The sequence below is a fragment of the Schistocerca americana genome, chromosome 3 (genome assembly GCF_021461395.2).
Source record: "Schistocerca americana isolate TAMUIC-IGC-003095 chromosome 3, iqSchAmer2.1, whole genome shotgun sequence".
Classification (NCBI taxonomy): domain Eukaryota; kingdom Metazoa; phylum Arthropoda; class Insecta; order Orthoptera; family Acrididae; genus Schistocerca; species Schistocerca americana.
In genome coordinates, this window is record NC_060121.1 from 655,471,904 (window position 1) to 655,616,082 (window position 144,179).

A 144,179-nucleotide genomic window follows, 5' to 3' on the forward strand; every position below is an offset into this window, starting at 1 on the left:
CATGCGTCGGCTGTGTGCTCTGCTCGCGACTCTGGTCAGGACTCTGGAGGATGAGTATTGTTGTAGAAGGTAAAGAAGCAGCCTTGCGCATATTTAATAATGTATGTTAATCGTAATTTAATTTCTTCAAAAACTGCCCCAATAATAATTTTTATAATATAAAGTAACTCATTTAAAGAAAAGCATTCATTCCAATTTAAAGAATTTTTCCAATGCATTATCATTGCATCTAAGAATAAAAAAAAATATATACGCCAGCATTGCACGAAGCTGTGTCGAAAAATTCCAACTTAAGAGCAGATATAATTGCAGTTTCATTGAGGTAACCATTTTTGCCTTTTTCTTATTCAGAATACAGGGCCGAAGGTCAGCGCTGCTGTCCTCATAAAATTCATCGGGTTACAAAACTTTACAAAACTTTTTTTTATTATTTTCGTGTTAAGGAATTTTTCTGTTTCGAACTTGACATTAAATGAGAAAAGAATTTTGTGGGAATATTAAGTGTGAATGCATTTCTGCACACAGACAATAAATTGGAGCCAATTTTGCTCAGAGGTTACAATATTTGAAAAATTCATTTAATTACTAATTTTGTTCACAGGTCAAAATATTTAAAATTCACTTAATTGTTATTCTTTAGGTAGGCTACACATGGCACATTTCCATTTAACAAAATTTTGTGGGGAGGTTACAGGGTTCAGAAAGCAGGAACATGTAACTTCAGGGAAATACTGTAATAGTTTACTGTCTGTTTTCCCTGCAGCAGCATGGTGGGTTCGGCTACAAAACGTTGACAGCTTTTAGTATCAAGATTCTTTAGCAGCATCGTTTGTAATTCATTCACCATGTTTCAAATGAGCTGCACATCACTTGAATTGGCTTCGTAGTAACACTAACACCCATTTTACTGCTTCCTTGTAACAAAATTGTAGCTGTATACGTATTACGAACTTTTGTCAAGAGATATTTGCCATTAATAAATTATGATTAAAGCAGTTACCGCAGTCATATTCGTAAAAAGAACACTACATTTTATACGAACTTACGATTCTTCCTTCAGTTTTCAGTGCTTACATAATGCATAAATATCAAAATAAAATTGTGGAGGAAGTAGTAAAATTCTGTATAAAACTGGATACAGCCAATTTAGAAAAAAATCCACTTCGTCTATTACCTTTGTGTTCTCCGTCTCTGAATTATGCGTGAACTATTTACGGTGTTGTTCTAGGATATGAATAGTATTCATTAGGGCACGTATTTCAGACATGGTAGTGATGTGCAATCTCACTGATATCGCTATTTCGGAGCTCGTAAGTCCTTGTTTCATTTAAGATCGACTGGCAAAAACTGCATCTTGATCAGAGCTATGGATCAGGCATTCTGGAAACATCCCCCAGGCTGTGGCTAAGCCATGTCTCCGCAATATCCTTTCTTTCAGGAGTGCTAGTTCTGCAAGGTTCGCAGGAGAGCTTCTGTAAAGTTTGGAAGGTAGGAGACGAGATACTGGCAGAAGTAAAGCTGTGAGTACCGGGCGTGAGTCGTGCTTCGGTAGCTCAGATGGTAGAGCACTTGCCCGCGAAAGGCAAAGACCCCGAGTTCGAGTCTCGGTCGGGCACACAGTTTTAATCTGCCAGGAAGTTTCATATCAGCGCACACTCCGCAGCAGAGTGAAAATCTCATTCTGGAAGCTTCTTATTTATTTTCTGGCGTATCAACCGTTTCCGTAGTTCTGTTGTGTTAATTTAAAGCTTAATTAGGTTTCACTTTGTAGCACAGTGTACGAACAGCTGTTTAACAGATGAGGACAGCTAAGGTTAACAGGTCGAGTACGTGCGGCTCCACTTACTGTACCAGAGAGTTTGCTACGCATAGCGTTGCAGTAGTAAGCCTTACGTTTTGTTTTTACTCCATGTAAATGGGCATATGAGTAGCCCAGGAAAAATTAATCTGCTAAGCGTGAATTACGTCAAGTCCTATTCTAATTGGTGTCGAAAACGCTAAACAAAACTATATTCATAACAGGGATTACACAAATAGTTCAGTGTTGTCCAGAGTGAGATGAATTATGGTGTTCAGTAAAACTTTATTTGATCTCGCAGTTTCATTACAATTATAGGTCACTGGGTTTCATAATTTTTAACATTTTTATGCAGTGACAGCAACCGATATTGTTTATATAAGAATATACACTTTAAGCCCATTGTATGGGCCTCGTCAATTTGCTATAGGTTGTTTAATAGAAGTGACAAACCCTTACGGTTATGCATCATGTTTTATAAAGTTGACTTAGGACATGGCTTGTTTTAGGCAAACATTTAAATAATATTTTATGTTCTGAAGAAGACGTTATTACTAACGTTGAAACCTAGGTAAACGATAAAGTTAACCTGCAACAGTAGGCTGTATATTCTTGTATCACTGGGTTTCATTATATGCGAGCATCTTCTGATATGCAGTCATAACGAAGTGATCCTTTACAGTGCACATGTATTGTACTGTTTTACAATACAGTGACTGTAGATCTAAAAATAATATTATAAACTGAAATTAGTTAACTTCTAAGAGACGTAAAACTGGTATAGTGAATGAATTGTTAGGAAATAAAGAGACTCTCAAAATTACTCTGTATATTTTCACAGTTCGTTAAGTACCAAAGAGAATTTGCAGTTTCGGTTTTCCTTTATGTTAACTTTCTAATGTCTTTCTGCTCTTCACATACTACCGAGCTATTAGAAGGGATGATAATTTGAAATATAAATTAATTTAATCAGCGCACGTCCACAGACTCAGAACAAAGTTACTCGTACTGTGTTTCATTTTCTATTTTTCAGCCGTAGGGAATGTTGGCAAAGGAATTTCCACGATTAAATTTCCTTTCTCTAGAAACATTCACGTTGGTCTTGTTCCCGTATTTTGTGAACGGATGTTCAACACCGCGGAAAGCAAACACAGCGAAATTTTTCAGTCTTTGTGTGACTTCGCTCAAGTAACGGGTTGTTTGAGTTCTGCTTCGGCCGGAGAACGGATAGCGCTCTTCAAGGAGATAGTAACCACTCAACGCAAATATTTGTTCACTTAAATTTTCCTGTGCTTCTCATGACATTGGTAATAAAACATGACATACGTACAGCAAGTATTGAAAGCACTGAATTTCATACTACAAACATTCCTGTATGGTAACTTGAAGCGAATATCCGACAATATGGTTTTAGTACTTCATTCTAATATACTGATTTAAATTTCATACCTTTATAACCGATCGCCCTGTTTTGGCGCTTGTCAGAGGAAACATTCTTCCTAGTAGCAATACACACTGAATGCAAGTTTGGATCAGTACACATACCTCCCGTTTGCTAGGCTTCTAACAAATGCACAACCGAAGAGAGCTTATGGCCGAATTGTTATCTAGAAATTATTACAGTGATTAATTTTTATCAAGTCTTGGATTTGTTTTGATGCTTAATGTGGCCTCATTATATCTCAAGCATAAGACTTGCGTGTCAACAATATCATGTTTATAAGAGTAATCCTTTGACACAAGTATTGAGCCGCACATGTAACCTTACGTCAGTGGTTAGCAGCGCGCGTCACACATCGCTTCAGGAAACATTACTTCGCGCTTCCACAGCGGAACTGCAGCGTTTACGCCTGGACAGTATTGCTTCATAAGTCAACTTCAACGATCTTCAAGTTCTTGCAGGACATTGTAGGGTAATATTACGCTAACAGAAGACGTATTCCTTTGCAAATGCTTCATCCGATAAGAAAATATATTTTCATGTTCTGCCTAGTAAAATGTCCAAATGTGTGTGAATTTTTAAGGGACCAAATTGCCGAGGTCATCGGTCGCTAGACTTATTCACCATTTAAGCTAACTTAAACTAACTTATGCTACAAACAACACTCACACACACACACACACACACACACACACACACACACACACACACACACACATGCCCGAGGTATGGCTCTGCCTAATAAAGTTCCCATTTTGTTCACGACTTTCTGCAAAGTTATTTTTTATATTCTTATTTCCTCTAATGTGTCAGTGTTATAGAAGCAAATGATTCCACATTCCGAGAAAGGACTGTCAAGGGGTATTGGCCATGAGAAATAGACCTAATAACTAACGAAGGGTCTTAATTTGGAATGTCAGACGTTCGAGCGAAGTAAGGAAGGCAGAAAATCTGAACAGCGGAATACGAAGGCTCAGTCGACATGTAGAGGTCAGTGAAGAGAAATGGAAAGACAATATTTTCTGGTCAGATGAATATGGGTAATGTGAACAGCTGCTAAATGTGTACAACGAGAATAGGATTCATTATGAAAAGGAAAATAGGCAGGCAATAAGCTGCTGTAAACAATTCATTGACAGGGTTGTTCTCATAAGCTTGGACGGCAAACTGAGGCTGTCAATGATAATTTAAGTATGCATGCTGACATCCAAAACACAAACGAAGAGTACTTGGGGACATCGACAGGTAGTTCTTATGTAAAGGGAGATGAAAATGTAATAATCATGGGGGATTGGAACGGGGTTGCGTGGGAATGAAGAGAAGAAGGAGCTACGGGAGAATGAGAGCGGAGAACGGCTGTCGGTGCTCTGAAACAAATCTGCTTAAGAATCACAGCAGGAGATGGTTTACTTGGAAAAGACCCGGAGGCACAGGAAAATTACAGCTGGTTTACAACGTTGTCCTCATAGAGATTCCAGAATCAAATATTGGATTATATGGTTTCCCAGGAGTAGATATAGACTGAAATGACGATTTACTAGTGATGAAGAGTAGAGGTAAGATTAAGAGGTTTGTCGGGAATAAACAGTATAGTAGGAATAGGGTGCCTGAAGTATTGAAGAATGATGAGACACGTTTGAGGTTCACTGAGAGTGTGGATACAGAAGTAAGGAGTATCGCATTAGACATTTCGGTTGAAGAGGAATGAACATCTCTAATAAGGCAATAAGAAATGTAGGACGGGCAAACATAGGTAAAACGAAAGTAACTACGAAGGAACCTTGGGTAACAGGACACGTACATCAATTGGTCGACTAATGAAGGGAGTAAAAAGCTGTTCAGGAAAAGACAGACATACTGGAATATGATGACACTTAGGAACAAAATGAACAGTGAAGGTGAAATCACAACACGAAAAGTGGAAGAAATCAAAAAGAAACGATGGTTGGAAGGACTGGCTCCAGTTACAGAAAAGTCGAAGCAACTTTCAGTCAAATTAAAAGTACGGGTGTAACATTACGAGTACAATAGAAACCACATTGTTAAACGCCGAGGAAAGAGAATATAGGTGGATGGTGGACATTAAAAGCCTCTTGCCGCACGCTGCAAATTTAATGTTGAATACTCGTCATATGCAGTAAATTTCTCCGTTGTCTTCTCGTTTCAGTCGAATTATGAGTACGAAATGCTATGCTGACTGCTTTAGGAAAATATTTTGCTGTTTCCATGTGGTACGTTTCCTCTAAACGTCAGCGTATTCGTATTGTGTATAATTTTATTTCTCGGAGGCTGAAGTACTTTATTTTCAAATCTAACATGAGCTATGGGGTCCGCGGCTCGTCGTCTTGCGGTAGCGTTCTCGCTTCCCGCGCACGGGGTCCCGGGTTCGATTCCCGGCTGGGTCAAGGATTTACTATGCTTCGAGATGACTGGGTGTTGTGTGTCTTTCATCATCATTTCATCGTCATTCACTTGCAAGTCGCCGTAGTGGCGTTAAAGAATCGCCCCGCGAGGGGTCTCCCGGCCACCAATACCATACGCTCATTATTATTATGTGACATGGTTACAAAAATCTTTTTAAAGCCATATGCATCGTCCACTTGCTCGTAGGTGTCTAATTAGCGCTGCATTTTGAGTTCAAACAAGGACAGTTTTAAAAATCTCTTAATAATACTGCTAATGTGAGCTCAGCTATTCAATATTGAGGGGGGCAGAAATTCCTACCAATACGTTTTCCGAAATGGTTGATTTTCTGTATATTTTGAACATCTGTCGGTCATTACTATCAGAAATTTAAGGAAAAGTGGAACCGCGCTCCCCATTATATGACTTGGAAAAAAAACACTATCCTCCTCTCTGTACTGACTGTGCCTAGAGTATTAGTTTCATTTCCTACTTCAACTGTAACTCGAAATCTTCTGCATGATCAAAGGCAGTAAATTTGAAGTGTTGGTATATTAAGGACATAGATGGGTACAACATCTTTAATGAAATAGTAGACGACTCCAGGCTATTTTAAACAGTTATTATTTGATAATAAGGAGGGACTATAATTGGGTCAGTAATGGAATTCATACTAGATAAAAAGGCACTGAAATCAGTGGCAAAGCTGCTCTGAACCTAGAGCTTGCATCGCCGAGAGACAATGCTCGGTGCGATAGGAAAACTGTGCACACAGATTGTTGAAGGCACTTAGCAAGGCGGAGAATCAGAATACGTAACTGAGGAAGAGCCAGAGAGATGATGGCACACGACAGTAGAACGAAGTACTTTAACTTATCGGCTGCATAGAGGCATCGGTGATCCGGTGGCGATTGCAATTACGACAGACCATCGTAATTTCATGTGGTCTGATTGTCTGAACTATAGGGCGACATTCCTATGGATCTGTTCTCCGATTAACCAGTAGCATGAAATCGTCATACTGTTACCGGTATCATTCATTTAACTGTTTCCACGTGATACCTGACCGGCAGGACCATACACTTTGTACTCACTACACTAGCGACAGAAACACGTCTAGAATGCAGAACAACTAGGTTCAGAATGTGGCAGGGCGCCTGTGTTGGGGCTACTTAACACTTCTGAAAGGTTGTACTTCTTATAGTCAGTTTAACAGTGCTCATCTGCACAGTTTTGTAGACGCTAAAAACATACGTTAGCCAGCACTTCCTTCCACTAACGGTCAAGGTTGCTTCCCTGAAACTCTTAGGATACCTATGCGCTAAGGGGCCATTCAGACTTGGTGGAGCGGGGTCACCGGCAACGCAAAACGTCATGTCCGCAAAAATTATCAACTCTTCAATTTATAAGGAAAAAAAGTGGCAAAATTTAAGGACAGTAAACAAATACGGTGGCGCTATACCTGTCTGTTTAGTATCTCTCGGCCGGCCTAACAACACGCACAAAATCACAAATGGGTCAGAGCAAATATTAAATTCGAAGGCTGGTTAGGCTGTCATCAGGTCTAAAGTGATTTTACCTTGATTTTTGCTAGTTACCCGCATATCTCACACAGAATCAGCGGAAAGAATAATTGAGTTTAACGTCTCATCGACAGCGATGTTATTCGAGACAAAGCACAAGTTCGGGTTGCGAAAGAATGGCTAAATACATCTACCATAACCCTATCATAGAAATCATCCCGGCATTCGGCTGGAGCGGTTTTGGCGAAATCTCGAAAAAACTAAATCTGGATTTTTGAAATACTCGCAAAAGGAACAAGAGATGAAAAACTGAAGGAAATGTATTCAAGGTGTGAACTGCGGTATTCTCGTCGACTGCAAAATTAACTTTAAATATTCATCACAGAATTACCTTTACAACCGATTTCCTTCAGCACGGGTCGTTTTTTCGATGCGAACTATCCTCTGCGAACTGGTCTGTGAACAGATGAAACTCACTCACTACTCAAAAATGTCAAATCGAGCCAACGGTCTTTTCGGACTACTGACCGAGGGGATGCCCCTTCGTAAAGATCTACTAACACTAGCAACACATTCTCCAAGGAATGGACTGCAGCTTACGCCGCGGTCGGAAGGCTGCAGTCCTCGTATCCATTCCGGTGCTGGGTGGGTCAAATAGCCTGCAGTTCTATGGGAAACAACGTGTACATCAGGCATACAAAAAAGATGAAATTATTTTACCAAACAAGCTACTTCACTCAGCGCGAAAACTGAAAGTTGCATGGCATGTTCTATAATTTCTCCTTGTAATTGCAATTTTCTCCTGGATATACACACCACTTACATGTGAACAAGCTTAGCACCCGCTGCTTCGCTTGTTTTTGCGTAGTGTGTACAGCAGGCCTATGCACCCGTGATATAGGGGTAGCGTCTTTGGTAAATAATGAAAACTTTCTCGGTCTTGGGGTTCAAAGCCCGATATCTCTTAAATTGTAAATAAAAATCATCAGCAATAGCTGCCGAAGACATCCGGCGTAAGAAGTCACCCTCACTCAGCCAACGGCCTTCTCCAAGAGGCCAGAGGAGCGGTTGGATGTTCAGTTCGCTCTCTTGCCCTTGAGGTGGGAAACTGCCCATAAAGGTGGAAGAATCAGGAATGATCAACGGCACAAGGACACAGAAGGGAATGAAAACCACTGCATTGAAGAAAGATAATGTGTTTACATAGGACAAGTGGCATGTAATTGAGAAAGTATCGTGAAAAGTCTCATGACGATCTCTCTATTGGAAAAAGAATCCAGACTAGTCCTCCATCCGGTCCTCCGGCAGGCAACTGCAATGTGGGACGTCGTAGGCAAAATACAATATCTGAACAGGGGACTACTAAGGGTCAACCTAGATACAGTGTGAATCAATGAAGTGGCAGGAAGACGAGGATTTCTAGGCAGATGAGATAGGGTAATAACAACAGCTGCAAAAAATGGTATAACAGGATTAGGATTCGTTATGAGTTGGTGGATATGGCAGAGAGTGAGTTAATGTGAACAGTTGAGTCACAGGGTGGTTCTTAACAGAATCGACAGCAGTCCAATATCGACAACAATATTTCAGGTGTAAACACCGGCGTCACAAGGAGAGGAAGAAGAGATTGAGAGTGGATAATTCAGTACGTTAATGGAGATGAAAATCTAATACTCATAGGGGATACGAATGCTAATGTAGAGGAGGAACCGGAGGATAGGGTTAAGGGAGAATATGGGCTACCTGCTAGGAATGAGAGAGGAGAAAGAGTTCTGCAATAAACTTGAGTTAGTAATAGCGAATATTCTGTTCGAGAATCACAAGAGGAGGAGGTGTACTTGGAAACAACTAGGAGGTATGGGAAGATTCCAGTTAGATAACATCATTCTCAGGCAGAGATTCTGAAATCAGATATTCGACTCTAAGGCATACCCAGGAGTATATATAGATTCAGATTACAATTTATTAATTATGAAGAGCAGACTAAAGTTTAAGAGAGGAGGAAAAAAATCAGTCGGCAAAACGTTACGGCGTAGAGTCAAGGGCCAGCCCGCCAGTCGGGAACGACAGGGAAGAGAAGGCTGTGAGAAGAAGTCCGCCAACTGCACGCTGACCAACCCCTCTCCAGGACGACAGCGCGACGGCGGCGGCCCTGTGTGAAGAGGACATAAGCACCGCGACCGACTGGTGACGGCCCAGTTGAATAGTAGCTTCAAGATTAGGCAATTGTTTAGCAGCGTCAACGATTGACCACTTCGCTTGTACTCTCTATGTATCACAGCCTTGGGATTGTTTGTACTGGTGAAGATTATTTTGCTTGTCACCCTTTGCTTACAATACATCTGTGTAGTTGCAAAGTTAAGTTATGTAACTTTCTTTTTATAATAAAACTCATTAATTGACTAGTTTCATTGTTTGTCTAGCTATCAGAGTATACAGGCTTTGTGTAATGTCTACTACACGAAAATGTGGGGTACGAAAACATTATGGATTGAAGAGATACGTCCGAAGTTCTGTGAGGCTATAAAAGTTTCGATAAAGAAATGCTCAGTAGGCATCAGAGTTCAAGAGGAATGGGGATCTCTAAAGATAGTAATCACAGAAGTTGAAGGAGGACTGAAGATACAAGGAAGCTATTGCGAAGAAACCATGGATAAAAGGTGAAGTGCTTTAGCTGATCGACGAAAGAAGGAAGTACAAAAATAGACAGGGGAATTCACGAATGCAGTACAATCAGTCACTGAGGAATGAAATAAATAGGGAGTTCAGGAAGGCTAAGTCGAAGTGACTGCATAAAAAATGTGAAGAAATTGAAAATGAAATGATTGTTGGAAGGAAGGAATTGGCATATGGGAACATCAAAACAGCCTTCGCTGAAATTAAAAACGAGGGTGGTAACATTAAGAGTGCTACGGTAATTCCACTGTTGAATGTAGAGGAAAGAGCGGATAGGTAAAAGAAGAACAGGAGTCGATTTAGAAGACATTGGGAATGCGGCAATATAATTTGAAAGAGCTTTTGCGGACTTAAGATCAAATAAGGCAGAAGGATAGATAACATTCCATCAGAACTTCTGAAATTATTGGGTAAAGTAGCCACGAAACGACAACTCCTGTTGGTGTGAAGGATGTATGGGGACGACATACCATCAGACTTTCGGATTTACATCAACCACACGATTCCGAGGATAAGAAGAACCGACAGGTGGTAGAATTACAGCACAATCAGCTTAACAGCTCATGCATCCATTTTGCTGACAAGGATAATATACAGAAGAAAGGAAAAGCATATTGACAGTCTGATAGATGACTATCATTTTGGCTTTAGAAATGGTAAAGACACCAGAGAGGCGATTCTGAAGTTTGCTTCATAATGGAAGCAAGACTGAAGAAAAATCTAGACCTATTCACAGGATCTGTCCACCTGGAGAAAGCGTTCGACAACGTCAAATGGTACAAGATGTTCGAAACTCTGAGGGAATTTGGGTAAACTATAGGGATAGGACGGTAACAGAGAATATGTACATGAGAGGAGAGGGAAGAATGTGTCTGTACGACCAAGAACGAATTTCCAGGATTAAAAACAATGTAAGAGGGGGACGCAGTCTTTCGCCCCTACTGTTCAATCTATACGTCGAAGAAGCAATCATGGAAATAAATGGAAAGTTGATGAGCGGGATTAAAATTCAGGCTGAAAGGATATCAGCGGTAATATTCGCTGACGACGTTGCTGTCCTCATTGAAAGAGAAGAAGAATTGCAGGTTGTGTTGAATGGAATAACCACTCTTCGGCGTAGAGAATATGGATGGAACGAATCTAAGAGAAACGAAAGTAATGAGAAGTAGCAATATGAAATCAGCGAGAAACTTAACACTACAATTGCGGATCACGAAGCAGACGAAGTTACGGAATTCTACTATCTAGCAGCTAAATAACCCATGATGGACGGAGCAAGAAGGACATAAAAAGCAGACTAGCACTGGCGAAAAATGTGTTCCTGGCCAAGGGAAGTCTGCTAGTATCATACATAGGTCTTAACTTGAGAAAAAAATTGCTGAGAAAGTACGCATAGAGCCAAGCATGGTATGGTAGTCGGACATACACTATGAGAAAACCAGAACGGAGTAGAATCGAAGCCTTTGAGATGTGGTGCTACAGAAGGATGTTGAAAATTAGGTGGACTGGAGGTAAGGAATGAGGAAGTTATCAGTAGAATCGGTGAGGAAAAGAACATATGAAAACACTGACAAGAAGAAGTGACAGGATGATGGGACATTTGAGGTAGCATAAGAGGTAACTTTCACGGTACTAGAAGGAGCTGTAGAGGGTATGAACTGTAGAGGAAGTCCGAGACTGGAATATATCCAGAAAACAATTGAAGTTTTAGGGTGCTGTTGCTATTGTGATATGAAAAGTTTGTAACAGGAGAGGAATACTTGGCGGGCGGCATCAACGAAACCAGTCAGAAGACTGATGACTCAAAATTACACCAGTCAGAACACTGATGATTGATGAAAACTGGAAAAACAAAAAAATACTGTCTTACTAAAACTTAATGAATTAAAGAGCCATTTCCTTTTCTGTCTAGTATGCAGCCAACTTATTGTGCAGACTTAAATATCGCTCTTTGATTTACTTCACTTATTATTACGCCTTATGAGCTTTTCACGCTGACTCATACACCTTTCTTTCTAACAGAGAAGTTAAAAATCAATTTTCAGAGATTATCATACAAAACGTTTAAATAAAACGAAATATTTTCGCAAAAATTTTTATTTTCCATTTCACCGCCTTAGTGGTTAAATTTCAAAAAAAACTGAAAAACGGATTTTCTTTATTTCCAACCAAGAAGCCAAAAACAAACTTCCATTGATTTATCTTCGAAAATTCTTTCAGAATGGAATATTTCCATGAAAACTTTCATCCCCTATTTCATCCAAATACGGGTTGAATTTATAAAAACACTGGAACACGTGTTCTTTTATTTATAACCTGGAAGCCAAATACAAATTTCCATACATAGAGTTTTAAATGATAATATATTTTCGTAAAACTTTTCGTATTCTGCTTTACCATATTAATCATGAATTTCCGCAAACTGCAAACCTTGTATTAGTTATTTCTGATTGAGAAGACCAATACCAATAATAGGGGTTTATTTTCAAAAGGCTGTTTCTCCCTTATTTCACCCCTTTAGAGTTGGAATTTCGAAAACGATGTCTATAGTATAAAATCTAAACACCCTGCTAATTTAAAGTTTATAACCCCAGCTCGCTGGGCTGGCCGACAATGGGTCAGGAGATTTCGTTTCATATGTAGAGATTATTGCTGTTCGTGTTTCTCTGTTCTTACGTTCAGTACTTATTTTAGCTCGTATAACATGTCTGCAGAGCTGGATCACGGCGTTTCTTCAGAGTCTGAGCGTACACATCCAACGGTATTAATTTCTGAAGTTTTCACGTCTTGAATGATTTATGGCCTTCAGTTTATTACTATTCGTTGTATTACTACTACTATTACTATTGGTAGTATCCTTCAGGTATTGAAACCGATGAAGAGATTAGGATTAACTGTCTGTCTGGAGATTTAAATGCGCGTCAAAGGGAGTTTCGGACGGTGAACTTCACCGTAAAATTGGTAAATAATCGCCCATCAAGGAGAGTTCCAGATGCCGAGCCCCAGGGAAAATAGCAGCTCGGAAGGTCAAAAATACCTGCAGTATATACGAGCGCACATAAGGCTACTGCTCGAAGATGTGGAAGAAGATAGTTTGGTCTGTCGTCAGAATAATGTGGACATAAAGGATCCCTCATGTAGCTAAAAAAAACAGGGTCAACCCTTCATGCCTTTCTTGGCGTGCTGAGTTCAAGACGAATGGTTGAAATGGCTCTGAGCACTATGGGACTTAACATATGTGGTCATCAGTCCCCTAGAACTTAGAACTACTTAAACCTAACTAACCTAAGGACATCACACACATCCATGCCCGAGGCAGGACTCGAACCTGCGACCGTAGCAGTCGCGCGGTTCCGGACTGAGCGCCATAACCGCGAGACCACCGCGGCCGGCTCAAGACGAATGTCTCCTCTCCGTTCCCAAAATAATGAGAAGTACTACTGTTCCAGGAGTACGTAACAACGGTGAAGAATAGTTTTCAACATTCCATCTTCTGTAGGTAACGATGGCACTACTCCTGCGATACTCTACTTTCTATACTGGAATCGAAACCATGTTTGTGATATATCAACAAATTACTTGCCTACTAAGTACACGAATTCCCTCTAATATCTGCCTGTGATCTGTGAAATATCCAGAAGCGTTATTTTAGATGCAACACCGACACTCCTTTGGCGGTGAAAGAAAGTATCTTACTGACTTATTCTTATAACAACAGAGAAATCAGTGTCTTACGATACCACCCAAGACTTTGGTCGCACTTCCTTACGCAATTAATGGCATAGATCTTTTTATTATTGGTTTAGTCTTTAATAATAGCCGGAAATTAACAACCTATTGTGAGGGTACTGTTGCTACCCATCTCCGTAGTCCGGTAGCCCACACCAGTGGTAAGGTAATCTACACGGTAATACTCCCCTCTATTCCACTTTGTTGAAGGCATTTCATAATAAGCCCAAAAATTTTGAGGGGTGAAGATCTTGATCATTTAACTTTGTCCCAATGCACCGGATTAAATTAAATAACTCTCTGTAGTGTCCGATGGAATGAGATCCAACGACATAACTGATGCTAATTTTTGCGGCATATGAGGATGCTTAAGCCGCACGGAATTAGCCGAGGGGTCTAAGGCGCTTCAGTCGTGGACTGTGCGGATGGTCCTGGCGGAGGTTAGAGTCCTCCCTCGGGCATGGGTGTGTGTTGTTTGTCCTTAGTATAATTTAGGTTAAATAGTATGTAATCTTAGGGACTGATGACCTTAGCAGTTAAGTCCCATAGTATTTCACACATATTTGAACATTTTTTTGAACATGAGGAAGATTAACTCGAAATTGATAGCCGAGAGAAACTTGCAGGTTACTCGGAACAGACTAAATCGCCTGGATTCTTTCACTTGCATCAACACCATATGAGTGTGTACTTGTAACATGCCATTACTGTGTTTTTCTCCGAAAGATAAATGTCAATATCAAACTAATACTTAGCCAGCCCGCGGAGGCATCATTCCAACACAATGTAATAGCCCTTATGGCGTTGAAAATACCCTCAAATCACCGAGCGAGTCAACAAGGTTTTTCAGGATTGCTTATCCAGCTGCATTTCCTCATTGACCTTTAGTTTCCGTCGAACTAAACTACCATATAGTCGGAATGTTAATTGCTAGGACTCATTCACTATTTCACATTGTCCCAGACATTAAATAGGGGATTACATATGGGTAATAAGACAGTATGGCATTGTTTGTCACCGACAAAATCTGGAGGCGTGCGGCCGCTCGGAGCTAGTCTTTCTATCTGACGCTACTTCAGCGACTTGAACGTCGATGAAGATAACACATTTAAGAGAGAAGCAACTCTCTAATGTGCCCGGGGAATGATCCCATAGCTGAGCAATTTAGAGACATCGACGCTAATCATTAGACCACAAGCTACGGATGGCTAAGGTAGAGCGACAATCGAGATAGGATAGTGTGCCAGAGTGATCGCGAAACCGCGAATGTGTGCCTGCAGCGCAGTAAAACCAACTGTTATCATCTCGGAAGAGGTACATAATATAAGGACCGGCAACACTTGGTCAACCTAGAAAGTTGAATCCTGGTTCGTATTCAAGGTAACCTGGAAGACTGGGACGAAGTCATATTACGAAAAATTCCTCAAAACATAGCGAAAGCACACCTATCCTGACACGTTCCACACACAGCGGGTTTAACGCCTCAGTGTACTCGATGTCTTGTATAATTTGAAAACACGCAAAACGGCGACTCATCTACTCGCACTACGTGCCTCTCGCCAGTTACTATCCATTTAATGTACTGTTTGGCCCACTGAAGACATACAGTCCCATACGCTGCTGTGCGGAACAGATTACACGAAATTGCCTCTGCAATATGTCAGAAACTGAGTGAGATGGACTTCCAATTGTGAACTGATTATCCATGACTAAACGTTACACTTGTCTCCAGCCCACGTTACGATCTTTTACAACCACTCTTCTCACGCTGTGTTACATTTCTGCGAATGGTATACCGTACCATGCAGATAGTTTGGACAATCCGTGTTGATACATCAACATATTGGCCAAGATAACTTTCTCAGTGTATAAATACACTGTTAAAGAAAGTATCACTTTCTCGAAATCCTGTGATTATCTCCCATTGCGACAGTAAGTTTGGAATTTGATCAAAGTTGGTTACAGCCTTCCTCTGTAACGGTGCAAATACGTGACGCCTTACGAAGACACTCTCGGGCTCTGCGACGCTTCAAACAGCAGAGTGTCGACACATGCAGAACAAAGGCCACAGATCACAAGTTCATCTGAGGTGTAAGGCAGGTTAATGTCGCAACATTGACATCAGCTTTCACTAAAGATATGCCCAGCGCTACCGTAGGCGCATCATATGATGAGAAGGTCGTCCCACAGCCTCTTACCGACATTTCACCCATCTTGACTACTCTGCTATGGAGGTCAGACCCGCGACACCCAGCACTAAAATGACGCAGTTTTCTTATGGGTGGCGAGGAATACATTGCAGTCACCGTTATGAATAAGTCCCATATTGATGACTCTGCTATGGAAGTCAGATCCACGTCACCCAGCCGTTACCCTTTTGAATAAGACCTATTCAGCTGTATGCTTTATCATAATGTCTGACCCAAGAAGTTTTGTGGGCGTTACAGCTCAGTCTTCAGGAATTAACGCTTATTATTTAGTCCAAACGATAAGCAGTAGATCACTGTACATTCTTTATCCCATTGTTCAACTTAAAATAGAGTAGACTGTAGGGAACTCCATCCAGATACAGGATATAACACCCCAACGACTCCCTTAAAGTCATTTAAGACAGAATATCATAATATGAAGTAGGGAAGAGTTATCTTGGCAAATACGACATCGTTGCCGATAGGCTAACACCAAGGACATTTGATAACAACAACATTATACATCACTGAGAGTTTTTGTTATGAAAGGAGGAGGAAGAAACCTCAGACTTAATTAATGGACAAATATCCAAGTGATAATTGCAATTAATGCTTGAGAGGTAAGTCCAAGCTGATGTTAGTCAGAGATAACTTTTATATGGAAGAGAGTTGTAAGCGCAATGAAGAAATTCAATACGCCTACAATACTCATTCACAGAAGAAGTCGCTTGCTGGCTCTCGTCCTATAAAGACGTGCGGGAACAATTCTTGTCTTAGTTATTGAGAGTGTGGAACGTGACGAGATTGTTTTGCGTTCAGAAGTGTTTCTTGTGTGACGTAATTGACGAACTTCGGAAACTGATTTTCTAAGCAGAGACAGGAACTGATAGACGCGTTTAACCGTGAATAACGGGTTAATTGAACTTTATTTACGAAATTAGTGAATATTGGACTTGACTTTCAGATAGTTGGAACTAAAAGAAGAGTGGATAGTATATCAAAGGGTTACACTCAATTGGTCTCGAGTAGGACACAATTACACGCCTTCACGAAGATAATACAATTACGTTGAAGAGTCAAGTTGTCGTAATTGTCAAGAAACATAATTTTAATTCTCTGCCTCGTGATGGCTGGGTGTTGTGTGCTGTCCTTAGGTTAGTTAGGTTTAAGTAGTTCTAAGTTCTAGGGGACTGATGACCATAGATGTTGAGTCCCATGGTGCTCAGAGCCATTTGAACCATTTTGAACCATAATTTTAATAAAACTGACTTTACCAACCAACTGCGTGTGCTTGTGGTGCGAAAGTTATAAAGTATTTAGTGGCCAAGGAACAATAAACTGTTCGTTCCAAGTGAAATATCAAGCGTGGACAACATTATTAAGTGATTTAATGAATGATAGTTAACCAACGACTGTTCAGCAGGGACAATTTAATCCGAATATCAAAATACCTACTAATTAATTGAAAAGAGAACGTTTGAACTTTTTTTTTTAACATTACGGCGTAGGTTCCCTCAGACGTGATCAAAGAGTATCCGTGAATCTTGCGTCATACAGGTTCAACAACTCCATAGCAACGAGCCAACAACGTACGAGAAGACTGATAATTACGATGTTTCCTCGCAATTGGTGGTGTTTACTATGCGGATGAGGTAAAATTTAACAACTACTGCATATCCGGGCAATGAATCATTCAATCTTAAATAAGAAGAAGCATCCATCGTATGAGTTCGCATTTCTGTCTCCCGTTCACCAACGGGGACCTACGTCATCGCGTATCGTGTCTCAACTCCACTGCGAGAGCTGTGGCAGTAGCAGCTCTACGGCGTCGACAATATCAGCACGCGGTTGGAGGACGGGGACGCCACAAGGAACACCGAGGCTTAAAATCGTCATGACAACATGATATCCGCAGTGACTGTCTGTAAGATCCAATTTCAGACACGCTGCCGCTCAGAACAGACATGAAACGCCCTTAGGAGGCGGCATAAAGGGAGTCAATGAAACCACGCTCTCCCCTGTGGCGTTGATTGCCACACATTTCGTGGACGAAACCGGCAGTTCGCAGTGCGATGGGCTACGTGAGAACATTCTCGACACTAGCGTCACAGGTAGAATCCTAGGGACCATTCACAACCATTGGACGAATTGGGAATGAGATCCGATGCTCTTTCATCCGTCATGTGGCCTAATCACGGATGGGATCACCATTTAGTTGAATGGGTGTGGAAGTCTCCGTCAGGTTCATTTTACAACCAGCTCGACGAAGGTACGAGTGTGTCACCGAGGGCTTTACCGAACGGAAGCTCCTACAGGTCCCTTTCAGTCTTATTCAAGTGAATGTCAATGCGGCGCACTTCCGTCATAGTGCCGCAGGTGGGCGAAAAGTAGGAGGGCTGACGGACCGTAAGTACCATTCGCTGCTTCAGATTACGTACAAATTTCGTTGATTGGTTGTGAAGCACCCGTATCGATTCTAACCTATATCCCTGAGTAAATGTTTACAGTCGCACTATGCTCCAAAACTGTCACATCGTGTTCAGTAGGGGTTAAAGAACCGCAATGTTTGAGAGTAGATCTGAATCGTCCGAGGGTGTCAGTATTGTCTAACGTTGTCGAGAACGTCGTCCTGTTACTCATCGCATTGTGAACAGCAATTTCGACAGCGAAATAAGTTGGAATCAACGCCATAAGGGAAGGGAACTGGAGGGTAAGGGTGGTTTCACAAAGGCCAGTTACGACACCTCCTGAAGGATTTCCGTGTAAATTCTGAGCGGCGTTGTATGAAATGTTTTCGTCGGCCATCCATCAAAACAGTCAGATTTCAATGCTGGGTGTCACAATTCTGACCTCTATCGCAGAGGCGTCAAAAGAAGGGACGAAAAGAGGGTAAGAGTGATTGTGACCATCCCCTTTGTGTGTATGTTCATAATGGCATGGAGTCAAAAGAAGGGACGAAAAGAGGGTAAGAGTGATTGTGACCACCCCCCTTGTGTGTATGTTCATAATGGCATGGACCGGACAGTGGTGAAACTTGCTACCAATGTGACATCATTAACGCACTTTAACATGTCTCAAGAAATTCCGAGCAGTGGCCTTTTCTTCGAATGTATCGACAGTTTGCGTTCGAGCTCAGCGAACCACACTTTTGCACAATTATAAAAGACTGTATTCGCCTTTGAGCCAAAATACAAACTTATGCGTCATAATGGGACTCAATTACGCGGTTTCGAAAAAGTGGTATTTTTGGTGCACTCTATATATAGAGGAGCGCGAAACATACGAGTAAGGGCGAAAGTGATGCGCGCACTATTTATGGCAGCAAACAAACGTCGATAGATGGAACTAGAGGCACTTATAGAAGGAACTGCTACAGTGTTGTGCAGGAAAGAAATACACTGTGTCCCTGGATGTAATAGATACGTTCATCTCTCACCATATTCCCCACGAACATACCTGAACATGATCTTTTTGGTGGTCAATGCTTTACCGTGTGGCGAGGCACAATTTTGAATGTGAGTTCTGAGCTACGTATCCTCGAACGCATGAAATCACCAGTCAACCCAACTGTGACACTGAACTCCTTTCCCATGAGCGTGTTTTCGCGGGGAAATTCGGCCCTGACTTTATTTTCATAGATAAAAAATTGTGATCGCATCGAACAGCTCAGGTACAGTCGCTCCTGGAACGAGCAGACATTCGTGGAATGGGATGGCCTGCCCGTTCCCCCCGACTTACATCACGCCTAGCATGTGTGTGAGGCATTAGGCAAGTAGGTTACTGCTCGTCCTTATGCACCAGCGACAATCCAGCAGTTATCAACAGCACCGATGGACGAATGGAACGCCTTCATTCTCCCACATTTGTCGTCCTCCTCCTCCCCCCCCCCCCCCCCTCGGCTCCGGCTCTGAGCACTATGGGACTTAACATCTGAATTCATGAGTCCCCTAGAACTTAGAACCACTAAAAACTAACTAACCTAAAGACATCACACAAATCCATGCCCGTGGCAGGATTCGAACCTGCGACTGCGACCGTAGCGGTCGCACGGTTCCAGACTGAAGCGCCTAGAACCACTCGGCCACAACGCCCCCCCCCCCACCCCCACCACCGTAACTCTCTCAGCCTTGCATGTGTAGCTCTCATGCCCATTCCAGTACTAAATGCACAACGCACATATATATGCAGGGCAGCCTTGATATCAACAATCACCAAATTTTCTCACTTTACCCCACTGCCAACACACATATCTCTTTGTGTGTGATCCAAACTTTTCCCTGTGGCTTTGCATACGTTTGATAGATGTATTGCACAGACCTGTTGAACCCTCTCCACCCCTCTCTGTTCATCTTTTCGTGCTGCTTCTATCTGTTCACGTCATCTTCCGTCCTCTATCCGTCCATGTCCACTATCCCACTCTCTTTCTCTCACTACCCCTTTTCTATCACAGAAACCATACCCTCCACCCTCCCACTATAACAATATCTTCCTACCCCTCCTTCTCCCCTAATCCTGCTCACATCTCATTATACATCTACCCCCACTTTTTCTTCAGCAGTTGCCCACTACCCTTCCACAATCTGGATCCAACAACTGCCTGCCCTCCTCCCTCTCCCTGTGCATCTCTTCGTTATCTTCTTCAGTCAGGCCATCTCCTAATCCCACTCTCACCATACATTTCCTGTGCCTCCTTTCTCTGACTGTCCCCTCCCGATCCCTATCCATTTCCTCGTTCACACTCTCTGTCTCATCCATTCTCCCCTCCTCTGCCTATTTCCTCCTTACCTCTCTTTCTGTCACACTCATCCTCCACCTCTTTTTCTGTCCATACCCCTCCTCTTCTATATCGATACTACCAAGTCAAATCGATATCTTCTTCACTCTGTCCGTATCCTCTTCCTTTGTCTCTTTGTTCAAATCATCCCCCTCCGCCTTTCTCTGACCATCACCTCCGTGCCTCTCTTTATCCATCAACCGCTCCCCCTGTCTGCCCATTTCCTCCTCCTACCTTTCTCTGAACACCTCGTTCTCCACCTCCATCCATGTCCTCTCCTGCTACCTCTAACTGCTCAGCTGTACCCATAAACACATGTAGCTCTGTAAGGCATCCTGATACTACATCCACAACACACTTAAGCTAAGAAGCCTGTATGTCAAGGGCACAAACCAAAAGGCAAAATCCACATTTTTGTTCTTAAATCCGTCTCCTAGAGTGCTGATTGTCATGTAGCAAGCAATATGGGCACCAAATCGATCCATTCACTTAGGAGAGATGGACGACCTACAAGCACATACGTATTTACATATCCACATATTCATGAAAACACCTTTGAAATGGTGAGGCATTCTTAGAAAGAAAAGTAGATAATGTACAAATGTATAAGTACAGCTGCTCCACCTATCAGCAACGCGATTTTGTATACGTCTCGATGGCAAAGTCTCTTCATAGCTCTGTAACGGCTCTTGTGTTTGCAGTTCAAAGCTGTTAAAAGTGCTGCCAGAGATATGATATTTTCTTAAGTTGACACTACTGAAAGAGTGTCTTCGTAATGAAGAATAAATGAAATAAAACTTCATGCGTGATGCGGTATTTTTTCACACGTCTCAGTGTTTATGACATATCTCCTGATGCATGTGTCCTACAGTGATACAATTCTGCAAAATGTGTTGCGAAGAGAGTTACTATGAAACAAGTAACAGATTTGAACTTTATGTATGATGCGGTAGTTTTCATGCATCTCTTTGTTTCTGACGCCTGATCTTTACATGTTACTGCAGAAACATTGTGAATCATGATGTCCTTTACTGTTAAAGTTCTTAGAAGAGTCGACCAATATAAAGTTTTTCCATATGTGTATCCATCTAAAACGCCATGAAGATGAAACTGCTATCATCCGAGCTTACACAGATACTCAAACATAATAAAACTTTTCACACATGATTTGCGAGTGGTACAGGAAAGTGAAGTAACTTTGGTGGAACACACGTTGTACGATGTCTCGGGGAGTGTATATGTGATGTTGATGTCGAATGCTGTCTGCCTTCTATCTTCCGGATATTAAATTCCATCAAAGCTAGCAAAGAAAGGAGTAATGTGTTTATTACGCTGCAACACCTAGACTAGTTGGTGGATGCATGAGGGTTTCTAAGGATATTGTTATGATGTTCTCAAAGAAACCAGTCTGGCACTGATATGGTGCCTATTGGAACCTTTCTCTGGCCACCTCTTCCTGTAAAAGGATGTCAAATTAAACACCTTTCAACCCTCTAGTTTCCAAACTCATTTTATTTAGCTACGAGTTTCAACGTTTTACTACGCTATCTTCAGGCCCCTGACCGACGTGTAGGAAGATTCTGCCTTATTTCTGTCCATCCCTGGTAGCTGAGTGGTCAGCGTGATGGAATGTCGTACCTAACGGCCCGGTTGGATTCCCGGCTGGGTCGGAGGTTTTCTCCGCTCAGGGACTGGGTGTTGTGTTGTCCTTATAATCACCATCGACACCCAAGTCGCCGAAGTGGCGTCAACTCGAAAGACTTGCACCAGGCGAACGGTCTACGCAACGGGAGGCCCTAGCCACAGGGCATTTATATTACCTCGGTTCTGATCAAAACAGGGGCTACAATACTGGTATTAGTAGATTTTTGCTACAGCGATCACTTCAATCATCATCTGCCGAAGATGGGGTAGTAAAAAGCTGAAGCTGGTAGCCAAATTAAATGCGTTTGGAAAATAGACGGGCGAAAGGTGTTTAATTTGACATCCCATATCGAACAGCCGAGTCCCGCAACCATCTCTAAAAAGATCGACATGCAAAGACTCTTACTGTAACCTCCCTCACTTCACCTGTTCTCCTCTCTGTCCATCAGCTACTCTCTCCTTTTTTAGCCCATACCCTCTTTCCTTTTTACCCCTCTCCATTTTATCAGCCGTGCATTCCTCTTCCGTTTCAATGGAAATTTACTTCTGGAACATTATTACGAAATTCTTTTTTTACATTATATACTAAGAAAGATAAAAATTTTTTTTTTGTTATATGCGACAAGACGTTTTCTCGAAAACCTTTTACTCGTTTTATTGCGATTATAATAACTGCAATTTTTTGTGCATTTCTCTAAACATATCTAACAAATGTTAATACCTACACAAAATGCTCAGAGAGATTATACGAATCCACCTTAGTTGTAAAAATTTTATTGTGCAGTTGGTAAGCTGCTACGAACAGCATAGTGAACACATTATTGTAGCCAATATAGACATGGAGCCCACTCCTATCACAGTAGTACAAGTTAATATGCCAACTAGCTCCGCAGATGACGAAGAGATTGAAGAAACGTATGATGAGATAAAAGAAGCTATTAGATAATGAAGGGAGACAAAAATTTAGTAGTCATGGGAGAATGGAATCCAATAGTAGGAAAAGTAATAGAAGGAAAAGTAGTAGGTGAATATGGACTGCAGGTAAGGAAAGGAATGCAAGAGGAATCCGCGTGGTAGACTTTTGCATAGAGTATAGCATAATCAAAGTTATCATTTGGTTTACGAATCATGAATGAAGGTTGTATACATGGAAGAGGCCTGGAGATACTGGAAGGTTTCAGATAGATTGTGTAATGATAAGGCAGAGAATTAAGAACCAGGTTTTAAATTGTAAGACATTTACAGTGACAGATGTAGACTCTGGCTACAATCTATTGGTTATGAACTGTAGTTTGAAACTGAATAAACTGCAAGCAGGTGGGAATTTAAGAAGATGGGACCTGTATAAACTGAAAGAACCACAAGTTGTAAAAAGTTTCGCAAAGAGCAATAGGGAACGATTGATAGGAACGGGGGAAAGAAATACACCAGAAGAAGAACGGGTAGCTTTGAGAGATGAAATAGTGAAGACAGCAGAGGCTCAAGTAGGTTAAACGACAAGGGCTGGTAGAAATCATTCGGTAACAGAAGCAATATTGAATTTAATTGATGAAAGGAGAAAATATAAAACTGCAGTTAATGAAGCAGGCAAAAAGGAATACAAACGTCTCAAAAATGAGATCGACAGGAAGTGCAAAATGGTTAAGCAGGGATGGCTAGAGGACAAATGTAAGGATGTAGAGGCTTATCTCTCTAGGGATAAGATAGATATTGCCTACAGGAAAATAAAGAGACCTTTGGAGAAAAGAGAACCACTTGTATGTATATCAAGAGCTCGGATGGAAAACCAGTTCTAAGCAAAGAAGGGACAGCAGAAAGGTGGAAGGAGTATACAGAGGCTCTATACAAGAGCGATGTTCTGGAGGACAATATTATGAAAGTTGAAGAGGACGTATATAAAGATGAAATGGGAGATGTGATACTGCGTGAAGAGTTTGACAGAGAACTGAAAGACCTAAGTCGATACAAGGCCCTGAGAGTAGAGAACATTTAGCAAGAACTACTGATAGCCCTGGGAGAGCCAGCCCTGGCAGAACTCTAGCATCAGGTGAGCAACATGCATGAGACAGATGACAGACTCTCAGACTTGAAGAAGAATGTAATAATTCCAATTCCAAAGGAAGTCACGGCTGCAAAATACTAACACGAATTATTTACAGACGAAAGGAAAAATTGGTAAAAGCAAACCTCAGGAAAGATCAATTTGGATTCAGTAGAAATGTCGCAACGTGTGAGTCAATGCTGATCCTACGAGTTATCTTATAAGACAGATTAAGAAAAGGCTAATCTATGTTTCTAGTAAATGTAGTCTTACAGAAACTTTGACAATGTTGAATTGAACACTCTCTTTCGAATTCTCAAAGTGGCAGGGGTCAAATACGTGGAGCGAAAGGCTATTTGTAATTTGTACAGAAACCAGATGGCAGTTATAAGAGTCGCGGGGCACGAAAGGGAAGTAGTGATTCAGAAGAAAGGCAGAGTTGTGGCCTGTCCCCGATGTTGTTCAATCTGCATACTATCCAAGCAGTAAAGGAAATGAAAGATAAGTTTCTAGTATGAATTAAAATCCATGGACAGAAATAAAAATTTTGAGGTTTGCCAACGGCACTGTAACTCTGCAGAGACAGCAAAGGACCTGCAAGAGCAGCTGAACGTAGTGGACTGTGTCTTGAAAGAACGGTACAAGATGAACATCAATAAAAACAAAACGAAGGTAGGGGCATGTAGTGGAATTAAATCTGGTGGTGCTGAGGGAATTATATTAGGAAATGAGACACTTAAATTAATAGATAAGTTTTGTTATTTGGGGAACAAAATAACTAATGATTTTAGATGTAGACAGGCTAAAAAATGTAGACTGGCAATGGCAAGGAAAGCATTTCTGAAGAAGAGAAATTTGTTAACATCGAATATAGATTTTAGTGCCAGGAAGTCTTTTCTGAAAGTATTTGTAAGGAGTGTAGCCTTGTATGGAAGGGAAACATTGTCGATAAATAGTTTAAACAAGAAGAGAATAGAAGCTTTCGAAATGTGGTGCTACAGAAGAATGCTGAAGATTAGATGTGTATATCACGTATCTACTGTGGAGGTACTGAAAAGAATTGGGGAAAGAGGAATTTGTGGCACAAATTGACTAGAAGAAGGGATTGGTTGGTAGGACACCTTATGAGTCATCTAGGGATCATCAGTTTAGCACTGGAGGTACGTGCGGTGGGTAAAAATCGTAGAGGGGGACCATGACATGAATACACTGAACAAATTCAGAAGGATGTAGATTGTAGCAGTTACTCGGTGATGAAGAAGCTTACACACGATAGGGTAGCATTGAGAACCGCATCAAACCAGTCTCTGGAGTGAAGATCACCACCACCACAACAACAACAACAGTTGGTATGTGCGTAGAAATGACGAGGAGCGAGTGAAAAATAGTGCATATTGCCGTAGCAGTAAGGATGGCTAATAATATTGCTAATATAGCGGGGTTGCGTTGGTATCATTTTACTGTAGTCCAGAGTTTAAATAAAATTGTTAAGACTCATTAGTGTCAGTATTCAGAAGCTATACGAGAAATGTTTTCTCGACTAGTATTTTTTTTATTTTCTCTACGAAATTATAGTTCTTAAATTAATATTAAAAGGCGACATGTTCCTTAACTTTACAAGAGAGATATTCATTTCTAGTAGCACACTGAGCTATTTACGTAATTGTTCTTTACAGATTATGAAGTAAGCATTAACAGTTGAGTCAATATTCATAAATTTGATTTGCAGCTCCCTGTACTGGCCGTGTTTGCAGTTAAAATTGTTGGATGTGAGGTCCATCAGTTATGCAAACCCCGTTTTTTCTCAGCACCCAAACATGTTTTGGCACCACTGTGCCATCATCAGTGGATTTTCATTTTTATTTATTCTGCAATGTGAACATTTTTGTTAAATGATTATACAATTATGTGCGTCTTTAGTTCAATCAACATATCGTTCCTTTTTGTTGCTTGCCATCTGCAACAAAACGATGTCGATGAGAAACTTTTTTTGTTCGGAGTTAACCTATCTTCTGGAATGTAATTTAGTTTGTCACTACAATGCGGTCAGCAAATGTGATATGGGAGCTGCTCAGAGCTTTATGGTTGAAATGGCTCTGAGCAGTATGGGTCATAACATCTGAGGTCATCAGTCCCCTAGAACTTAGAACCACTTAAACCTAACTAACCTAAGGACATCACACACATCCATGCACGAGTCAGGATTCGAACCTGCGGCCGTAGCGGTCGCGTGGTTCCAGACTGAAGCGCCTAGAACCGCTGGGCCATACCGGCTGGCCTCAGAGCTTTAAAAAGCAACTGCTGCCATAGGACATTTGCTGACCACCTTGTAGCCAACGATCACCACTCAACCACAATAGAAACAGACATAAGAATACTAAAACCCAGCCACAGCCTATACAGAAAACTGACCATTGAGGTAAACTTCCATATACAGAAGGCAATAGCACAAGGAAAACAGGTCTTAAACGAATACACTACACTGTGCAGGGCACACTACTCAACACATTAAAGGAACTTTACAAGTAAAAACAGCACAAACAGATAAAGCCTACACACACACACACACACACACACACACACACACACACACACACACACAAGCACACAAACACACACACACACACACACACACACACACATAAATATACATGAAAAAAGATACACTAAAATCTGCAAAGACGCACCATTTACACACAAAAGGATTAACATATAAAATACAACGCACACAGCTAACAAGCGCACAGAAAACACAAACACGCACACACACACACACGCACACACACACACACACACACACACACACACACACACACACTCACTCACACACAGAAAGATATAATGCAAACAAATTAAAATTTGGCGCCGAACTCTATGGTGAACAAATGGAAACTGACTGGACTGGGACACACAACAAATCACAATCACACTGTGTTTTGGTTAGGTCAAAAGATTTTTACTACGTTATTTGTGGAAAATACTTGTTATAGTTACGTGTGCATCACAACACCTCAGTATGATGCGGGTAATGGAAGTGCTAGCCACACGAAAACGTAGGCAAAAACGAATATAAGCGCGAAAACATCGCGACAAACTACATTACATTCTAGGAGATAGGTTAACTCCCAGCAAAAACTTTCTCTTCAACATCGTTAGGTTGCAGATGACAAGCTACCTGTAGTAATTAACACACAAGTTATGGAGAAAATTAATGCACGCTAAATGTAAAGGTATTTACAAAAAGATGCTGTCTGCTGTTTGAACTAAAGATGCACATAATTGTATAATTATTTAACAAAAATGTTAACATTGCAGAATAAATGAAAACGAAAATCCACTGATGATGGCACAATGGTGCCGAAACATGTTTGGGTACTGAGAAAAAACGGTGTTTTGCATAAATGGTGGACCTCACATCCAACAAGTAGAGTCAGTATTTAGTAGCATAGTACAGTATGCAAAGGAAAAGGTAGGGGCCGTTGCACTCCTTCCCCTCTCCTTATTCAATCCCCCCTCCTCTCTATCACTCCATCTACAGCTCTTTCCTTTCGCTGCCCACCTTCTCCTCTGCGCTCTCTCTGATCACCACTGCTTTCTGTGTGTATTCCTCCCTCTCCACTCATTGACCATCTCCTCCTGCCCCCATCTTCATCCATCTACTCCTTCCTTCTTTCTCGTTCCACATTTTCACCCCCACCCCAATAGAACATTTCTAGTTCTTACCTTATAGTCTTCCTTCCCAGATAGTAAGCAATACTTGCACCAAGTTTGGTTTGAAAGGAATCGGCGGTGTAGGAGAAGCTTTTTACTCGTACTTTTCTTCATGTACGCGCATGTCACATACGTGCGTCAAAAAAATGTATTCACGCTTTGAAGCATCATAGAAAACTTATTTCCCGTTCTACAATGTTAAATTTCTGGAAATGGAAAGCTTAAAGTCCAATTGTAAAAATAAAAGTACTTTGCAAATGTGATTAATGTTCACACTGGTGGCCTTCAGCATCAGTACATTTCTGAGTACGAGTCACCACTGATTCCGTACATCATACCAAACTGCCCAATGAGATTTCTGCGCACACCGCCTGAATCTCATTCCAAAGTGTGTCCAGGTTGCGTGGTTTACGTTTGTACAGCTCATCTTTTAATGTGCCCCATAAGAAGAAATCCAGCGGCGTGAGGTCTGGAAAGCGTGCAGGAAACTGGATTGGTCCCCTGCGTCCATTCCACTGGCCTGGCACTTTGTGATCCGGGTAAGCTCGTACGTCCCTATGATAGTGCGGCGGGGCGCCATCTTGTTGGAAATAAAACTCATAATTACCGTATAATGCACGAATAGTAGGGAATATGGAGTCAGGAAGCATTCTTAGGAACTTTTCTCCAGTAACAGTACCTTCAAAGCGAATGGCCCAATGAGTCCCCTTGCAGACAAACCACACCACGCATTTACACCAGGCAAATTCACAGCCTTTTCAACTGTAATGTGAGGATTATGTTCAGACCAGTACACACAATTGTGCATATTGACAGTTCCATTGAGTTTGAATTGGGCTCCATCCGACCAAATTATGCTACCCATAAATCCCGGTTCACGTCTCACCATCTCCTGAACCCATTCACTTAGCTGTTGCACCAGCCTTGGAATGTACACACGAAACTTTCCTGAATGCGGAGCACACTACTAGCACTTACATTACGTGCCGCTTGCCTTGAAAACTTTTTAGGCGATCGCTAAAACAGTTCCAAGACCACAGTTGTGTAATCATCACTTGTACGAGGTTGCCCTGATCGACCTTTATGCACATCACACACTGTTCCATGAATTTCGAGCTTGTCTCGTAGACGTGTAATTGTTAACCTTGAAGGTGGTTCTGTACCATACTCACTTCTCCTCTGTATTCGAACAGCTGCTACATTCTCAAACTTCCAGTACCACTTAATTATCTGCTTCCGCGCTCAAAGCTCAAACGCACGGCCACCATGTTTCAGTTACTTCCTTGCCACTGCTGCCACCTATTGAAGAAACATAACATTACTTTCTCACAGATAATTAAACTTGTAGAACGGGAAATAAATTGTCTATGACAGTTCAAAGTGTGTATACATTTTTTTGACGTGCTCTGTATATTTCACATATGATTAACACGTTTCACACAGATTTCTACACATATTTCACCTGTATCTCTAGCGAACTTCGCCCTGCAGTGTCGTTTTCAGGCAGCTCAATGCTCAGGACGTATTATCTCCTGCAGTGAATGTCGTACAATGCTATAATTTTGCAGGTACATCCAGTGGTGTATGACTGCAAAGCGTGTTGAAAATAGAAACAGTAACAAAGGGTTAATAAATTAAATATCCTGACAGATGCGGTAGTTGTACAGCATGAACACTGAAAATGTAGCAACCGAAAAATTGCTGTCCTTTCATAATTTTGTAGGCGGTTTCAGCAAAACAAAGCCCCATAATAGTTTGAAGTTACGTGTAAAGTTACTTTCAAGACACGGAGTGCTCCCATCCTCAAATACTGGATGAACATGATTTGGCGATTTGTGAATCCTCAGTTGCGCTCTTTTCTCAACCCCATCTCACCCATTTCAGGGACACGTGGTTTTTGCTTCCACAGTGGTTCTTTCTAGACAGTAAGTGACACGTTACCAAGTTTGGCTGAAACCGACAAAGTAGTTTAGGAGGATATGTGGGATATACAAAGAAACATGCACACACTTTTATATTATATATGGATTTTAAGCAATTTCGAATAGAAATAAATCACATTCCTAGTATATGCAGGCTATATGGCCTCTTTGGTCAGATGTGAGTACGTGGATCTTTTGGAAAATCCATTCATAGCACAAAATGCCGCTTATATATAAATGAAGACGGAAGTGATGCACTGTATTATATTGGGGATTAACGGCTTGGTTAATATAAAATAGGAAACGCCAGTGTAGTGGAAGAAGCGACAGAGTCCGCACGTCTAGGAAGCAAGTTTACACAGACTAGCCAAAGCAAGGGAGATATCAGAAGTAGGTTAGTACAGACGAGGAAGCGATCCACTGGTACAAAATACTGAAATGGAATGAGGCAGGAAATTCTTGAAAATATATGTTTGATGAACAGCAATGTATCAGTTGGAAATGTGGACCATCCGAACACCGGAGAAGAAAGTGAAAACATTTGAAACGCCGTGTTAACAATAAATATTAAAATAGAATTGGACAGACAGGGAAAGACATAAAGTACTGAAACGAACCCGAGAGCGTAGAAGTGTAACCTTTGCCAGAGAAAGGGCGGGTTAGAGGGACATCTGTTGCTGTTTCAAAATTTGTCAGTGGAACCTATAGAGGGGGAAAATGTTAGGGACAGATAGAGGGGAGAGCTTTGAAGCAAATTACTGAAAATTACTATCTACGTAGAGCTGAAAATAGCACGAGATGAAGGGAAGCAACAGACTAATTTGATGACTTAAGCGAATAGTTTTTCAGCTGAACTGCAAGTCGTTAACAAACGATAGAACAAACAAGGAAGAACTTTTCAACTTTTTGAGGTTCTCATACGTTGGTAAATTCCTACTGTCGTCGCACATCAAGTCACTCAATGCGCTTATTTGTTTACAGTTGTTTGAAACCACTTCACAGACTTTATTTAACCTGATGTGAACAAAGATTAAGTTAACCACATAGTGTCAAAAAGCTGAGCCTTAATAAATTTATATATGCAAGGAATAAATTTAAAATATGCCTTTAAAATTACTGAGAGAACTATGGCTGTCGAAACCTGTTTGTTCATTTAACATAGGTTCAATTCTGTAGTACTACGAAAGTGTTTTCTATTGTGCTGATCAAATGTTTCTAGTACACGGTGTGCCAAAAGCGATTTTCTAAAGTGGTTGATTCTAAAAGCATTTATGTATTCTTGGAAACAGGGTTTGGTATATCTGCATGTTTCCCTACACAATAGGCAGGGCAAATGGAGAGTGATACTTTGTACATTCCACTGTTGTTGTACTTTTGGTTACCTTTGTCGTGCCGGTGTCTAATAAGTGTTCCAACTAATTATTAGTGGAGAATGCAATTTTTAATCTTTTTTTGAGCGGTTAGCAATTTTTGTGATATGGGACCTACATATTTTTTCTTCTTTCTTAGTGGGCTCTTCGCTGCCTTATTTTGTGTATTTGTGTGTCGCAATTATCAGTGGTTTTGGCTATGTAGCCATTGCCTTTGTCAGTACTCTTAGTTGTGCCCAATTGAGGCCTAAGGCTGATTTCATCTAAGCCAAGTAAGTGTCTTAGGTGTAAAATGAATCAACAGGCCCTATCTTTATGTGCACTAAGACGGTATGATAAGTTGTCAGTTGTCGTACCTTTGTATGTCTGTTTTCTGTCAATGTTGGTTCAAATGGGTTCAAATGGCTCTGAGCACTATGGGACTCAACTGCTGTGGTCATAAGTCCCCTAGAACTTAGAACTACTTAAACCTAACTAACCTAAGGACAGCACACAACACCCAGCCATCACGAGGCAGAGAAAATCCCTGACCCCGCCGGGAATCGAACCCGGGAACCCGGGCGTGGGAAGCGAGAACGCTACCGCACGACCACGAGATGCGGGCCTCTGTCAATGTTTAACTGACGTTTTTGTTGGAGGCTGGTGATTCTAAGATCCAGGATATTAATGCCTTTGTTATCCTCATTCTCTGCTGTGAATGTTATAATTTTGTGGAGAGAACTGAATATTGTGATCGCCAATACAGAAATGAATCTGGTAGTACTACACAACGAAGACCATAAATATGTGAGAACAATTGGAAATAGGCCCCCACAACATCAAAAAACCTGAATCAACTGATCAAACCAATTTTACTAGCCACAGTTATTTTAATATGTTTGAAGACTTTATTTTAAATTTATTCCTAGCATATATCATTTTCTTAAAGCTCAGATCTCTGACACAATGCGACTAATTTCATCTCTGATCAAATTAGGTTTCACTGCATCTATGAAGTGTTTTCAATCAGTTGTAAACAAATGTCGCCTTCAGTGACGTTATGTGCGGCGACAGTAAGAATAAATCAATGTATGCTCACCTCAAAAGATTAAAAATGTCCTTCATCGTTTCTTCGGTAAGTTTTCCATTGTTTTTTACTACTCTTTCTCACATATTACAGCACTCCCTCACGAAATACGAAACCTAATATTTAACTTGCTCGTAACACGAAAATATATTTCACCTCACTGAAGAGCAACTGCAGATTATGTATCAGACGAAATGCAACTGAAAATGGGCCTGCTGGAACAGAAATATATCGCAAATTTAACAAACCACGAAAAAATTGTGATTTAAGGTACATGCTTGTTACATTTCATTTGGTTTTCCAACGTTACGACAAGGTATTTATAGACATGACTGTAAAAAAGCACGTTATTAATGCTGAAACGCAAAATTACTGATTTGATTTTCCTAGTCACTTTCGTCGATTTACACTTTCCTACACTTAGAACTAGTTGCCATTTATCATACCAACTAGAAATTTTGTATAAGTCATCTTGTATCCTCCTACAGTCACTCAAAGACTACACCTTCCCATTTACCATAGCATCATCAGTAAACAGTCGCAGACTGCTGTTTGCCCTGTTTTTCAGATCATTTACGTGCCTGGAAAACAACAGCATTTCTATCACACTTCCCTGGAGCACGCCAGACGATACCTATGTTTCTGATGAAGAGTACCCATCGAGGACAACGTACTGGATTCTGATATTTAAGTAGTCTTCGAGCCACTTAAATATTTAGGAAAGTATGCTCTGACCTTCGTTAATAGTTTCCAGCGCTTTTCGGAAATGAAGAAATATGGAAACTTCCTGTTGCCGTTTACTCATAGTCTGCTGGATATCACGTGAGAAAACGGAAAGCTGAATTTCGCACTAGCGATGCTTTCTAAAATCTTGCTGATTCGTAACCAGAAGCTTTTCCCACCTCAAGGAAATTCATTGCGTATATTCTAACTGAGAATATGTTCAAGACCTCTGCAGCAAACAGATGTTAATGATAGTGGTCTGTGACATTTCCGTCACAGTGTCTGTCGTCTGGTCTTTTACCCTTCTAATTTACTGGAGTCACCTTCGCTTTTCCCATTCACTTTTGTCTCCCCGCTGGGCAAAAGTCATAGATTACTCTTTGTACAAACGAAATTCGGATTTAATCCAGACGTGGCGACTTTTTTTTTTAACTCTTTGAGTCCTTTCTCCAGGACACAGGTGCCTACTACTATGTCCTCTATACGGAAGTCGGCGTGATGGTCAAACGGCGAGCCATATGTTCGTACGATCCTCTGCACGATTTCTTAAACGCGAAAATTAAAACTTCGGCTTTCCTTTTCCTATTTTCTACTGCCTCACGATGTCAGTCGTCGAGTGACTGGATAGATCAGCTTAGCGACTTTAAGTAGCCACTAGAATTTTCTCTGGATATCGTCAAGATCTTTTGCTACGGTATGACGGAGCTAGTTGTATGCATCGGGCATCGATTTCTCTACAAACGCACGAATCTCTACTACACTTTACCTGCTCTCTTTCGAACCGTGAAGCCTTTTCTTCCTTAGCTACTTCCGAATTTTCCACAGGTCGCGTTCTCGCTTCCCGAGCGCGGGGTCTGAGGTTCGAATCCCGGCGGGGTCATGGGTTTTCGCCTGCCTCGACATGACTGGATGTTTGTGTTGCCCTCCTTATTTCATCATCATTCATGAAAGTGGCGAGATTGGATTGAGTGGAGGTTGGGAATTTGTATGGGCGCTGATAACCGCGTAGTTGAGCGCCCCACAAACCAAATATCATCATAATCTTCCGAATTTCGTAATTAAACCACGTTGTGTCTTTTCCGTCCTTAATCCATTTACTCGGCACATACTACCCCAGAGCAAGATTTACAATTCGTTTTAACTTTGCCCATAATTGCTGTACGTCCATCATACTCGATCTAAATGGTGTACATTCATTGCCTAAGTGGGATGCTAACAACTACTTATCTGCTCTTTCTAGCAGAAATTCTGTCCCAGCCTTCTTGGTTGATTTATTAAGCTTAGTAACCAAAGTAAATGTCGTGAAATCATGACCAATGACTCCTGTCTCTATGCTGATGCCGTAGATAAGGTTAGGCTTGTTAGTAGCTACAAGGTCTAAAATTATTTCATTTCGTTTGGGCTATTGAACAAGGTGCTCAGGACAATTTTAGGGAAACATGTTCAAAATATTTAGCTAGACTGTCTGTCTGTAATCCCTGCAACGGTGCCTTATAATCTTGCTCTATAATCTGTAGGTGAAAGTCACCTCCAACTAATAATATACGATCTTGATGTTCCCACGCTACCGACCGCAGAATTTCTTAGAATGATTCTAAAACTGTCACAGAGGAAACTGGTGGCCAGTAAAAACTTCCGGCAATTAACTTGATTTCACTTACACCTGTTATACGTGACTAGATAACTTCACTGTCACAGTCAATTCGTCCTCAATAGTGACAATATTTTTATCAAGTGCAAAGAAGATTACCCCCTTCTGCTGCTCTAATCTGTCTTGCCGTTATACGTTACAGGAATCGGTAAGTATCTCCCAGCATTCTACCAGTACTTAGAATTCCAGCCAGCTGTCTGTCCCGAGAACAATTAGAGAGCGAGAAATTTCCTGGAGAGCAGCACATTCGGAAACTTTTGCCATCTTCACTCCATTCATAAGAACATCCAGAGTAGCATGTAAACACGGACGTAATTGGCAGTCGTTCTTGGATATCCTCTTTAGACAGAATACAATGGCTCTCTGGGTAATTCATTTTATTTTAAACCAATATATACGGATTTGTATTTAGAGTCTTATAGTTTCATCACATGTCACATTAGTGTGCTCAGTGCACTTGCGGAAAATACACGCATAGTTTCTGATTCGGAAAGCTAGCCTAAGAACCTTGTCCATTTAAGAGAAGACTCAAAGGAAAATTTTGAGTGAAGTGGCTCAGTAGTTAGCACACTGTACGCACATTTGGGAGGAGGACGGTTTAAATCTTCATCAGGTAATCCAGATGTACGTTTTCCGTGATTTTCCTAAATGTTTCCAGGCAAAAGCAGAAATGGTTCCCTTGAAATGGCACTGACAAAATAATTGAAACACAGAAAAAGGCTGGAGGAAAAGAGATGAACAGGGCCTGATAGGGTACGTGGTGTAAAATCAGTGTTATCAAAGGACCGTTTTATCAGTACTGCACTGCACCCCTTCCGGCCGCGATGCTTGCTGTGGTTCTTTTGGGAAGGGTGTCACAGGGCAGTTGTACTCTCTCCTCGGGCAAGCTGACCATTAACTGTTGCAACTGGTGATATCCTGTACACAGGAACTGGGACGGGATTGACTCCTGACTAGTTCCACAGATGGTCTGTCGTGGCCAAGTATGGGGCTCTTCTTGGTTATGTGCGTGCCTCAACTTCACAAAAAAAGTTGATAGAGACGATACGTGACACGGAGAGGGCAACGGAAACCATTGCACTAAAAGGGTCATGACGATTTCTCAAATGGCCAAAGATACCAGATTAATCTCCCATTCGGAACTCCGGGAGGATTCTGCCAAGAGATAGGTGACCATGAGAAAAATAGTGAGTAACCAGTGAAAGGTACCGTTCTAAGAGACGGGGCGTGAAATGTCGGAGGATAGTAAAGTTAGTAAAAAGCTAGAATCCGGAAAGGGCGATTCAGTGGCTCCATATAGATATAGTGGGAGCCAGTGAATCAAAACGAAAAGAAGATAGGGATTTCTCTCAGACGAATGCCGGGTAATATCAAGAGCAGCAGAAAATGGTATAAAGGAAGTAGGATTCTCGATGAATAGGAAAGTAGTGTAGTCAGTGAACTGCTGTGAACAGTTCAGTGATGGAATGCTTTCATCAGATTCCACAGCAAACCGATGCCGACGTTGATAAATAGGGTATTCATGTCTAGGTCACAAACAGAAGACGAAGGGATTGTGGAAGTAAATGCGTATCTTGAACGGGGTGAAAAAACGTAAAGGGAGACAAAATCTAAAAATCAGGGGGGGGGGGGGTGGACCGCGGTTTTAGGTGAAGGAACGGAGAAACTACGGAAGAATATGGTCTGGCTGGTGAGATAAACTAGGAGAATGATTATCTGAATTCTGCAGTAAATTTCAGGTGATGATGGCGAATACTCTACTCAAGAATCACAAAATGATGGAATATTTGTGGTAGTAACCCGGGGACATGGGACGATGTCAGCTGGACTACACCACTGACATACAGAGGCTCAGATCACAATTTAGAGATAATGGAGGGTTGACTGTAGCTGAAGAGACATAGAAACGTCAAAACGTCCTGCGGTGAAATCAAAAGCAAGAGTGGTAACACTACGACTTCAATAGAAATTCCACTTTTAAATACAGAGGAGAAAGCGGATACATGGAAAGAGTACATTCAACGCCTGCTTTAGCAGGAAGAACTGTCTGATGACATGATAGAAAAAGAAATTGGAATCTATGTAGACGATATAGGGGATGCAGTTTTAAAGTCAGAACTTGAAAGAACTCTACATTCAGATCAAATAAATAAGAAGGAACGGATTAAACTGCAACGGAATTTCAGTGTGGGCAGTAGCAACCAAACGACTATTCAAGCTCGTGCTTAGAATTAACGATACTTACAACATATAATCAGATGACTGGAAAAATATCATCCACACAATTCCGGAGATACAAGGCGCAGTTCGATAACGATTAGACAATCAGTTTAACAGCTCGTGTATCCAAGCTCATGATAAGGGTAACATACAGAAGAATAGAAAATAAAATTGAGGATCTGTTAGATGACGATCAGCTTGGCTTGAGAAAATGTGAAGGCAGCAGAGGGGCAGATCAGTGGTGGCGCTTGATAATGGAACAAAGTGTGAAGTCACTTGTGACGTTGTTGTCATTCGTTACGTCACATACAAAGGAAATTATATATATATATATATGTTTTATATATTTTTATTCATAATTTATCAGCATGCTTCCTTCTCTCGGGGATATTGTCTTTTCTTATCAAATGGCTCTGAGCACTATGGGACTTAACAGCTGTGCTCATCAGTCCCCTAGAACTTAGAACTACTTAAACCTAACTAACCTAGGGACATCACACACGTCCATGCCCGAGGCAGGATTCGAACCTGCGACCGTAGCAGTCGCGTGGTTCCGGACTGCGCGCCTAGACTTTTCTTATCACTTCTACTTACGTGCATAAGTAAATATGAAACGGGTTCTTGAAGGGCCTCAGTTATTCATGTGCCAACTTTAGATTTTGAACGTGATGACTAAAATATAGTTGCCGTTAACTCAACAAAATGTAATTTTGTTAATTTCTATTTATTGACTACAAAGCAAGGCTTGAGAGAATTTCGATTGTTGCCGTGGAGCGGCCAAGTTAAACTTACTGAACTCATGGAATCTGTATAGTTTAAAAACATGAACTTTAACGTAAATTAATTATCGGTTGCAATTGAAAAATGTTCTTATAACGAAATCTCTCGCATTTGCAGTTACTGTTAACACTGAAAAATAAATTAATACTTCGGCGCGTAATGGCCGACAAGAGGCTGCATCGGAGGATGAGCTTCTCGCAGCGCAAATTACTGTAAAAATGCTTATTAAAAATAATTAGCCACGGCGAGCATTTGAGGTGACAACTGTTACAAAGAGATTCATTTTGTAATGATAATAACAAGTTTATTTTAGCAATAAATAGGAATACCTTACATAAAATATGTGTAGCCGCTTAAATGGCTGCCTTCCGTATAGCGAAACAAAACACTGTGTGTACCACAAAGTACATCCTATCTCCTCGGCCGTACAATCGCGTCTCTTTCGATTCTTTTCTATTTTCATAGACATTAAATCAAGATGCTATCGCTCCATATCAGTTGTTTCAAGAACGTTAACTATATCTTTTACACTAATTATATTCAAAAATACGTAAACTACGATTTACAACCGCTAAAAATGTCAATATTTATGTGACGTACCGTCACATGGGCCCCTAGTGATGGTGTACGTAATAAAGTCCGCTGTTTATGTACTGACTCTCTACAGTTTCATATTTAGTTAAGTTTTGTGGACGGCCCAAAGTTTATGTTTGGCCCACCTATTTCAATTCACTGTTCAATACTCTGTTCATTACACAATTATGGTTGTAATACATAATTCACAATTACAGGTGAGTATGTCTATGAGTCCCATCTGTCTTTCTGTTTTATTATGAATAGGAACAATCCGGTATCTTACAGACCCGAAGCACTTTGACTTATGCTCCTCCATTCGGGTTACAGGCGTAAGGGAAAAAAACGGGCCAAAAAACCCCGCCCGGAACCTTCGGATTGTTGTTATTACGGTTAATTTTGATTTACATTGAATGTGTAGCACCTGCACACAAATTAACAGACAAATATATACATATACATTTACATTACAAAAAATCATCATTAAAACATGAAATTACATAACGTACAAAGGTCTTTTTTTTTCTTTTGTATGTTGTATTAGTCTTTGTGTTTTTGACTGTTGCAATTTTACATGGTATATCGGTTCATTGTCGACTACAACACTTTTTGGATCTGATTGAAGTAAACGTTGCGGACGGCGGTTTGTTGTTGGTCTGGCGGTATGTCGCTGCTGGCGTAGACGATAGCGTATGTGACCGCTTGTAGCAGCCGGCACCGGTTCGTTGGCCCAAGTGGTGACGTAGGCGCGAACAGCTGCCGGTCGGTGGGCGTGGCGTGGCGTCCGCTACCCGGACAGGACAACAGCCGATCGCTCGCCGCGTCGCGCAGCATGCAAACATTTCACCGAGTATCAGTTCATCAGCATAATAAAGTAAATATACCTGCTATAAATGTTGTAAGAAAATTCATTAGTTTCCCAAACACTCCGCAGTCACCCATGTTCACAGTTTACGTAGTGCATTGTAAGAATGTACGAACGAACGAGTTCCAGGTCTTAAAATAAGTTCTGGTACGACTCACACATTTTACACTGATTTAACATAACTGTAGTTTTAAGCTAAGTGTTCACTTGATCGCAGTATGGACTGTCACTATGGTGAGTGTTCGGTTGAGTACGTCGCGGTGACACTTATCGCTTCATATCACTTGGCCTGCGTCGCTTCTAGCGTGCATCTGCCGGTCCGGAAACCACAGTTCGCTGTGCGCTACCTATAGCGTATTTTCACAGTCCACGGCTATGGCTCCGTTTATCAGAAGTCTCACTTCTTTGCCGAAACATTTATCCACACTGTGAATGTCTATCATGTTTGGCATCTAACTTGATTTCTGGGAAAGGCACACCATTTGGGCTATTAATTTTTATTCTTTTGTTCACCATACTTTCAGAACAGTCTTCCACTGTTAAACAGTCACACATGTTGCGTTCTTGCACAGTTAACTGTTCACGCTTTTATGTCGTTCCAATTCGTAGTTCAGTTCATCCGTTTTTTCAGTATTTGAGTGTTCGGATAGTCACTTTTAAATTGGAACATGGTTTATAGCATTAACTAGAATTACGTAATAAATTTGCTTTCCATTTTACATGTTAATATTATGTGTATACATAGATATGGTACAATTAGAGTTCCTTCTAGGTCCGTTTATCACTTAGTATTCAGTGATCGACCTAGTTGTCACCTCTTATTTAAAGTGTTGACCAGTTGGTCATACTGGAACCGTGAGTTCAGTAGGTTTTATGACATGTGTATTATTTATTCATTCAACACTGATTCAGAACCATTTGTCATTGTTGCGTTTGCTGCTGCTTTGCTTACGCGCGGGTGTACCTGCAAGCGCCTTAAAGCTGGAATCAGTGTGGAAGTTAAGAGATATTATTCTGTCTGAAATATTTTATTACGCGAATTCTCGCGTTTGTACAGCGATTCGATGTTAATTTGCGCGTCCGACGACCATGCACAATGCTTCCTCCCTTTTCAAGGTTTATCCTGTGCAGAGCGTCCTTATGCAGATTCATTTGCTAATCTCTTTTCTGTCACGGCACTTGTTTAAGTGCAGTATTCTCTTTCTGTTACAACCCACGCATACATATTCTTAGCAACTGCTCTATATCTAACAAGCACAAGTATAAAATCAAATAAACATTAAATAAATCTTACTGACTAGGCATACAACTTGCATCTACTTTTACACACTACACATTTTATACTTAAACACTAAAGTATCCCCGTATATAAAAGGTTTTATTATTTGCCACCGCAGCATTCTCTGAATTTCTCTCCCCACGGTTTGTCTTTTGACCACGGCATGGAATAGGAGGCAGGGCAGAAAGTTTGGTGAGGTTTTACTTGCGTGTCGAACTCATACTCTTTTTTGTTTCTGAAAACACTTGTACAAATTGGTTCAGCACTTGGCTCAAATCAGATTGCTGTGACAGGCTGAGGTACGAAGATTCCGCTACTTTTGATGCAATATGTTGTTTAATAATAGCATTTTCCCGTTCCCAAACGGGTTCCGGTTCGCTGCTGTCCTTTTTTCTACTGGCAGGCTCGGTGACTTTTTCACACGATGCACGCACTTGAATAACTGCTTATGAATACTAGAAGCACTCGCCCCTGTATCCAATATTATTATTACTTCGACCCCATTTATCTTTGCCACAAAGGCAGCCTGCACATGTTCTATTTCTTGTTGGTCCGCAGGTCGCGGATCAACTGTCAGTTCATCTTTCATCTCGCATCCGTCGTTGTAGCGGAGCATATTCACCCCCTCATTCGGTCTGGCCCTCTCTTTCTTCTTGCAGACCGTGTGGAAAAGGCCTACAGAGGTCGGCCAAAGTTTGACGGCCTGTCGCACCCTGCCGACACGTTATCAGACACATCGGTTATTCGAACATTATGAGTCACAATTGCTGACGTGCACTGCGGTGCGTACACGTCTGACTGTTTGGAGGCTGAGGTGGAGGCGTTGGCATCGGGATGACATTGATTGATGTATTAACAGGCCCATTACCTGACGGCATGTTTTGATGTGCCTGCCAGTTTGCTGGCCCTGCCCGTTGCCACTGCTCATTGTTAGTTCTCATATTTTTATTGCCGAAGTTGAAGTTTCCTCCCCTTTCACCTCGTCTCTTTCGATTGTAGTTTTCTCCACCTCTTTTTGGTGAAGACGAGGTTGACTGGTCATGCTGGTACGTATTGTATCCAGTGCTAAGCCAGTGACCATCCACAGTGGGCACACTATTCATAGTGTTTCCTTTCTTAGTTAATTTTCCCATTGCGAATATGCGTCACTCTTTGAATATCCGTTCTTACGAGCTCTATTACTGGATTGGTTTTTTCCTTTACCTTTCGCTTGTCCGTTGTTTGTACTCCCCTGATCTCCCTGCCTGTCATCCTCGTGTATTAAATCGAGTGAGTCTATGGTTGCCATAAACAACTCCAAGTCCGTGTCAGGGACGTGTACGAGTTTCTCTCTTATCGATATAGGCAGTTTACCCTTCAAAATTCTTACAACGTCCCTGGCAGGCATGGGTTCGTCCCAGTATCTGGTTTTGTTCAGGCATCTTTCAAAATACACTCCTGGAAATTGAAATAAGAACACCGTGAATTCATTGTCCCAGGAAAGGGAAACTTTATTGACACATTCCTGGGGTCAGATACATCACATGATCACACTGACAGAACCACAGGCACATAGACACAGGCAACAGAGCATGCACAATATCGGCACTAGTACAGTGTATATCCACCTTTCGCAGCAATGCAGGCTGCTATTCTCCCATGGAGACGATCGTAGAGATGCTGGATGTAGTCCTGTGGAACGGCTTGCCATGCCATTTCCACCTGGCGCCTCAGTTGGACCAGCGTTCGTGCTGGACGTGCAGATTGCGTGAGACGACGCTTCATCCAGTCCCAAACATGTTCAATGGGGGACAGATACGGAGATCTTGCTGGCCAGGGTAGTTGACTTACACCTTCTAGAGCACGTTGGGTGGCACGGGATACATGCGGACGTGCATTGTCCTGTTGGAACAGCAAGTTCCCTTGCCGGTCTAGGAATGGTAGAACGATGGGTTCGATGACGGTTTGGATGTACCGTGCACTATCAGTGTCCCCTCGACGATCACCAGTGGTGTACGGCCAGTGTAGGAGATCGCTCCCCACACCATGATGCCGGGTGTTGGCCCTGTGTGCCTCGGTCGTATGCAGTCCTGATTGTGGCGCTCACCTGCACGGCGCCAAACACGCATACGACCTTCATTGGCACCAAGGCAGAAGCGACTCTCATCGCTGAAGACGACACGTCTCCATTCGTCCCTCCATTCACGCCTGTCGCGACACCACTGGAGGCGGGCTGCACGATGTTGGGGCGTGAGCGGAAGACGGCCTAACGGTGTGCGGGACCGTAGCCCAGCTTCATGGAGACGGTTGCGATTGGTCCTCGCCGATACCCCAGGAGCAACAGTGTCCCTAATTTGCTGGGAAGTGGCGGTGCGGTCCCCTACGGCACTGCGCAGGATCCTACGGTCTTGGCGTGCATCCGTGCGTCGCTGCGGTCCGGTCCCAGGTCGACGGGCACGTGCACCTTCCGCCGACCACTGGCGACAACATCGATGTACTGTGGAGACCTCACGCCCCACGTGTTGAGCAATTCGGCGGTACGTCCACCCGGCCTCCCGCATGCCCACTATACGCCCTCGCTCAAAGTCCGTCAACTGCACATACGGTTCACGTCCACGCTGTCGCGGCATGCTACCAGTGTTAAAGACTGCGATGGAGCTCCGTATGCCACGGCAAACTGGCTGACACTGACGGCGGCGGTGCACAAATGCTGCGCAGCTAGCGCCATTCGACGGCCAACACCGCGGTTCCTGGTGTGTCCGCAGTGCCGTGCGTGTGATCATTGCTTGTACAGCCCTCTCGCAGTGTCCAGAGCAAGTATGGTGGGTCTGACACACCGGTGTCAATGTGTTCTTTTTTCCATTTCCCGGAGTGTATTTTCTTAAGTTACCTGAACGGGGATTGAATGGTTCCGGTTTGTACACTTGTTTCCGGAGACGCTCCTGAACAGACCTGGACCAGTATCTGGCAAGAAATTTACTTTCGAATTCAGACAACGACGGACACTGCTCCGCGATTTCCACCGCCCACAGTGCCGCGTCACCTGTGATGAAAGAGATCACAAACTGAACCTTTTGGTGCTCAGTCCATGATGCCGGGAGTACATTCCGGAAACGTGTTATAAATGTTACCGGATAGACATTCTTTTTCTCATCATTAAGCGTCTGGAACTGCCTGTGTTTTAATAGTGACTCCTCATGCTCTACTTACGCTACAGTTGGTAACGCTACCTCTCCGTTCGCGGCGACAACGCAGACGCAGACGCACAAGACTGAGGGACTGTACCCTCTGCAGTTGGCGAAGTTCTAGCGTAACTAAGACGCTTCTCCTTCTTACTTGAAGATTGGTGTGGAATGTCATGGCGGTTGGATGTTTGCTTGACTTTTGTGCTGTTTTTCTTTTTTAAAAAAAAAAAAATAAAAGGAAGAAAGATGAAAGGATAGTCAGAGGAACAGTAGGAGACGCTGAAAACGAACGGCCCAAATGGCTGGCCGGTAGGTTTAGAATGACTCACGCCGACTTATGACGATGCTCTCTCACTGCTTTGCTACCTAGGTTCCAGAATTATACAGGTAGGAAGGTATATGGCCCGTCACATGTAGTTCTGCTAGTCCCGCGAATAATTGCCAGTCGTCTGGCGTAAAGATGGGATGTTTGTCAATTAGGGTTAGCTCCTCCTTTGGCATGAAATTTAGCCGCTTTAGCTGAGACTTGCTAAAGCGGTGGGGGCGATGGGGGAGGGGAGGCGGCCTAGCACGTGGTACTGAGAGGGGGTACGGTTGTTCAGAGAATGGGTAGGACCAGTCCCGTAGCGACGCCGCAATGTTCTTAAGGAATGGCTGCAACTCGTGCGGATCTGGTATTTTCAGTTGCTGCAACTTCTTTGCGACCCCTGAATAATTGACTGGCGAGTACGGTTGCACTTCTCGCAGTCAGCTTTTTCCACGTGGCATACATTTAACGGCACATTTCTTCGTTAATTTGTGCCTGCTCCTGTTCCTTGTCTCTCATGTCTAAATGTGGTACAGGTACTTGTACAACTCTCGCTGTCGACGCAGTAGCACCCTCCTTTCCCGTGCCAGTAATTGAGTGGATTTCTTTGCTTAATTGAGCTTAACCCTGCTCAGTGCCCAATATTTTGTCCGGTTCAGGTTGCTCAGCTTCCGGTTTTGGAAGCTGAGAACCCGTCATTGTGGGTGGGTTCCTCACTGTAAACTGTTGCACATTTTCGTCTGTGTCATAGCCTGACAGATCTTCCCCATCCAACCGTTTGTCCTTGCGTGTCTTCACCATTTCGACTAGTACTAATCCTGACTGGTAAGACACGAGTACACACAAAATCTATTTTCCCCCAAAAATGGCACACACACAAAATATACTAACTACACAAAGCACATACAAAACACAAATCAAGTAAAACAAAGAAGCTACCTACTACTATTACCACTGAAACTAACAGTTACACTTTCGTATTCGTTATATTTCCGTTGCACTGTGAAAAATTTTACTTCTGCAATAAGATTACTTTGGCAATCAAGTGCACTAGCATTTATTTGATTCAGACAGCTGATTGTGTGACCTCACATCAATGACACTGATCACTGTCTCAGAATTCTAACACTGATTTCTGTTTAGTAGTAGTAAATGAATCTGTTTCACTATACACTGACGTTAAAACAAATTACAACAACCCTTTTGACAAATTTTAACTCAAGAAGATAAACACAGTGCATGGCCCCCGGATCCTTTCTTCCTTTTTTTTCCAGCCCGGAAGCGCATGCATATACACCCTTACCTTTATTAGTTATTGTTGCTTGGTGTTGTCTTTATCTCAGTCGAGACGCATCTAGTCAGCTTCATGTCCGTTTTTCTTCACTGGTTGGATCTCGTACAAGTTCTGTATTTTAGGTACATGGAAATAGATTACTTATATGGCATTAATTTCATATACATATAATTACATACGTAACAATTTTCTTTTAAATATAGTTTTCTAGACAGACAGCCATACCTCAGTCAATTTCTGTGTATTTAATGTTGGTACATAAAATTTCAGGCCCTCACGTTGTTGGGCGCCACTTGTGACATCCGTTGTCATTCGTTACGTCATATACAAAGGAAATTATATATATATATTGTTTTATATATTTTTATTTTTAATAATCAGCATACTTCTTTCTCTCAGGGATATTGTCTTTTCTTATCACTTTTACTTACGTGCATAAGCAAATATGAAACGGGTTCTTGAAGGGCCTCAGTTATTCATGTGCCAACTTTAGATTTTGAACGTGATGACTGAAATATAGTTGCCGTTAACTGAATTGAATGCAATTTTGTTAATTTCTATTTACTGACTGCAAAGCAAGGCTTGAGAGAATTTCGATTGTTGCCGTGGAGCGGCCAAGATAAAACTTACTGAACTCATGGAATCTGTATAGTTTAAAAACATGAACTTTAACGTAAATTAATTATCGGTTGCAATTGAAAAAGGTTCTTATAACGAAATCTCTCGCATTTACAGTTACTGTTAACATTGAAAAATAAATTAATACTTCGGCGCGTAATGGCCGACAAGAGGCCGCATCGGAAGATGAACTTCTCGCAGCGCAAATTACTGAAAAAATGCTTATTAAAAATAACTAACCACGTCGAGCATTTGAGGTGACGACAGTTACAAAGAAATTCATTTTGTAACGATAATAACAAGTTTATTTTAGCAATAAATACTAATAACGTACATAAAATATGTGTAGCCGCGCAATGGCCGCCTTTCGTATTAGGAAACAAAACAGTGTGTCTACCACAAAATATGTCCTTCCTCCTCGGCCGTACAATCGCGTCTCTTTCGATCGTTTTTTTATTTTCATAGACATTAAATAAAGATGCTATCGCTGCATATCAGTTGTTTCAAGAACGTTAACTATATCTTTTACAGTAATTATATTCATAAAATACGTAAACTACGATTTACAACCGCTATAAATGTCAATATTTATGTGACGTACCGTCACAAAAGACTGAAGACTGAAGAAAAATCATGCCACGCTAATAGCATTTGCCGATCTAGGATAAACGTTCGATATTGTGAAAATGTTTAACATATCCGAAACTTTTAGAAAATATTAGTAAAATATAGTGAAAGACTGGTAATGTACAATAAACACAGAATTCAAGAGCAAACTATGAGGATGGAAAATGGTGTAAGACAGGGATGCAGTCTTTCACTCCTACTGATGAAGTGCATATCGAAGAAGCAACCACAGGAGGCCTTCAAGAGCTTTCGAAAACAAGAGAAGTGGTACTAAAAATCAGAAACGAACTTCATGGTAAGATTCGCTGATGACATTGCTATCCTCAATTAAAGCGAAGAAGTATTACAGGATGAGTTGAATGGAATGAAGGATCTAATGAGTATCGAATACGGATCGATGGATTCCATGAACCGAAAACAGCAAAAGTAATGATAAGCAGCGGAAATTAGAATAGCGAGAAACTTAACATTAAAATTGGTGATCATCCGTCAGACGATGTTAAGGAACTCTGTTTCTTTGGAAGCAAAATAAATCATGACGGACGAAGCGAATAAATTATGATAAGAGGACTACAACAGACCAAGAGAGCATTCCTAGCCAAGAGATGTTTACTACTATCAAACACAAGCCTTAATTTGATAAAGAATTTTCCGAGAATGTACCTTTGATGCACAGCATTGTATGGTAATGAAACATGAGCAGTTGGAAAACCGCAGGCTACGCAGCTTAGACGAAACTATGTTGGCAACATGTGGGTCCACCCTTGCGTTGCCAAAACTGTTTCGACAACGCTGCAGAATTTTCTCTGCCAAGCCCTCACACATCCTCTTGACGGTCTCCATCCCTCAACATGCCATTTCAATAATTTTGGAGCCCTGAAGAAAGACATTCATGGCTGTCTACTTGGTTCGGTCGTGGAGGTGTTCACCTGAGTACAGTCATGGTTCTGTTGGCAACCGCAAACATTTTACGGTAAACGTATTGTCTCACAGTGGCATGAATGTGTTAAGAGTTCTGTCGATTACTTTGATATAAATGACAGTTTATGTTCTTCTTTATCCATCTGTCTCGTTTTCATTTGACTGCCCATTGTACAATAGAATACCATAAAATAAAAGTTTTGGCTACAGTAAATTCATTTGAAGATTCATTTGAGCTAGGTGTAGCGGAAAATCTCTAAGATATATATATATATATATATATATATATATATATATATATATATATATATATTCTACGCATTCCAAGACCTCCAGCTTTCTTATGGGCATTGCTTTGTGCTTTGGTGACTTTTCTGAAATCTTTATTAGAGTATGCCGTAAGTATAGTATGCTATAATTGCCAGTTGGACACAGGCAAAGTGTACATGATAAAGTACGATCGATGTGTTACATACCATGCGTTCATCTCGGGTTCGCTCAAGGGGTATTCTGACTCCTGTGATGATTGGAAACACCTTATTGGTATATGTGATTTTTTATTGTATTTTATACCATTCATTGGTATTTCTCCTGAAGTATATGTTCCCAATGGCGATCCTTCTACGCAGTGGAATACTGGGATGTATAACACTGAAGTGTTTCGAGAAATTTCTAAATTCTTTGTCATAGCTATACCATGCGTTGAAGAAGTCAGGCCACATTTTGCTCATATAACTCCTTTATATAATGTTTGGCAGTTACTTAGACATCTCATAGAGGCATAGTTTCCTCCATCAGAGTTTATCTTTAAGTCATCGGTCTGATGATTGATTTCCCTTAGCCGGTACCATTTCCACACTAGTACCAATTCCGTCGTATCAGAGTAGTACTAATACACTACCTCTTGAAGTATTTGCGGGATATATTTCAGTTCTTGTCTTCTTCTGTAGTCTTTACTCTCTACAGATTCCTCTAGTACCATCGAAGTTATTTCCTGAAGTCTTAAAAGACCTCGTATCATCTTGTCCACCACTCGTCAGTGTTGTTCATATGTTTCCATACGTTTCATTCTCGCTTAGTCTTCGGAGAACTGCCATATTTTTTACGAATCCTGTTAACGAATCTGGATTTTTTTTTAGTCTTGCTTCCATTATACATTGAAAAATCAGACTTGCCCCTTACTACCTTTGAATTCAAGAAATTCAAACATATCATGATCTGTCAGATGACAAGAGTGCTTATGAACTGAAAGCTGGTGGTGACTACAGTTTCTTCCAATTTTCACAAAATATCTCGAATTCCTGTCTTCTCAAGAGGGTTTTAGGGAGTCTTGTTATGTAACTTTCTAGTGGCCGAAATTTTTTTCGTAAAGGCAGTTCTCGCATCATTTTTTTGCTACAGCGTTAAGTACATACTGTGTAGAGATGTAACCGACAGCCGACATACCATCTCGTTAACGATTCAATTGTTTCGTTTACACTGCAACAATATTCCGTGTGCGACGCTTTCATACGTTAAGGCAATCAGCACTTTAACGCATAATTCTATTGACTCCGTAATTTGTGTTGTCTGTTCCCTCCTCGAGTCTTAATCCAATATTTGGATTGCCTCCGGTTTTGGCACGCTTCCCGCAACGTTCTGGGCCCTCTAGATGCTGACCCGCCGCCAGTACAGCTGCACGCTCAACTGATAAGCATCCACTTCCAGACGATTCCATACGAGAAACCTCTGCAACCCGTGTACAGATTCATAAAATCTGAAACGGTAATTTACCAGATAGGCTGGACGACAAGATTAGGCAGACCTTTATAATAACAAGCTCGCTCGTACACTTTTCGTTTGTGTTATCGACCGCGAGGAGGTTTTTATCCATGGCCAATAGAAAAGTAGCGTAATAAATATTATATGAGTGTGATATATCTCTGTTGATTATGCCTGCGGCAGTTGTCGGAAGGTCATGTGTACCAATTAATTTAACAATTTATTCTATTTACAAAAGAAGTGGTGAGAGGTTTGTTTGAACAAAAAAGCTTCTCTGTTTGAAATGTATGACCTGTTGAAACTTGCACGTTTTAAGCGTTGAATCATGTTCGAAACGTCTCCTTATGTAAATGAGTAGAAAAATTTTATAATTATTGCACCAGTGTGAAAGATGGATACAACAACTTTTGGATAGGCAAAGCAGAAAATTGGTGGTCCGTCAGTGATAATGGTTTCACGTAAAATGACTCTTCTTTATTTCCGTCGAAGAGTCTTATGTGGTCAACAGAAAAATATTTGTGCAAAATAGGGTCTGTAGCCTATTTTCGAGAACTTTTTAGTGTCTTTAAGAATTGCTTCACTTTATAATGCCATAATATCAATCAGTGAAGGCTCTCACGACTGGCTATCTTAGTTTGGTGTGGTATCGTCCCAGTCATGAGCTACGAATCGTTTTCGCACTCTGTGTGTCCTCCAGAGCTGCAGCGAGCAGTTTCAGGGTTGTTCCTGCTTCCTCTGAATTCAACCGAAAGCAGCTTTAACTGCAATGGTTTTACATGTCGGAAGAGGATGAGGAGGAGAAGGAGGCGGAGGAGATTACTGCTTAATGTCCCGTCCACAACAAGGTGATTAGGACGAAGCACAAGCTCGGATTAGGGAGGGATGGAGGAGAGCTGCTGTGCCCTTTGGAAGCAACCATCTCGGCATTTGCCTTAAACGAATTAGGAAAATCACGGAAAATCTGTTTCAGGGTTTGAACCGTCGCCCTCCCGAATGCGAACCCATATTGCTATCAATTGCATTACCACGCTCGTTATGGTTTTACGTCTGTATTTCGCTAACCACCTTACAGAATGTGACGAAGAGTACTTTTCCCCCTTCCCTGTTCCACTAACGAATAATATGTAGAAAGACAAACTGTCGGCAGCCCTTCGTACGACTTTTAACCTCGCCGTGATCATTTAACGAGATGTATGAGGGAGATATATAATATGCTGTCCGACTGTTCCTGAAATGAACATTCACGTCACATCTCCTCCCGCCCTTTCATCTATCTCGCTCTGTGTGAGTGTGTGTGTGTATGTGTGTGTGTCTGACAGTTTTCAGCGTGGAAGAAGTACATCAGGTGGTAAAGCTGATGACCAGTCACTGTCAGTGATTTATTGCTCTTGCAGAGAAAAATTTACTACCGTAGGACTCTCTGGCAAGGCTTAAATAAACCGCAAAATAGATCAGGATCAATACCAGTGCACTTTTGTCTCACTATCGCTACATGTCTTGTTTCGTAAACAGCTAAATAATACTTTGGTCAAAGTTTTTGGTACTCTCTTGTTGATAAGCTAATTTATGCGTTGATAAATTACATTATGCTGATGTGATGTTTAAAGCTTTCCCGGCGTACTGATAGTTCCATAAAAACACGGGAGAACTGCCGGATATCAGTAACTTCCTGCCACTTTATGCTGATTTGAGTTGTTTTTAGCAATTATAAACAATTCATTTAAGTGCAGTATTTGCAGAAAATAAAAATGAACTGAGTAGAAGCAGCAGCAGTATGAGTATCATGTAAATATGTTATAATTTCTCGTATTTCCACTAGCGTTTTCTGTGTTGAACCACCGTTAAATCGGCTGTATTTGCCATTTACAAAGTTGCGTAACGTCGTATTCTGTGTGAAGTGTTGCCATTCCACTACACAGTGTAACACGGTTCCCACCGTGTTAAAATATTCTCAGTGTCCGTTTCCTGGAAATCAATTATTACTTTGAAACAAACGGAAGATGGATACCCTTTGCTGTTCTGGTTCACAGATATATGAAATTTCTATAAAGAATTTTTTTCCCGAATGAGATTTTCACTCTGGAGCTGAGTGTTCGCTGATATGAAACTTCGTGGCAGATTAAAACTGTGTGCCCGACCGAGATTCGAACTCGGGACGTTCGCATTTCGCGGGCAAGTGCTCTACCATCTGAGCTACCGAAGCACAACTCACGTCCGGTACTCACAGCTTTACTTCTGCCAGTACCTCGTCTCCTACCTTCCAAACTTTACAGAAGCTCTCCTGCGAACCTTGCAATATCCTTTCTTTCAGGAGTGCTAGTTCTGCAAGGGTCGCAGGAGAGCTTCTGCAAAGTTTGGAAGGTAGGAGACGGGGTACTGGCAGAAGTAAAGCTGTGAGTACCGGCCGTGAGTCGTGCTTCAGTAATTCAGATGGTAGAGCACTTGCCCGCGAAAGGCGAAGGTCCCGAGTTCGAGTCTCGGTCGGACACACAGTTTTAATCTGCCAGGAAGTTTCAATTTTTTTCCCATCACAATTTATTATATATGAAACAAAATTTATATCTTTGGCAGTTAGATGATATCTGCCCCGTGCACATTATCAATCAACATAAAAAAGAACTATATGTTGTTTCCATTTACTAGCTTGTCATGATACGCAGCACTTAGGATTATAACAACATGTCAAGACAGTTCTTATCGATAAATGACATACTATCATTCATTGACAGATGATAGTATTTATATCGATGAAGAGTAACTGAAATGCCCGTTTAGTCACGGAACAACGCACTGACTACTTGTCAGTGTATGTCTTGAAAGCAATAAATTTCTCGTACAATTAACACAAACAACTCACAGGTCAGGAACACAATCGTATTTTCTAAAGCATAAAGGCCATTATTTAAAATGTGCTCTCCATTGATTTCTCATCGCCCTTGTGCATAATTCTTTTGTCCAACGCGAGCACATTTACACCTAATCCCGTGCTCACCAAACATCCTCACATTTGTGTCGGTGACTGTTGTATGCACTTAGATGTGAAAATGGGACGCTATTTAATGTTTGTACTTTCTGCACATCTGTGTGGATTATGATATGTGGTCACGTGTAAGTATCTAGCCTTCAATGGTTCATATCCTTATTGAAAATTAATGGCTTCTTAATAGAGGGTTATTTTCTATTTCAGTTAAAAGGTTAGTATGGAAGACACCTGTTATTTGGCTCTCTTGCTTCCTTACCACCTACTTTACATCTCTGAAGACTAAAACATTTTTGCTCCTAATGTCTTTCAGAAATTTCGTTCACCAACTTCAATATGTGTCGATTCTGCTACATTCGCAAACTCTTTGTCAATGCACTGCAGGACAGTAAGCGTTTGGTTAGATGATCTGTGTAGTATCCGCTTCGCCTCTGACACTGTATCTAGCAGTGGGCAGAGACGAAAAGTAATATGCCCCATGCGGATACTATAGAGATAAAAATATGGGGAGATGGCATTGCGAAGTTACAGTGTACGTTGTTTTTAAGCTCGTTCCGCCATGTTTCATGACCCAAAACATTAGCCGCCAGTGTTTTACATGGAGATTGTTAACTATTGATCTATGTTCGTAATTTCTATAATGTGCACTCAGTAATTGTTTCGAATAGTAAATATTACGGTTATGCTAAAACCGGAATCAGGAAAAAGTATTCAGAGTTTTTCTGGTCTTAAATGAGTATTTGATCCACTAATACGTCGCAAAGGGTGCTTTCGTAATCCATTGAAATCCTCTTTCACTGCATTTGCGTCGATAGTCGATGAAGTTAGAGCTCCTAAAACAGTACTGGTATTCATTCTTACTCGTTACATTTTCACCTTTCAAATCATATGCACAGCATGTTTAATGTTCATGTTTGCAAAAAAACTTACCTACGTTTCCTTTGCTAGGCCATAAATGGATACAATGAGAAAACAAGGAAGCAACGGATGGTATCCTGAATTTTAGCTGTCAACAAAGTGAAAGATTTTTGAAATTTCGTGGAACCAAACTGTATGGAAATTGAATTCATATCCATATTCCATTTTCCAACAATTTGTAATTTAATAGATGTCACCACCAGGCAATTTTTATGTTGTTAATGAGCGTTTAAACTAATACCAATTATATTATTTCGTACAAAAGGCAGTAATGTGAATATATTTTATTTATTTATTTATTTATTGATTTATTTATTTATTTATTTAACCTGGCAAGATTAGGGCCATCAGGCCCTCTCTTACATCTAACCAGGCATTCTACTTATTTTACAGTCATATGTTTTAGTAGGCATGTTAAACTACATCTAGTACAAAAAGTGAAATAAACAATTTGAAAGGTACACCTGGAAAAATACATACATATAGAGTTTATATTCTTAGGTCACAAGTACTGTTATAATTAGACATTATTGAAGAGACAGATTTTAGATAGGAGTGCCGGCAGCAGGGAGTATGAGGGAGACTCATGGTGAAGGGAGGAGAAGAATAGAGACATGATGAAACATAATTAAGGAAATATAAAGGAAAAGAAGATTGCGTGGCTAATAGAGAAAGATGAAGAGGAAGGCATCTCAGGAGCAAGATAGGAGACGCTAGCTTTGCTATTTGACAGATGAGGGGATTGTCCTTGTGCATTAATTTATGAACGGTCTCAACAGCTCAATCCCTAAGAAATGGATATTTTGTTTTAACAACTATGTAACTCATATTTTAGAAACGATAGCGTAATCGCTAACATGTACTTGACTCTTAGACAGGTATTTGCATATTAATAATATGTTAATTAACAGCATGTATTTTCACAGTTGGTTTTCACACTAAATTATTGCACTTTTAAATAATAACCTGTTGTTTCAGTTCCCAGAATATTTGTTGCTATGACCTCTCTGTGTCTTTTTTTCATGAATGACCTCCTTGATTCCTCATTTGAATTTCATTCTGTGTTTTCAAAGTACATAAGTCTAAAAACAAGCGGCCGGCCGGTGTGGCCGAGTGGTTCTAGGCTCTTCAGTCTGGAACCGCGCGACCGCCACGGTCGCAAGTTCGGATCCTGCCTCGGGCGTGGATGTGTGTGATGTCCTAAGCTTGGTTAGGTGCAAGTAGTTCTAAGTTCTAGGGGATTGACGACCTCAGATGTTAATTCCCGTAGTGGTCAAAGTGATCTGAACCATTTTTAAAAACAAGCTTTGTGATAAACCAATAATACTCCTGCATGCCATGCCACTACTGCTTTTATTTATTCATTCATCTATTATACAAAAGACAAAATTCGGTACAATGTATTTGTAGATAGAATCATGAACATAAGTGTGCATATTAAGAAATATTATGTACATAAAGGGTGCGTGGGAATAACGTTCAAGGTTTATCAGGATGTAATATTTAGTTGATAATGGCATCTTACGGGCAACTGAAAGTAATATAATGTGGTAAGGTTAGTTTTTTGTAAAATTGATCAAAGTGCTAGAAAATCTATGATAAAATTTTTGATATAACTGATGCAAAAGATCGAAGTCCACTCATTACTGAGGAAGAATTATCAAGATCTACATCTTATTTAGAGCTTCTTTCTTCTCGTTTTGTGTTTCATTTTACAATGTTGTATCTTTATGTTAGTGGCTTCCAAAAATACCCCCACATTGTAATAGAAGTTCAGATTGTTGCATTGTTTGGTAATAAAGCATAGGTTGATACAAAATAGCCCCATACTGAGCATCCAATGCACTCTTGAAACGAAGTTTTTCTCGATATGTTGAGCAGAACCACTCAGGTGTTAATGTTACCGAGTTTGTGCATCGACTAATTACTTCTTAAGTGAAATGAAGACATCAGTAATGTCGGAGAATGATGATGAACATTCCAATCCTGTGCAGCATACGAATACAAGGAAAAGGAAAGTATTGGGGCGTATTTCTGATGCTTCAAAATGATTATTGGCCTGAGTGACGTTAAAGGTGACGATTGTAAGTACTTACTAAGGAAATGTTTTCAGAATGCTACTTTTATAGCAAGGAGTTTACACTCACGGGAAAAGAGCTGGAACACTAAAAAATATTTCGGGAGTACATTTGTCTAGGTAATACATTTAAGTGATTAAAATTGCAAGATTACTAGAGAGTGAGGTAAGCCATGGCAAATGTGATTTGCTGGTACTTCAGTAACCTATATAACCGCAAGAATGTTGAATGCGCATGCAGACGTCCATGCATCGTATTGTACAGGTGCCAGATGTCATTTAGTGGGCTGGACTTCCATGCCTGTTGCACCTCGTCGGTCAACACAGGGACGGTTAATGCTGGAGTTGTCGTCGGATGATGTCCCATATGTAATCGATTGGTGACAAGTCTCCTGGTCGTTCGGGTCAAGACAACACGTCGCCGTTTTGTAGAGCATGCTGTGTTACAACAGCGGTGTGTGGGCCAGCGTTATCCTGTTGGAAAACAGCTCGTGGAATGCTGTTCATGAATGGCAGCACAACAGGTCGAATCACCAGACTGACGCACAATATTGCAGTGAGGGTGCGTGAGATAACCACGAGGGTGCTCCTGTGGTCATACGAAATCGCTCTCCAGACCATAACTCCAGGTGTAGGTCCTGTGTGACTAGCAGGCAGATAGGTAGGGCGCAGGTCCTCAACTGGCCTTCTAACCAACATGCTGCCGTCACTGACAGCGAGGCTGAACCAGCTTTCTCCAGAAAACTCAACCCTGCCTTCCAATGAGCTCTCGCTGGACTCAGCGGTGGTTTGGAGTTAGCGGAGTGTACGCTACAGGCCGCTGGCTCGGGATGTCCTTGAAGTAACAGATTTGTAACACTTGGTTGAGTCACTGTAGTTGCAACTGCTACTCGGATTGCTACTGCAGATGAAGTACGATGCGCAGGAGACATACGCCAAATCTGATGGTCTTTCCTGTCGGTAATGCCACTTGGCAGTCCGGAGCACGGTCTTCCTGCGGTCGTACGATCTCGTGACCAACGCTGCCAGAAATCATGTACAGTGGCTGCATTCGTGCCAGGTCTTTCTGCAGTGCCGCAGAATGAACATCCAGCTTCTTCTAGTCCTATTACACAACTTTGTTCAACTCGGTGAGGTACTGATAACGGAGTCTTTATTGTCTTAAATCAATTTTTGACTAACATCAACTCACCACGCCCTATCTCAAACGCGGCTAACACTCACGAACGATACAGCGCGTATTTAAAGCCAACCTAATTTGTATCCTCTTAGTGGCGCTAGTAGCGTCACTCTTATAGCACTGGCGTGAGATCTGAGCGTATGTGTTTCAGACGTACAAACATACCTATGAACTTTCGTTTATGTCGCACAACTCTATCTTGCTGTTGCTAATTTCTTCCGTCAGTATATAATGAAGGAATTATACGAAATTACTGCATATGATACACGAAAGTCAAAAGACTAATCTTACCAATGTAAATCCTGTGATGCGAAAAAGACCAAAGTGAAGTCCAGATGAAGCTACATGTCATGATTTGACCCAATTGGTTAGGTGCGTGGGATGCTGCTTGGAAGTCAACTGCTCAGCAGTAACCTTTAGTTACTGCAGCAGTTGGTCATTTCTCGTCTGGAGTATCAGTCTAATCCTTTTAGAATTTCAACACACTACAGTGTTCTGTGATCCAGGCCCCAGATCTATTCAGGTAGTTTGAGAGGGTCTCCCAGAATTAGATTTTGCAGCAGATGCTTGTGTGAGAATTGGTAGCAAAAGCTAGATGTGGGGAAGTTCGCTGTGGAACTTCAAGAAGGAAGAAGATGGCTACGCGGAGGCTTATGAGTTCATCGGGCAACACAAGTGCAGGAGAAACATCCACCATAACTGTTAAGTACCTACGCCGATAGTGTTAAAATGTGTGGACATGCAGCGTCATCGTCAGAGATAGACCTTCCAGTGTTATAGCTATCGTCTAATGTGTGTGGTTCAGATAATGTGAGTGGGACAGTTTTTCCAAAATATGAATGTGGCACTGTTCGTAAAGACGATATTAGTACGAAAGAGAATCCGAAATGAGAGAAGGGAGATGTAATTGCAGATGATTGAATGGTATGGTTAAGGGAAATTCTGACAAATTTGAACTCTTTATTTGGGGTATTCGGTACAGAGATTGGATCAATAAAAACAGAGATATGTTCAGTAGATATAAATGTACGGGAAACAGTAAAATATGAGATAAAGATAATTGAATTATGCATAGAAGGTACGATTGTATCAAAATTAGAAGCTATAAGGGCAGATTTCTGAGGACGTTGGTCTGATTAACACCAGAGCCGACACAATGACAAAAGATATCGGTGACAATGTGGAAAAGTTATATTACGAGCTGGATGGCGGTGTTACGAATTGTGTGCTGACAGAAAATAAACTTGAGAAAGTGACCACTAAGTCCATTAACAATTTGTCTGGTGGAGTGTTGAGTGTGAAAGAGAGGTAGTGGGAAACGGCCAACAGTTGGAAGCAAAGATCAATAACAAAGTTTTGCAGCCAGAACAGCAGATTATAGTTTTACCGGCAGATGGAAATGCTTCAGCAGCAAAACAGGCTCAGACTGTGATGGGTGTTCCATGGGTTAATTCAGAAACGGCAAAGTGTTTCTGAGATGATGGGAAATAACACTCAATTTTTTTTTCTACTGCATGCGAAAATGATTTTAGGAGAGGAATGTAGGAAGACATCTTGAGGATAGTGCACAATCGTAGGCTAATTTGTTAAATGCTTCATATACTACCTATGAAGAGTTTGCTGGAGTGAAGCGAAGCAAACGCGACTTCAGAATGAGTTCCTGAACGGACCAAGTTTCAAACTCAGAAGTGGGTCGGTGCTGTATGTTTGCGTGCGCTAGCTAGCTAAGTTGTCTCGTATAAATCGTCCGCTGGCAGTGTTGACGGAAAATACGACTCTCAAGAAACGGCTACCAGAATTTTTGAAGTGGGATCTTGTCCACAGTCCGATAAATTACATTGACGAGTTTTTAAATGTTATTGAGAAGCTTCAACAAGCTTTGAAATTCAAGACTCGTAGTAGGAATAGTAGACAAGATAATGGGTAACTCAACAGGAACGATAGTGATATCCGCAATAATTATAATAACCATAAGAGAATGGTGATTCAGCAGCAGCATTAAATTATGTTTTTAAACGCAAGATTCCATTGCTGAACAAGAAGAGAGTGAATGAGTTTGAGCAAATCTAGAACCATAAAGAAATGAGATTCAGCAGATACAACTGGAAGAAAAATGCTACAAGAGGCAACGGTGGCAGAGCTACATCTTGTGAATGAAAACTGTGATGCGTATTAATATGAGTGTGTAAATAAGTGTAATTTGATGTGCAGTTTTAATAGAATTTTTGGATATACTTATCTTTTATGTAATCGGTAATTATGTAAATTTAAAATGTAAATGAAAATGTATGGAATCTCAGCTTAATGCACAAGGGCGTAAGCATTGGTCTCACAAATTTATGTGCGTGCAGATCGGCAGAATAAAAGTAATTTATTTGCTTAAATAAGATAGGAATGAGTTGTACTGTACATAATGTTTGAGGGCGACATTTCAAGGGGTTATTTATATCTGTTACTTGTAGTATTTTCCATAGATTTTTTGTAATATGTGTAACTTTCTTGAAATTATTGCTCACACAGAATTTGGTGCGTTGAGGTCGCCAAACCTCATAATTTTAACACTTTACTTACCATCAGGCTTCAGAGGCCCATCCACGATGTTTATTCTCTTCTCTGTTGGTAATTACATATTTTATTCTAATGAAATCTTATGACCTTTACTACTTTGTCAAGTTAGTCATAATGTTGGGAAAAAATATAAAAAATTACTTACAGGTTTGTGTTAAAGTATTGGTGCACGTTTCCTTCCGTAGGGGACTCGCAGGCCCCTGCAGTGTGAAGTAAGTTTTCAACTAGCAGATGTCTGTCTGCGTAGCGTCTGTTACATCATTTGGCATTGTTGGCTCTCGCTGTTATTCTTTCGGTGTTCAACAGTCCTCCATGTGATATGCACAAGCTTATTTTCGTGCAAAACATTTTATAACAGTTGTCTGTTTTACAAACTGAAAATGTCAGAGGGAAGAAGATTATCAGATGAGGAGCTAAGGGAATTGTAGGAGCAATCTTACGATTCTTAAAAACTACGTAGTGAATTTATGTTTTCAGTGGTGATCATAGCCGGCCGGAGTGACCGAGCGGTTCTAGCCGCTACAGTCTGGGACCGCGCCACCGCTACGGTCGCAGGTTCGAATCCCGCCTCGGGCATGGATGTGTGTGGTGTCCTTAGGTTAGTTAGGTTTAGGTAGTACTAAGTTCTAGGGGACTGATGACCTCAGAAGTTAAGTAACATAGTGCTCAGAGCCATTTGAACCACTTGATGATAATAATGAGGTAGACGACACTGAAAACTCAGAAGTCAACGAAGATAATAATCATGAAGAATCCATTTGCGAAGACGGAGAAAAACAATTTAGTGCAAATTGTGGTGAGTGTGACATATTGTTTTCTCGTAATGGGAACGGAAGGTGGGCGACAGCTCCTAAAACTGGAATTTCTGGTAGGCGGAGCGAAAATGATATTTTGAAAGAAGACCAGGGACCTATAAGTTATTCGATTAGGAACTGTGATGATGAAGAATTTTGTTTCATGTGACCCCTCATTGGAAAAGTGTTTTTGTGGACCAATAAGGAAGGTCGAATCGTTTACGAGGACTGGGTGTATATAGACATACATGAAATGAAAAAGATGCGTGGAGCTTATAAGTGAAGAAATTAAGATATCACTCAGGTTGGGAATGTTGGAAAAGTCCGACCACTGTTCAACGAAATTATTTCTCGCAACAGCTTACATGCTGTTCTGAGAGTTTTGGACTTTGACATTGTAGCAGCCGGACGTGAACATAAAACTAGTGACAAAAAAGAGAAATTTTTGAGATGTGGCTAACTACCCTTAGAGATGCCTGCAATTCAGTATGTTGCATGATCGTGGGTGAACAGTTGGTCATGTTTCGAGGTCGCTGTCCATTTAGAAAATACATCCCTTCAAAGCCTGTTACATTGTTCTGGGCACTTCTTTCTCTCTCACGTCAAGCTCTAAAGCAATAATGACCATACGTACCTCTTCTATACAACCCTGCTGGGTTTCATTCTGTCCCTGAACGTGAAGGAAGTACTTTTTTTTGTTTTGTGTCGTCAGTTTTCTGGCTGGTTTGAGGCGCCCTGCCAAGCATTTCTCTCCTGTGCCAATCTCTTCATCTTAGACTAGCGCTTCCAACTTAGCAGGGGTGGGTAGCCGCGTTGCCTTAGGCACCTTGCCACGGTTCTTGTGGCTCCCATCGACGGAGGTTCGAGTCCTTCCTCGGGCATGAGTGTCTGTATTGTCCAATAGAATTCCTTAACTTCATCTACTTCGTGACCATCAAACTTGATGTTATGTTTCTCACTGTTCTCATTTGTGCTACTTCTCATGACTTTCTTCTTTCTTCCACTTTCCCTCAATTCATATTCTGTAGTCATTAGATTGTTTATTCCATTCAGCAAATCATGTAATTCTTCTTCAGTTTCATTTCATAACAATGTCATCAGCGAATCATATTACTGATATCTTTTCACCTTGAATTTTAATTCCATTCCCGAATATTTCTTTTATTTCCATCATCGGTACTTCGATGTACAGATTGAACAGTAGGGACGAAATACTACGTCTCTGTCTTGCAGTCTTTTAGTCCGAGCACTTCGTTCATGGTGATCTACTCTTATTCTGTTCATTCTTGCACATACTGTATATTACACTATTTTTCTCAGAATTGTGAATATCTTACACCAATTTTCATTGTCGAACGCTTTTTCTAGGTCGGCAAATCCGAGGAATGTTTTTCGACTTTTCCTTAGTCTTGTTTTCATTATCAGCCGCAACGTCATAATTACCAGTCTGGTGCCTTTTAATTCCTAAAGCCAAGCTGGTCGTCATCTAACAACTGATCAATTTTCTTTTCCATTCTTGTGTATTTTTTCTTGACAGCAACATGGATGCGTGAGCTGTTAAGCTGACTGTGCTGTTATCCTCGCACTTGTCGGCTCTTGCTATGTTTAGAAATGTGTGGATGATAATTTTCCGAAAGTCAAGTGTCGCCAGGCACGTACATTCTACCCACCAACGTTAATAGTCGTTTTGTTGCCACTTCCCCAATGATTTTAGAGATTCTGAACGAGTGTTGTCTACCTGTGTGCCTTATTTGATCTTAAGTCATCCAAAGCTTTCATAAATTCTGATTCTAATACTGGAACCCCTATTTCTTCGAAATTGTTCCCTATTTCTTCTCCTATCACATCAGACAAATCTTCCACATGATAGAGGTCTTCGGTGCACTCTTTCCGCTCTCTCCTCTGCATTTAACAGTAGAATTCCCGTTGCACTCTTAATATTAGGTCCTTCCTTTAATTTCACCGTAGGTTGTTTCAACTTTCCTGTATGCTGAATCTGTCCTTCCACATCATTTCTTTTTCAATTGCTTCACATTTATCATGCAGAATTCTCTACGCTTCCAATTTATTTCATTCCTCAGCGAGTTGTATTTCTGTATTCCTGAATCTCCGTGTACATTTTTGTATTTCCTTCTTTCATCGATCAAGTGAAGTATTCCATCTATTACCCATGGTTTGTTCTCAGCTACCTTTCTTGTACCTGTGTTTTTCTTTCCAACTTCTGTGACTGCGTTTTAGAGATATCCATTCCTCTTCAACAGTAATGCCTACTGAGCTATTTCGTCATTGCTGCATTTATAGCTTTAGAGATCTTCATGCGTATCTCGTCATTCCTTAGTACGTTCGTATTTCACTTCTTTGTGTATTGATTCTTCCTGACTAATCTCTTAAACTTCAGCCTACTCTTCACCACTGCTACATTGTGAACTGAGTCTATATATGCTCTTGGGTGCGTCTTACAATCCAGTATCTGATTTCGGAATCTTTGTCTGATCCATGATGTGACGTAACTGATACTTCTCGTATCACATGGCTTTTTCCAAGTATAGTTCCTCCTGTTGTGATTCTTGAACGGTGTATTCACCACCATCCATTAGTAAGTTTTTGATGCGAAGGGACATTTTATCCGTAACAATGCCCTTTCACAAATCTTGCCATGTCGCTTGAACCTATTCAGTATTTAACCGCCCTTCGGCCAGAGGATATAATAGTTGAATGATGAGTCAATGTGTGGGGCCTGAATGAACAAACATAGGGTATCGCACTTTTCTATCTGTAAGACATTCGAGACTTCGAGTAAGCAGAAAATAGGACTGGGTAAGCTACAAAAGTTTTCAAGTGCTATATGCTCCCTTTTGCGCTTCCTAACAGCGGCATTATAGTCATCGCCTGATGGACAAGGTAGACCAGGTTGTTCAACCTCAATACCTTCCTCCTACCACCAGAAGGTATTAATATTCGGTAGTAAATCCAAGGCCTCATTGAACAGTGACGCTATGTTCCTTATTGATGGGTGGATGTTGTACGTCATGAAGCCTATTAAGCCAATGCTTCATCTGGGCCTGAATCCTATTAACTTGATTAGGTGGAGAACCCCAGAATAGTACTGCAGGTAAATGCTTCACTGGCGATATTACAAGTCAGGCCACGTTTACCAATGTGCGGCAACCTGTCACCTAGGAGGAAATGCTGAGCAGGCTGAGGTGAACACGGACGCGATTGTGACAAGTAGGACAGGCTGAAAACCCCAGTCAACAAACGAAGCACAATGACCTTATGGCGACAGGTAGATATCGTAAACAGAATAGACTAACATAAGATACCCCCGTTGTAAGGCACTGATGCAACAGAAAAAAACGACTGAAAGAGGACGTTACGAAACTCTAAAGCCACGAGGAGAGTTGACCACACGAGAAAAGTAACATACATGAAGTAAGTGCTAGTCCCATTGCAGCAGAGCGCCCGAAAATCCAGCCTCTCAGTAGCAGGTGCGCAGTGGTACAGGCCAGGCTGTGTCAAGTCAACCCTCAACGCGCCTAAATTATAGCCGTCTGTTGTGGTGTAAGTCTCCTTGAAGAGACTGCCATTATTTTGCTGGCCTTTTGCAGGCTTGACCAGCTGACGCAAGAACCATTACACCAGCCGCCATCATGAGGGGCAGCCACTGTAGCTGCTCTCTTAATTGGAGCGATGCGTTTAACTATGCACAACAACGAGTACTGCACTTAGAGCTAGGGCGAGTCTCCTGAGCACACAGTGTCAAAGAGACTGCTTGAGAGATCAGTCTGCAGAGACTGCTGTCTGCCACCATTCTTCAAGGGCAAATCCAGATGCGGTAGCTTGGGGCCACCGACCGTGCGTGACACATGGGCTGGCAAACGAGCCTTCCATGACGCAGCGGAACTGCCTGGCCAAGCGCACCCATTACTGCGGACTAGATCCTCACAAAGGTGTGAAAATGTAAATTATCGTAAGGACAAAAACACACACCGATACCCGAGGGAGGACTCGAATCTCACAAAGATGGCCCGACTGAGCTGCCGCTGCCTAGGGAAGACAATCCAGTGTTTCTGATTAACAAACGGTTCGCTTCGAATCATGTTTTCTTCACACTCTCGATTGTGAATAGATCATTTTTTTTGCAGCCAGCTCGGCACTATCTTGAAAACCACAGGGATCCTAAACTGGACCCCCATAGTACGTTTCCCTAATCTCAGATACTAAATTTGCTTAATACTAGAAATAAACACCTCTGCATCTATCCGTTGAAATATTTAATTTACGTACAGTAAAAATAAAACCACAATGAAATATAGCTGAAGGAACAGTAATTTTATTACAACAGTACTACAGAACTGAGAAAGAAGAGCGCCAGTTTCGAGTTTAAGAGAATGACATAAATGCAGCCCAAGTCTCTCATTGTTCTTGGCTTTGCACTTTTATTTGCTTTAATTTCCTGAAACAGATTTATAAAATTTCTACTAAACCCACTCGCCTCAAGTGCCGAAGATGTGTCTGTTCGCCAGGGCTGTAGCGAAGAAAATATTTTTCTTTGCAGTTGCCCTCCACATTTAATACATGCGATGACCTCTTCAGCCTCCGAATCCGATTTCGTTCTTCATATTCTTCTCTTTTTTTATACTTATCATTCTCAATCAACTTTCTTGAAATAGAATTCATTTTGCCTTTATTTCCTCTAGGCCTGAACACAAAGAAATATTTCTAGACCTCCAAATTCCCTCTATTTGGTAAGCAATTAATTTTTCCTGCTAGACAGGAAATTGGAGTTCGTTGAATGACAGGCGATAGTATGGAGATGAAACGAGTCACAGGTTTATATGGTATTCTGTGAGAGAGTGATAATCTTCCCATGATTCTACTTACTTCTTTGTTGGTGTCTCTTATATCTGGAGGATTGTTGTGCGAGAGTCTGCCCTTAAAACGTAGTAGGCAAGACTTTTACACAACAATGACCAACTGTATAAGGAATAAAATCGTTCACTCTAATAAGAAGTGGATTGAAAGGAGAGATACCAGTCTTCCGAGTATCACACTCTCATATAAACGTTTCAACATGGAATGAGTATGAGCAAAGCTGGTGGTAGACTTCTGTTCACTGGTTGGCTACTGGGAAAATGGAATATCTCTGTAATGTGTGGGTCTCATACCAAATAGGACGAACGAGGAAAATTGAACTCATACAACGGCTGCACGAGTTTTCACAGATTTGCTTGACACACAGGGAAGCGTTCCTGAAAAGCTGAAAAACATCAACTGAGAGACGCTTGCGGGTAGACTCCAAGATTCCCGTGAAACTATTAGTCCGTTTCAGAGACGTTATTGACGAATGTAGAAAGATACTACAACATACCACATATCATTCTCATATAGCCTGTGAGGAAAAGATTATTCTAATTTCTCTGCGCATAGTATAACCAGCGAACCTATGACCCTGAAAGAATACGAAGGCAGCACGAATTTTCACAGGTTTGTTTGACTTACAGGAAAGCGCCCTGAAATCCTGAAAAACATTTAGAGGCGTCTTCAAGTATACGCCAAGTTTCGCATCAAGATCTTACTAAGTTTCAACAGCAGTTGTTGGGAAATCTAGGAATATACTACATCACAATTACATAACATTGTCATATTGCCCAGGAGGACAAGATTATTCTAATTTCTCTGCTCATAGTAAAGAATACGGGACCCTCTGACAACAAGGTTCGATTGAGCTTAACGTGCCACAGTTGCACGGGTTAGCGTGGGACCAACGACTTCGAGAGAATGGGACTGTGGACCTAACTGATCTGTCCATGTGTCGAGAGAAAAAATGAAAAAATAATATCTGGAAGGAAGTAAACGTATTAGGAGAAGCATTAAATGTTGCAGAGACTTTGTTGGGACGCTATTGGCGAAATCTTGTATCCTTCGGGAAGTCAAGAGTTTTTAACTCAGATTATGCTCTCAGTGTTAGTATTTATATATGTTAGCAATTTCATAATACAGATCGACATTTATCAAAGGTATGTAGTGTCAAATTTCGTTTGATGGAACCCACGTACTTTTTAGTGGTGTAGCTCGTTCACTATCCCTTGTTTATCCCCTTTGGTATGAGTACCACACAGTAGAGAAATATTCCAGGATGGGCCGCATAACTGTTATGTAAACAACCTCCGTGATAGAAAGACCACATTATCGTAGTGGCCAATTTATGGGCTGCGTAACTGTTTTGTAAACAACCTCCGTAATAGAAAGACCACATTATCGCAGTAGCCAAACTGTGAATCGAAGTCTACCACCAGCTTTTCCCATGGTTGAGCCTACGTGATCGTTCTATTTCATATCGCGCCAGATAACTGTACCCAAGTAGTAGTGCCAGTTGACTGATTCCATTAATGACTCTTTCTAATATCTCCAAGAACGTTGAAGTCAATATTACTCATATCTATCAAATCAAATATTTTTACGTATTTTGTCCCTTTATCAAAGGTAACATGCTGTGTCCTCCTTACCAATAACTTCTCGGTAGAGATACAAATTACGTTAGATACCACATTTCGATGTCCTTTCGTTTACTAATGCTGATGTAGTAAACAGATAAATGTTTCTCGGTAACCAAGAAATATTGCGTCCACATGATGACCTTGATCTTTTTTTTGAAGTCTTCCATGTGCGGAAAGGGTGAGCTGGTTTCCATGTGTCCCATATTTAGAATTCGTACTGGTTGACTCAGGGGAAATGATGCTGTTGAAGATACCTATTTATGACAGAGCTCAGAGCACCTTCTGCGATTCAGCAAAAGATGGGCGTCATACTGGATAATACTACTGTAAATAATTTCTGCCACATTTCTTGCAGACTGGTGTGACCTATTTTAACTATCTGGCAATGCCCTTAGTTGAGGGAGTCTACGATATGATTAAAGGAAAGCCTAGCTCCTATGCCAATTACATACAGATTTTGACAGGAATTCACACGGGGACTGAAACATTGTCCACTTTTAGTAATTTCAGCTGTGTGGATCGACGGTTTCTGAATGCTAATAAGGAACCAGCCTCAGACAGCCCTGTTCTAATTTGCTGGAGATTGTTTTTCTTTTGTTTTCTAGTTCTTATATAATGGACTATCGTCAATATTCCATCTAAATGTTCATTCCATACTGGTGGTTCCATACGGCGTGGGAGTATAAGGGATAATTTTGGATGTTATTCTATATAAGTGACCGAGCTGATACTTGACAGTGCCAGAAAGACCAGCAGTGGAATTATTCTGTATAGCTTGAGTGAAGAGAAGTTTAATAATTGTACACTAAGTTAGTTATACCGCGTGACCAGTGGTGGATTTAGAGGCTGGAAGGCACAGGGACACTCCTCACCGCCGTCCGTTGTGGCCGAGTGGTTCTAGGGTCTTTAGTCCGGAACCGCGCTGCTGCTACGGTCACAGGTTCGAATCCTGCCTCGGTCATTGGTGTGTGTGATGTCATTAGGTTAGATAGGTTTAAGTAGTTCTAAGTTCTAGGCGCTGATGAGCTTAGATGTTAAGTCCCATAGTGCTCAGAGCCAATTGAACCATTTGAACACTCCTCGCCCCCCCCCTCCCCCCACACCCAGACGTTAGTAGCATACAACATAAAACATCGCTCGTTACAACATTGTATTTATCTACTTGCAACTATGGCTGGTAGATGGTTGTAGTAGAGGCACTGCTACTCCTGTTCGCTATAATTTAAGCTCTCAAGATTGGCAGTCTGTTACATGTGGAATGGACGTTGTAAGAGGTCCGAGCAGATGTAATTTCGATGTATTGCTCATGCGCTGCCTGCGATATGCAAGGTATAGGAGAATCTCTGACCAGAGAGCAGTGTTGACTGCAGTACGAACTGTGTAGCTGTATCAGTAAGTTGTGGCTAGTCTGCAGTCTGCTCTGGTCTGGTCTGGTGTATCGTGTTGGCTGGGCCGGTCGCGGTGCAGCGATGCTGGAGCCTTAGTATTATTGTATAAGGTAAAACGCAGCCTCGCGCATATGCAGTAATGTCATCTCAAGTCCCATGTAAATGTTTTAAAAATCTCGTAATAATAATCTTTCTCAAAAAAAGTAACTTTTGACAACCATTCACTTCAATTTAAAGAATTTACTAATTTCTCCCATCCATGATCATCCCGATTGTTGCAAAAGTAAAATCAATTGCTTCCTTTCAAAATTGACAAATCTATCGGCCAGCATTGGACAGGGCTGTGCCAGAAAAATTTATTGCAAGAGCAAATATATAAGCGTCATCCGGCGACTTCATTGAGGTAACAATTTTTCTCTTTTTTATTCAGAATGATCTTTCAGGGCCATGACGCAGCACTGCAGACGTCCAAATTTTACCAGGTTAAATTCACAGTTAATTATTGAAAAGTTACAAGTGAGTGACAATTTAATTGAGAGGTGTAGGAATTTTTCTGTTTTGAGGTTACAGTAAATGAGAATATTATTCATATTATTTATTTTATTTTGTGGGGAGGTTACACTTGGCGACAACCGGCCAGGATCATATTTTCTTTGTGAATTTCTGAGAAGTAGTCATATATCTGCTCTCATTTACTTAAATGTAGTTTGCATCTGGCGCTACGCATTTACTAATTTGTTAATCTTTCTTTCACAGATCATCGGGAATTTATTGCTCCTTGTTGTAATTGTGTTTGTTCCATTTTTGCTTTGGCTTTGTTTCATTTTGTGCTTAATTTTGATTTGTCAAAAATGCCGTGAAAAACTGTTAACAGTACATCGCGATGTGCAATGAGTGAAATAGCCGACTCGAATAATTGACGGATAATACTAGCGACACTCAGTGTAATAGTGATAATCCCCTAATTACAGATAATCAGTGCATACCGACCATTAGTAATGATTTCATTACAGATGATGAGCAAACAAATTCATTTATGTTCACACTTAATTAAACGGCAAATGATGACGCGGCATGTTCCGTTACAATGAACGCTGTCCAGTTTGATACGCCTGATTTACAAAATTTACACAGTGAACAGATAAATTTTTGTAACGAAAATGAACAGTGTAGTCAAAATATGTCAGATTTATTTGATTCCGATGTAGTGACCAACAGTGCTCGTCCAATTAGCAAACCTTTTAGCGAGTCAAACAATGACCAAATGGTTACACAAACCGTGACAAATGCAGACACACCACCACACAGCTCAGAGAAAAGAGTCGCTAATTTTGGCTTGGATCAAGTTATGGCATTATTGCTACAAATTAATGAAGATGTCAAACAGTGGAATGAAATACTAGACAACCATTTTAAACAACTTAATGAAAAACTAGACAACAATTGCAAACAACTCAATGAAAAATACGACAACCATTTCAAACAACTTACTGAATCGTGCAAACAATTTAAAGAAAGTTTCAAACAGTCGAATGAAAAACACGACAACCTTAACGAACAGAACAAACAACTTAGTGAAGAGATTACAGCCGTTACCGTGCAACGTCATGATACAAAAGAACAATTATGTGAGGAAATTAAGGCTTGTGCTAGGAACAGTAGTGAAGAAATTAGATCAGTTGCACAAGAATTAAGTAGTACACACGTAGCCACAACGAAATTACTTAGAGATGAAAGTAGTGCAGTCGCTAAACAATGACCTGAAAACGCAACACAGTTACGCGATGAGTCTGAATTAATGTCATCAGAACTTTCACGCACACTGGATGCGAAAGTCGATAAGAAATGTGAACAACAGAACAGCCAAATTTAAGAACGTTTTAAAGTGACAGAAATTAAAAATGTTTCAGTCTCTAACACAGCACAGCATACGCCACATTCGGAACATTTGTCAGACTCACACAGCCAGCATAGTTTAGGTAATTTACAGAGACTACGTGACTTAGATTCCGAACAGACACAGATAAATAGATTCTCATTCAATCTTGAACTTGCTAAGACATACAGAGACGATAATTTTTATTACAAACACTTTCAATCCGTGAGAAAATTTAAGGTATTTAAAAATGACAGAACACAGGTTCACGCTTTTGACTGGATACGACAATTTATTTTTGTACTATCACCAGCTTGGCCTTTAATGCAGAAACTAGAATTGGATTGGATGCAACAACTTGCTTTTGAATTTTCACCGGGATTGCCTGTAACGCAGAAACTAAAATTTATTTGCAGCGCGTAAGAGACCTCAGGGGATTCATTACACTTCGATAAATATGTGCCGTAGCGTGCACAGGGCCCCAAGCTGTAGTAGTGCTATTTCATCTTTAGTTTTCTGCACTGCTGCCTTCTCTTTTACTATCCTTTATATCTATTAAAACAGTATTAGGAATGAGTAAAGAAACCTGATACGACAAGTTTTATCTGAAAGTGACATTTATCATTATACGCTCCCGAAATGACAAGAACTACCAGCGTAATTTTAATAACAGACAAATTTGTAACCATCAGTAAGTACAAAATTTTCAGCAATCGCAAACAGATATTGGTAACAATAGGGGTTTTTCCCAACAACAGCAACAAAACCAGCCGGTTTGCATACCTAACCTACAATGTAATGTGCAATGTCAACCAAGCTTTAATGTTTCGCCGCCTACACGTATAGCATCGGCTCCACCAAATAGTAACGCACAGCAACAAGGAAATCAGTACGTACAGAAAACACACCATTTCAACTCATATCGCAATGCACCGTATAGAAATGACTATCATGACAGACGTAAAAGTAATGAGCAGAATTTTCAGCATAACAGTCAGTCTTACCAGCAACAGAATCATCCGCAACAACAGATTATCATGTGTGAACCAGACAGTAGATATCATCCCGAACGTAATACGTCAGGAAGAAACAACAGAACACTACAAATAGTCGAGATGCCACAGCATCCTCCAGCAAATAATAGCACGTCAGAAGGAATTTGACTAGATACAGTACAGGTTGCATCTTCCAGCAACGCAAGCAATACTTTTGACACAGAGAATCTTGTTCACGAAAACGTTATTACTTTTGACGACATCTGAGACACACTTTTACATGAAAAACCAATAGTCTGAATTTGTCAATCAGAAACAAGCTTTGTTGAATGCACCACTTTTATCACACCCAGATCTTCCTAGAAATTTTTCCATTGCCACCGACAGTTCTAACACCGCTTTAGGCGTACACATGTTTCAGGAAATTGAAGAAGACGGTACTACAGTAATTAAAAACATCGCCTTTGCGAGTCGCATTCTATCACCTGCTGAACGCAATTATTCTGTTACAGAACTTGAGACATTATGTATTGTATGGGCATTTACGAGATTTAGGTATTTTCTTTATGGAAGACATACGACCGTTTACACAGATCATAGAGCGATACAGTTTTTACTTTCAGCTAAATTTACACACGACAGATTAAGCAGATGGAAACTTTATTTACAGGAATTTAATTTTGCAATTGTTCACATTCCCGGTACAGAAAATATTGTAGAAGACGCACCATCCCGTTCTCTCAGCAACAATCAGCAAGACTTCGCAACCAACTTCTGCCAAGCGTCATGAATATCCAACAAGTTGCGTTCGAAAATTTTATTTCGGCATCATTACGAGATATAGCACAACAGTTGAGTAAAGACAACGTGTGGAAAGAAATTAAACACCTTTGGCAAGATAGGACTAATGTTACCATCAGAAACCATTACACTGTACGCAATAATATTCTGTTTCGCCGCTCACACCCTGACAGCAACAATTGGTTATTATGCATTCCTGACGAACTTGTTAACAAATTAATATGGTATACTCATTTAAGTTAAGCACATTACGGAGCCAGAAAATGTTTTCTTATACTGAGACAGAACTGTTATTTTGCCAACATGGAGAAACGTATTCGACGAGTTTTAGCATCATGTAAAATCTACCAGAATGCTAAGTCAGACACGACTTCACATATTCCTCCATTACATCTCATTGTACCTGTTAAATTGAGACACATGGCCGCTGTAGACATTTTTTGTCCGATTCCCTGAACTAATAGAGGTTTTTGCTACATCTTTGTCGCTGTTGAACTCCCTTCAAAATTTGTAACCTTCACTCCGTTACGCAAAGCTACTGCTAAATCGATTTCGAAAGCATTTGTAAAACATTTTCTATTTCATGTAGGGCATGTATTGAAAGTAATTTCCGACAATGGACCACAATTTCGATCTACTATATGGACACGTATATTACGAGCAAGAAACATTTCTCCGATCTATATATCCAGGTACCACGCATCTTCGAACCCTTGTGAACGTCTAATGAAAGAAATTGGTTAACTATTTAGAATATACTGCCATAAAAAAACATATTGATTGGGACACACACATACTCTCATTCCAGGATGTAATTAACACCATACCAAATGAATCTACTATGCTCTCTCCGACTGTTATACTGAAAAATGTTGAACCACTTAACAAAATTAAAGAATTAGTATCCTCTCCTACCTCTCGTCGACTACGACACCATGAAATAATTGACATTGCACTCAACAACATCAAACGTGCCGCAGAGCGCCGAAGAAGTCAGCAAAAACAGGTTTGTACACGCCGTGGCTTTCACATTGGACAGAACATATTAGTACGCACACATTATTTATTCAACAGAGGAAAGAGTAGATGTAGTAAATTTGAGCTTCTGTACGCAGGGCGATATCGAATTCGCAGCATTCCTCACTCCAATGTAGTACACGTCGAAACTTTGAGAACCAGAAAAAGCAAGGGCAATCACCATGTCTCCAGTATCAAACCCTTTATTGAATGAACATACTTTATGATTTATCAAACTGTAATGCCATTTCCTGATTTTTATATGACCGCTTATTCAATTATGTTTATATGAACACTTACTGATGATTATCATATTTTTTCTTGGCAAGTGCCCAGCAAGGTAAGGTTAGCAGGTCGCTTTTCTTGTCGTTACACATCAGACCGTGCACATTTTTCCTGATAAACTTACGTATTTTATGACCAATTGTGCAATTCTATCCATTTGATTACATACTGATGATTGTCATATTTTTTGTTGGCAAGTGCCCGGCAAGGTAAGGTTAGCAGGTAGCTTTTCTTGTCGTTACACATCAGACCATGCACATTTTTTCAGATAAACTTACATATTTTATGACCAATTATGCAATTCTATCTATGTGATTACTTACTGATGATTGTCATATTTTTTCTAGGCAAGTGCCCGGCAAGGTATGGTTAGCAGGTCGCTTTTCTTGTCGTTATATATCAGACAGTGCACGTTCTCCATTTCTCGTGTATGTATGATTGTTTTCCCGTTTTGTCTGTATGCACTATGAAATGTTTAAGATGTAACAAACACCAGTTGACTTTTAAATTTTTCCTTATGATATCTCAATATCTTGACTAATTTACATTTTTTTGCTACTACATTATGATACTCTGTGTACAATTTTTTTTTTTTTGCACTTGGAAACTGTCTATGTTTTTGACAATATGTTTTCTGTCATGCTATGCTGTATGCTTAATTATATCACTAGAAACAAGTTCTTATTTAATGAGTATATGATTTAAATGCAAGATATTAATCCTTACTCATCATTTTCAGAAAGCAATAACGTCTAAAAGAAATAAATTAAACAAACCACGGTGGATTACTATGAAATGGGAATTTCACCTTCGGAATGAACGAAAGAAAATGCAATACCATGTCATGAAGAGTAAATGGATCAAAATTAACAAGCATTAACAAGAATATACTATACACATCGTATGATAGCAGTCTTAACTAATTATTTTTCTTTCAGAATACGAGGCGATTGATGCAGGCTGTCAGACAGAACTACACATCTTAGTTTTAGTGATGTAATATGCTAGAAATAAGAAACTCTTTACTATGAATAGTTGTATGAAGTAAATGGTAATATGAATAATGAATAATGAAGTGTCTCTTTTGCAGATGATAATAAATGATGATGAATAATTATATGAAGAATATGCTAATATGAATAATGAAGTTTTTCTTTGCAGGTGATGATAGTAATGAAGTTATGGTAATATGAATAATGAAGTTTTTGTTTGCAGATGAGGATAATGATGAAGTTTACATATTTACTGTTAGTTAAGAAATGCTATGTAGTTATTTAAGTATTTGTTGCAGTTCGTTTTGACAGTATGTCTTATGTCGCATGGTATACTGACTGAATGTTTTGGAAAGGACAGCTAGAGTACATACATATTGAGTACACATTTCATTACCTGTTAATTCGAAGTTCACTACTTTTCAGCGTAATATGTGTTTCTTCTTTCAGCTCAATAATCCATTTTGTATTTTTTCCAGGAGAAGCTATCCATAAAGTTAATGTGCTATAAGCAGTTAGTCGTTAAACCTGTTCAAGTACTTGCATTTTTTTACCCATGTGTGTGTGTCATTCATGAATGTGATCACATATACTCTACTTGTTCATAACCTTGCTACAGCTGACTCATGACGAATGACGTTACTAATACTTATATCCAGCAATAAATCAAAAGCAAATATTTTCATGCCCCAGCAATTAATTATCGATCCCAACGCAATGCATTGCTACCACTAAAAAAAAAATACCAGTTCCTGCTATTACCAGTATACAACCAAATAATGCTACTAGTTTAAGAGAAATTTCTAGTTCTAAATATTATGCAAATTTCTCAGATGTATTGAATCCATTATATCTATGTATTATTGGACCACAGACCTTGAGTAATAGTTACAGTGTGTTACATTTTAAATATGTCCTATGTCACTTGAATGATGAGTTCTGAGTAATACTGAATGATGTTTTGTAATAATGCATAAATGCTATGCCAATAGTTTCTGTAAATAATATTTTTGTTATGTCACTTGAATGATGACTTCTGAATAATACTGAATAATGTTTTCTAAACGATGTGAATACTTTGTAACTGGCCAATTAGCGCCAATAATTATTTTAAATATGTCGTATGTCACTTGAATGATGAAAAATGTTCTGTAATATTCAATACTTGCTGTATGTTTAGTAACTGGCCAATGAATGCCACTGTTTCTTATATTTTAAATTTGTCTTATGTCACTCACATGATATCATATATGAATACCAGTAGCTTGATGCTACACTCATTAGCTTCTGTTTTGAATGATGACTTCTGAATTATGCATAAAAATGGTTTGTAGCTGGCCAATGAATGCCAATGATTACTATAGTTAGATGAATTATGTAAATGCTATGCCATTAATTAACTCTTGTTTTGAATGATCACTTCTGAGTAATGCATAAAAAATTGTTTGTAACTGGCCAATGAGTGCCAATATTTATTGTCATCAGATGACTTATGAATAATGTTCTGTAATACTGCATACATAGTATAGAAATATTTAGTAACTAGGCAATGAGTGCCAACAATTACTGAAATCGGTTGATAGACTAGTGTAATTCTCAATGATGACTAGCATAAGACTAAATGTCCTTCACCTACTGACCTAATTATCAGAAATTACTGCAATATCCGTTTGTCCTGCCCATCCTCATGATCATGGAGCACTATATTTGGTTTTTGCACTAATTCTACATTGATCAAAGAGTATGGATTCTACAAGAATGTGGTGTTGACACATGCTTTCCACCACCTTGAACGATTGAGATGTTATTATCGTCCTACTGTTTGGTGTACTTAATGTACTACCAAAATGATAACATTGAATATTAATACGACATTTCAGTAACTTCAGATTGTCTCACTTGGTGATGTGCTTCTGTAGAAAGATATGGCCTTTCAGTGGAGCTACGTGCAACCTACTGTGCCACAACCATGATGCAATCCTTCCCTTTCCTTTCCTAGTTATTGTAAAATGGTAAAAAAGTATATACAGTGCTTGTCCACTTTATGTCATTTGTTAATGTGTTTTGTACTCATTGCGTATACATTTTGTCATTTCTTGATATGTTCTGTACTCAGTGCATGTGCACTCTATTTCATTTCACGTTCTGTGCTTATATATATGTATATAAACTATGACTGTAAACTTAGTTAATTAAGTAGATTATAGAAAAATTTGTTGCTCATGGCAAGTTCAATTGACTCACCATCGCTGATCGCTGCCAAATTTTGCCCCCCTCCCCCCCCCCCCCCAGTGGAGGGTTATGTAAGAGGTCCGAGCAGATGTAATTTCGATGTATTGCTCATGCGCTGCCTGCGATATGCAAGGTATAGGAGAATCTCTGACCAGAGAGCAGTGTTGACTGCAGTACGAACTGTGTAGCTGTAGCAGTAAGTTGTGGCTAGTCTGCAGTCTGCTCTGGTCTGGTCTGACGTATCGTGTTGGCTGGGCCGGTCGTGGAGCAGCAATGCCAGAGCCTGAGTATTATTGTATAAGGTAAAACGCAGCCTCGCGCATATGTAGTAATGTCATCTTAAGTCCCATGTAAATGTTTTAAAAATCTCGTAATAATAATCTTTCTAAAAAAAAAGTAACTTTTAACAACCATTCACTTCAATTTAAAGAATTTACTAATTTCTCCCATCCACGATCATCCCGATTGTTGCAAAAGAAAAATCAGTTGCTTCCTTTCATAAATGACAAATCTATCGGCCAGCATTGCACAGGGCTGTGCCAGAAAAATTTATTGCAAGAGCAAATACATATGCGTTATCCGGCGACTTCATTGAGGTAAAAATTTTTCTCTTTTTGATTCAGAATGATCTTTCAGGGCCATGACGCAGCACTGCTGACGTCCAAATTTTACCAGGTTAAATTCACAGTCAATTATTGAAAAGTTGCAAGTGAGTGACAATTTAATTGAGAGGTGTAGGAATTTTTCTGTTTTGAGGTTACAGTAAATGAGAATATTATTCATATTATTTATTTTATTTTGTGGGGATGTTACAACGTGAAGAGCATTATCACTTCCGCAATTGTTTGTATGCATACATTATTGTGTTTGCTTCTTCCTGCTGTCTGTTAAAGAAAATCAGTGGGTCAAAAAGACAGAAGAGAGTTAATTTTTTTTGTAAGACCCAAAAAGGTGAAATTGAAATTGATCTTGGGGAGCTTCATCACTTAGAGCGACTGTGGATTCAGCTTCTACTGGTAATTCCTGCGCCAGTAATGTGAGTGGTTTATGTGATGCTAATTCTGTTGTGGATGACTACGGTATCGATCCTTTGGTGAACAGAAGTCGACATGTGACTGACGAGGGAATATTTCAACAGTTAAAGGGCATTCGGGTGCCTCCCACAAAATTTTACTTTCCGCTGGTTGCAGAAGGTAATAAAATGTGATAGTTCCAGAGAAAATGCCTAGAAGAAAATGTTTATCTGGCCTACAGAAACAAATTAAGTGGTGGATCCAGTGAAGCATGCGTTCTCTTTGGTAGGGTGGAAGGAGGCAACATCGATGTAAAATTAGGAAGACTAGTGGCTGAATCAATGAAACGTTTAAGAAAGCAACTGGAATGGAACAGAGTCAGCGAGAGAAAGAATAACGTAGGAGAAATATGGTTGCCTGGTTGTACATTCTAAAGTTAACGGATGTTTTAAAAAGATTGTATGAGGTCAGAAAGAGAAGTGCAGACGAAAACAGAAAAATCTAATCCCTCTTGTAAAGGCAATAATGTCCCTTGCGGGGGCCTATAGATGATTGAGTACTGCTTGGTGAAAGTCAGGGGGTAGACAGAGAGTCATTGGAATTTACTTCAGAAGAAGCTTTAGTGTTTTACTGAAATTCAATATGGATGCCGGTGATGAAATGTTAATACACCACAGCAAGTCGGTCTTTAAAAAATGCCTGTAACATCAGTAAGACAACACAAAATGACTTAACAGACAACTGTGCTGATGTTATTAATGGAAAAATGGTTTATTCCATAAAGGGATTCAAATTTTTCACCGTAATGATAGATCAGACAGCTAATACTATTATCGCTGTGCGTACATCTCCTTGAGGTTAAAAGTATTGCCGTAACAGAAAAATTTCTAAAATTCATTGCTGTTACTGACCTGACGGGTGAAAACTTTGCAAACACCATCCTCCACGGGAATAAAGCAAACGACATTGATGTACCTTACTGCCGAGGACAATCCTGCGAACAAGGAGTTCAAGCAGTTATGCCCCAGGTACTGTCATTAGCAATTTACAATCACTGTACTTGTCACTGGTTCAGGCTTTCACTAAGCAAAGCCTGTACTCTAAGCAGCGTACGAATTGCTATCTGTATAATTGGCTCAGTAGCGAGCTTCATCAGGGAAACTGCTCAGCAACATCACTTACTACAGAAAGAAATACCGTCTTCTCAACCAGCTGGAAAGATTCATACGGTATGGAATAGTTTTTTAGATCTCATTTGCCAGGTAGGGAAAGGTAGTTATAGTTTAACTGTGGCACTTAAATAACTGTTGTTTCCGCGATCCATACGCGAGTCGAACGGGTAATACATTGAGAATACTGCCATATCAGTGGTTGGCGTAGTACAGATGTAGATGTACATGTGGGCGTTGACGATACTCTGCAGTTTGCCTATTTCCTTCCTGTAACCAGAATTTCCCATCCCATTCATAAGTTTGGGAGGGAGTTCTTGTTCCTGGATCTCAAGGACGCTTTTGCCTAAAGAAACTCACGCATATATCGAGAATTGAACAGTGGTAATGATACAGACTTTATTGTGAGTTCCCTCCTGATGCTGTCCGTTCTTACTAAAGGTTCACCGATCTTCCAGCTTCCATTACTGACAATGACCTGGGCCACAGATCCTTAAATGAATTGCACAGCATGTTTAAACTGTTAAAATTTTACAATCTATGGAAAGGGCAATCACTGAACGATGAGCAGTATAACCAGAAATAAATGTCAAAGTATGCACTAAAGGGTCCGATGAAACTGATATGGGAAAGCATATTGAAATCCGGAGATATGTAAACAGGTAGAATACGGCACTACAGTCGGAAACGCCTATACAGGGTGAGTCACCTAACGTTACGGCTGGATTTATTTCGTAAACCACACCAAATACTGACGAACCGATTCCACAGACCGAACGTGAGGAGAGGGGCTAGTGTAATTGTTTAATACAAACCATATAAAAATGCACGGAAGTATGTTTTTTCACACATACCTACGTTTTTCTAAATGGAACCACGTTAGTTTTGTTATCACATCCAAACATATAAACAAATACGCAATCAGTGCCGTTTGTTGCATTGTAAAATGTTAATTACATCCGGAGATATTGTAACCTAAAGTTGACGCTTGAAACCTCCGACGTTCAGTTGCGTGTTGTAACAAACAGGTGCAACATACATCGCGTTTCTACAGAATGATCTGCCAACGTTGCTCGAAAATGTCCCACTGGAAACGCGTCGACGTATGTGTGTATCAGCATGATGATGCATCTGCACATTCCGCAATTAACACTAGGCTGACCCTTAACAGGATGTTCGACGGGGGTTTCATAGGACGTGGAGGAGGCATAAATTGGCCAGCCCGGTCTCCTGATCTTACACCTCTGGACTTCTTTCTGTGGGGTACGTTACAGGAGAATGTGTACCGTGATGTGCCTACAACCCCAGAGGATATGAAACAACGTATTGTGGCAGCCTGCGGCGACATTAGACCAGATGTACTGCGGCATGTACGACATTCATTACGCCAGAGACTGCAATTGCGTGCAGCAAATGATGGCCACCACATTGAACATCTACTGGCCTGACATGTCGGGACACACTCTATTCCACTCCGTAATTGAAAACGGAAACCACGTGTGTACGTGTACCTTACCCCTCATGGTAATGCACATTTGCGTCAGTGAAAAAGACCAGTAAAAAGGTGTTAGCATGCGGACGTAATGTGCTGTTCCAGTCTCTTCTGTAGCTAAGGTCCATCACCGGTCCCTTTGGATCCCTACGTAATTCGGTGCTCTCCAATACACACGATCGAACAGCGGAGGAGTGGTACTCAAGCGACAATTTTAGGTTACAGTATCTCCGGATGTAATTAACATATTACAATGCAACAAACGGCACTGATTACGTATTTGTTTATATGTTCAGATGTGTTTACAAAACTAACGGGGTTCCATTTAAAAAAACGTAGGTTTGTGTTAAAAAACATACTTCCGTGCATTTTTGTGTGGCTTGTATTAACCAATTACACTAGCCTCTCTCCTCACGTTCGGTCTGTGGAATCGATTCGTCAGTATTTGATGTGGTTTACGAAATATATTCAGCGGTAATGTTAGGTGACTCACCTGTATAAGAAAACAAGTGTCTGGCGCAGCTGCTGCGACTAGTGCGATTATAAAGATTTAAGTGAATTTGAACTTGTTGTTATAGTCGGCGCACGAGCAAATGAGACACTGCATCTCAGAGGTGGCGATGATCTGGGGATTTTCCCATACGACCATTTCAAGAGTGTACCGTGAATATCAGGAATAGGGTTAACCATCAAATCTCCGACATCGCTGCTGCCGGAAAATGTCCTGAAAGAATGGAGCGACCAATGACGACTGAAGAGAATCGTTCAGCATGACAGAAGTGCACCCTTCCGCAAATTACAGAAGATTTCAGTGCTGTGCAATGAACAAGTGTCAGCGAGCGGACCATTCAACGGAACATCATCAGTATGGGCTTTCGGAGGCGAGGACCCACTCCTGTACCATTGATGACTGGGTGATACAAAGCTTCCCCCCTCGCCTGGGCCCGTCAACAAAAACGTTGGATTGTTGATTGGAAACATTATGCTTGGTCAGAAGATTCTCGTTTAAAATTGTATCCAATGGATGGACGTGTACGAGCATGGAGACCATCTCATGAATCCATGGACTCAGTATGTCAGCAGGGGATTGTTCAAGCGGGTGGAGGCTTGTAATGGTGTGAGGCGTGTGCAGGTGGAGTGATATGAGACCACTGATACGTCTAGATACGACCCTGACAGATGACACGTACGTAAGAATGCTGTATGATCACCAACATCCATTCATACCCATTGTGCATTCCGATAGACTTGGTCAATTCCAGCAGGACGTTGCGACAACCCTCACATCCAGAATGGCTGCAGAGTGGCTGCATGAACTCTCTCCTGAGGTCAAGTGTGTCCGCTGGTCACCAATTCTTCAGACGTGATCATTACTGGGCATATCTCGAATGCCTTGCAACGAGCTGTTCAGAAGAAATCGCCACTCCGTCGTACTCGTACGGATTTATGGAGAGCCCTGCAGGATTCATTGTGTCAGCTTCCTCCAGCGCTGGATCAGACACTTGTCGGGTCCATGCCACGTCGTGTTACGGAACTTCCGCGGTCTCGGGGTGGGGGGGCTACACGATATTAGGCAGGTATATCAGTATCTTTGTGTCTTCAGTGTACAACAAAATGAAGGAGAGTGAGTGAGGAATTCTGTGCTGCTATCAGGATGACTTCGTGGCTAGCCGGCGTCCGTGGCCGGGCGGTTCTAGGCGCTTCAGTCCGGAACCGCGCGCCTGCTACGGTCGCAGGTTCGAATCCTGCCTCGGGCATGGATGTGTGTGATGTCCTTAGGTTAGTTAGGTTTAAGTACACTAGGGACGGCAATTTTAAACGTAATATCTGCTTGCAGCATGATGAGCTCGTTCTTTCCTTCACTCGCTGTTCTACGAGCGATAGCGCCACGCATACATGCTACCAGAGAAGGTAGCATTCACATGACCTCACTGCTGCTCCGCTGACTGCCCGTCACATGTTTCTAAATGGCCGCACGCCGAGCTTCTCCCCGCAAAAAGGGTCCGAGTCCCTCGACTCCACTGAACTGCTACGGGCAACTCTTCTCGATTTGGAATCTGTTAGTCGAAACCACTCTGATGACGCATCGAAGTGTCACTGCAGCCGCAACACCCATCGGCGGCAGTGTTCGCAATACCTGTGCCGAGAGGTCAGCCACCATCTTCCGTCGCTGACGGACGCTACCTCCATTGCCAGATTACTATACGATGACCAGGTTTCAGAATGAGGACATCGCCAAAAGAACTGCCACAACAACTACAGCCGCAATCTATACAACACCAGCTGCAACGTGGCCAACAACTACCTGTCGAACGTTGGCAGGACCCTTTAACAGCTCTCCAGCACCACCAACGGCGCCGCTGACCGCCCAGGACACAGCATTATCACCATCACCGCTAACCCTCCCAGCAGAAGATACATCATCACCAGCAGCGTCATCAGCCGCAGCATCGTCAACGACAGTAGCAGCCACAGCGTCACAGGGGCAGCCCCGAGACCGCCATTCATAAAACCAGCTATGGCACGTATATCGATAGCAGCAGGTAAACTTACCCTAGCACCAGTAGTCCTACAACCTACAGTCTCAAAAATTACCACTAAAAGTGACCAATAAAAGTGACCATCAGGGTGAACCTGAAAGTACCCAGCTAATTCTCCCAGACGCAGATGATTTGGAGGTCGAAATCATTTCAGAATGGGAACACCTACTATATTCCCCTTTCTACTTGCTCAGCAGAAGTGATCCCGAATTTCTCAATCCAAAAACTTTCTAATGGACCCTTAAAACTCCACCTTGTTCAACTGAAAATGATGCAGCAGCCTTACAGTATCCTCTACCAAAATGTCTGGTCTCTCCACTCCAATAAACATCTTCTTATCCAAATCCTCCAACATCAATAAATCCACGCCTCACTCCACAATGAAACCTTTCTTCAGCCATACGATTCCATAACCCCATCTCTTTACATACTAGTTCCCACTCATTTCGCTGTCCTAGTGCCCATGGCGAGGTATCCATCGCCCATTTCCGAAATACCCCATCTGCTCCGCAACAGTTCTTAAATGATCCAACTGAGCACTTCATCCTCACCAGTTTCAACCAAAACTCACAACTCTTGCTACGTCCGTCCTAACAATCCCATGCATTATAATTTCCTGACTCATTTAGGTCAGACCGCTACCTGAACCTCCACTCCAGCACACCAAATGGAAAACGGTGGTTACACTGATACCTCCTATGATGCCCTTATTCTATCCCCAAACCTCTTGAGGCGCACCCCAGTTGAAGTTCTAGATCCAACTGGGAGTTATCACGTACCTGTGCCTCTTCAGATTTCATATTTCCCACGAAACCCAAACTGCACAACTTATCATCCACCCCAACATATCCAGGCCCATTCTCATGCATACTTTTCTGGCATATCGACAAGTGCCAGCACGGAGACGAAGATCACAAGAGCAAAGAAGAATGAATCAGCCAATAGCCTTCTGACAAGGACCGCACCATGACAGGAGAGCCCTCTAGTCGAAGGGAATATAGGCGCCGCTTCTGACAGCCTTGGTCGGACGGCATTTGCCCAGTACTAGAAGAGCACTGCGGTAGCATTGATGTGTGATCCATATCAGTTGCTTACATGGACCTTGTGCGCACGAAAGGACTTCGATTGTTTGTGACACCAATGTGAACTCAAAATTAAGTATCGTCAGTCTGCTTATTTGTAATAAAAACTGTTAATGTTATTTGCTTGAATTGTTGTGTAGTATTCGAGAATGCAGCATACTTTAAGCACCATATACGAGACAAGTGGGCAAGAATCCACATTTGGCAATATGTATCCACCAAACCCAGTGCCAGACGGCCAAGGAATTTTGTATGTGGCTGTGTTGCGGGCACCTTAACTTTCTTTTGTCTTTTCTTTTGCAGGGGCGTTTCATTTATTTAACAGTATCTTGTCGTTTTTGCTAATCAGTCTTTTCTGGTGGACATTGCCGAAAATTTCTTTGCTTGCTGGCTTTGTCTGTTTGTTGTGTTTGTGTCCTTCAACATGCCCCCCCCCCCCTCCGGCCCACTCAGGCACCACAGCTCCAAGCATTAGATGCCACACAGCTAATGCCGATGTTTCAATTCCAGATGCAACAGATCTCTTCGTTGCTCAACACGGTGCAACAGCTACTGGCCAACACTGCGTGCCCAACGGAACAAGCTCCAGCAACACCTACGGTTATACCACCTTCTCGATAGTTTCGTGAACAGGAAGAGGAATGGCTCGAGTGGTTGATCCAGTTCGAAGCCCATCTTATCGCTCACAATATACAAGGTACTGTGAAACTTCCATATTTGTTACCCACGGTAAGAAGCGCAGTGTTCAGATTAATTCAATAACTCTTTCCTAACACCACTCCAAGTGAACTTACGTACGACAAAGTTATCTCTTCGCTAACTAACTATTATGACCAACAAGTGAGTGTGGTAGCAGCTAGGTATCAGTTCTTTCATTGCAAAAAAACAGTCAGAACAAACTCACGATAAGTGGAGCATGACAAGGAAATGCAAATTCAAATGTGCTTATGGTGCTTTATATTCAGACGTTATGTTGCAAGATATGATCGTGTACAATGTACCTGATGTCAGACAATGAGAACAGCTTCTGAAACAGTCCGATCCATCATTTCAGCAGGTAGTCCAAATATTAGATCAGTACGATTCCGGTGCCTTTTCGGCTCACACTGGCCTCGCATTCGGGAGGACGACGGTTCACCCCCGGGTTCGGCCATCCTGATTTAGGTTTTCCGTGATTTCCCTAAATCGCTCCAGGCAAATGCCGAGATGGTTCCTTTGAAAGGGCACGGCCGACTTCCTTCTCCGTTCTTCCCTAATCCCATGAGACTGATGACCTCGCTGTTTCGTCTCTTCCACCAAACAACCCAACCCAACCCTTTTCGGCTCATACATTTGAGCGGCCAGCTATTTGATCGGTGGAGACCCTTCGTTCTGATCGGCCCACTGGGCGGCGGCAGCAGCTCGCCACACCGAGTAAACAACCTTCCATGCCACGTAGGCTGTTCGTTACAGCGGGCCGCGGTGGTCTAGCGGTTCTAGGCGCTCAGTCTGGAACCGCGCGACTGCTACGGTCGCAGGTTCGAATCCTGCCTCGGGCATGGATGTGTGTCATGTCCTTAGGTTAGTTAGGTTTAATTAGTTCTAAGTTCTAGGCGACTGATGACCTCAGAAGTTAAGTCGGATAGTGCTCAGAGCCATTTGAACCCAACCTGTTCGCTACATAGGTGGCTACACAGGCAAACAGAATTAAGTCTTGCCCGCGGTGCTATACGTAGCACAGTCGCCAGGACTGCCCCTCCGTCAAGCTCAGTGTTGTGCTTATGGTAGGAAAGGAGATGTATAATCAATATGTATGCAGTGCGACAAACATAAGAATTCGACCCACTCACAAAACTCACATCACAAGCCCCATCTCAGTAATGCAGTATATTCAAAGTCTGCAACAGGCATTAGCAAAACTAGCAAGTGTGAAGTTTCTTCAGTGATATGCCAGTCAAACAAAGTGTTTGTTCATTTTTGTGGTTAATGTGCGAAATTTCAGTTGTACACGGGTTCCTCTGTCACAGTGCTCAATCATCACCAGTGTGAACTGTTAGGCTGCCCGGAACCGCGCGATCACTACGGTCGCAGGTTCGAATCCTGCCTCGGGCTTGGATGTGTGTAATGTCTTTAGGTTAGTTAGGTTTAAGTAGTTCTAAGCTCTAGAGGATTGGTGACCTCAGATGTTAAGTCCCATAGTGCTCAGAGCCATTTGAAACATTTTTAGTTAGGCTCCCCATGTCTGTCTTAAACTAGCATGACACTGAGGGGTTATAATGGACAAGACATTCCTGTTCTCGGCACGTGTACTTTGCCTGAAATGTATGGCTTGCATACACGAACATTGACTTTTACAGTCTTCAAAATTTCTCGGGTATTCAGCCGCCTAGAGTCGTCCAAAAAACGCGATATTTCGGCAAGCCGACTTCTTGCCATCTTCAAGTGTTCTTGGTATCTCATTGATCTCTGATGGATGCCGACTTCATAAAATCTCTACCCCTCTCCCGCAGCCACCGTCTGTGCGCTTACGAGCGGTCCGCGGCCGGTGGTGGGGGAAGCGCGGTGCTGGATGGTGGGGGAAGCGCGGCGCTGGGTGGTGGGGGAAGTGCGGTGCCCCGCGACAGATCATGCGCCGTGGTCCTTCTGCGGCTACGGCCGCTTGCGGAACTCTGCCGTCGTGGTGATAATGCTTCTTCATCTTCTTCAGGCGTCTTGACAGGAGCAGATTTCCGTGTAGACTGTCGTTGTGTATTAATCATACTCAAATCTGGATCCCAGGCTTTGCTTAGCTGGAAACCACTGTCTTTATTTATTAGTTCGTCATGCAGCCGGATCTCCACTGCCTTTTTGAGGAGACAATCCCAGAAAGTGTTCGATTGCTGCAACACCTTTGTGCCATCGTAGTTCACGTAATGTACATGTGAGATGCAGTGCTCTGCTACGGCGGACTTGGGCGACTGTGCATTGTCTGTGTGACGTTTATGTTCACTACATCTCTCCTGTACAGTCCGGGTCCGCAGCTCGTGGTCGTGCGGTAGCGTTCTCGCTTCCCGCACCCGGGTTCGATTCCCAGCGGGGTCAGGGATTTTCTCTGCCTCGTGATGACTGGGTGTTGTGTGATGTCCTTAGGTTAGTTAGGTTTAAGTAGTTGTAAGTTCTAGGTGACTGATGACCATAGATGTTAAGTCCCATAGTGCTCAGAGCCATTTGTACAGTCCGGATGGTCTAGCCTATATACATTTTCCCGCACTTTTACAGTGCTACTGTCAAGCAATGTGAGAACATATTTGGTATTGATTAATTTGATTTGTCTGGCTTTAACATTCAGAACAATGTGCTGTCAGTGTCTGCATTCAATACAATAGACAGTGTAGCTATCTTGATAACAGAATCCCCAGAACTCTTATCTGACAGTTTAGGCAAAGCTAACAGTTTTGTAGCACATATTATGCTGAAAGACAATACTCAGACGAAATTTAGTCTGGCCAGAACTGTTCTCATTGCATTATGGGACAAAGTCGTTGCTGAACGGAAAGAATTGCGCCCATGTAAGCTAATTAATGTCTGCCCCTGGTAGCTGAGTGGTCAGCGCGACAGGATGTCAATTCTAAGGGCCCGGGCTCGATTTCCGGTTGGGTCGGAGATTTTCCCCGCTCAGAGACTGGGTGTTGTGTTGTCTTAATCATCATCATTTCATCCCCGTCAACGCGCAAGTAGCCGACGTCGCGACTTGCACCCTGCGAACGGTCTACCCAACGGGAGGCGCTAGTCACACGACATTTGCATTTCAATTTTCGCTAGTCAATGGGCACATCCAGTGGTTTTGCTCCCCAAACTTTCAGGTCGCATTCGCCTCTGTGTTGACTTAAGTCTACAGTCAACCCACATACTGTCATTGATAGTTATCTATTGCCACGCCCAAATTAGGCGCTGGATGCTACTTTCAAAAATTGACTTGCGCGACTCTTATCTCAAAATACCGCTCGGTGAAGAATCTCAAAATGTTTGTGTAGTAAATACTCATATGGGCTTGTTTAAATTTCTGAGTTTGCCTTTTGGCAGTGCTTCAGCACCCACGATTTTCCAACGGCATTCGGAACAGCCAACAGCACAATTGCCAAACAGTTCCAACTATTTGAGATCGAACACCTGAAGAAAACATTGCAAATTCATATGCTTTGTTTCGCGTGCTATCTGATGCAGGACTATAGTGTAGACTGTACAAATGTGATTTTTTTTTAAAACCTGAGTTGCAGTGTCTTGGTCATGTCACAAACAATCAAGGTGTACATCCTCTTCAGTCGCATTTGTTAGCCGTACGAGACTTACCAATTGTTCAAAATATCGCAGAATTTCAATCAGTTTTAGGGAAAAAGAATTAGTTTATTCGGTTCATGCCAAATGCTGCACAAATCGCAGCACCACTGCATCGCTTGCGTCGCAAGAATGTCCCCTTTGTTTGGACAGATGAGCGCCAACTAGCTTTTCAAAAACTTAAAGATGCATTGCTCAGTTGTCGATGCTTAGTTCTCTTTGATGCTGACAAACTAGTTGCATTGCAAGTTGACGCTTCCTCTTACGGAATCAGTGCAGTGCTTTCGCGCAGAATTGGCGATAAAGACAGGCCTACTGCTTTCGCAACTAAAGTGTTGACCCAATCCCAGTGTAATTATTCACAAATTGAAAAAGAGGCTTTGGCTGTAGTGTATAGTGTCGCCAAATTTCCCCACTACTTATACGGCAGAAAATTCTACTTAGTAACGGATCACAAGCCTTTGCAGTCCTTGTTTCATGCGACGAAATCGGTTCCTGTACGAACTGCCCAAAAATTGCACGGATGGGGTTTGTTGTTCTCTCAATACTAGTAAGAGTTTCGTATCGTCCAACAGCTCAACATGGTAATGCGGACACACTCTTGCGTCTTCCGATTGGCCCTCATCTAGTTCTTGACGTATTGCTGCATCTTGTTGTCACATCCATGCTCAGGATTCTGAATTGCTTCAATATTTTCCACTGAACTACAGAAAAATTACACAGGCCACGGAAGCTGATTCACATTTTAACATTTTGCTAACATGCATTCGCGCATCTTGGCCTCTTTCCATGAATAGCGTAAAGAACTCCGTAGTGCATTGAGACTTTGCACGTCAGCGTAGCCTCGCTGTACAGAAAGGAGTGATTCTTGTCCAGAATGGCAATGGAGAGTCACATGTATAGATCTCTAATCTCTAAAGCTTTGCAAAAGGAAGTGTTGTAGTTAGTTCATCAAGGACACAGTGGGATTGTTCGTACGAAACAGTTAGCGCGTCGACACTGTACTTGGCAAGGTGGGTCACAGTATTGACGCATGTGCGGAGAATCCGCCCGCTCCGCCACAGAAATTCTCTGCTTTGACCAAGTCGCAAATCCCCATGGCAACGTGTGCACATAGACTTTTCGGCACCTTTTTGGAACACTCATTGGTTTGTTCAGGTTGACTCGTACAGCAAGTTTCCTTTTGCTGTGCCAATGATCTCGACAAGATCACGTAGTACAACTCAGGTGTTGTCCTCTATTTTCGGCCTAGAAGTTTTACATGAGGTAATAGTGTCAGACAACGGACCTCAGTTCACGTCAACGGAATTTGAAACATTCTGTGAACGCAATGTCGTACGGCATCTGACTAATGAAACGTTCCATCCACAGTCAAACGGCGAAGCGGAACGTTTTGTCAAAACCTTCAAGCAGTAGATGGCCAAACTTCTCTCCACACTTACCAGGGATCAAGAATTGCAACTATTTCTCGCCTCATATTGTTCGCACCCACCAGATGGTCCATCGCCGGCGGAATTGTTTCGAGGCTGCCGCCAGCGGACACTGATCCACCTGTTCCACCTGGTTCAACAGCCGTCGCCGAATTAAGACCGCATGGAACTGTCTTTTACAGAGTTTCTATCGGCAGCAGACGGTGGACGCGAGGCGAGATCGTCCGTCGACTTGGCGCTTGCATGTACCTTATTTCAAGTTCAGATAGATTGCAGCGCTGACATCTAAATCAACTTCGCCTTTGTCATGTGCACAATGATCTTTCAGTGTCTGTCCCCCCAGCAGTCGCCGCCTTCTTCATCTCGTTCTTGACTGCAGGAGGTGGACTCATACCCTTCAGGTCGTTTCCCGGGCGACGTATTCACCAGAACGCAGGGCGGATGCCGGGGTACGGTTCTAAGCTTGACGTTCCCTGCAGCCACAGCTTCTAGCCCCACGTTGCACCCACACTCCTGTCTCACCTGTCGTGTTCGCACTCCCTACACGACGACGGTCCGACGCTTTGGGGTGCGGGTGGGGGAAGGAGTGTTCTGGCGTATCGAGAAGCGCCGGCACGAAGACGAAGACCACAAGAGCAAAGAAGGCGGTGAGACGACGTCAGCCAATAGCCCGCTGACAAGGGCCGCACCACGGCAGGAAGGCCGTCTAGTCGAAGAGAATATAAGCGCCGCTCCTGCCAGCTTTGGCTCAAATGGTTCAAATGGCCCTGAGCACTATGGGACTCAACTGCTGAGGTCATTAGTCCCCTGGAACTTAGAACTAGTTAAACCTAACTAACCTAAGGACATCACAAACATCCATGCCCGAGGCAGGATTCGAACCTGCGACCGTAGCGGTCTTGCGGTTCCAGACTGCAGCGCCTGTAACTGCACGGCCACTTCGGCCGGCGCCAGCTTTCGCCGGACAGTATTATCCCAGTACTAGAAATACTTGAAGAGCACTACGATAGCAGTGGAGTGTGATCCATATCAATTGCTTACTTCTATTGTTTGCCTGTCGCCCGTCGCTTGCGACACTATTGTAAATTCAAAGTTGAGTATTGTCAATGTTCTTATTTGTAATAAAAACTATTAACGTTATTTGCTCGAACTGATGTCTAGCATTCCGAGATTGCAAAATCCTTTAGGCACCATATACGAGACAAAAAAATGGCTCTGAGCACTATGGGACTCAACTGCTGTGGTCATCAGTCCCCTATATACGAGACAAATGGGTAGGATCCCACACAGACAAGACTGCATACAGGGTCCTCATTAATACCATAATCGAAAGCCAACCTTCAAAATCCTGGCGACCTCCAAAGAGAGGCTGACTTCTTAAAACACAAAGTCGCGGATCCCTTTTTCTACCATATCTCGCACCAAACTCTCTACTCCCCTCGTCCTGTTGTTATTCTATATGTTCTTGCTCTGTCAGAAGAATTCTGTTATTTATACAAAGAATTCCGTCACACTCGTTACCGAGACACGATCACACGCCACTGTCAGCTCCAGCGATATGTTCGCAGTTACTTACAAGCCAAAGGGCGTTGGAGCTTGCATATGACATGCGCTAAACGAAACACTTATCTACGCTACAAAGTATTGGATAGCATTCCATAGACTCTCCAGAAACAGACTTATTCCATCCTATCCTCTCCTTCATAACAATACAGCACTTCTAGCAACGCAAACCACGTTGCATCCTACCTGGAAGACATATTCGCCATCCCATATGATCTCAGCTTTCATTAAACGATGAACCCTTACTTTTATGAACATATCAACACAACTATTCCATCTCTTGCAATGAACTTCTAGTACTTCACAGCAGATCCTGAAGAGGACTAAATATGTCAATAACAGCTGAAGCCAGTACACAAAAGTCGATAAAAAGCGAAAGACTGCACCTGGGCCCGATACAGTTACCTACCGCCACCTCAAGAAATGTCCCAGAACCTGTTGTGGAATCCTTGGAATCCTTTCAAATACGGTCCTGTGCATAGATTATTATCCAGAGCTGTGGAAAGCGTCCAAAGTCCTCCTCTTACTGAAAATTGGTAACCTCCGTCGCAGACCTCACCATAGTCACCTATCAACCTGACGTCAGTTTTCAGCAAAATTTTTGAAACTATTCTTAACCAGTGAATCCCTCAGCACCTTACACCACGCGGGGTAGCCGCGCAATCTGAAGCGTCCTGTCACGGTCCGTGCGCCCCCCCCCCACCCCCCTCCCTCCCCTATCGGAGGTTCGAGTCCTCCCTCTGGAATGGGTGTGTGTGTGTTGTCCGCAGCGTAAGTTACTTTAAGTTAGATTACGTGGTTCGTAACCTCAGAGACCGATGAACTAAGCAGTTTGGTCCCATAAGATCTTACCACAAAGTTTCAAAAGTTTAACACATTGTAACTAATGTACACGCTTCCAATAACCTGTGTACCTTTCTTTCGAATTGTTCAATTAACTATCAGCTTCTTTATCTCCTACACATAATCTCACAACAAATCAATAAACGAAAGTCCACCATACTTATCTACCCTCTACTTTCAACCAGATATGGAAATCTGGACTGCTCTTAGAGCTACTGACCTGAGCACTCTGAGGTAATTATGTCCTCCCTATAGCATCTTTCCTTCAACACCGTTATAAATATGTCACAATGAACTATGCCTGCTCCAGAGTCTTTCATCCTGTTGCAGACGTGACTCAAGGCTCTGCCCTTCAATCCCTTCTTTACGTCCCGTACTCTGTAGACATTCCCTAACTACCACCCAATCGTTCCTTCCGCAATATGCTGATAAACCGCTTAATGCCAGATAAGTCTTCCAGTCAAGTGGTGTAATATATGAAAACTTCAACCAAATCCACAGAAAAACCAAGCCAACATCTTCGGTTGCAGGAGTCGGTGCCTCCATCGTCCAGATTTTTATCTCTCCAACTACAACCAACCCAACCCAGCAAAAAAGTACAGTATTTAGGATTAGCTCTCGACCGAAAACTAACAGAGACTGCACATCTGGTTACATCCAAAGCAAAGCCAGAAACTGACTAAAACTACTAAAACTGTTTACAGTCCGCACCTGCGATCTCCATCCTTCTACCATTACTCTCACTTACAAGTCAACCATTTGCCACATCCTAACGTACACCAATGTTGTCTCGATCTCTGCGTCACCTAAGTTCTACACGTCGATTGAAATCCTGGAAAGACATGCATACTGCCTCTTACTGTGCATTCTCCTACCTTTCCCAACTCAGGTCCTGTACCAACTCATCCACTTCCTCCACCTTCTTCTCTTCTTAGAGCATCTTCGGATCCGACACATTAATCGCAAAGCCCAGTCCCAGAAATCAATATCTCGATCACTAATAACCAATCTAGGTATCTTACCTAGCCATTACATCCACCTTCGATGCATCCCCACGCGTTATTCATCTTCCATCGCCGGAGTTTCAACAAACTCTCACTCCCCAGCGATGACATCCATACTGAGGTACAACCCTCTTTTCAACCCTAACCACAAAGCTCATCCTCACACCATCCTCCCATTTTCTTCGTTCCCTTTCACCCACCTTGCACACTGCTAGTCGCTACCTGCGGTTCTACATGACCCTTTAATCATATTCCTCATCGCATCTTCATCGTGATAATTAGTTCATTTGTCAACCAGCACCACAGTTACACCATGGCATCATTCAAATTCTTCAGTGACTATGCGTATTTTAGCTCTAAAACAAAATAATCAAATTACTTTTAAGTTTTATAAAGTTATTAGATCTTTGTGCCTCTCTCAGAATCCTCGTTTATTGTCTAGTTTTTATGTAAAATGATTAAGTATTGTCCACCTATGTATTTTTGACAGTCATCTAACATTGTCACCTTTTATGCGAGGGTTCGACTTTAATAGCGGAAACAATTTACTTATAGCTCGTACAAAATAGATGCGTGTTCAAAGTTTTACCTACCTCCAGAGTAGTCACCAGGATTGTGTATAACCCGTTGACAGTGATGTGGAAGTCGTAGGATACTCTTAGCAGTGCCAGTTGTGTGGACAGTTAGAGCGGCGCGGTCAATTGCCCGACGAATTTGTAGCAGTTTTGAAGCGAATGCCGTGAAGTGTTTCCTTCAGTTTGGAAATCGCAATGAACTCACGAGGGCTTAAGACCGGGGAATGCCGTGGGTGGTATAGCACATAGCATCTCCATCAGTCAAAGAAATCAGTAACAGCTTGCACTGTACGTGCTTGAGCATTCTCCTGCAAAATGATGGTCAGGTCCTGCAGAAAGTGTCATCAATTCTGTCTCTAAGCTGGTCTAGGTTATGTTCCAAAAATCCATAAAGATCTGCTTTGCCACCGACACTCCTTATATCATGTTTGTCAGTGGTGCTCCAAGTCGTCCTTGCTCAGTTTGTAGACGACAAAGCCTTACAGTCGGGCAGCCGACTACAACGTTAACTCACTCAAGAACTGGCAATAACGAACCAAATCAGATTGAACGCTGGAAAAACCAGAGCGATATTGTTCACTCACCGACGTCCAGACGTACGCGACAGACTAGTTCCCTGCAACCAGGAAATCAAATGGACCAGCCAAGTTAAATATCTTGGGACAGCTTTGAACATTTCAAATATCTCATTTTGTCTAATGTGGTTATTATATCCCCTGCACCAACTGGACCCCTGTTAGCCAGCACACAAAAGAATGTAAATACAAATCTTTTGCTATATAAGACAACAGTCCTATCTGCGTTACTCTGTGGCTGCCCAACGTGGTGGATCACTAGCACCACGAATCTCAAGCTACTGCAGGTGATCCAGAACAGGTGTTTAAGCCTTCTACTTGGTGACTCGAGATGGTCCAAATCAACGACTTACACCAAGAACTTGGCATCTATCTGCGACCAAATCAGGGTTAACCACAAACTTTACTGGACAAAATCGAAGCCCTAAGACCAACTACATCTGGAAATGGCATGTTCAATCGCCCCAAAACAATGGCACCAGGTGAAAGTGCCTCACACAATTATGGAGGCGCCCTAATGACACTACAAACAAATCGCAAAAGCCATTAGTGCAGTAGGGATTATGGACCATGAGCCCAAGCTCCTTCTCATGCCTAGATAAAGCCGAAACAGAGTTCTAAACTTCCTTTACCCCAGAAATTCAGCCTCTATCGAAGTTTGCACTTTGAATCCACCACAAAAAATATAAAAAAAAAGGAAACCGCCTTTGCCTGTGACCAGAAGAAGCTGTTCACGACTCAAACCTTCAATCATTCAAACACGAGAATCAATAAATGAACAACATCATACTGAACAGCAGGTAATACCTACCTAGTAGACCCAAGACCACCAGAGCAGGGCAATTTCCTCTAGAGACGAAACTTGCTTGGCGTCGTCCCCCAGTCGAGTGCATCCTTTGACTTATCAACATTAGTAAGGAAAACTGCATTGAGGATGTATCTCGCCATAGTATATCGCTAGCAAGCATTACTAATACACATTATCTTATCGAGATGTATCAGCATCCACGACTGTTAATAATAACCAAACAATACACTTTACTTTGTATATACTTCAACACCACAAAAGAACGTACGCTATACGGAGTTACATGAGACAAACATGATAACTGTATGCGTTGTAAATAAACTTATTAATGCGTTACCTACTTGCAGATGTCTGATTGTGTATACTGACCACATCTACTACCGACACTACAGCATTCATTAATCGAGTTGCAGCAACGAATGAGCAACAATAGGCTTGAATGGTTTTCTTGTCGGAAACTGATAATCGTACCTCCACATATGTGGCTTCTGAGACGTTCCTGTGTCGGTATCCCAAGATACTCATGCCACGTCTCTGGGAACTGCTTATGTCGGCGTCAATAGGTGGTAGCCGAGTTGAACTATGAGGCTATAGAGCGCCATACGAGACCAACTGATGGTCTTGTTACCTCTGGCTAATGAAAGTGATTGTGGAACAAGGGAAAGGTATTTGTATGTCGAGTTGATGATGGATGGTCGAAAGCTCTGTGACATCATTTGTAGTATATATTCACAGTGTCACCATAGGAGGGGGGAAAGGGGATAAAGTGGAGTTTCAAGTTATGTCTTGAGTCTAACCCTATGTCTGGTGTGAAAGTATTATGCTTTCCTGATCAACCTGTTGTCCGTTGAGAAGTAATGAGCTGTTTAAACACTGCTGAAGGTGTTGTCTGTATAGCTAAAGATCAATGCGTCCTGGTCAGACTCTCTCTTAAGACCCATGTCCCAAGTTTTGTCAAGTCCAGCGGTCCACCATAAATCACGATGACATCAGTGTAAAATTGCGTTTCAACAAACGTGGCATCTCTGTTCGTCTCACTCTGTATTTCTCTCGGTTACCTTCCGTTGTGACGCTGTAGCAGTTGTTTCTACATTTATATGGCCCAGTTTCAAGTTTCAATGAACTATATGTTATTTCACAGTGACAAATCATGCGAAAGTTACTTTCATACTTACGTTAAGCACACCAATGCACCTTCTCTTGATGGTCTGGCATCACAACGTTAATGCAAATGATCGTACTACATAACTTTCGAAGGACCTTCGTAGAACGCTCGCTTGAGAAACAAATCATTCTGTAAGAGGAGAAAAGTGAAATCGAAATAGATGTAAGGAGAGTAATTAAATTATTTATTGTTTCAAAAGTAAGCGCCATAGCTGTTAATCCCTTAATATCAGTGTGACACAAGAAAGTCAATGCTTTTTGGAAGAATGTTCGCACTCGCCTACGGAACTACGATTGTATCCAGGTGTGCAGATTCTCGTTCGAAGAAAAGCGGCAGAAATGAATGTCTTCTTCAGGGCCCAAATATATGTAAATCACAGGGAAGGGGGTCGGGACTGTACGGAGGGTGTGTAAGTGCTTCCCAGCTAAACTTTGGCAGCGTAGTCAAAACCAGCTGCCAACAAGATGTCCTCCAACATATTGTCACATCTGTTCCAAGTATGCTGTATAAATTTCGCTTTGAAGCCTTTACTCATTCTTCTTACTGCCCAGATCACTCCCCACGCTTTTCCATATCTCTGGTGCGCTGAGGACAAACTTTGTGGCCGTAGATTTACTTGTCTCACAGTTATGGTGAAGATTCTTTAAATAACACACAGTTTACTTAATTTTTCCATCTGTCTCGTTTTCATTTCAATGCCCCTTATAGTGAACATTTGATTTTAGGAACTGATGTTATATTTATTGCACTACTAACGCATGAACCATGGACCTAGCCGTTGGTGGGGAGGCTTGCGTGCCTCAACGATACACATAGCCGTACCGTAGCTGCAACCACAACGGAGGGGTATCTGTTGAGAGGCCAGACAGACATGTGGTTCCTGAAGAGGGGCAGCAGCATTTCAGTAGTTGCAGGGGCAACAGTCTGGATGATTGACTGATCTGGCCCTGTAACACTAACCAAAACGGCCTTGCTGTTTTGGTACTGCGAACGGCTGAAAGCAAGGGGAAACTACAGCTGTAACTTTTCCCGAGGGCATGCAGCTTTACTGTATGATTAAATGATTAGGCGTCCTCTTGGGTAAAATATTCGGGAGGTAAAATAGTCCCCCATTCGGATCTCCGGGCGGGGACTACTCAAGAGGACATCGTTATCAGGAGAAAGAAAACTGGCATTCTACGAATCGGAGCGTGGAATGTCAGATCCCTTATTCGGGCAGGTAGGTTAGAACATTTAAAAAGGGAAATGGATAGGTTAAAGTTAGATATAGTGGGAATTAGTGAAGTTCGGTGGCAGGAGGAACAAGACTTTTGGTCAGGTGAATACAGGGTTATAAATACAAAATCAAATAGGAGTAATGCAGAAGTAGGTTTAATAATGAACAAAAAATAGGAGTGCGTGTAAGCTACTACAAACGGCTTAGTGAACGCATTATTGTGGCCAAGATAGACACGAAGCCCACGCCTTCTACAGTAGTACAAGTTTATATGCAAACTAGCTCTGCAGATGATGTAGAAATTGATGAAATGTATGACGAGATAAAAGAAATTATTCAGGTGGTGAAGGGAGATGAAAATTTTATAGTCATGGGTGACTGGAATTCACAGTAGGAAAAGGCAGAGAAGGAAACGTAGTAGGTGAATATGGACTGGGGCTAAGAAATGAAAGAGGAAGCCGCCTGGTAGAATTTTGCACAGAGCGTGACATAATCATAGCTAACACTTGCTTCAAGAATCATGAAAGATGGTTGTATACGTGGAAGAACCCTGGAGATACTAAAAGGTTTCAGATAGATTATATAATGGTAAGACAGAGATTTAAGAACCAGATTTTAAATTGTAAGACATTTCCAGGGGCAGGCGTAGACTCTGACCATAATCTATTCTTTATGAACTGTAGATTAAAACTGACGAAACTGCAAAAAGGTGGGAATATAAAGAGATGGGACCTGGATAAACTGAAAGAACCAGAGGTAGTACAGAGCTTCAGGGATAGCATAAGGGAACAATTGACAGGAATGGGGGAAAGATATATAGTAGAAGAAGAATAGGTAGCTTTGAGGAATGAAATAGTGAAGGCAGCAGAGGATCAAGTAGGTAAAAAGACGAGGGCTAGCAGAAATCCTTGGGTAACAGAAGAGATACTGAAATAAATTGATGAAAGGAGAAAATAGAAAAATGCAGCAAGTGAAGCAGTCAGAAAGGAATGGAAACGTCTCAAAAATGAGGTCGACAGGAAGTGCAAAGTGGCTAAGCAGGGAGGGCTACAGGACAAATATAAGGATGTAGAGGCTTGTCTCACTAGGGGTAAGATAGATACTGCCTACAGGAGAATTAAAGAGATCTTTGGAGGAAAGAGACCACTTGTATATCAAGAGCTCAGATGGAAACCCAGTTCTAAGCAAAGAAGGGAGAGCAGAAAGGTGGGAGGTGTATATAGAGGGTCTATAGAGGGGCGATGTTCTTGACGACGATATTATGGAAATGGAAGTGGAGGTAGATGAAGATGAAATGGGAGATATGTTACTGTGTGAAGAGTTTGACAGAGCAATGAAAGACCTGAGTCGAAACAAGGCCCCGGGAGTAGACAACATTCCATTAGAACTACTGACAGCCTTGGGAAAGCCAGTCCCGACAAAACTCTACCATCTGGTGAGCAAGATGTATGAGACAGGCGAAATTTCCTCAGACTTCAAGAAGAATATAATAATTCCAATCCCAAAGAGAGCAGGTATTGACAGATGTGAAAATTAAAGAACTATCCGTTTAATAAGTCATAACTGCAAAATACTAACGTGAATTCTTTACAGACGAATGGAAAAACTGATAGAAGCCGACCTCGGGGAAGATCAGTTTGGATTCCGTAGAAATGTTGGAACACGTGAGGCAATAGTGACCCTACTAATTATCTTAGAAGAAAGAATAAGGAAAGTCAAACCTACGTTTCTAGCATTTGTAGACTTAGAGAAAGCTTTTGACAATGTTGACTGGAATACTCTGTTTCAAATTCTGAAGGTTGCAGGGGTAAAATAAATGGAGCGAAAGGCTATTTACAATTTGTACAGAAACCAGATGGCACTTATAAGAGTCGAGGGCCATGAAAGGGAAGCAGTGGTTGGGAAGGTAGTGCGAAAGGGCTGTAGCCTCTCCCTGATGCTGTTCAGTCTGTATATTGAGCGAGCAGTAAAGGAAACAAAAGAAATATTCGGAGTAGGTATTAAAATCCATGGAGAAGAAATAAAAACTTTGAGGTTCACTGATGACATTGTAATTCTGTCAGAGACAGCAAAGGACTTGGAAGAGCAGTTGAACGGAATGGACAGTGTCTTGAAAGGAGGGTATAAGATGAACACCAACAAAAGCAAAACGAGGATAATATAATGCAGTCGAATTGAGTAGGGTGATGCTGCGGGAATTAGATTAGGAAATGAGTCACCTAAAGTAGTAAAGGACTTTTGCTATTTGGGGTGCAAAATAACTGATGATGGTAGAAGTTGAGAGGATATGAAATGTAGACTGGCAGTGGCTAGGAAAGCGTTTCTGAAGAAGAGAAATTTGTTAACATCGAGTATTGATTTAAGTGTCAGGAAGTCCTTTCCGAAAGTATTTGTATAGAGCGCAGCTATGTATGGAAGTGAAACATGGACGATGCACGGTATACAAGAAGAGAATAGAAGCTACTGAGATGTGGTGCTACAGAATAATGCTGCACATTAGATGGGTAGATCACATAACTAATGAGGAAGTATTGAATAGAATTGGGGAGGAGTTTGTGACACAACTCGACAAGAAGAAGGGACCGGTTGGTAGGACATGTTCTGAGGCATCAAGGGATCATAAATTTAGCACTGGAGGGGAGCGTGGAGGGTAAAAATCGTAGAGGGAGACCAAGAGATGAATTCACCAAGCAGATTCAGAAGGATGTAGGCTACAGTAGGTACTGGGAGATGAAGAGCCTTGCACAGGATAGAGTTGCATGGAGAGCTGCATCAAACCAGTCTCAGGACTGATGACCACAACAACAACAACGCATAATGTTAATCGGGCATGTATTCTTTTACCGTTCGTTCGAAAAGTTTACAGCAGTAGGCTCCGCTGGTTTAACGAAAGAGGAACAAAACCTCAGTGTTAAGCGTAAGTGCTGGCGCATTTTCAGCTGTAGTCGAGCTGTCGGCGTATGCAGGGACTGGCTCGCGAACATACGTCAGAGTGTGGGCTCTGGCGTGGAGGGAGTGCGGTGCGCTGTAGCGCCGGCCGACGCCTGACAACGTGACAGCTGCTCGCCGTCACTGTGTGTGTGTGTGTGTGTGTGTGTGTGTGTGTGTGTGTGTGTGGGCGTGGGTGTGCAACGAGCAGCGTGTGCTGCCATGGTGTGGAGCGACGCGATCTTCACGCACCGCAGGGCGGCTCGTTGCTCTGTCGTCTGAGGACAGTGATAGCTCTTGCTGTCAGGTCGCACTTTATCCTTTCAGCACGCAGAATTCTTTTTGAGCCAATGTTAATTTTCGATTTCGTTTACGTGGAGATTTACTGTCCTAAACATTGTAAACGCAATATTTTGGGGACAATATAGCTATTTTCGTTGTTGTTGTCGTGGTCTTCAGTCGAAAGACGGGTTTGATTCAGCTCTCAATCCTACTCTATCCTGAGCAAGCCTCATAATCTCCGAGTAACTACTGCAACCTTCATCCTTCTGAAACTGTAAAATGTATTCTTCTCTTGCTCTCCCTCTGCGATTTTTATCCCCACGCTTCCCTCTAGTACTAAATTGGTGATCCCTTGTTGCCTCAGAAAGTGTCCTACGAACTGATCCCTACTTCTAGTCAGGTTGTCCCACACATTTATCTTCTCCCCGGTTCTACTCGGTACTTCCTCATTAATTGTGTTACCTACCCATCTAATCTTCAGCATTATTCTGTAGCACCACATCTCAGTAGCTTCCATTCTCTTCTCGTCTGCCGTACATCGTCCACGTTTCACTTCCATACATGGCTATGCTCTATACAAATACTTTCGGAAAGGACTTTCTGACACTTATTTCTATTCTCTACGTCAACAAATTTCTCTTCTTCAGAAACGCTTTCCTTGACATTACGAGTGTACATTTTATATCCTCCCTATCTAGATCAACATCAGTTATTTTCCTTCCCAAATACCAAAATTCATTGAACCATGGATTTTACTTTCAAAATCTTTTCTTAAAGAATTTATTTTATTTACTAGCCGTTCATGAAGGGCATTAACACACTATGTGAGCGTGGAAGTAGTTGCCAAGGAGTAACTGATGGAAATTAATTAAATTTCAACCAATGGAAATATTATTCACAAAATCCTTTTCTAAAAACTGTTTTAAAATTTATAAGCAGAAAAGCACCCTGGAAATATTAATTTACAATTTAACAAATGTAAACGTTACTCCTAGAGCTTTTTCTAAATTGCTGTAAAATTATAAGCAGAAAAGCACCCTCGAAATATCAAGTTACAATTATTCAGAGGCAGAATATATATATATATATACATATATATATACATATATATATATATATATATATATATATATATATATGTATATATATATATTACAGCATTAGCCTTTTGGCTGAGAAGCTTCCGCTCCCTCTCAGCACGCCTGTAGTCACGACCGCTCACAACGACCTCTGAAAAACTACACTGGTGGTAATCTGCAACACACCAGATTACTTTAAACTAAAATGTTTAACAACTCACATAAACACATGAACTATGCACCCCGTAAGAGGGATGGAAATGGTACAAACACTCACACTAAGAACTTAGTTTCCACCAAAAGTGCCATTTGTATTTAAAAGGGCTCTTACGGTGAAGGGTGGTAACTTCATAAAAATGGCTATTTAAATAAAACCCATGAAATTCAGAGTTACATAAAGTGTACAACATGCTCTACATTACACATATACCGATTCGCAAGATGATTGGCAACATAGAAACATATTTCAGGAATTCGGCGTTTACCGTAACTCTATAAATTCGTTAACACCGAATCCGACAAACATGACAGAGGCAGGTATTAACGTACGGCAGAGCGACATACAGACAGACAGACACTAAATGCCTAACAAATGCGGACGAGAGACAGACCCAGACAAACTTGGCTGACCAACTAACCAGTGTCGGCGAGTCAGACTGAACGACTGGAGCAGGAAAGGGAGGTAATGACAGTGGCACTTTAAGTGCCCCCGCCACACACCGTAGGGTGGCTTGCGGAGTATAAATGCAGATGTAGACTGACTGCGGAGCTCATCGCGCCCCATAAATGCACGTCAACAGGCAACTTTTCCTCTTTCGAATCAGAGGGAGACACCAAAGCTGCGATTACCACAGCGGCGCCACCGCCAGAAACGGAGGGCGACTGCTTCACACTACGCGCTGCGGCGCGCTCTTCAAAACAGCAATTTTTACTACGGTTCACTCATCTACTACTTTGTCTCATTTCCTAATCTAATTCCCTCAGCATCATCTGATTTAATTCCACTACATTCTTTTATCTTCGTTTTTCTTTTGTTGATGTTCATCTTGTGTCCTTCATTCACGACACTGTCGATTCCATTCAATTACTCTTCCGTCCTTTGCTGTCTGTGACAGAATGAAAATGTCATCGGCAAACATCAGAGTTTTTATTTCTTCTCCCTGGAATTTAATTCCTACTCCATATTTTCCTTTTGTTTCCTTTACTGTTTGCTCAATATACAGATTGAATAACATCAGAGATAGCCTACAGCCCTGTCTCACACCCTTCTCAACCACTGCTTCCCTTTCGTGCCATCTGGTTTCTGTACGAATTGTAAATAGTCTTTCGCTCCCCGTGTTTTACCCCTGCCACATTTGGGGTATTCCAGAGAGTATTCCTGTCAACAATGTGAAAAGCTTTCTCTAGGTCCACAAATGCTACAAACGTAGGGTCATCTTTCCTTAACCTATCTTCTACGAGAAGTAGTTGGTGAGTACTGCCTCACGTGTTCCTACGTTTCTCCAGAATCCAGACTGATCTCCCCCATGGTCGGCTTCTACCATTTTTTTTCCTTTCTGTAAAGGATTCGTGTTAGTATTTTGCAACAAGACTTATTAAACTGATAGTTCGGTAATTTTCAGGTCTGTCAGCACCTGCTTTATTTCGAACTGGAATTACTATATCATTCTTGGAGTCTGCTGGTGTTTCACCTGTCTCAAACATCTTGCTCACCAGATGGAAGAGTTTTGTCGTGGGTGGCCCTTCCAAGGCAATCAGTAGCTCCAACGGAATGTTGTCTACTCCCAGGGCTTTGTTTCGACATAAATCTTTCAGTGCTTTGTCAAATTCTTCAAGCAGTAATATATTTCCTTTTCCATCTTCATTTACGATCTCTTCCATTTCCATGATATTTCTGTCAAGTAAACCTCCCTTTTATAGACCGTCTGTACACTTCTTTCACCTTTCTACTTACCCTTCTATGCTTAGGAGTGGTTTCCCAACTGAGCTCTTCATAATCATACAGGTGGTTCTCGGGGACCGATGACCGTCGCAGTCTGGTCCCTTTAATCTCCCAAACCGACCAACCAACCAGGTGGTTCTCTTTTCTCCAAATGTCTCTTTAATCTTGCTGTGGGCAGTATCAAATGGTTCAAATGGCTCTGAGCACTATGGGACTCAACTGCCGAGGTCATTAGTCCCCTAGAACTTAGAACTAGTTAAACCTAACTAACCTAAGGACATCACAAACATCCATGCCCGAGGCAGGATTCGAACCTGCGACCGTAGCGGTCTTGCGGTTCCAGACTGCTGCGCCTTTAACCGCACGGCCACTTCGGCCGGCCTGGGCAGTATCAATCTTAGTCCTAGTTATATACGCTTGTACATCCTTACATTCATCTATCCTTTCCTGCTTAGCCATTTTGCACTTCCTGTCGATCTCATTATTTTTAGACGTTCCTATTCCCTTTTGTTTGCCTCATTAATTACATTTTTATATTTTCTCCTTTCATCGATTAAATTCTGTATCTCGTGTGTTATCCAAGGATTTCTATTAGCCCTCGTCTTTTACCTACTTGATTCTCTGCTGCCTTCACTAATTCCTCCCTCAAAGCTACCCGTTCTCCTTCTACTGTATTCCTTTACTGTTCTTATTAGTCGTTCCCTAGTGCTCCCTCTGAAACTCTCTACATCCACTGGTTCTTTCAGTTTTTCCAGGTCCTGTATTCTTAAATTCCTGCTTTTTTCCAGTTTCCTCAGTTTTAATCAGCAGTCATTTTCAGCCCTAGAAAATGTGTAAAAACTTAAACCTGCTTCCAAAATTTCTGTTTTACCATTGTACACCCTATCTGAAACCTTCCGGTGTCTCCAGGAGTCTTTCACGTGTACAACCTTCTTTAATGAATGTTAAACGAAGTGTTAGGTACGATTAAAGTATGCCCTGTGCAAAATTCTATCAGACGGCTTCCTCTTTCGTTCCTTCACGCCCCCAACCCCCCTCCCCTCCCCCCTCGTCCATATTCCCCTACTACTTTTCCTTATCTTCCTTTTCTTACTATGGAATCCAATTGCCACATAACTATTACAATTTCGTCACCCTTATCTATCTGAATATTTTTTATCTCATCACACATTTCTTCAATCTCCTGCTCATCTACGGAGCTAGACGGCATATAAACTTGTACTACTGTGGTGGGTGTGGGCCTCGTGTCTATCTTGGCTACAATAATGAATTCAGTACGCTGTTAATTGTACCTTAACAGTGTTCCTAAATCGTTATTGATTATTTAACCTATTCTGGATTAGCCCTACTTGAGGTTATATGTATTCACTTGACTGGGAGTCCTGTTCCTCCTGCCACCGAACTTCACTAATTCCCACTATATCTAATTTTAACCTAACTATTTCCCTTTTTAAATTTTCTAAGCTGCCTGCCTGATTAAGGATTCTGACATTCTACGATATGACCCGCAGGACGCCAGTTTTTTTTTTTTTTTCTCCTGATAAAGAAATCCTCCTGATTAGTCTTCGCTCGGAGATCTGTATGGGGGACTATTTTACCTCAGGAATATTTTATCCAAGAGGATGCCATCAACGTTTAACCATACAGTAGAGTTGCAAGCAATCGGGAGAAATTACGATTCTAGTTACCCCTTGCTTTCAACCATTCGCAGTACCTGCAGAGGGAGTCCGTTTTGGTTGATGTTACAAGGCCAGATTAGTTAATCATCCATACTGTTGCCCCTACATCTGCTGAAAAGTGCTGCCCTCTTCAGGAACGACACCTTTGTCTGACCTCTCAATTTCGTTACAATAGGAACAAAAAGCGAATGACATTAATGGCGTCTTTCTGTAGCAATATACAGTCTAAGACAAGGGGAAACAAACGATACACAATGAATGGATTATTTTAATCGGCCGGATGTCGGTGGATATGATGGACGTGCACTGACAAACAAAGGATTAGGGTTTCAGAAAAATTTGATGATTTACATAACAGAAAGTGCTTCACAAACTGAGGAAGTCAATAATGCTTTGGTTCACCACTTGCCCTGATATAAACATTTATTCGATTTGACGTTCATTGATAGAATAGCTGGATGTCCTCGTGACAGATATCGTGTCAAATTCTGTCCGATTGGAGCGTCATTATCCCAAGCTGGTTGGAGAGCCCTACCATAATCATTTAAACGTTCTCAATTTGGGGAGATTCGGCGAACTGGCTTACCAAGGAACGGGTTTAGGAAGTACGAAGATAGCGGTAGAAACTTTCGTTGAGTGATGGCGGGAATTATTTAGCTGAAATATACTTCCAGAATGGCTTGCCATGAAGAGCAACAAAACTAGTGTAGAATGTTGTCTATGTAACGAAGTAATAAGCAAGCAGTTTCATAAAAGAAATTTAATTTGTTTACCAGTTTCTGAAACTTAGCGCCCTTCATCAGAAGGTTACACCTATCGCGTTATTTGCGAGTGTCAACAATAAGAGACAAAGAATGCTACGTGTATAACCTTGTGAAGAAGGTCACAAGTGTTCGAAACCGATAAGAAAGTAACACTCTTGTATGCATCTGGTTGCTTGTAATTCCGTTACGGACAACTTCAGTCGCTGGTGATGGATAAAACACTAAATATCGTCGATGTATTGCTGTGGCGCCACGATGCCGCAACCAAAGAAATCCTGTTACGAATAGTAATGGAACCTCAGACCATTGCTCATGGTTGCCAGGTCGATGGCGGGCGACAGTCAGAGTGGTAGCCCACCACTGCCTGGGACGAGACGTCTTCAGACATGTCCTCGGCATAAAATCTCATTGAATGGAGTAAAATTGTCTTAAAAATGAGTCCTACTTCGAACTACGAAAGGATAACGTCCTACGAGTCGGGGCGTGGAATGTCAGAAGCTTGAACGTGGTAGGGAAACTAGAAAACCTGAAAAGGGAAATGCAAAGGCTCAATCTAGATATAGTAGGGGTCAGTGAAGTGAAGTGGAAGGAAGACAAGGATTTCTGGTCAGATGAGAATCGGGTAATATCAACCGCAGCAGAAAATGATATAACAGCTGTAGGATTCGTTATGAATAGGAAGGTAGGGCAGAGGGTGTGTTACTGTGAACAGTTCAGTGACCGGGTTGTTCTAATCAGAATCGACAGCAGACGAACACCGACAACGATAGTTCAGGTATACATGCCGACGTCGCTAGCTGAAGATGAACAGATAGAGAAAGTGTATGAGGATATTGAAAGGGTAATGCAGTATGTAAAGGGGGACGAAAATCTAATAGTCATGGGCAACTGGAATGCAGTTGTAGAGGTAGGAGTCGAAGAAAAGGTTACAGGAGAATATGGGCTTGGGACAAGGAATGAAAGAGGAGAAAGACTAATTGAGTTCGGTAACAAGTTTCAGCTAGTAATAGCGAATACCCTGTTCAAGAATCACAGGAGGAGGAGGTATACTAGGAAAAGGCCGGGAGATAAGGGAAGAATTCAATTAGATTACATCATGGTCGGACAGAGATTCCGAAATCAGACACTAGATTGTAAGGCGTACCCAGGAGCAGATATAGACTCAGCTCACAATATACTAGTGATGAAGAGTAGGCTGAAGTTCAAGACACTAGTCAGGAAGAATCAATACGCAAAGAAGTGGGATACGGAAGTACTAAGGAATGACGAGATACGTTTGAAGTTCTCTAACGCTATAGATACAGCAATAAGGAATAGCGCAGCAGGCAGTACAGTTGAAGAGGAATGGACATCTCTAAAAAGAGCCATCACAGAAGTTGTGAAGGAAAACATAGGTACAAAGAAGGTAGCTGCGAAGAAACCATGGGTAACAGAAGAAATACTTCAGTTGATTGATTAAAGCATGAAGTACAAACATGTTCCGGGAAAATCAGGAATACAGAAATACAAGTCGTTGAGGAATGAAATAAATAGGAAGTGCAGGGAAGCTAAGACGAAATGGCTGCGGGAAAAATGTGAAGACATCGAAAAAGATATGATTGTCGGAAGGACAGACTCAGAATACAGGAAAGTCAAAAAAACCTTTGGTGACATTAAAAGCAACGGTGGTAACATTAAGAGTGCAATGGGAATTCCACTGTTAAATGAAGAGGAGAGAGCAGATAGGTGGAAAGAATACATTGGAAGCCTCTATGAGGGTGAAGATTTGTCTGATGTGATAGAAGAAGAAACAGGAGTCGATTTAGAAGAGACAGGGGATCCAGTATTAGAATCGGAATTTAAAAGAGTTTTGGAGGACTTACGGTCAAATAAGGCAGAAGGGATAGATAACATTCCATCAGAATTTCTAAAATCTTTGGGGGAAGTGGCAACAAAACGACTATTCACGTTGGTGTGTAGAATATATGTGTCTGGCGATATAACATCTGACTTTCGGAAAAGCATCATCCACACAATTCCGAAGAGAATTATCGCACAATCAGCTTAACGGCTCATGCATCGAAGCTGCTTACAAGAATAATATACAGAAGAATGGAAAAGAAAATTGAGAATGCGCTAGGTGACGATCAGTTTGGCTTTAGGAAAAGCAAAGGGACGAGAGAGGCAATTCTGACGTTACGGCTAATATTGGAAGCAAGGCTAAAGAAAAATCAAGACACTTTCATAGGATTTGTCGACCTGGAAAAAGCGTTCGACAATATAAAATGGTGCAAGCTGTTCGAGATTGTGAAAAAAGTAGGGGTAAGCTATAGGGAGAGACGGGTCATATACAATATGTACAACAACCAAGAGGGAATTATAAGAGTGGACGATCTAGAACGAAGTGCTCGTGTTAAGAAGGGTGTAAGACAAGGCTGTAGCCTTTCGCCCCTACTCTTCAATCTGTACATCGAGGAAGCAATGATGGAAATAAAAGAAAGATTCAGGAGTGGAATTAAAATACAAGGTGAAAGGATATCAATGATACGATTCGTTGATGACATTGCTATCCTCAGTGAAAGTGAAGAAGAATTAAATGATCTGCTGAACGGAATGAACAGTCTAATGAGTACACAGTATGGTTTGAGAGTAAATCGGAGAAAGACGAAGGTAATGAGAAGTATTAGAAATGAGAACAGCGAGAAACTTAACATCAGACTTGATGGTCACGAAGTCAATGAAGTTAAGGAATTCTGCTACCTAGGCAGTAAAATAACCAATGACGGACGGAGCAAGGAGGACATCAAAAGCAGACTCGCTATGGCAAAAAAGGCATTTCTGGCCTAGAGAAGTCTACTAATATCAAAAACCGGCCTTAATTTGAGGAAGAAATTTCTGAGGATGTACGTCTGGAGTACAGCATTGTATGGTAGTGAAACATGGACTGTGGGAAAACCGGAACAGAAGAGAATCGAAGCATTTGAGATATGGTGCTATAGACGAATGTTGAAAATTGGGTGGACTGATAAGGTAAGGAATGAGGAGGTTCTATGCAGGATCTGAGAGGAAAGGAATATGTGGAAAACACTGATAAGGAGAAGGGACAGGATGACAGGACATCTGCTAAGGCATGAGGGAATGACCTCCATGGTACTAGAGGAGCTGTAGAGGGCGAAAACTGTAGAGGAAGACAGAGATTGGAATACGTCAAGCAAATAATTAAGGACGTAGGTTGCAAGAGCTACTCTGAGATGCAGAGGTTAGTACAGGAAAGGAATTCATGGGGGGCCGCATCAAACCAGTCAGTAGACTGATGACCAAAAAAACACTTCGAACTGAGGCCTGCTCACCAGCGAAACTGTGTCCGAAGGCGCCGCGGACAGGGAGGTGGTACTTCTTTTTATAGTAGGACCTCTTTGGTTGTCATTAGTGGCATCTTTACAGCACAGCGGTACGTGCCGATATTCTACGCCAGCCAGGCTGACGGATCTCTCCCCGATTGAGAACATCTCTAATTATGGGTAAGGCTCTCCAAACAGCTCGGATGCTGACGATCTAACGCGCTAATTTGACAGAATTTGGCACGGTATCCGTCACGAGGACATTCATGAACTCTGTCCATCAATGTCAAGCCGAATGACTGTTTGCATAAGGGCAAGAAGCGCAACAACGCGTTGTTGACTTGTGAAGTTGTGAACCTCTTTCTCTTGAAGAAATAATCCAGTTTTTCTAATCCTACAATTATTTGTTTGTCTCCACATGCACATCATATCTACCGATTTCTTTCCCGTTCATATAATTCATTCGTGGTGCGTGGTGTTTATTGTCAGAATAAATGATCGGGAACCGTTCTAACATCATATCAGGCGACAAAATTGCGATCTTGTAACACTGTAGACAAGCCAGCGAGGTGGATATAATTAACGTCAACCTGTGAGTTGGCTAACATTAACTGCTTTCAAGATGCAATTTTTAAATTGTAAGTTTTCATTCCCAATAAAAGCTTCATGTTTTATAGAAGCCCTTGTGTGTAAGAAATAGTATAACTGTGAGCTGTAATACGATCAGCCGTAATAGTTAGTCTAAAATGGTAACTGTTAGAGAAACTTACGACGTAGATGTTTGTAAGCAACCACACAAAATGTCTTACCTCTCACAAACACCAGAATAAAAATTAAATTCGAAGGTGAAATTTTTGTATCACTAGCACTTAAAAAACGAGTCTGACAAAAGTATGTGTTCTCTGTAGTTCAAATTCCCTCTTAGAACTGAATAACTCTTAGAGAATGGGGGAGTATGTCTACATGTAAAACAGAATACGTGACAATTATCGCAGGTCCGCAACTCTCGATGGACATCTGCATAAAAATGTCTTTCACTGACGGGGAGGTTAATATTCTAGGAAACAGTTTTAAAAACATTAAATTTGTCTACAAGATAATGCATTGTACACTTAAAGTGGGAAAAGTGACTGGAGAGTTCTTCGAAAATATCTGGGACCCAAAGAAGACGAAAGTCGCCAATACAAAATTAAGACACAACAAAAATGATATCATAAAATTGCAAACATTCAAACCCAAGCCACATAATGCATATCTGTATCCTTAGATATGTTGGACAACAGGTTAACTAAGAGAATCTTCCAATATATAAGTTACATAAAAATTGAAAAACTAAAAAATACATGAACATAATTGAAGATGGCTTTCAAAACACAAAAAAATTCAGAACCAAACTAAAAACCAAGGATTTTTAATAAAAAAGACAGGAAATATGGAAGACTCTTCACTCAGGAACAAAAACAACACCAGAGCGAGAGAATGAATTAGTACTTGGGACTGCTCTGAATAATGGTTTCAAGTCGTCAACGGTTGGCAGCAATATATTCTTGAAGAAGAGAACCTCCTGTAAGCAAACGGAGGAATACTGCCCTACTCATGCTGATAATATCAAAGTCCAGTGAACTGCCTAGACTTCACACAGGTATTTATGAGTACAGTAAATTTCTTCAATATTGAGGAAAACTGGATTGTTCCCTAAACATGTATATTTGTAAACGAAATGAAATAAAAGTGTAGTAAGTAGCCACCTGAGTTAAGTAGCCACCCAAATTACGAAGTAAACTCACTACAGTCGGTTTACCAAGAATAGAAGACAAATATAAATAAAATTTTTTGAAAGAGACAAAGCAGTTTAGTTAAAATTTTAACAACATACGGAATCTGTGAATCCATATAACCTAGCTAACTAAATTCAACCTCAGTTTGTATCTGTTAAGGTAAGTTCGCGGCACTTAATTTTGTCACTGACGTAAATTTCTGAGGCTTCTGTAAATATTTCAGATACTAACGTAAGAAATTATCAATGAAATTCGCCAATAACCGTGTAATTTAGACGTTATTTTACTCTAATTCGTTGTTTCGGCATTCCACTGTGCCATCTTCAGTTCATATGCATCTCTCAAAAGTAAACGATATTGTCACACTGCGCCACATATACCTGGATGTCGCGAATCTGAAATCGTATCCGGAGTGCTTCATTCGAAGACTTTATTGCACTTGGGATACAGTTTATAACTCACGACATCCAAGAATGTATGGCTCATTACGAGAATATCCTTTGTTTTTGAGAATGTATATGAGGACTGAAGATGACACAGTGGATTGCCAAAACTGGTAGTCAAAGTAAAACAAAATAACATCTCAATTACACAGCTGTTGGCAACTTTCATTGATAGCTGCCTAATCAGCTGACGTCCCCTGTCGATGAGGGATCAACAGACTACTCCAAGGAAGCTAACAGCGCCATGTATTGATTCTTTGGTGTAAAACGGGGTGAGGATCGGCTCACTGTGTAAACATAAAAACAATTAAGTTGAGGAGTTACCGAATACTTTAAATTGAGATATCTTACTTCCGCTACCCGATTTTGATGAAATAAATGCAATATGTTACCCCAAGCTGAGCCCAAGGTACCTGTGAAAACTCTATGAAAATTTGCATACTAGTTTTGAGATTAGCACGTTCAAACAGAGAAACAGGCAGACAAAGCTTTCAAAAATAGCGTTATTGTATTTTGCTAGACTCCCTATATCAACAGCGATTACTTCCTGGCAATTAATTTCAATGTACGGGTGCGACAGTTTTACAGTTTTATTTTTAGTACAGATATACTCTGAGGAGAAAAAACAAACTGGTATACCTGAGTGTTATCGTGTAGGGCCCCCACGAGCACGCAGAACTACCGCTACACGACGTGGAATGGACTTGGCTAATGTCTTAGGTAGTGCTGGAGGGAAATGACACAATTAATCCCGCAGGGCTGTTCATAAATCCGTAAGAGTACGAGGGGGTGTAGATCTCTTTTGGACTGCACGTTGCAAGGCATCCCAGATATGTTCAATAATGTTCATGTCTGGGGCGTTCGGTGGCCAGCGGAAGTGTTTAAACTCAGAATAGTGTTCCTGGAGCCACTCTGCAGCAATTCTTGACATGTGCGGTGTTGCAAAATCCTCCTGGAATTAAGTCCGTTTGAATGCACAATGTACGTGAATGGATGCAGGTTATCAGACAGAGTGCTTACATATTCCTCGCATGTCAAAGTCGTATATAAAAGTATCAGGGGTCCCATATCACTCCAACTGCACACGCCCCACGCCATTACGAAGCCTCCACCAGCTCAAACAGCCCCTGCTGACATACAGGATCCATGGATTCGTGAGGTTGTCTCCATACCCGAACAGTCCATCCGCTCGATTCAATTTTAAATGAGACTCGTCCGACCAGGCGACATAATTCCAGTTATCAGAAGTCCAGTGTCTGTGTTGACGGGCCCAGGCGAGGTGTAAATCTTTGTGTCGTCTAGTCATCAAGGGCACGCGAATGTGCCATCGTCTGCGAAAGCCCATATCGATGAAGTTTCATTGAATGGTTCGCATGCTAACACTTGTTGATGGCCTAGTGTTGAAACCTGCTGCAATTTGCGGAAGTGTTGCACTTCTGTCACGTTGAACGATTCTCTTTAGTCAACATTGGTCCTGTTCTTTCAGGATATTTTTCCAGTCGCAGAGGTGTCGGAGATTTGATGTTTTATTGGATTCATGATATGCACGGTACACTCGATGAATAGCCGTACGAGAAAATCCCCAATACAACGCTACCTCAGAGATGCCGTGTCCCTTCGCCTGTGTGACGATTACGACACCACGTTTAAACTCACTTAGATCTTGATACCCTACCATTGTAGCAGCAGTAACTGAATCTAAGAATAGCGCCCGACATTTCTTGTCTTATATAGGCGTTGCCGACATCAGCGCCGATTTCCTGCCTGTTTACATATCTCTGTATTTGAATACGCAGACTGTACCAGTTCTTTGACGCTCAATTGTAGATTCTGTATGCGAAGAGCAGTCTCGTACACAGTAATAAATTTTCTGGCTACACACCACACTCACCAACAGAGGACGGAAGACAGCTTCAAAAAATGGTTCAAATGGCTCTGAGCACTACGCGACTTAACTTCTGAGGTCGCCTAGAACTTGGCACTAATTAAGCCTAACTAACCTAAGGACATCACACACATCCATGCCCGAGGCAGGATTCGAACCTGGGACCGCAGCGGTCGCTCGGCTGCAGACTGTAGCGCCTAGAACCGCACGGCCACTCCGGCCGGCAGACAGCTTCACTCTCTAACCGTCGAAAGTAATGATACAGAACCCTTTCATTGCCTGCTCAGTGAATTTCGATCATTGCGATTGCTACGGCTAATATATTTCTTTGATAGCTAGCAGTGATGAAGGTAAAGCAGAACAGGACGAAACTAAACAAAAAATCAATTGGGAAAAAAGATTAGATGTTTTAGGAAATATTTTATCTAAAAGAAGCGAGTAAAAATGATTAGAGAGCAGCCACCCGGAGTGCCGCTCACCTTAGTACGCCCCTTCAGGGATTCAGGAAGGGCGCGCCAGATCTGGATCGAATCCGCTCTGCGGATTAACTACGAGAGTCGGTGTACCGAACACTTGGTCTGTTACACCTTTTGCAAACCTTGTAAAAGCTTTTGCATCCTACCACATGTCTGAAACTGCACACACACACACTTGGGGTACACAGATTCTTTCCAGAAGGTATAAGGGTGGTGACAGGAAGGGGATCCGTCCACCGTCCAACATCAACAATGGCAAATCCCATCATTAAATGCTGACACCGCGTGTAGCGGGCGCAAGATGTCGCGGCCTCTAGATGCTCAGTGGGCTGGAAAAACGCGAGGAGACCGGAATAGATGGGAAACTCACTCAGGGCGCTGTAGGAGAAATGCCGAGCGCTGGAAGCAAAGTGCCGTTCTAAACTGAAGCCTACGCCCGCGTTTCTTGCAAATATTGAGTGGGGCCTCTCCACTCCCAAACTTGCATGGTGATCATTCAAAATGATCTACTGTCACCTCTTCTTTCGTTAGTATCTAAAAAGAAGTCCGTGATTTACTTTTGCCTGGGTTGTTTACCATTTGTAACTTTCATACAAGCGTCATGAGTGGTGAAGTTTGAGTAAAACCTACTCATTCCTCTGGTCATAATTTGCTTCTTGTACCAAAACACAGCGGAGTTTACACTGTCTCAGCTCACCAACATGTTGTCCAGACATAACTGCGTGAGAATATTGAAACAGAGTTTTATTAACTTTATTATGCGAGGAACTGAGGAAAAGCTTACGAAAAATCACATCCTTAGTACAAAACAACCTGTAACATATTCACATATGTTGTTCCAAAACCAACGGCATTTACATCTTCTCCAGCAGTCGATAGCTCTTAAAAATTACATTTCTTCACAGAAAAATTCTATAATTATTAGGATAATACGTTAGATAATGAAGTTTTACATAACAGCGATGTGAAAAAATATTGTCCACTCTGTATGCTGTCACTTGCCTAATTTCGATATCTGAACCGTTTATGAAATATCATTAATGTTGTGGATATTTCACTGAGGCTTTATCGCTGGCTCTGCATGATCGCAAACGAGTGTGCTACATCAGATCAGTTTTCTCGAGATTGGTGACCCAAGTCTAAAGAAGATTTCAATACGTTAGCTAAATTTCATACGCAACATCATATTATGTAATATGCACCAAATGCAAAATCATAGTGATCTCTATTTTTTATTCCACACTTTTCCGAATTTCGGGCAGTGTCTTACTTTTAGTAAATGTCACAATAACTATAACGATCAACGAAATGATGAGCATTTATACCTGACATATAAAGCTACAAGCAAATCACAAACAATGCTTTTTTACTTTTTTTTACCGCGTAGTTTCTGTAAAATCGTTTGAGAAAGATTGCATGATGTGCACCTCGATTCTATCACCGCTGACAGGCCAACAGGTGGAAAACACTTATCGGCCTCCCCACCAACAAACGAAAGAACTCTCCGAGCACTTTGGAAGAAAACTGGTCACTGCGTATCGGCCACTGTTCCCTGCGTGAGCCATAGATATGGCATACCGCTACCAAGGCAACGGACGCCGTGGCCAGGGCAAAGATAACACCGTATGAACACACCAACTGCTACCATGACGACGGCGTCCTCGCTACACAGACTAGAGGGCGCCTGATATACGCTTTGTAATCCATGGCAACGGCGTCCTCACCACAAGGAGTAGAGGGCGTTATAGTCCTTCCGTATCAACCGTATTATCAAATTGACTCAAATGTTTTCTGCGTAAATGTACACCACTTTTTGTGTGTCACCGATTGTTTTACTTTATATTATGACACATAATATGATATACTTTTACGAAATGGCTATGGAACATTTGTTATTATTTTATAATTAACACTATAAGTGTAACTCTTTTGAAATGGAATGTTCCCGTTTCCTATTATATACTGTCACTTAAATTTGTGTTAAACTAAGGTGACTAGTAATTACATATAATAAACTGTATTAAATGCCGTTGATCGCCGCTGAGGGTGTTGCCGTCTATTCACGTGATCTCAGTACGCTATGTAAGCCCATACGAAGGGTTATTCTTGCATAGTTTCCTGCCGTTATGTAGACAGGAGTGACACCACCAGCAGTCCACCAACGCGTAACATATTTTCAATTTACGTAATTTTAGCCGTTGTATAATAGATCCTTTCTGACGGATATCTATAATTTCACAGTGTAAACGCCTAGAAGATGACGCCTACGTGGGGTTGAAGCCGAATGGCGGTATTATAACAATAATAAATGCGATTAAGGACTGTTCATGAATTATTGATTAATCGTACTAATCGCTGCTTCTCTTCACAACCATGTTGTCCAAAAATTCCAGCGTAATGGTTATGTGACTAAACAAAATTGCAGGACTAGGGACACAGAAAATTATCGCATGGTTCGTGAGCAGTTTCTTTATCCAGAAAGAGTCACTGTTTAATGCAGAGTAAGGACTGGTAGACTAACTAGGCCATATTTTTTTGAAGACGGGACTGGATAAACAGTGTCAGTGACTGTTGATCGTTACCGCCACATGGTAGCATAGTTATTATGGCCACAAGTGAACGTGGAACAGCTGTAGTTCCAACAGGGTAGGGCAGCCTGTCACACTGCAGTTGAAACGACAGGCTGCTGAGGGAATGAGTCCCTGCTCGGCTCATCTCTCGCAGTGGAGATCAGGACTGATCACCAAGATCGTGTACCTGACAACATGAGATTTTTTTGTGAGGATATGTTAAATCTTGTGATTATGTGAACATTCCACGAACAATCCCTGAACTCAAAGAAGAAATTAGACGTGTCGTGGGCGAAATTCAAGTGGAACATTGGTTTAGATTCGTTGAAAACTTTTTCCACCGAATAGACGAGTACAGAGGAAGCAGTGAAGTACATTTGCCGGGTTTTTAATTCTTGTTTAATCAAAAACTTTGTGATTCATATTGATGTAATAATACTAGCAATTTTCAGAGAAGTTATTTTTTATTGTACATTAAAAACTACATTACTTTTGGGATACTCCACGGCTGCCAGCAGCTGTTCGTGAAATATTTGAATTTTTCTCTAATCACAAAAAACCTTTTTCTTAACTGTCCAGATTTGTTTCAAGCACTTAAATCTGTTTTTTGCAAAAATAGACCTCACGAGGGTCAGTTTGAAACCTCTTTTGTCCATTTCCTAGCCATCGTTGGCTTATTAAAATTAGGAAGGGAATGTTCCCTCAAATCACTATTTAATTTTTTTTAAATTATGCTAATAATTTTTAAGCAATGAAACCTTTTTTAAGAACTGGACCTCTACTCGCCAATTTAACATTCCATTCTCCACTCTCAATTAGACTGTGAAAAAGAAATTTTTGTTGTGTAGTTTCTGGATATCCTTCGTTTCACTCTGCTCGGTCGTTTGACCAAAACATGGTTGAAAGTGAAGGGCGTCATCTTACCTGATTTCACAGCGCTGTCCCATACGGAGGTCGTGTGAGTTGGGGACAGCACCGAAAACTCGTATTGCGATCAGGGGAAAGGTCTCAATGAAGGCTGTTTATCTAAGGAGTCTTTCTATCTGCTTAAAGTGTTCGTACGCATCGACTATTTGATTTTAATTACTTGTGCAGTAAAGCGTGACTGAGGATTAATAAGACGTAAGGGAAATGGGTTGCTGAAGTACAATTCAGCGTACAGCATGGATCCTGCCGCACAGCATAGAAGAAGCCGCTGAGCTTCACGCCCGCATATGACAAACAGAAGACACTCAGCTGTATGTCGTGCAATCAGTGCATTATGGAATACTGTGGAGTCGCAGTTAATTTATCCTGAGACACTGCAGCATTGCTGGTGACGAAGAACCGCAAGTTACCGTACATTCTCCCTTTAAAGGTCTAATACTACAATGAAATTTTGCTCGTCCACTGGAGTTCAGTCTCTGGACCTACTGAAATATCAAATCCGGGAGTGATACCTTATGATTAATAATATGATTTACTGAAGACTAAATTGCGAAAATCATATCTCAATTTATTATCAACAGTCTAAGTTGCAATCCAAAATACTCTTTTTCAGTCGAGGGCTGCAAAATACAGACTACGTAACGTAATCGTAGGAGTGCCTGTGCATGTACACTATGCGATCAAAAGTACCCGGACACCCTCCAAAAACATACGTTTTTCATATTAGGTGCATTTTGCTGCCACCTACTGCCAGGTGCTCCATATCAGCGGCATCTGCAGTAACTAGACATCGTGAGAGAGCAGAATGTGGTGCTCCACAGAACTCACGGACTTCGAACCTGGTTAAGTGATTGGGTGTCACTTGTCTCATACTTCTGTACGCGAGGTTTCCACACTCCTAAATATCCCTCGGTCCACTGTTTTCGATGTGATAGTGAAGTGGAAACGTGAAAGGGACACGCACAGCACAAAAGCGTGTAGGCCGACCTCGTCTGTTGACTGACAGAGACGGCCGACAGTTGAAGAGGGTCGAAATGTGTAGTAGGTAGACATCTATCCAGACCATCACACAGGAATTCCAAACTGCCTCAGGATCCACTGCAAATACTATAACGAGCGGGAGGTGAGATGACTTCCTATATCATGGTCGAGCGGCTTCTCATAAGCCACACATCACGACCGTAAATGCCAAACGACGCCTCGCTTGGTGTAAGGAGGGTAAACATTGGACGATTAAACAGTGGAAAAACGCTGTGTGGAGTGACGAATCACGGTACACAATGTGGTGATCCGATGGCAGGGTGTGGGTATGGCAAATGCCCAGTGAACGTCATCTGCCAGCGTGTGTAGTGCCAACTGTAAAATTCGGAGGCGGTGGTGTTAGGGTGTGCTCGTGTTTTTCATGGAGGGGGCTTGCATCCCTTTTTTTTTGCATGGTTCTCTCACAGCACAGGCCTATATTGATGTTTTAAGCAGCTTTTTGCTTCCCACTGTTGAAGAGCAATTCAGGGATCGCGATTGCATCTTTCGACACGATCGAGCACCTGTTCTTAATGCACGGCCTGTGGCAGAGTGGTTACACGACAATAAAATCTCTGTATTGGACTGGCCTACACTGAGACCTGTCCTAGTTCCTGCCGAACACCTTTGGGATGTTTTGGAACGTCGATTTTGTTCCAGGCCTCACCGACCGACACCGATACCTCTCCTCAGTGCAGCACTCCGTGAAGAATGGGCTGTCGTTGCCCACGAAACTTTCCAGCACCTGATTGAAGGTATACCTGCCAGAGTGAATGCTGTCATCAAGGCTAAGGGTGGACCAACACTGTACTGAATTCCAGCATTACCGATGGAGTGGGCCACGAACTTGTAAGTCATTTTCAGCCAGGTGTCTGGATACTTTCGATGACAGTGTAGCTCAAAAGAAAACTACAGAGTCATTCTAAGACGAAGACTAGGTAAATGGTGAAGGAACTGATATATCTACTGTCTTGCATACTGGAGCTGTGTCGTTTATTTGCACTGAGAACACAATTCATGTGGTCACTGAAGGACAGATGCAGGTATGGCGAGGAAGTTCAAAAACCAAAAACACAACACATTAACATATCCAGTACGGTGAAGGAAAACCGTCGACATTTTAAAAAGCTTCTAATCGTCTCTGAATGGATAAGAACAGGTTCTGTATGGTTTTCAAGGCAACCATCATGGAGGTGGATAGCGACCACGCTCCCTCTCTACAGAGTGGACCACAAAGCCTCAATAATATTGAGATGTGGTGACTGTAGTGATCAGGGGAAATGCGAAAGTTCGTCCTCGCCCTCACAAAACCAATCCCGGAGGATGCGAGCTGTGTGAACAGGGACCGTGTCGTCTTGCAACACAGTACCTGGAGACAAACACTGAATCTATCATCAAATGGAGATGATCACCCAAAACGCCATCACAATCGTTGGCAGCAATGCGACCTTGGAAAGTGCTCTTGGTGCCCACGGAATACCACAAATGCCTGCCCAAATCCTCACCTAACAACCAACATGTTTAATACTTGGGACCTAAACCAAGCCAGAGGTTGGAAGTAAAGTGCAAAACCACTCGTCGGATCCAATGACTTTTCTCCATTGCTCCATAGTCCAAGTTCGGCACTATGTTTTCCTGTTGGGGGAATTCGCATCACTGATGAGTGTTTGTGAGAGTCCAACGCGCCGTGCAGTTCTTTGCTCACGGAGGTGTTGACAGGTTTCGTGAGCGCGACAGCCACTTCTGCAGTAATTTTTACAGCTGTTGCCCTCTTATTTTTCGTCACAATCCTCTTCAGTGACCGTCTTTCACGATAACTCAAAGCACCGAGATAGAAATACTAAACCAATACTACACGAAGGAGGACAAGTGACATGTTACGGCTATAGTAAAGTCAATAATTATCATCAATATAGATATAACACCTATTATACTAAAGAAACCCATGGAAATAATAATAATCAGGTGAACCAGATTAGTATAGGAAAACCAAACCGCAAACGGAGAAAGATTCGAATAATCAGTGTCGTAATTCACGCAGGCGTGATATATACCCAGAAGACAACCATGATAATATACAACCTTGGAAAGACCCTTCGACACCTGAAGTTCGATGGGTAGATACAAATGTAACTCAACAAGCACAACAACCACTAGGGCCGATACAACTCGTAAGTATTGTAGAAGTACATGGACCACCGAATATGACATCTATCGAAAGATTTAACTAGAACCGGTCACCGAAAGCCTTCCCTGGAAGACTGGAGAGGATGACGAGGACAGGCATCATTTTAAAGTGAATTTACTGAGGTATAATGATGATTTGGATCTGAGGGAGGAATTGATTGAAGAATGACGTTACATTTCGAATAAGTGTGGACGAATTTTGCAGGCAGTAGTTCATGCAGTAATAAATGGTATTGATGTTGGAATTTTGATTGATACTGGAGCAACTATTATCGTAATGACGCAAGACTATTTAAAAGAAATTAGTGGAGGAGCGAAAGTGCTTATATTCCCTGTTGCTGGATGTACTGTACCTGGAGCATTTAGTGCGAAAGTGCAAAATGTCTCAAAGCAGGTACGAGTCAACATTATAATACGGGGGGCTTCAATAGAAAATACCGTCTTGATTGATCCAAGAATGACCGTAACATGTGTTTGGGGGATAGATTTATTGTTTGATGCTGGAGCAGTCATCAATTTAAAAGAAGCAACATGTACCTCGGACTCCGAAGGTGACGTCTTGACAGTCTCTATGACAAAGGGCATAATAATCCTGGATGAGTTACATATATTGGTATTGACTGTAATTTAGTTGGTGTTATTTTCTATATTGAATATACTGGAGAAGAAATAAGTCAAGTTACCCTTCAGGAGAAAATCTACGAATCCGAATACCTATGTGGAAGACAACGAGACGATTTGTGTTGCTTGTTAAATAATTATCTTCCCGTATTTAGCAAATGACACGGAATAATCAACGGTTCTGAATACGACATTAAGATGTTTCCACACGAATCTTTTTGTCGCACTTCCTATTCTGTTTCTTGGTCAAAGAGAGGGGCAGTCAAGAAAGGAAATAACAAAATGTTGGTGTGGGGAATTATAGAGCCCTCTGATTCTGAATATTGTAGCCCTCTCTTGGCGGTCATCAAAGCGAATGGTGACGTCAGATTAGTTCTAGACGCCAGAGAGATAAACAAGATAATCATTCCGATACATACAAGACCTGAGGATTTGGATGAGATGATTCAGAAATTCTGTAGTGCCCACTTCCTGACTTTCCTTGATATGAGAAGTTCATACTCGCAGACGAAAATCTCTATTGAATCTCGAAAGTATACTGCTTTTATTTTTATGGGTAGAAGATAACAATTCACTGTTATGCCGTTTGGACTAAATGTTAGTGCAGGTTAATTTATATCGGCATTAGCCACTGTACTTGAAATAGATGTGCTCGATGTGGTTACCTTGTATGTGGACGATTTATTAATCGCTACCGTAACATGGGAGGAGCATCTCGATCTGCTTGAAAAAGTAATTGACAAATTTTTACAGTATGGAGTAACAGTAAATTTAATGAAGTCTAGATTCGCCAGAAGTCAACTGAAGTTCCTAGGACATATAATTACGCCGGACGGTATTATGCCGAATCCTAAGAAAATAAATGCTATCAAAGAGTATCCCTATCCTAAAAATAAAAAGTAATTAAAATCTTTCATGGGATTAGCCTCATTTTTCCGCTGATTTTTGCCTAATCAACTAATCAGCCAGCAAAATTTATTAAAGTTATTGCGAAAGTACATCATGTGTAAATGGACCACTGATTGTAGTCAAGCGTTTGACTAAATCCGAGACGCTTTATTTAACGCCCCGTTGTTACGTCATCCGAAAATTGAACAGGATTTTTGCATTGACACGGATGCTTCAGAAACATGCCTAGGCATTACGCTTTTCCAAATGGATGATCCACAAGTTATGAATATAATTAAGATTATAGGATTCGCAAGTAGAACGCTCTCTAATTATGAAAGGGCATACGGTACCACAGAATTAGAAGAACTAGCTGTGGTAAAGGAGTTTTGCCATTTGGGGAGCAAAATAACTGATGATGGTCGAAGTAGAGAGGATATAAAATGTAGACTGGCAATGGCAAGCGTTTCTGAAGGAGAGAAATTTGTTAACATCGAGTATTGATTTAAGTGCCAGGAAGTCGTTTCTGAAAGTATTTGTATGGAGTGTAGCCATGTACGGAATTGTAATATGGACAATAAATAGTTTAGACAAGAAGGGAATAGAGGCTTTCGAAATGTGGTGCTCCAGAAGAATGCTGAAGATTAGATGGGTAGATCACATAACTAATGAGGAGGTATTGAATAGAATTGGGGAGAAGAGGAGTTTGTGGCACAACTTGACTAGAAGAAGGAACCGGTTGGTAGGACATTTTCTGAGCCATCAAGGGATCACAGGATAGAATGCCATGGAGAGCTGCATCATACCAGTCTCAGGACTGAAGACCACAACAACAGCTGTGGTATCCGGCTTAGAAAGGTTCGATATTCTGTCTATGGAAAAGAAATGGCCATATTTTGTGACCATAAAACTTTGTATTATATTTCAATGGGAAGAATGGGAAAGAATGTTTAACCAAATGAGCATTCTTACTTCAAGAATACAACATTTCATTGCAATATATAAAAGGGAAGCACAGTGTTGTAGCGCGGCCCCTCCCGCCGGAGGTTCGAGTCCTCGCTCGGGCATGGGTGTATGTGTTGATCTTAACACAGGATAGTTTAAGTAGTGTGTAAGTCTAGGGACCGATGACCTAAGCCGTTTGGTCCCTTCAAAATTCACACACATTTGAACATTTTGATTTGACAACGTTGTAGCAGATGCTCTATCTCGTTTGCCTAGAAGACAGGATAGTGAACAATTTGAGGAACAAACTTTAGATTTCAAAGTAATGAATCTGTCTATTGCATTTTGTGAGAACAAATTTCAAAGTTGTGTCACAATATGTCGTAGTTGCAAGAACTAGATCCTTATTGGAAATCTATTCGAGATGTAATCAGCAAAGGAGCTACGAATTATTCTGATAGTCTATATACTTTACAATCTAATACAGTGTTTCGAAGAAAGACTCGTGACGAATAATGGAAAGTATGCATTCCAAAGGAACATCTGGTATCTTTACTGTGGTAACACATCCGAAGTGTGGACACTTTGGATCTTTAAAATGTAAAGCCAAGTTAGCCCAATATTGCTACCATCCGAACTTAGAACGCTTGGTTAGTGACATTAACAGAAATGTAAGATTTGCCTGAAAATTTAACCAATCAACTATTGCCGAAAAATTTAATTACTTCCAATCATACCACTGTAACCTCTGACATTGATATCTTGTGATGTGTGTGGACCATACCCTACTAGTTGTGGGAGGTATAAGTATATTCTGGCATTCTACGATATTTTTTCGAAGTATGTGAAATTGTATCCTCTTAGGAATCTACATGTGCGTCATATGTTAAAGAAATTTGTCAATTATTTCATAACGGAGACTGGAAAACCGAAGATCATATTGACAGACAATGCTGCCTATTACACCAGTAGAATATGGAGAGACCCTATGAAGGAATATAACATTAAACACACACACACACGTGTATATATATATATATATATATATATATATATATATGACGGTTTTATCCTTGTGGGATTCCAATCCAATCGGAAGAATGTTCCGCAAATTAAATTGATTTCTATGTACCTATACCACATACCTACAATATAAGGGATCAAATGGTTATCAGATTTTGAAAGGATTTGAAACGACTTGCCTCATACTTCTACAGGATATTCACCCATCCAAGTGATGTATGGCATTGATGATTCTCATGACTGGCTAAAGGGATGGCCACAAATTGAAGGAGACATTCTCACTAAGGAGCACATCTCGAAGAAAGTTTCCTTAAATCTATAGCATGAAGCTCAATTACGAAAGGCCAAATTCGATAAAAATGTGAAGGAGGTAATACCCTATGCTGTTGGAGAAGAAATATTGGTGGTAAACCACCCAAAGGCCTCGATAAGGAAAACGTTAAATAAGAAGTGGCAGTATTTATATACTGGACCATACAGAATAATACCAATTCCCTATGAAGGAAGATATATTCTTGCTGACTGTAATTCTGATGTGATAAAAGGTTTATTCTCCCACACAGAGATAAATAAATATTATCAGTGAGAAGATATGTACAATTTATGGAGAGAAAATGAAGGAAAAAATGAGAAGAGTATTTACTAACAGGACACCGATATTAGACTTGAACCACAGGATGAGCTACAAGATGTATTATTATGTTCATTATTTTATATATAATCATGAAGATTACGTTTAATAATAATTGAATAAAATAATGTATGTGTTATGGCAAACATACCACAATAATATAATTTAAGGAGATTAAAATGTAAAAGTTAGCAGAAAAGATAATTTCTGTAAAGAGAAAGAATCAGTTAATAGATTGAAGAACAAGAGAAAGCAAGATTAACTGACTTCAAGTTTATTGGTTAAGTTTAAAACAATGCTACCCTAGAGGTGTAAGTATTTCATGTATACGAATTGCTGAAGGAATTCTATATGTATTAATGGTAGAAGGTATATTTCATGTATGTGTAATGGACACGATCAAAGCTAAAGGAAATATGAGAAAGGTATGACTAGGAAGCTGATGTAACTGTCTAATAGACGTTATAACCTGGAAAACATAATAAGAAGAAAACCATGTGTTGAAGACAATGAAAGTATGATACAAGCCATACGGAAATAATTACTTGAATTTCATGATAACCATTATGGTAAGGAAAATGAATGCAAATCTCATGAATGTTCGATGGTAGGAGGATGGAAGGACTATTGTCTAATATAAACTGAGGACAATTATGTGACGAAACGAACTCCAATATTGGATGAGAGTGTATACGACAAAAAAAAAAAAAATACACTAGAACAAGCAGAGGTTAACAATACTCACAATATTTATGATGAAATCTACACAATGAGGGATAATCGCATAAGCAAATCTGTAGCACTCTTTTATAACACTAAACCAGCACTTGACGGACACGGATGAAACTTTTGGGACTAGTGCAGCAGGGGATACAACCCGTCGGCTTTGAACAATGACGTCACAAGTCGCCAGAGAGCATGTATTACAGAGATGAAAGAGCTGAGGAGAATGTTGAGAAACAAAGGAATGCGAGAGAGATAAACATTGGTCTTGCCAAATGCATAAGTGTTTTTTGAATTTAAAAAAAAAATCTCACGAGATAGAATAAACTGATATTACTTTATTAAGCAATATTTTGTCAAAAGCCGAGAAGCGATTCTTCTTAGTGTTCTAGCTCCCTTCAGTACGTAATAAGAGTTTTTTTGGCTTTTTTTTAAAAAAAAAAATCTCACGAGATAGAATAAACTGATCCTACTTCATTAAGCAATCAGTAAAGAAACGAAACTAAAATATAACAGCTTTATTATTATTTATTATAGTTGTGTCGTCAGTGTAAAGGCGAAGTGAAGGATGTTGTTGTGATGGGGGTTTCGGAAGTACACATTCGAAAATATCATGCTGATACTAGAGCTGGAAAACGAAAAAAGATCGCCAGCTCCCAAATTTCTGTTACGTACTTCGCAACACGGAAATACACATATTGGTGGAATAAGAAAGTGAAATAAATATTAAGTACCGGCCGAATAAAAAACAAACAATTAAGTTAATTAAATCACACGTTTAATGATGTACCGAATATCAAGCGATCGCTTTTAGATTAACATTCAATTATTTTAATGATAGTGCTTATTAGAACACAGAACTGCTTTATTATCTATGCCTCGAAGTGAAGACATTACGATCTATGACTAAGGAATGAAGTCATTGTTCAAAGCCGACGGGTTGTATCCCCTGCTGCACTAGACCCAAACTTTTCAAACACAGCAGTATATCACGATACACACATCGACAAGAATATTCCCAACCTTCTGTATGCAACTTTAAGCCGTGAAACAGACAAAAAATGCTGTAATCCTAATTTCAGGGAAATAATCTTTATTAAACAAATTATGAAACACATTCGCCGAATAACTGGAAGATCTGCGCTTTCTCTTCGTTCTTCAGTTGACAAAACAATATCAGGCAAAGACACAACACCTGCTCCAGAGAGAATCACATCAATAGAGAAGCAGAGATGATGTTACCAGCTGGTATGTCATTCGACCCGACACTGTACGTGGCTCGTTTAAAAAGCAAAGAAGAAGAAGATGACCGAGCCGACTATAGCTGCGTATACGGCTCGACAGAGGTCGCAGTTCTATCCATTTTCTATCGGAACTGGCTGCAACCCCTGCCTTGTGCAGCCAGTTGAAAGGGCTTCTCACTAGATAGTAAAGTGTTGCGTGGGTGTGTTGCGTCGTGAGTGTGAAGTGCATCGTGTCAGAAGGTGAAATTCGAACAAATTCATTGACTTTTGGAGATTCATTTAAACGGGCAATTTCTGTTAGGGCGCCATTTACAATTATTCATGTAGAATTTGATGTGAAGTGTATATTACAACTTGTGGTATGAATCTTGGGATGGCTGAACTAAGGTATTACAGCGCAGTACACATCCCTAGCATGCCCCAGTAAATCCTGTAACGTCTTCGATCTTATCGCGACATTACAGATTGGGGGACAGAGTAGCGATGCAAAGGGTACCAAATTTTTTATAAAAATCAGTAAATTACTCAACGGACAGTATTTTTCAGTACAGATATTTCGTTCATTCCAAGCAAGAGTCGATTCGTGACGCCATCGTCCAGACACGAGTTGACTGTACCCTTTACACACACAAAGTGTTACACGAAGTTTGCTAACGGCATGAGAGCATGAGAGTGTTTTCCTTTCCATAAATGCGAATAAACGGGCAGTTTACAATGTTAAATTATTAACCGTTGTGTAACTTCATTGATTGTGCTGCGCCACTGCTGAACTTGTATTGTGTCTCTTCACAAGAGATCTCAATATGCTGGGAGAAAAATGAAGAAGAAAAAGACTAAGGAAGCAGAATCGGTATACCATGACCCCAAACCACAGAGTGAGATTTTCAGTATGGACCATTGGATGTAAAATATGTCAATGAAATTGATGTTTGGAATGACCAGAGACCTCTATATCCAAGTGAAGTGTGGAGGTAGCGGTTATGGTTACATACTACTTCTTATGAACAGGTTAACCATTCTGCATTCACAGTCCTGATTGCAGCTGTACGAAGACTATGAAAAGAAAACCTTTTCTTAATTTCATTACACGTATTCGTAACTGTGAACATGGACAACCATGAGCTTCAGAATACAATGATTAGACTGAAAATTTTTGCCGGACCGGGACTCGAACCCGTATTTCTCGCTCATCACTAGAAGTCAATTACTATTTCACCATCAGTGCCTGCCTCACAGCCATGCCCAAACTTCCATACGTCGTTAACCATGTGTCTAAAACCTGTATTCGTACATCCGTTATGTATATTCCCGTGCAGGTAAGACATTTTACTTAAAAGTCACTTGCGCGGTGTGGGCAGACAAATGAGGTAGTGCAGTGCCTCTGTTATTCCAAATTACGGTGCAGAGTTCCTCTGGACACCCTAGTATGTCGCAAGGAACACGCATAGCGGAGAGTACAGATGTTATGATGTATATTACATGTATCCGCAGTTTCGAATATGGACAACCATCCACTGTAGAACTGAATGACGACAATATTAATGACGACGATTCTAAATTTGTAAACCGTGTGAGGAACCAATCATATACGCAGCAGACACTAGCAAGCTAATAAAGCAACGATAGAGGGGATTAAGAAGATGCGTGATATCTATATAACAGGTAAAAGTTACAGCTCTTGGTTGTAATGTCCTAGTGTGGGGATAGGTGATAGATATTTAAAAACAAATATTGCAAATAATTAACAGTTTCATGTGCATATTTGACATATTCTGAAACACCTTTGTTTTTTTCTTTTGCTCTGACATATCTGATAATAGCTCGAAAGGAAAAACAAATTATCTTTCGAAATAACATGTGACCAAGACAATAGCTTCTACACTGGACAAGCGAACCGTACCCCACCCGCCTGTACATTCAAACGTTTCGTAAAACTGACGGAAACAGTTCCTGTTTCTTAGAGGAACACGCAGAGGAAAACGGAATAGTTCATTTCAAGTAGTCTAAGATGAATGAGGGTCGAAACAATGATGATAGTCGAGTTAGTGGGATGGAAAGTTTTCATCCGCCAACAACACACATCTCCTACGACTACTGGACACCACCGATCAGATTGCCTTTGGATAATGAATGAGATTAGAGTCTTCCTACAGACCAAAGTGAATGTTGATCGCATGCGCCGCATAGAGACTGTAATCTGCTTCCACCGATAAATTTAATTAAATTCTTTTGTGGATCTGGTGTCGCTCACCGACAACGGTTCTCATTAAACATCGATTTAACAGCTTCGGCCACTGTCGGTTAAGCAATTTCTGATGGAAATTAGTCTTTGCACAGCTTTCCATGTAAAACTTGCTTTATGAAATCACTAAACCCCATTTACCCTTACGGCTTGTAATCCTCACCCGTCAACTGAATTTTTCTTTGTTTATAATCAAATAGTCTCACACGAAAGACATACTACACAAAAATTTGTAGCTTATGCTAGGAATTTCATTTCCTTCAAACTCAGATAGCCAACAATGGGTTAAAAGTGTGATGATAATTTGCTCTGAATTAGGTAGTAACTAGATTTGTGACAATTTTCAACTGTCTTAACAGTTTCTGTTGTTGGTTTCAGAAAATACAAGGTTATTTGCGTGTCTTCTGTCACTAACAGTCCATGTTCTATTCTGTGGAGTGGCTGTGCGGTTCTAGGCGTTGCAGTCTGGAAACGCGAGACAGCTACGGTCGCAGGTTCGAATCCTGCCTCGGGCATGGATGTGTGTGATGACCTTAGATTAGTTAGGTTTAAGTAGTTCTAAGTTTTAGGGGACTGATGACCTCAGCAGTGAAGTCCCATAGTGCTCAGAGCCATTTGAACCATTTTATCTGTTATTGTACTCCAACATCATCTAGAATCCATACTCAACTGCATTACTGACTCTTACTGATGTGGTTGATGTGGAGGGGGGATATTAAGTTCCTTAGTGCTTAGAGCCATTTGAACCGTTTGATGTGGGGGGAAGGACCAAACATTAGAATATGACAGAAATTTCAACCCGATACCTCTACGAGTTCCTGAGGATAAGGGGTCTTAATGGACTGACAGAGAGACAGCAAACAAAGTGATTCTGTAAGGGTTCCGTTTTTATCGGTTGAGATACGGAAACCTAAAAATGGACATAGGCAATGGTCTTTGTAAAAACCTGTTTTTCAGTGAGTAAATACTATGTCTTAAGTAAGATTCTAGAAGATGTGTAACATATCCATCATCAGCCGAAAACCCGCTTCAAACTCTTTTCACCCTTCTTTATACTGGTTGAACTGCTTTGGGGAGCTGGTGTTGAGTTCAAAGGTACTGAGCCATAATGAATTAATAACGTTTCTAAAAATAATAATGAATTTATTTTTTAAAAAGCAAAAATCCAAGAATAATATTAACAAATTTCGTCCAGAACTGAAAATTTCAGTAACATTGCTGATAGGAAAACCCCAAAACGGCGACAGTGTAAAATCACTTCCTTTTAGTAAAGATTATTAAATGAAGTAAAAATATCATTACATTGCAAAGAGCAAAACATATGATCCAATGAATATGTCACAAATATCAACCATCGGCTATTGCCAGTAATTATCAAAACTCCATTGGATTCGAAGTAGCCAAAATGACTGACAAATGTGGTTCAAATTTATTTTGGTAAAGGTGGTGGCAGAGGCAACGCCAGTAGAAATAATTCCTCTTTCTCTACGGCGGTTGCGACTACCACAGTACTAGAAACCTTCATTAAAAATTTCTGTCATGGTATACGGACCTCTGTAACTAGACGATAATTAACAAGAGATACAATCATTTTTCTTGTAACACGGAGAGGACTCGTTAACTATGCAGTAAAAATTTAACATTTTTTTAATTCATATCTGAAGTACCAGGACACAGACTGTGCTGATTTAAAAATATACATATTTGTATACATGAGTAATTCAGAGACATATAAACGTAATAAATTAAGTACACAGGGAAAAAAGAGTAAGAAATCAATATTTACATGATACAGAAAATAGTAAGAAATCAATATTTACATAATACGCACAGGAGTAAGAAGTCAATGTTTACATAATAAAGATATTTACACTAGTTGTGTCGCGTATCTGGCAACATTGCGTTGCTATAAGCCAAGGCCAGATCCAGTCCTGTACAAGAGTACAGGCAGAGACGACCATTCAGGTGATGGCTTGTGGATTGTTCTTCTCCACACTCACACAAGTGTCTCCGCCTTGTTCGATGCCCCAATTTTTCAAGTTGTCCTTCGTTCCTGCAACGCTGGAGTGCTGCCTGTTCAAGGACTTCCATGTACACCACGCTTCTTGGTGACCAGGTGGTAAAGTTTCTTCAATTACGTCTCGCTCTGGATGGACAGGATGTCTTTTTTCCACAGTTCAGCCCTGGCTATATTTTGATCTCTGTCGATTGGAACAGTTCTTCCTGGACTTCAGTCGAGTTTGTGGTGACTGATATTCGCGCCATGGGTTGGCTGGGTTATTGCAGACCTTTCGTCTCTCGTTGCTAGCAGTTATCTCGCATCTAATATCGGGTGGGGCTATACCTGCAAGTGGATACAGCTTCGCTATTGGCGTTGGCTTCAGACAGCCTGTGATCAGCCTGCAGGTTTAATTCAGGGCGGTGTCCACATTTTTTGCATGAGCAGAGCTGTACCACACTGGAGCGGCATATTCCGCAGCGGTGTAGCAGAGTACCAGGGCAGTTGTTCTTACTGTCTGGCGGTGGGCACCCCATTCAGTCCCAGTCACCTTGCGCAGTAGGTAATTTCGCGATAAGACCTTGGCTTTAAGGTTGGTGCAGAGTGCCTTGAAGGTCAGGGAGCGGTCCATGGTAACACCAAGGTAAACTGGAGCGCTGCAGTGTTCCAACTCCTTTCCATTTCAGTTCACATGCAGCTTTCGAGAAGCTTCTCTGTTCTTCAGATCAAAAGCACTTGTTTCAGTTTCTGATGGGTTTGGCTTTAGATGATTTTCCTCATAATATTGTGAGAGAATTTTCAGAGCAGCAGTGAGATTTTCTTTTACTGTCTCCAATTTCTTCACCTGGGTGGCCAATGCCAGGTCGTCTGCATATGGAAAGCTTCTTGTGTGGAGAGGAAGTGGTTGGTAATTGGTGTAGATATTAAACAGCATAGGTGCTAAGACACATCCTTGCGGGAGCCAATTCTTTTGGATTCTCCATCGGCTCCGCATGCCTTGAAATTCCTCAAAGAAACGTCGATTCTGCAACAGGGTGGCAACGATTTGCATTAGCCTGAAGTCCATGGTAAGGTCGTAAATCTTCCTTATGATGATTTGAAGCCGTACAGTGACATAGGCTGAAGAGAGATGAACAAAGGCCACTCCAGTGATATTTTCGAGCTGAAAACCATCTTCCATGTTCTGTGTCAGGGTACAGCAGTTCTGCTGGCCTAAATCCAGCTTGCTCTGATAGGAGAAGACGTTCGACTAGTAGTGTTATGAAGTTCAATAACAGTCTTTCGAAACCCTTGTAAAGCTGGCACAGAAGTGATATTGGCCTGAAGTTCTGTGGGTCTGTTGGCTGCTTTTCAGGTTTCAGATCAGCATCAACTTTAGTCTGCCTCAAGAGTTCAGGGATTGGGCATCGTTCCAGGCAGTTACTGAAGAGCTGTAGCATCCATTGCATGGTAAGGTTTCCATAGTGATGAATCTAATCCATACGCATATCATCTTGAAGGCCTGTCTTGCCTGTCTTACTCTTTTTTATGGCGTCTTCCAACTCTTTGATAGGGAATGGGTTCGACAAGTTAGAAGATTCTTGTTCGAAATTTCTTTGAAGTTTTATTTGTTTTCCCATTTATCAAGAGTTGAGCAATCTGGTTAGGTGTGATGTTGGAGTGCAAGGGGCCTTTCGGTGGGTCATTGTTCAGGCATCTCATTAACTTTCAGGTCTCTCTGCTGTTATTGGCCTTTCGCCCATAGGCTGAATTAGTTGTCGGCCAGTTTTGATAGTGTCCTCGCTAAATGGGTTGTCTTGCTCTTGCTCTTGCGGCCAAAGGGATTACAAGTCTCCGGGAGTTAGGCTAAATTAAACGCAGGCTCATGGCACACTGGTAGCAGAACAACGGCACAGTGTCCCAAATGTGACCCATTGTGTGGCGATTAAAAACTTCAGATTTTCCTCTTGCAAGACACCGTAGCGCTTAGCAGTACTATTCTGATCTGTGTGTCTGGGAGTCTAGGCACCTTCTGAAGTGTTTTGGGATGTATTATATCTTCACAAACACCGTTTGGCCAAAAATTGTTTTATCTTAGGTTGGCTACTTCCATGAGCTTTGCAGCAGACAACAGCCATGGAGAAAGGCCTTATGTGGGACCTTTTGTCGCTTTCATCCACTACTGAGATTGCAGGTTAATTTATGGCTTATACTGAGGAAACTACACATCTCCAGAAGATTATTTCGACTGGTTTTACAGTATTACAAACATTATTTATCAGGGTTCATCAAATGTGGAACCAAATGTATAGAAAGATTTCGTGCAGTTCCTCCTTTGTGTAAAGAGAGCTGTATTACATTTTACATTTAGGCAAAACTTTTTAACCACTACCCTTTGTACTGGCAATATGTTGAACAAAAGAAGAAATACGTTGATAATACAGAGAGCACACTGTTGTTGCCCCGCGAATAGGATCGAGCATCTCGAAAAGGCGGTCGTTCTCCTGTAGTGGACATCCTTGGAAAGTTGTTTATAGACAGCGAAATTACTTGTAATCGATGAGGTCTTCGCCGTCCATGCCTCAACAAAGAATGCGGAGGTTGGGGGACTGCCTGTCTAGTGAAGTAGATTATACTTCGTAAGCCGAGAGAAGAGCTCTTCTCTCACTGTACACACTGTAGGTGACGATCTGAGAAACATCTCACGACAGAATATTGTGCTTGCTAGCCCTGGCACAAGTGTTTAGGAGCAGACTGTTCAAAGTACACTTCTAAACGTGGGGCTCCATAGCAGATGACCCCCACGTGTTTAAAAGTTGACCCGTACAATTGTATCTGGAGTGGCATCAGCGAGGTCGGATAGTGGTTAACGTAACATACGCCTGATCGGATAAATCACGTTTCTTGTAACATCAGGTTATTGGTCGTCTCTAGATACAGCACCATCCAGGTGAACAGTTGCTTGAAATAGGCATGACGCCAGAGACACAATCTGGTGCGAGCAGTATTATGATACTGGCTTCCATGAGACCTACGATAGTAATTAAAGTCATCACAACAGCTGTGTAGTATGTGAATACTTTTTCAGAGCACCTTCATCCATCCATGCTTGATTTTTTCAACGAAGGTGAATACGGTGCAGAGCAGGAAAACTGTTCATGTCACAATGGCGGAACTATATTCCAGTGAACTCACGTTTATATCGTGGGTGTCGTGGTTATCTGATCTGCACCTCATGACCACATATGGAAAACTATAAGGTGATGCTTGAACGGTTCTGCGATTTATAAGGCACCGCCCAGCAGGATAACTCTCTATGCCGCAGTGTCAGAACTGTGCTACAGTGGAAAGACGACAATTATCTAATGCTGACCTCGTGGCTGCCGTAATCATCTGATCTGCAACTAATGGAAAACGTACGGAACGCTATTACTCGAGTAGACAGCGTGCACAGATGAGTAAGAGCGACTCAGCAACAAATTCAAACCTGAACGCCATCGATGCATGATGTCACATGCACGTACTGTGCTTGTCCGACTTTAATCTGATGCAACATATATTGAATGCTATAAGGGGTTGGTTGGTTGGTTGGTTGGTTTGGGGAAGGAGACCAGACAGCGTGGTCATCGGTCTCATCGGATTAGGGAAGGATGGGAAAGGAAGTCGGCCGTGCCCTTACACAGGAACCATCCCGGCATTTGCCTGGAGTGATTTAGGGAAATCACGGAAAACCTAAATCAGAATGGCCGGACGCGGGATTGAACCGTCGTCCTTCCGAATGCGAGTCCAGTGTCTAACCACTGCGCCACCTCGCTCGGTATAAGGGGAGTAGGATGTATGCACAGGTAAATAGGATCGATCCGGGAACAGATTCGGATATGTACGAGGCTAATGACTTTGCCCACATGCTGTCACATGCATATCACAAGCACAACCCAGAACACTCTTATGAAAATAATAATAATTATCATCATCATCGTGTGAAAACCCTCTTTGTAACATCATTCCCAATCCAAGAAGCCACTCCTCATTTCTTGGAACATTGGAGGCCTTAAGAAAAAAATAGCCAGTCACAATATAGGCCCAGAAGAGCCATCTTAGCCACGTTCTAAGGGTTATGAGCGGTCTGAATTTTCTGCTTTGCGCTCAAAAGTATTTATAAAAAAAGTAGAAGAAGGGTTTAACTTGTTGTTCTCCCACACTTGAAATATCTAAGCTTCATCGTCAACAACAACGACAACGCCGGCCGCTATGGCCGAGCGGTTCTAGACGCTTCAGTCTGGAACCGCGCGACTGCTACGGCCGCAGGTTCGAATCCTGCCTCGGGCATGGCTATATGTGATGTCCTTACGTTATGTAGGTTTAGGTAGTTCTAAGTTAGAGGGGACTGATGACCTCAGATGTTAAGTTCCATAATGCTCAGAGCTATTTGAACCATTGGAACAACGACGACAACAACAACAACAACACAAACACACACGCACACACACACACACACACACACACACACACACACACACACACACACAGGCTCGCGCGCGCTCGTTGAGGTAAACGCAGCGCTCACAGAAGTAAAGTGCCGCTTCTGCGAACGGCTCATAAATCAGGGTGCATGGCATGTCACGTGACAGTGATGGTAGTGGTGATGATGATGATGATGATGATGATGGTGATGTCATTGATAAGAGGTGCATTGCTTGTGCATGTGATGCATATATGATACGTTCAAAATGAATGACCACTTTCAAGGACGAATTTAGTCCCGATTCGCTATAGCTTTCCTACTTAGATGCGAGATCTGCGTTCACAAAGTAGAAATTTAACAGGAAGTCCATATACAGGTGGTACGCATCTGACACCACTAATTTCTGCACAACATACCAAGAACTTGTCGAATCCATGCTACATAGAATCAAAGCTGTTCTGAATTCCAGTAGTGAACCAGTACGCTATTAATATGCTGGCATTAAGATATTGGCTCATCAGCGTATTTCACAAACCTGTAATACCTGGTAGCCAAATATCGGATCTGCACATTCACTGTCTTTCCTTCTACGGTTACAGTTTTTGAACAAGCCTCACATTTACTATCGTGAAGATCATTAAGTCAGCTTAATTAATCCAGCCAATTAAACTGCTGAAAATGGGGGGCAGGCTCCTTATACAATTTTACGGGCATGGATGAATTTCTGTTGGTAACGAGCCATTTACAACAAAGACTGTCTTAACGGCACTGAATTACAGATTATTCCTCTTACTACTCTACATAAAATGCCATGATTTTCAGAAGCTATTATAAACAAAGCTATATAGGAAATCAAATGTACACTTAGGTACGAGATATGAGGAAATGTCCATGAATAAACCTTCCTTCCGAACAATTTTTGATTGGTTTTATACGAGCGTCGTTCAGTAAGTAATGCAACACATTTTGTTCTCAGCCAATTTCAGTTGAGCAAATGCGGAATTTGTTTGGAACAACTTCGAACCCTGGCCGGAGAGGCCAAGCGGTTCTAGGCACTACAGTCTAGAACCGCGCGACTGCTACGGACGCAGGTTCCAATCCTGCCTCGGGCATGGATGTGTGTGATGTCCTTAGGTTAGTTAGGTTTAAGTAGTTCTAGGTTCTAGGGGGCTGATGACCACAGCAGTTAAGTCCCATAGTGCTCAGAGCCATTTGAACCAACCAACTTTGAACACTATAGCTTCAGTCCCTCTAGTTTCAAGAATTTCCGATAGATGGCAGCGCTATACGTAGCCTTCAAAATGACGTCTGTAACTGAGTTACAAGCAGAGATCTGTTACTGAGTTTCTTTTTGCGGAAAACACGAGCATCGCAGATATTCATAGGCAGTTGCAGAAAGTCTACGGAGACGTGGTAGTGAACAAAAGCAAGGTCAGTGGTTGAGCGAGGCGTCTGTTATCATCGCAACAAGATCGCACAAACATATACGATCTCACGTATGCTTGTATTGCACAAAACTTCAGCAATGTTGGAACATGCTGACACTCCCCTTCGAGGTGATCGACGGATCACAATCAAGCGCCTCGCTGCTCAACTAGACGTCTGTGTTGATGGTGCTGACACAATCGTCCACCAGTTGGGGTAGTGAAAGGTGTGTGCCCGTTGGATTCCTCGCACGTTACGTAGCTATTCGTGACAATTTTTTGTCGGATATCGCTGTAGGCGACGAAACACTGGCTCACCACTTGGAACCGAAAACAAAGCGACAATCGATGGGGTGGCGTCACATCATGTATCCCCAAACAAAAAGTTTATAGCAGTACCCTAAGCCGGTAATGTGAATGTATTTCGTGGCAGACAATTTTTACTGGAATTATAGTGCTTCAGTGATTCTATCTAAGAGTATCTTGTAGCATGAAGTCACTAATAACTGACTTCAGGGGTAGTTCTTGAAGTACTCAAAGCACAGTGCCCGCTAAAAGTGAAGCACCTGGAAGAGGAGGAGGAAAACTAATGAAACTTCCGTGTAGAGAGAGTATGTGATTTATTTTCGATGATTACAGTGTCGAGTCAAATTTACGAAGTATGCATCCAATGATTCGATTGGTAAGAGTGTCATAAAACCATTGTACACTCTCCTGAGGCTAGATGGTTGAGGACTGCACAACTGCTGTAACTGTTTCTTGATATCCTCGACAATGCCACTAGGACAGAGATGGTCTCACACATCTTCCATGTGGAGCGGGTCTTCATTGCCATAGGAGTTTATCAACATCATGCAGGCAGTTCATAGCCATGAGCCACATGTAGACGAGCATTGCCCTGTTGAAACATGGCACCACGTTATTGTCGCATGAGATGCAAAACGTAAAGACGTAGAATATCCGTGAAATTCCGTTGTGCTGTTAAGGTTCCCTGACTCATTACTAGCTGTGACCTGAAGATATACCTAGTGACTTCCCACTTCATGCATCATGACACCAGGAGTAACACCACTGTGCCCCTCCAAAACCTCGAAAGAATTGGGCTTCTGCGAAACAATAAAAGAATTCATACTCGCACACGTTGATTTTCCAGAGTAATGCAAAACCGCGGTTCATCACTGAACACATGAGACTCCGTTCATGAGCAAGTTTTCTTGTCACGGAACCAGCCCAAACACAGCCGTTCGTGATGTGGAGTTAACAGCAGCCAGGCCATATGACGGTAAGTCTATAATGCAGTTGCTGGCCAATGGTGTGGAATGCCACAGCGTGTCCTCTAGTTTTCTTAGCAATCCTGCTTTGTGGTGGCAGCAATCTTGACAGTGAGTATGCATGCCCTCGTATTTCAATGCAGTCCAACATTACGGCTCTGTCACATGAAAATGCCCCTCACATCAGGATACTGCACGATTTGACTATCCAGCCAAATAATTACGAGCACAAGGCCCCATTCAAACTCTGTCAGGTGCTGATAACTCTGTTGAATTCTTGGTGAATCGCCAGCTGTCCTTTATGTTGCCAATTGCGCTTCGCTACTAGTTTCAGTAATATGACAATGACCACGCCTAGGCCTAAAACGAATAAATTAAATCAATACAGATTACACAGTTTACAGGTAAATACACTACTGGCCATTAAAATTCCTACACCAAGAAGAAATGCAGATGATAAACGGGTATTCGTTGGACAAATACATTATACTAGAACTGACATGTGATTACATTTTCACGCAATTTGGGTGCATAGATACTGAGAAATCAATACCCAGAACAACCACCTTGGCCGTAATAACTGCCTTGATACGCCTAAGCATTGAGGCAAACAGAGCTTGGATGGCGTGTACAGGCACAGCTGCCCATGCAGCTTCAACACGATACCACAGTTTATCAAGAGTAGTGACTGGCGTATTGTGACGACCCATTTGCTCGGCCATCATTGACCAGACGTTTTCAATTGGTGAGAGATCTGGGGAATGTGCTGGCCAGGGCAGCAGTCGAACATTTTCTGTATCCAGAAAAACCCGTACAGGACCTGCAACATGCGGTCGTGCATTATCCTGCTGAACTGTAGGGTTTCGCAGGGATCGAATGAAGGGTAAGGCCACGCGTCGTAACACAGCTGAAATGTATCGTCCATTGTTCAAAGTGCCGTCACTGCGGAGGTGACCGAGACGTGTAACCAATGGCACCCCATACCATCACGCCGGGTGATACTCCAGTATGGTGATGACGTATACACGCTTCCAATGTGCGTTCACCGCGATGTCGCCAAACAAGGATGCGACCATCATGATGCTGTAAAGAGAACCTGGATTCATCAAAAAAAAAAAAAAAAAGTCATTCTGCCATCCGTGCATCCAGGTTCGTCGTTGAGTGCACCATCGCAGGCGCTTCTGTCTCTGATGCAGCGTCAAGGGTAACCGCAGCCATGGTCTCCGAGCTGATAGTCCATGCTGCTGCAAACGTCGTCGAACTGTCCGTGCAGATGGTTGTTGTCTTGCAAACGCCCCCATCTGTTGACTCAGGGATCGAGACGTGGCTGCACGATCCGTTACAGCCATGCGGATAAGATGCCTATCATCTCGATTGCTGGTGATACGAGGCCGTCGGGATACAGCACGGCGTTCCGTATTACCCTCCTGAACCCACCGATTACATCTTCTGCTAACAGTCATAGGATCTCGACCAACGCGAGCAGGTATGTCGCGATACGGTAAACCCCAATCACGATAGGCTACAATCCGACCTTTATCAAGGTCGGAATCGTGATGGTACGCATTTCTTCTCCTTACACGAGACATCACGACATTTCACCAGGCAACGGCGGTCAACTGCTGTTTGTGTATGAGAAATCGTTTGGAAACTTTTCTCATGTCAGCTCTGAAAAGCTAATCATTTGCATATCACAGCATCTTCTCCTTGTCGGTTAAATTTCGCCCCTGTAACACGTCATCTTCGTGGTGTAGCAATTTTTATGGCCAGTAGTGTATAATGTTAAATAGTGTACCACATACTGACAAACGGCTGGAAAGTTAAAACATAATAAGAGATATATGCTCTTAGGAGCCCTCCACAGTAGTAAAAAAAATTTTCAGTAATATCTGTGTACAGTAATTTCGTGAAGAAGTAAATTCCACAACGACAGCTACCAACACACTGACAGATGTAATCAGGCAAAACATCTAAGGATACAGACAACGACATAGCCATATCAGAGGTAAAAATTATAGTTCGTGCTAGCAGTAGCAGTATCAACTTAACAAGAGATAGGTCTTAATTTTTGGTTCCATGTAAACAATGCATGTTAGTGAGATATATCGTGAAACTATATATGTACGAAAGTAACACATCAAGAAATACCACAGTGGCGACCCTTGTATTCTAAAACACATCGTAAATGCCGGAAGGAAATCGGCTTAAGTAATAGAAAAACATATATTGACGTCATATAAAGCCACATTGACGAATTTTGTATGTTACAAAATAGTGCAATTCAAAATGGTTCAAATGGCTCTGAGCACTATGATACTTAACATCCATGGTCATCAGTCCCCTAGAACCTAGAACTACTTAAACGTAACTAAGGACATCACACAACACCCAGTCATCACGAGGCAATTGCCAAAATATAAGTCCGCTAGAACTTATTACTTGGATAGGATGCTGCTACGTTACCAGATGAAAACCAAAATAACATAGAACAGAAAGTAAACATCAGCTCACAAAATGGTATATCGTAAAATTACATGTACATTGTGAATAACAACTAAGCTAATCACACAGTAGCATACACCAAAATACATTATAACTGTAAAGGACATTTCTCTTGGACGTATATATTAAAACTTTATCCATCTTTTAATTCCTTATACGCACTGATAGATGTGGGAGGGGGGGGGGGGGGGGCTTTTGCAGACATAAGATTATTACTATTTTTATACACACACACATATTCTTTTTATTTTCTATCTGTATATCAAAATTACAGACCGTCTCTAGAAACTCCCATCCAAATTAAAACCGAAACAAGTAGCTAATCGAATTGTGCAAAATAAAGGACAGCTGAAGGTTCACAGGTTCACCACGAATTTTAACAATTATTTCGCGTGAATATCCCCACCCGCAAACATACATACGCTGATAACGATGTATCACCAGAGTACGTTACACATACATGTCCTTCACAGTGGTTTCCAAAAAACTGACGCTATTCATTCCTCTCATATTTCCTACCAGGCCTAGTAGCAACACTAAATACAAACTACACTTGCTCACTCTGTTGACCGTTCGGCCTGTAACAGAAAAGTATGCTCTAACAATTTACTTACCTGTCGATGATATGTACATGTACAAAGCTACGTTGACATCCGACCATGTTTCCTTTCTTTGTTGACAGCGTATATGAGACACATGCCATTTACTTTCAGTTGGTACCGAATTTCTGGCATAATAATTTGAGAGAGTCCAGCGAGAGATTAACCGACAGATGCTGATACAGGTGCAGATTTTTATATACCTCCGAACACTAGTATTAATACGAAGTATCCATCAGAAATAGATGGTGTGAGCAGTTAAATTTTTACGGGTTGTACTCCTTCTACCCTCTGAAACTGTAACAGATGCTTGGGACGTGTAAGTCTAGTTCCATCCGATATCCAAGAAGCACAGGTGTCGGGCAAGGCTGCTGCCGTATACAAAGATATGTAGTTCGCGGTATATTTATCTATTACACTGAAGCGCCAAAGGATCTGGTATAGGCATGCGTATTCAAATACAGAGATATGTAAAGAGGCAGAATACGGCGCTGCGCTCGACAGTGTCTGTGTAAGACAACAAATATCTGGCGTAGTTGTTTGATTGGTTACTGCTGCTACAATGGGAGGTTATCAAGATTTAAGTGAGTTTGAACGTGGTGTCATAGTCGGAGCACGAGCGTTGAGACACAATACCTGCGAGGTAACGATGATTTGGCATTTTCCCGTACGACCATTTCACGAGTGTACCGTCAATATCAGGAATCCTTTTAAACACCAGCGCTGCAGCCGGGAAAAAAGACCTGCTAGAACGGGACCTATGACCACTAAAGATAATCGTTCAACGTGACAGAAGTGCAACCCATCCGCAAATTGCTGCAGATCTCAATGCTTGGCCATCAACAAGAGTCAGTATGCGGACTGTTCAACGAACCATCTTCGATATGGGTTTTCGGACCTGAAGGGCCACTCGTGTACCCTTGATGACTGGAGGACAAAAACGGCTTGGGTAATTCCAGCAACACAATGCGACACCCCACATGTCCAGAATTGCTACAGAGCGGCTCCAGGAACACACTACTGATTTTAAACACTTCCGCAGGCCCCCAAATTTCCCAGGCATGAACATTATTTAACATATCTGTGATTCCTTGAAACGTGCTGTTCAGAAGATATCTCCATCCCCTCGTACTCAGAGGGATTTATGGATAATCCTGCAGGATTCATGGTGTCAATTGCCTGTAAACTACTTCAGACATTAGTCGTGTCCATACCACGTCGTGTTGAGGCACTTCTACGTGCTCTCGGGGGTCCTGCAGTATATTAGGCAGGTGTACCAGTTTCTTTCGCTCTTCGGTGTATCAACGATCCTGCTTCGACATTAGGGTACTGCGAAAGATATCATTGTACTGCTTATGCTAGCTCGCGAAGTCCTTAGCATTTACACTCGATTTTTGAAACTTAAGGATCCCGACTTCATAGCAGCTCTGCTCAGACCCTTCTAATACTTTGAATTTCTCTCGTCCATAAAGTCGTGTCGGAAATTCTTCTTATCTGCAAAATAGGGCTGTAACTACTCATCAATTCTGAGTGCTGTTTCAAAAGCTTTATCATATTGTCATTCAATCGTCTTTCTTGTCCATACCCAAACACACCATTTATTGCAACACCTTCCATGACGCCTGAAACATTCGTAGATTGGTTTAAAGTAAATATAATGGTATGGCGTTGTCTGTGAAACACTGAGAATTTGGATACAAACTTTTTTTTCTCGAACGGTCAATGTTGTGTCGTGGGTGTATCTGACTAGTATATATGACTGCGTCTAAAGTTTAACGCATCTGTGTTGCTGATAAAGATGATAGAGAATCGAGAAAATGATACTTGACCAACCACACAGCTTGGATTCTTGAATAGCATTAGGGAACTCAACGCCTATATCCGAAGAAAGATCACCGTCAAAATGTTACCCCCCTTTATCAGACTCTGCGGACACTGGAACAAGGTCTTGTACTGAACGGCGCTAGTTGCCCTTCCTGCTCAAACAATGGCAACGAACCTTCCCTGCACTATTGCGATTCAAATCAACATCAGAAGTGTATGTTATCGATTTCGGTTCTGGAGGTAGGCTCCAATTTTAATTTAACCTCTGTGGACCCTACGAACTAAATACAAGTGGTCGTGGCACAAACCACAACATTCTTTACAGAATGCTGATAATAAATATTAAAGGATAGCGCAGATAAATGTAGTCCATGTAAGTATAAAAGAAGTGCAGTGAAATTATAGAAAAGAACAGTTGAAATGGACTTACCACTTATTCACAATGAAAAATACAGTTAAAAATACACTGATAGAAGGTGTCGAAGGTGACCCCATGCAACATCAATATACCGCTGTGCTTGTGTACGCGTATTTGGATACACTCGGAGTAAAGCTGTAACATCGATGCCGGCAACCTCATGCCTGATGTTGTCTCTCAATTCCTGTACTGTGTGTGAATTTGTTTCTTAGATCTTGCTCATCAAGCGTCCCACAGGAAAATTCACTTGCTAGTACATCCGGAGAAAGTGGTGGCCATTAATGTTTGCTGAAAGTGCGTTCCAGGAATACCTTAGACGTATAGCATATTGTCCCATCTTTTCTTTTTGCTGGTAAAACGTGTATTGTCTTTCATCTTCAGTGAGTTGAGCAAAAGATCTATAAAAAATTTCCATTTACGACAACGTGTTGACGGTAGTATCAAAAATATTGGTCCAATGATGTGCGTTCCTGTTGCAACGCGCACAACACTGATTTTTACGTCACTGGAATGTTTGCTGACACGCAGTGTTAGTGTGCTCCGTTATCTAGTACCACGTGTTCTGTGAATTCGGGTGACCGGAAAGATGAAATCATGCTTCATCACCCATGATGTAACGGAAGTAACGGAAAGGTTCTCACAAAACACCGTTGATGTTCTTCGAAAGCCACGTACCGTAATCTACAAGTTTATGACTCTCATCCTCCGTAATTGCTGCACGATCATAACCCGATTTGACTTCAAATTATGACTTTTCAATATCCGCTGACCACTTCTTCCAGTTACTAGCGTCTGCTGGGCCAGTTCGCGTGTATACTTCTTTGGGCTCTGAATAAATCTTCGGCGAATGTCAGCAATAACTTATGGTTTGCGGACTGAAGGAATTCTTTGTTTTTTTACATTTTGCACAGATCCGTAGTTGCATCAGTTTTTTGGCAGACTCTGTATTGCTCTCTTTGTTGGTAGTCCTCTATCCGGTTACTTGACCCTGAAAATTTCGCGAATTTCCTTAAGCGAAACTGTTTTCGCATATGCTTACACAACTTCAAATCTTTCTTTCATCGAGAAACTCATTTAGCAGACCGTGAAGAGAAACGTTTAACTTCATTGATGAATTAAACTGAAATACTGACGCAAGAATGCTGACAATCGATTGTTGCATAAAACTGTCCACTGTCGTAATTGTTTATTAAGAAGTCGAAATACTGCATTCACATTCAAAGGGGAGGCAAGCCACTTTTAACTGCGCCAACCGGTACAAAAAATAAGAATAAGAAATTTAAAAAAAGAATCACAAAGAGGTTTACAATATTACTCTGGTATCACTGCCAAGCAAAATGACTCGATGAAAGCTGGACCATACATAGAAAGAGCTGCTACAATATAGTACAGAAAGTGTCTCAAAAAAATACGCGGTGAGACGACTATAACTGACTTTTATACAAAGGCAATAATTACACTGAAGTCACTGCAGTTTCAGAAGACCCCCTGAACAAGACATTTCTTAACGTGGTGTGTGGTCAACATGGACGGCAATACATGCTTTGCAATATGATCCCATGCCGACCACAAACGTGGCAAAGTGTTATTGTTTTGGGGCTCTTCGTTCCTCCACCACCACGGGTTACAACTGCTGCATGGTCGATGGTGCACGTGGACG